Consider the following 121,896-nt stretch of genomic DNA (forward strand, 5'->3'; position numbering starts at 1 on the left):
CTGGGCATTCAGTTTCAATGGGAAAGACCCAGTTTGTGTTGGGCACCACAGGGCCCACAGCTGGGATTTTACAGGTCAGCACATTTCAGCTGGAGGCTTCACATCTGATTATGAGAGGGAAAAGGAAACAAAATGAATTTACATCACCCCGGGATTGTGTTTACAGGCTGCTGGTTACGCTCGCACTGCACAGATAACGTAGTTGTGTTGAGTTCTCACTCAGTGTGTTTACATGCACTTAACTCAACTCAGCAATAAACTGATCTGATTTTTCAATACCATAAATACAAGATGGTCTCTGTACTCAGGTTTTTAAGAAATTCATTTCCCACCTATATTAAACATATGATGTAACTCTCTGTTCATTTTTTTTATATAGGTGCATGTCTCACTGTGACAGCACTGCAGTGGGATGAAAATATATCACAACATAAGTGACCCATCCTTGTGTGTTCGTGTGTGTTTCCAATTTCTTGTAATATTCTTTTGTGTAGAATCAATGGCCTGTTTTATAGAACAATTGGCTGTTTGCAGTCAATTCAAGAGATAGAACCTCCAGAATTTCTATTGTGTTAAATATTGCATTCTACAAACAGCCACTCTGTGTTAGAGCTGCTTCTCCTGAAGTGAAAGCCCTAGTAGTGTTCAATAATAATGAGATAAATGCATTATTATTAATGCAACATTATCAGAAGCTCTCTGTGGGAGCGTTTTTGGTGTTCAGCCGGACCTCCTATCAGAAACTGACTGACCTGCATTTAAGTGCTTGTTTCCTGTTGCGCAAAATCCATTTGCTGGTTGACTTTGGAAGAAGGTTCTAAAACAAACAAATACACTGTGCCCTGCACCCTCCATTTGTCTGTTTGTCTGTGTCTGTAATGTTGTACTGTATGTCTTGCCTCAGCCTACGCACTGTAATGACCAACTGCCTGAGATTTTTAACATAGCTGTGGTGCCGGTGGTTGTCCACTATGTGTGGTATTCTGAGAGAGCTGCTGTTAGTTAGTTAGACAGGATATCTGCTCAACACTTTAGGTCCAAGGTATTTCAGCAACTAATGACTGGATTTCTATGAAATTTGTGGTGGATATTTGTGGTCCCTGATGATGGTCTCCATTAATTTCATCTGCTGACTTTTCTTCTCGTACCAACATGAAGCCAAGTTTACCACTTGTACAAATAATACATTTAGATTACTGGTATCTTTACTGCTAACTTTAGTTTGGTGCCCACTTCTCTCAGGTGCATAAGTTTTCTGCTGCCAACTGCTTTTTCTCAGGTCCAACCTCAGCAAAAGTATCAGCAACTTCAGAGTAGTTACAGTACCTCAGCCTCAGTTTCTGTTCTTATTTTGAACACCTGTTCAAAACTCCAGAAATCCACCTTTAATTGACAGTATCTAAGTAGGCATATAAAAACCTCGTGAATCTGAGGTTTAACAATTGGCCAGAGCATCCTTTCCAGCACTCTAGAGTAACCTTTCCTGGGGAGGCTAAGCAGTGTGATAGCCAGATAATTGGAGCACACCCTCTGGTTCACTTTTTTGAAAATAGGCACCACCACCCTGGTCTCCCACTCCACAGGAACTGTGTTCTAAAAAGGTGTTTCAACCAAGATAGCCCAACAATGTCCATGGCCTTCAGCATCCCAGGGCAAATCTCATCCACCGCTGGGGAGCTTCTTAACTACCTCTGAGACCTCTGCCAGATTCAGGAGGTGCAATGTGGATTCTGTCCTGGCCTTGGAAAAGTGGACCAGCTCTTTACCCTTGCGGGGTTATTACAGGGGTCATAGAAGTTTGCCCTTCCAGTCTACATGTGTTTTGTGGACTTGGAGAAAGCTTATGACCATGTACCTCAGGGCATCCTGCGGGGTCACCACATTCTCAGTGGATGTTGGACCCTGCCAAGGCTGTTCCCTGTCACCGATTCAGCTTGGACATCTAGGCACTGACCTTGTCACTCTCCACAGCATAGAAGGGAGTGGGGAGTGACAACAATAACTTTCATCCTCAGGGAAGTAAAATGGAGCCATGACTGGACAGACGGATTGGCACAACAACAGGACACATGCTCATGGCAACCTCACCCTGGACCAAACCACAGCTGAGCACCAGTTTATGCAGTGGAACAGTCACAAACCCATGCCCCATAGCAGATCGTGGTCTCCTCTATTGGTTTTCTGAGGAAAAAAAAGGCAACACGGAGCTCACATCATCATCATCATCTATGAATCACAAGCCCCAGTATCTCTCAGAATTTTTACCAGGACAGGGATGTTCTACCCCGCTAGTGACACAAAGCCATCAGACATGACAGCAGCAAAACCTGGTTCCTCCAGCTCAAATCTCACTCCAGTTTCCACCTGCTGGCAAGGAGAAATGACAGACCTGACATGTTTAACAGAACAAGCAAATGCAGGAGGCTTAAACTGCCCCACACTACTCCTATGTCTAACATTGGCTATGGGACAATCAGCCTTCCTGTCTTTGCAGTACTGACATATTTTAGTCAAGTCAAACTGTAACTGACAGCATGTTCTGACTTACCCAGAACAGGACCAACTCCTTCCTCGCATCTACCTGGTGTACGGAATCTGTCGTCATCTCTGCGGGTCTGCACATACTCATCTGCCAAGGCAGCAGCTTTGGCAGCAGTCTGCTGTAGTTGGGAACAGAATTTTTAGATTGCTCCAAGAAGACCAAATTACACAAAGCATCATGAACAGTGAAGTACACCACTGATTGAAGTGCGTCGTGAGCTCCCTGGTGAACTCATGTGTGTCTGTTCACCTGTCTTCTCCCACGACTGCTCAAAGAGAGCAAAAATAGTGATTGCACTCACTAAACTATTGAACTAACCCCAGGTTACTGGCAATAACAAAGGAACCAGATGATACCCTACGATGAGCAGCAAGAGAGGCAGAGCCTGCACCTGTGTCAAAGTCACTCAATCGGCACTCCTCCACCTCAATTCTTTAGAGTTCTGCTTCCCTCCTCAACTTCCTTCAGCTTTTGCATTTCACTATGTACCAGAAGCAATTCCTTCCTCTGTTCAAAACATGGGGAGCTGGAACCAGCTTCACTTGAGCCAAGTACAGTAGTCCCTCACTATAACGGTTCACCTTTCGCGGCCTCGCTGTTTCGTGGATTTTTTTTAGTGCAATTTTGCATGCTTTTTTTTTTTACAGTGTATGAACGCGCATTGTGTTCTGCGTCCTGATTGGCTAAGGGACTGTAGACCAATGTCAATCAATCTCCTCCGTGCCGTGTCTCTGTACAGTACAGAATGCGTTCGGCTTGCCAAATTTACATAAATGTTCAATCGCTAGCAGTGTGACTTTTAAGTGCTGCCTGTTTGCAAGACAAACAAACAAGAGATAAATGTGAGAAAATGTTAATGTCTGTCTGAGAAAAGTGTATAAACTGAATGGTGAGGGGTTTTACAGCCTTAAAATATATATAGTAATTGTAAAAAATAAAGCTGACTACTTTGCGGATTTTGCCTATTGTGGGTTATTTTTAGAACGTAACCCCCGCAGTAAACGAGGGACCACTGTACATCGAAAACTTCAAACCCAGGGCTATTAACATGCAACTTGGGTCCGAGAACACTCAATTCAGACAGGTTAGCTTTAAAAATAGTCTTAATGTTCTCTTTTAACCTCTAATCAGCCACTTCCAACCTGAAATGCTCTGCAAACTTCAACAACTATTCCCGCAAGCAGTGCTCCAGTAACTCCTCTGATGGAGCTCTCAAAAAGTCCTCCACACTAGCCATAGCTTTACAGCTTAATTCATCTGCCCAAAACACCACTGTCCAAACTGATGCAACAAAACCAAGCTACTACTTCTATCTGTAACCCACTGAGCTACACATCCATAATGCACAGCTAAAAACACTACCGCACACCTGTCCCCCTAACTAAGTCTAGCTAAAGTCACCCCTAGTCTTCAGGTGCTACTTGTGGTTTGTATTCATGCACTGCAGCCCGTAAGCCCGGTACAGCAACCATAAAAAATGGTGATCTTCCCATAGCTTTGGATGTGCCCCTAAGACAAATGCTCCAGCCATGCTCACCACAAATTCCAAAAGGAACCTGCTCTTAAGCCTAATCAGGGACAGAAAAACATCAATTTACTACGGCCGTGTACATAGGACCGCTGGAACTCAGCGCCATAACCACTTGCTTGTGACAAAACACACTCAAAACAAATCAATGGCTTACTTACAGGACTAGCCCCCATTTGTCACAACTGTGACAGGAATGGGAGAACAGATGAGTATGTGAGTGATCAAAAGCGGTTTATTAACTAATCAAGAACAAACAGAAAAGAATTAGTCATCAGCTGTGCGTGTGTGCGTGGGTCTGTGGTCATGTGTGCAATGGTGAAACAAAAACAACAGCCGCGCCCACGATTAGAAGGGGAATGACAGGGGATGGGGAGAGAGAGAGAGAGAGAGCCCGCTGCTGGAAGGACGGTGAGCTGATATGAGCAACCACACCGGGCTCTTGAAGCTGATGACAATCCTCCATCCCTGATCCTGGAAAACAAAAACGAACAGCAACAAAAAACTGCAGGAATACCCAATGGGACGGAGGGGTCATCACACTCAAAACACCACTGTACATTAGTAAAGACTAACAAAGCCGCTGCTGCCTTATTAGACCTTTCACAGACTTGAAAAGTATTGTAGTTTCGTCATCCATGTAGTTGCAAGCGTGCATATGATGTAAATTTCCTCAGGTGCTTGTAACTAATCATACATCCACATGACAATGTGGATATCTATGACCAAGCTGACAGTAGACACCTAGAGACAGGTGTGGAATATGTCGACATGCACACATGCACCAGGTACAGAACCAAGGGTACATTCACTATCCATGCTACTGTCGGCGTACCCTGACTTTATTGGGGTTTTAATGCATACGCAGTGGTACGTTTTTTATACAATATGTCTAATTTTATATACATTTCCCATGTAGATATGCGTTTTTTATACAATATGTCTAATTTTATATACATTTCCCATGTAGATATGCGTTTTTTATACAATATGTCTAATTTTATACACATTTCCCATGTAGATATGCGTTTTTAATACTATATGTCTAATTTTGGATACATTTCCCATACAGATATGAGACACTTTGTAAAAGTGTGATGATGATTTAAACATCACTAAGCCATACCTCAGGATAAACTTTAACTCCCACATTTCTAAGGTTCTAAGAACAGTAAATCGTATATGTTGTGTGGTGTTTCCAGCATTTTTGCATTGTGGAATGTAATGAACTACAACTCGTATATTCATTTTCCAAAATCAATCAAATATACAGTGCAACTGTTGTAATCTTTTTATGCATGGGAATGTGAAGGTGAACTTAGTCAACTGAGGCAATAATCTCTTCTTCCTACACTGTCTTCACCCCCCCACCCCCCCTTCCCCCCACAAAGAAGACAAGTGGGAGCTGAGGAATGCACTTTAGTGCTGGCACAATGGAAGCCTTTTGTGAAAGATGAAAAGAATATTAGTCACCACTAATGAGATTTGATGTAGGACTGCCATTGTCAGTTCAAGCCAGATGGGTGGGGTACATGGTGGAGCAGTCAGTCTCTATACATCAAAGACAAGGGGATCCCTGTATTGCGTACTCTTCTGGCATTTAATTCAGTGACAGAAATGAAGAGATTAATTAAAAGCATGGCTTTTGTCAGCAGCAATGCTAATGAGGAAGCTGCTCTGTGTGCAGCCTTAAGCAGCAGCCACCTACAATCCATGACTGGGATCTCTGCTTTGAACATGACAACAAAACATCCATTCTTTTCATCTCAGACTCCTATTTTATGCAGGTTCACTCTTCTTCCCCTGCTCTGTCTGTTCCCCCAGATGCTGCATGATGACACAGTCCTGAAAGTTTTGTACATCATCATCTTCTGCAATAAAGTCATTTAAAACATATCGCCATGGATGTAAACTCAGATTAGTGTCTCTTCTAAGATCTGGACTGAGTCATCACGAAAAAAAAGAATCCAGACAGAGCAGTCAAACCATTATAGAAGTTTGTCAGATTTATTTGGAACAGAACACAGAAGTGAATGGTAAAATTATTACCCACATTTTCACTTGTAGATCCATCACAGTAAAGATTCATCACAGACCACAGCTGAGGTCAGCAGTGCTGCATTCTGAGTTTATGATGGTTCAGCCTTTCCAACTTGGACTGCAGGAGCTGACTTTACTGTATCAGAGTTCCCTGAATCATTCACCTCTTCGCCAGCAAACAACAGACAGAATGATGAACTGAATGACCGAAAATGAGAAATGTTGTTGCAGCATCAGCTTCATAGTCTGATTGTTGGCAGGTGTTGGCAGCAACTGTTCGCACTTTTAATTCCAAATACAGGAGTAAGTGTTGTACTGTAATGCAGTAACCTTGTATGTAATGAATGTAAGTCCAATGTTAACTCTTCTTTTAGCCCTGTTTTTGGTCTCTACCAACTCCTCAGGGAAATATCTGGCTCTCCAGCTGCCAAATGCTCCACTATGTTCACAAGCTGTTCGCCAGTCAGGTGTCTGCCTGCTGGACAGGTAGTGTACAGTGGGTTTACCAAAACATTTTTTAAAAAAGAGTGGTGACAGTGAGCCAAACCAGTACGGTCTGGGGCCATGAAACACAACAGTGAGCTCAGTAGAGCGTAAAATTACTGCAGAGTTAGTGGTAATCAGTTACTCACTATGCTTACATCCACATTAATACATTTTCATGTTAAAGCAGAATTTAAAACAAAACCAGTCTATAAATACATACTACCTAACTATTCACATACGCTGGGCATGCATGTGTCAGTGTAATCAGGAGGAAGAATTTCTACTCTGCAGTTTATTTGCTTAGTTGCAAAAAATATTAAGGAGAAAGAGCTGCAATGGTGAAAAGTAAGACCAGATTTTCTTTGCTTCGACTAACGACAAGGTGGAACTGTTATTGAAAACAAGTAAAGACAGTAAACGAAAGGCAAGGGAAGCTGAGGGGAACTGCAGACTAAGATCATGATTTTCTGAGTTCATTACTATGAGTGAACCCCTTCACAGAAACATGGATTTAATCATGTCGTATTGTGCATAACCTCAGTGGATCATAACATATAGAATACATCTGCAGACGTTCCTGTTCAAAACTAGACCTAATTTTGCATGGATGTATTTGTATTTGTTTTACCAATCGCTGAAAATGCTATTTGATGTCATACTGTAGCAGCTGTTGATCACTTGCTGCCCCTACCAGCAGTCAGAAAAAAAAAAAGTGAATCACTGCAATCATGAGAGCCACAAAGGCGTAAATGTGCTGAAAAAATATTATCCTAATCAGTCCAGTAGTATGCAAACATAGCTATATGCGTAACGATCCTGTATGTTTTAACATAACAAACTCAGTATTCCATTTTACGGCTAACACTGATAGATTTAACAGTCTGATATGACTCTCAGTAAGAGTATATATTTAAGCCCTGTCTCTTTGTTTTTGCTGTTATAGGAAGCTGGTTCCTTTGCAGAAATCTTGACTCAGTGTCCAAAATCAAAAGACAAAACATATGTGGAATTTTCTCTTTAGGTGTTATTCTGCTGTATCAATGTACCCATGAGGTCTTTGAGACAAATAAGAATCACATACATTTCTCTCACAAATGATTGAAAACAGGCAGCGTTAATTGAATGTATTCAGCTACTGTATTGCACATGTTCTTTTCTTGTCAGGCCTGAAATGAGATTTATTTCTGTCTGAGGAAGTTTGCCAGCAATTAATATGAAGTATGTAAGTATATTTCATGCAAAACAACACTTGATTTAGCCGTCTGGATTGGACATGATCCAAAATTCTGTCTCCATTTTCTTGTAAGAGCCAGGTCAGTGCTAGAAATCTTTCTATGAAGTTTTTGCCAGTGTACGGCTCGGACGGCTGTGACTCAGCGGTAGAGTGGGCCATAAGGTCGCCGGTTTGATCCCTGGCTCCTACGAGTGAGCGTGTCGAAGTGTCATTGGGCAAGACACTGAACCCCAACTTGCTCCTGAAGCAGCTTCAGTGTGTGAATGTGAAAGAATAGTCTCCTCCAACTTAGATTCCTCCTGTATGGGTGAATGAGGATGTGATGTAAAAGCACTTTGAGTATTCAAAGTGACTAGAAAGGCTCTATACTAATAGAGACCATTTACCATTTAACTGGTGACAGGATATGTGAAGGACGTGTCTAGTCCATGCCATTTATTATTACCAATCTCTACTCTAACCTAACCTTAACGCAATGCGCAACTATCATCCGAAGTTCATCTGTAGCTTTGTATTCATTGCTCATTGATGGCCCATTGTATGTTATACAACTGTAGCTGTTGCTACAGTACTTAGCAGGTGTAGCAAGTATAGGTGGGTATCACAACGGGACACCAGTAATATGTTACGGTCGCTCGGACAGGACCCTTCTGTCCTAATCACTGGTTCATAGGGGGTTCAGAATGTATATGTCGATAGGAGCTCTTTGTTAACTTTGTGGCAGTCACTGTGAGACCTTTTACACAACACCTACCCAGAGGCAAGCTTTGGGTTCCATCACTTCATCATCGTCACTTATCAGTCTTTTTTAGCGTTCATCACGTTATCATCCGGAACTCTTATACAATGGCCTCCTGTTTGGATAAGTCAGTTCAGGGTTAATTCACAGCCAGTTCACTGTTAAAGCATGGGTTTGTGGCAACCCCCCCCCCCCCCCCTTTTCCTCTGTCACAGGACAGTCCAGGAGGTCATAGGGCAAGTGAGGCAGCCACACTACTGGTCCGACGGGCTACACAGGCAATGAGGACCATGAAAAGCAGTCGATGCCACCGTCTCACACTGTTGCTTACCAGTGAGTTTAACAAGCTGTGGGCTCCGTCGATAGGTCCTCACACCTTAACCTCTAAAGACCTGGCGTACACATGCGTGGACATCACATTTTGGGTTATATTACCATAGTAGTTAATTCTGCTTAGCTGGGGCCGTATGGACATGAATGTGGGCAAAATTGTTGATATTTCATATTGTTTTTTGCACCGTGATTTTCAAAAGATGTTCAAAATGTGTTTTGTATGTGTTATAAATACATGCAAAAAACTGCTGTGTTCAGGGTGGAAATAAAGAGTTTTGCACAAAGGTGACTTTATTGTGTTTTCTGGAAATTAAGACTGATTGTCCACATATGTGGACATCATTTTTCTCTAAAACTACACCATGTAAAAAGATGATGCTTAGGTTTTATACTTATCAGGGTCCAATAAGCCCAAATAGCAAGGAGAAATAAAAAATGCATATCAAACAAGAGCTTGGGTCTTAAGAGGATAACAACAACATAGCTTGTCCACTCAAAACAACTCGTGTGAAAGTGCACTCACATGAGTATGTTTTGTGATCTGCTATCTCAAGGGTCTGATTAAGATTAGGCAACCGAAAGTAGTACAGTATAGGGAAAGGCATGCAACAGAGGTCCCGGATTCTAACTGTGGATGCCGCAGCTCTTAATCAGCTCACACACCACACACTTCTGAGCAGCACAGTCTCGTGAAAGCAAGAAGTTTAATCATCCCAAAGCTTACGCTCGAAGCTTCAAGATTTTCACATTAGCTGAAGCAGAAGTAGCCGAGGATGAGGATGTCCTGGTTCATTACTCAGAGTTAGAAATAAGATGAAATGCCGAGATGTACAGTGTGTGCACTCTAACAAAGTGCGTGTGTGGAAAGGTTCCAATCATCAGTAAAAGGACTCTACATGACTATACATCACACCTGTGTGAAAGTTGCAGCAAATCCACCAAATTCAGTAATCAGAACAATGCTCTCGGGAGCAGCTTTCTCATGGCAGGCAGCACCAAGAGCCAACACAACTCGCATGAAAAGGTTCACAAGTGAGCGTTTTCTTGAGGGGTTTAATTGCCCGAAAAAGTAAGGCTTGCAGCTCTGAGACTTTCACTGTATGTTATCAGTGGCAGCAGTATAATCAGTATGTATTGGTTGGCTATGGTGCATATGTAGGGAGATCAAACTATGTGCTGTACCACTACAGCCTCAGTAAAATGATTGCCAAAAGAAGAAGAAGAAATAGAATAATTCATTCCACATCGTCAGATTTGTTCATGTGCTTGTCGCTTGTACACCTGTGTACACCTACGAGCAGCAACTTACTTGCCCTGACAGTCACACAGAGGTGCACATGCGAAAGTCTGGATTTTGAGGAGAAAGGATGCAATGGTTTTGTGGGGTTTCTGTAAGAGCTCACTGAAGGTATATTCAGAAATACCAACATTTTTTCTGTCAGCAATGTCCCGCCTCTAAAGCAGCAGCAGCTTTGTATTTATTCAGCTGCTCATTTCCCAGTGGGTCACTGGTCCCAGACGGGGTTAGCTGGAGTTGGTCACAGAGATGTTTAATTGACCCTGCGGGGAGATAACCCAAGATCTGTTGTGGTTCACACAATACAGCCACTTCCTGTGTGAGCCCCTCCCATTTGGAGAAGAGGGTTCAGATGTTTGATTTCCGTAGTCAGTGTTTCTTATATGTCACTGGAGTGTGCCTCTGTATAATGACTATTTACATCCAAGCATTGGTGCTAAGATTGTGAAAAGATCAGGGTCGGATCTGTCCTATCTGTAAAAAGTGGTTACTCACACTATCATGTTCTCTTTTTTTTTTTACCTAAAAGACATAGTGTCATAATGAGACAAACAACATTTTAGTCCAAACAGCTTCATAGTTCTGTGAGGCGCAGACAGGAATTTCCTGGACCGGTTTGTTCACTGGTGACCTGAGGTGGGTTTGGCAGGATGGCCTCTCACATATCGTCCCACAAATAGAATAACAAATAAAGTGAAGCTTTAGGTTTGCACTCAGCTGTTAATGGTGTCATGTGTAGAAGGAGTTCTAAGCCGCTGTTGGTTTTTAAAACGCTGTGGTTACTAATCTGGGAACCTAGCGGCTCCTCTGATGACGACACTTCATTATTCTGTGGTTTTCTTTTTATACATGTCGTCAACTGCATTTCTACAAGTGGTTTTTAAGGCAGCAGAGGGGTGATACATGCATGGAATTTAAATTTCTGAAACATTATTTCTCTTTGGTTTTCAGGTGTCTTGTTGATTGGGCCAAGTGGCTGCAAAAGACAAAGGGAAGTGGGATTTCAAGTACAACCAAAGTCCAAACATGAGTAGCAACTTGTGTTTCCTCCTTCACAGTTCAAGTTGAAAAACTTGTTTATGTGCACATCATACATCATACAATATTGTCCTGGTGCTGAGGAGTTCAGTATAAAGAGCTACATTAACATGCTGAGGCTAAAGGTTGTTAACCCAACCCAGCCCCTGTGGTTTGTTCACTTTTTTCCCCTAACTAAGCTGGCATGTTTTATTAGAAACCATTTCCTAAGTGAACAAACACCAGGCATGACATGCAAATCAGAATAAGTTTCTGAAAGCCAGTGCCAATGTATGGTGGCAAAAGGTCCAGCTGAGGGAGTCAACTCCAGTTTCTTTTTGAGCTGTTTGGAATGCTTGCCCTCCCACTTCCCGCCAGCACTTCCTTTCAGCATCAAAATAAGTCAATTTCCTCAGCTTCCAGGAACAGAAGCTGCTCAATCAGTTCCCAGATTACACAGTGTGTAATCAAAACGCTGTAAGAGAATGTCATTGTGGAGACAGAAAAAGTGTTTATACAAAATTACAGCTGATGCAAATCAGAGAATTTTGTGGTGACTGGAGGAAAAGCACAGCTATAATTTGACTCCTCTTTAAGTCTGGAAATGAAAGGTGGTTTGGAGTTTACATTGATGATGAAAGTGCTGGAGAATTCAATCAGATGACATTGTGACAAACTTTAGAGTCAGCCTAATAGGATTTCTTTAGAGACGTCATAATCTCAATGCAGGAATTTTTCCTGTTGATTTTATACTAACTATAATTTGCTACACTACACAGGTTTCCTGGAAGTCCTGGACTTGTTAAAACATGCTTACATGTTTTCCCCCTAGTACCAAAGCCTCAGCCTTTGACTCAGCTGACACTTTGTGGATGTAATGAGTTGTAAAAGCTTACTTTAATGAACACCATCTGCCCTGCTGGACTGACCATGTGCCTGCACATTGTCTCTTTCACAGACTCGTACACACAGATGAATGTGGACGTCCTGAACCTGAACCACCTGCAGCGCCTTCTGATTGGATCAGAGACGATCATTACATGACAGACAAAAGTTTACAGAGAATTGCTGTCCGTACTGCTTTGTTGATCTACAACTTAATGTCTGTTCAAACCATAAATCTGTAGGTGTTGTGTTTTGTCCTTACTGTATATCATTATGATTTCAAATTGAAAGTACTGAGTGAATATTGATATGGTGATTTGCTGGTCAAAGGGTGTCTAGAAGTCTAGTTTTAGCCTGAGCTGAATTTGGTTAATTTGTAGACTCGTTGAAATATCTCAACAAGTCCTTTGTTCAGTCTTGTCAAGTTTGTTAAGTGTAGTTCATGTGTTTTATGTATTTCCTGTCTTATTGTGCCGTTCAACTTTTCCCTCTCATTTCAGGGCCCTTGACTTCCTGCCCTTGTGGGTTTCCTGCTCCTGTGATTGTCTGGCCCGCCCTGAATGTTTCCACCTGTGCCCCCCTCCCCTGATGTATATATTGTCTGCGTTTTCCTCTGCCCTGTGCCAGATCGTCTTGTGCATTTGTGTCAAGCGTTCCAGCATCCTAGTCAGTGTTAGTGTCTTGTTGAGAGCGTTAGAGTCTAGTCAGGTGGTATTTGTCAGTATTTTTTTGGATGGTGTCTGTTTTTCGATGCCTTGTCTTTGTTCATTTTCACCATCCATGCCTTGGGTCGAGCATTTGAGTCCATCTTCTTGGGTGTGCTTCTGGTCATAACATTCCTAGATGGATTGCTGTGAAACTTTTTGCAGAAATTCATGATCCCCAGAGAAAAATGATATCAATGTCACTAGCTACTAGCTGGAACTAGCTGCCAGTTGGCTTTTCTCGTGCAGGTGCAGTGAGCACACTCATAGTGTGTACAGTCCACATGGTCACAAATGTTGGGCTGCATCCGTACATCCACTGACTGGCGTTTAACCTTGTTATATAACAGGACTTTATCTGCTACTGTTATTAAAGATACAATGTTTGCTTATGGCCAAAATGATACCCTGCCAGCTCCACCTTCATAATTTTCATATTGAAATTCAATCACACCACGGGCAGAGCCGAGGTAATGTGAACACTTTTCTAATACAGCAAGTAAATGTGAAGACTCTGTGATCAGATAAGATTTTCCAGATATCCTATTTATCCATGCTAGCACCAGGTGGAAATGGGCAGCTCCTACTTAATCTAGACATCCACAAGCTGAAGTTCAACTCATCCAACTGATTCTTTCTGGGTGTATTTGCAAATTCAGATTTTTTTTTTTTTTAAATGAGATTATGAATTTTGTTTCGTGTGCGCTCTACCAAAATAATCTCTGGTTCATTTTCAAACTATCTGCATCCAACAGCCATGTTGTAGTGCTCCTGAGTTCGCAGGTTTCCACTGAAGACAAAGCCTGGAGTGTCAGTGTTTTTCTTTCAGCGCTGAAAGGGGCCCAAAGGCCGTCTGTCCCTTCCTATCTCCCTTCTGTCTGCAGAGGGGGGTGTGCAGTGACTTTTGACATTGGGCATCTGTTGCTTAACCAAGGAGCTCTTTCTGGAGTCCATGTGCAAACTAATACTGTACCAGCATCCGTCCTCCCCCCAGTGGCTTCTGACCTGTACCACATGGCCCACACTTCTTAGGTTAATGTTGAACTAAAACATCAGTGGATTCAGTTTCGCCGTTATAGGGCAGCATTTTGAGTCTAAGAAAAGTTAGAAAATCTCACAAGATTTGGAAGTTAGCAATGTGCTGAATAGTCTACATATGCAGCTTGTTTCATTGCAGGCAATTAGTTAAGTCTCCATGTTCCCTCCAGAGGATAGGAACAATGTGTTAATATGGGCAGTAGCTTTTGTCAAGGTAAGAATCCACAATCTGTCTTCCATTTAGACGTTAACAATGCCTCGTTTCCACCAGTTTCCCCCGAAAATGTGCTGTTAAGTTTCCAGATAAATGGTACAATCTGCTTCCATTTGGATGAAAGGAGTTCCTCAGTCATTTTCAATTTGTGCTTTCCCTCTTAATTAAATAAGAGGTGTCCCTATTTTCTCCTTTTCTTGCTTCGCTGAATCCCATTCATTAACGGCACTGCCGTGATTAATGGCTGTTCTTCAAGCGGGCGGCGAGCTGCATCTGTTGTCCTCTCAGTCAGGGGGACACATAGTCCTCTTTAACTTGTAGGAGCAGAGATTTGGCCATGTGGAAGGCAGTGAAGACGGTGGAATAATAGCCAGGACTTGAGCAAGTTCATTAAGCAGTCACAATGCACACGAGTCTGCTGTTATAGGATTTCATTATTAATCTTTATGACCGACAACCAAACACTGATGTTCCATTCAGAGAATACAGAGATGGTTATTGGTCATTATACAACAGGGTTGTACAACGAAATGAAGGTTGTAGTCTCTCCATGCCACACACAAAACATACAAACAGATAATTGAAATGAAAAATGTACTTGTAATTCATTAATAATCTAAAAAAGAAAAAAACGTACATATGTTATTTGGTTCAAAACCAAAAAACAGGTGTTTTTGGTATTTGGTAGTTCCTTTTATCATTATTCCTTTTTTGGATTACAGAAGGAAGAGGTTTTTCTTTTTAAATTTCAAGCCAAAACCTGAAGAAAAAAAATCACATGGTCTATTTTTAGTCTCCAAACAAACAATATTTCCAATGGCTTTTATTTTCAATTCAATTCAATTCAATTTTATTTGTATAGCCCAATATCACAACAGAGTGTCTCACAGTGCTTTACAAAGTTCACTGAAATAAACAAGTGTAAGCGAACAAACGATCTAATAAAGAGTCCAGCAGTCGATGAGGCCAATGGATCAGTCCGATGGATCAGTCCGAGGCATCACCTGCCCTTTATGACCCTCCTTCTTCTACTTCCTGTGTGTCCAACATTCTACTGTCCCAAGTATAAATTAAAAAAAAATCAATTTACTAACCAAATAACTCACAATTAGTCTTCAGTTGTTCTTTTCTGTCAATGATTTGTTGATCTTTCAAAAGGGAAGGGCCCAGAAAGAGGAACCAGAAAATTTCCCTGTGTTTTCAACTCAACAAGCAGGCAGATACAAGCTAATTTAGAATAGAGTTTAATTTTAGTTTAATGCCACTGGCTTCTTATTTTTCATAGATTTGTAAAGAAGCCAAAGGCTTAAAACTGAGCTGAAAGTGAAGTAATAATGCCTCACTGCACTGGAAAGGTAAAGAAAGAAGGTAAAGGCTGAAGCAAATGGTGATGGATGTTTGTAGCAGACAATTTAAGTAGTAACTTTTGCCTTTGTTCTCTTGTCCACATGAGTATGATTAACTTGGAGGCTTGTTACCAACTTGTCTGTAGTTTCCAACAGTATCTCACTGGGATTTGGCTCAGTCATCACCGAGCTCTTCTCTCTTCAGTCCGTACTTGTGATGACAACAGAGCCAGCTCCATTTGCTGAAGATGAGGTTGAACGCCTGAATGGTGGCATGTACGAACACACACTCTTCCCTCAGGTCAAAAATTCGCTGGCGTTCCCAGATACTTATGGGGTAGACCAGTTCTATGAGGTAAAATGACTTCAAAGCCACCAGATTCCATCGACAAAACCAGAGAGAGGAAACAGCTTTAGTACTCGGCAAGGTGAAGCGGAGAAAATATTCTAAATATAGCGTGCACTTACACTGATATTGATTTTTTTAGGTGGCTAAGATACAATGTACTGCTGCCCCTGTCCACAGCAGTACAGCTTAGTGTCTGTGCCAAGACTCCTGTCTGTTTCTCTAAACTTGGGACATGCTAACCACCATCTAATGTAGGTAATGCACTGAGTATGGATAAGTACCTCATACAACCCCAGTTCAAAAACTATGAACTATCCCTTTAAATTGACAATTTAAAAAGCCTTCACTTCCATCTTAGTGGACCTGGATCTATTTATATTTTCTTGTGGCTACACACCCAGTCTATTACCGTTCCACTACTCTGTCCACTGTCACTTTATTTGTAATCATCAGTGAAGGCCTGCATGGATCGACAGGGCGATCCAGCCTGGCAGGGTAATACAGTAAGTCACTGTGAAGGAGCCAAAGAGGGTTTCCTCAGGAGCTGGCCTGCTTACTGAGCCAGAGCACACTGTCAAGTGCACCATTAAGCCAGGTGCAACAACCAATAAATCTGCCAACGGAGATGTGTTACAGATGTCTAATTCCACACAAGAAAGACGGACAGGATGAGAGTGAACCAAGCATGGAAGGGTTTGACTGGTATGTGTCAAGCATAAAGTGAAAACAGACCGAGCCTCTTCTCCAGTGTGTATGTGAAGTCTCCTTTCTGTGAGCACAGCATTATTGGATCACTGGAATCAGGACAATGTCACATTTGAAGCACTGATTTACAGAGATAAAGCTCTGAATGTTTACTTGTATTGATCACATCTCAGGGTGCTCAGCGAGGTATTAATGAATTAAACGCCTACTACTACACTCCTTAATGAGTTTACATTCCAGGAAATGCATAAAAAATGGCTTCCAACTAGATCTGCTCATTTCCATGATATCACAATGTTAGTATGACGCCAGCAAAAATGGTTCCCAGTGGGGACCCCATGAAATATGAATATGAATATTGTATTGACTGATTGAAAAGCAACACGTCACTTATCTCATTTTTACAAACCTACACACTGCTAGCTTTAGTATGAATTCATTGTGTCTGCAGGGAAACAGGAGGTTAACTGTCTAATCTTTGGGAAGAGGTGTGGTGGCTTTCAGAAAGGTCAGTTCCTCCTTTGGGGGGGGAATGTAAGGAGAAAGGATGGAATATGAGAAGCCAGGCCCTTCTTTGTGAGCGAGCACTTTGTAATTAAAGCCTACAAATCCTTAATCAGGGTAAACTTGTGCTAAATCACGGGTAAGAGAAAAAAGGAACTGGAGGATATGGCTGGGACATCTCAGGATACATACTCAACAAAGTAAAGCAGGGATTTAAATTGCAGACTGCGTCTCCTCTTAGCCTGAAGTCATGGCTGCAGAGCTGCGTATGCCACCGGTAGATCTCCATTTTCTTATCAGATAATGAGGTTATGATCCGCCCAGACTGTGGTGTCATACTTGCCAGGCAGCCAGCAGGAAGAAGAACTCAATATCCTCGTCATTATATTACAGAAAAAAGGCCAGGACGATGGTGAGCACATAGAAATAATGAACAATGATAACACCGGGTTCCTGCAAATCCAATCAAGCGTGGTTTCGTGCACCTATGAAGTCAGTGTGTTTGCTGTCGAACATGGCTGCTGTTCTCCTGAGCTATCTGCCATCTGCTGCTCTTTTGGACATTGGAGGATCACATTCGTCTCACTGCCTAATTGGCCTCGTGCGTGTCTAATTGTGAACACAAACACTAAGCCACAGCAGAGAGTAAGGGCAGAAATGTTTGAAATGTACAATAAGTTGAATGAGAAGAATATTAGAATGGTGGAATAAGCATTGATACGGACATAATCACACAAAACAAGTTATTCCTCTCGAATGAGATGGAAAATACAGTGAAGTGGAAAACAAGTGGAGACAGACGAAGAGAATAAATCATAATGTAAAACATGTGACTTAAGCCCATGCTTAAAAGTCACTCAGCTGAAGCAGTCTAAAACAGCAGCAGATATGGACTGCGGACTGGATATTCCCCAAATTAACACCTAAATATCATATTTCTGATGTATTTCCCACATGATTTTCCATCATTTGAGGTTAAAATGGAGCTCTGAGAATCATGTCATCTCGTTTCCTTTTCCTCTGTAATAGTTTAATGGCACCAACTGGCAAATTACGCTGATGCACCTCCTGATTGTTAACAACAGTTGCAAATGGAAACACACATTAATGTCTTTTGCCAATTTTCTGGAAATCAGTTTCAATTTTGCATGACATTTAAATGGAAGCTTGGCTTCAGTAAAATAGGATCTTATTGAAACAACAGCAACAATCTTGTTGCCTTGTTTTACTGAGGTTGTCTATCTATACAACAAATAAGTGTTTCTATCTGCAGACAGTTCAATGCAAAAATCAAATACAGTAACTTTAACAACCGCATGTTTAGTCAGTGAGAGACTCTTCAAACACCAAAATAGTCACTGCTGACTTGAGGCACATGACAAGATGTACTTTGAACTGTGCTCATCCATCCATCCAACCTGCTCCATACACTATTAGAGCTCTATAGGGCTGTCAGACATCCTGGCGGCTATTAGGTTTTTAACAAAAGGTACCATAATAAGAATAGTACTGCAGATAGTACTTTCATATGAGACATGACTGCTTTCTGCTGTTGAGTAAAGGTCAGGTAAAAATAACACTCGGACATCCAGGTATATTCTCATCTTGTTTGTTGAAGTAGATCTAATCTAATCTCATTTGTTAATGTTACTTTTACTTCAATAAAGTCCATAATTGTAGATGTGAAAATGTTTAAATTATAAAGGTAGCTAGCTCCAACATGTATAGCATTTGGATGTAATGGGTATTTCTTATTGTTCTGATATTAATAATTCTGATATCTGAACCTTCCATTCAAAGATAAAGCAGAACAGGAAAGATAAATGATATGGCTGATCAGAAAACAGCTGATTGATCCTTCCAGTTTTTCGCCATATTCATTTTGTAACTTCTTTTTCTTCACAGAGCAAAAAAGACATTTATCTTTCTGGAGTTCAAGCGCTGCGTATCCTGGTAGGATGTAAACGTCCCCAAATAAGTGAATGCAGAGAGCCTCAACTGTGAGCAAATGAGCACCATAATCCACAGATAATGTGTGTGTGACAGCTACCTTTAACACGGCTGTGTGTGTGTGTGTCTGCTGCTTAAAATACACATTACACTTTACTACACAAGTCAGGTCAGGGCATGTTTAATACACGCAGCACCCCACCATAAAAATGTCATTATAAACTGTGTTGAAATGAAAAAGGCATGCCTATCATTGTCATGGACATATCATAAAGGAACATTTCAAAAATGGAAAGGGACGTCCTTCACAGCCATGACAGGACAGTAATAACCACCTGAAGCTCTTTTACAACTACGCTTGTCCTGCTCAGTCATAAATACTCTGATTTCTGCACTTATTCCAAAAGAGACTACACTCCTACTGAGCTGTTTACATGGCTGATGAAAAATGAATTCCACTAATATTTCCATTTATATACTCCATACTCCAGTCAACAAAGAACACCCCAAAACCTGTTGACATCTAAATCTGTCATATGTTACTTTTGAAATAAGGTCTAATTTGCAATATCCATACAGAATATGCTGTTTGCATTCTGAATTTGTGGTCAAATGTAGAATCAAAGTGGAATATTTGTGTGTATGTAAATGTAGTCAGTGCTGAGTTTCCATTTCCATGTCAGAAACACAAGTAAGCACCAAAAAACAAACATATTATTATATGTTATTATTAAACATATTATTATTACATTTTAATTTGATCTCTTTTGGTAACATTGCTGAAAAATCTAAATCTGTAATTCTCAAGATTTTACTTGTATACAATCAAATGTTGATACTATTCATTGCCAGTATTTGCATTTTTTTTAAAACTGCATCTCTGTTTTTCTGTGTTTCAATTGGCCTCGGGGTCTTCTTTCCTCACAAGGTATTCAAAGTTTTAGATTTACCCCAAGATCCAGTTGCTAGCTTTTTTCTGGGGCTTTCACCCACATCTCAGGATCTTCATAAGCATATAGAATTGAGTTATTTTGGGTTAGGATACACATGTGCACTTCTCCTGAGGTCAAAAATAGCCTTCTATGCTCACTGTGCATATAAACGTCTATGACATGCTTTGAACACAACACCAGAGGGAACGAGGAAGCATTACAGGTTTCCCATCGAAGTCAGTGAGTGAGAAAGTGGGGGGGGGGGGGTCACCTGCTTACTAGAGGGTGAAATTAAATAAAATATTCAGTGGTTGCTAAAAATAATTCTGATCCCAGAAGCTCTTTAAAATTACATTCTTATGTCTTGTATATTACGTGATAAATATTTCATCAGCGGCTCTGCGCACTTGTTCACTGCTGCTCCACCGCTTTGAAGTCTCTCTTTATTTCGCTTGGTGCATCCTTGACTTTTGGCTGCTCTTGTTCTGAGAGTGGTACTGATGTTGTATGTGGGCATAGACCGGGGGGGTTAGAGAGCTGTGCTGTGTTTTATACTGTACAGTGAGTTACTCACAGTTTTTCAGCCAAGTGCAGCAAATTTGACATAATTTTCTATGCGGTGATAAAGGATTATCAAAAAGACATCGGACTATATTTCCGCAAGTGAAAGATCTGAAGATGAACCAGCTTTTGTAAATTCAAGTTAGAACTTAAGTGGAGATTTTCTCATCACTAAATCAATAAACTCGTTCTTACATAGAACTAACTAAATATTTACAGGCAGCAACTGTCAGGTGTAACAGTAACAGGGCAGTAACATGGTTAACTGAACCATGCGACCAAAGTTATACAGGTGCAACTCAATGTTGTGGCAATCCCATTTCCTCTACTGCATAGATATTATTGAAGCTCATTTCCACCAATTTAATGAAGAAAAAAAAGATCCTCCAAGTCACTGTATCTAGAAACCTTTTCAAAATAATGACTTACTGTCTCAAAACAATGATTCATTTTGAAATAATGACCTGGTATTTTGAGTCATAATTTTGAGAAAGTTTCTCATTATAATGACTTGGTGTTGTTTTTTTTTCATTACTTTGGCAAAGATGTGCTTCCATTCAATACAAGGCTTAGATGGCTCTGGAGCTCTTTTGGTTTCATGCTGAGCAACTGTGTCAGAAAATTATGATTACTGGATAAAGTCAAATGAGCATCTTCCAAATATCTTTTTGTTGGGAAACATCCAATCTAAACCATCTTAAACTAATGTTAGATTAAAAGGAGAAAGTTAGAATATGCTAAGTTTTCCAACACACTCCCATTCTCCCATATTAAGGAACACTGTGGATATCACTATATTTACCATGGAGAGAAACTTCTTCACAACTCTATTAGTCAACTGTTAAAGGAAGAGTCAGTCCTTCATTGCTGCAATATGATCACTGTGGGAAGTTTAATGCATTCCAGGAGTAATCACAAGTTCTCTCCTGCTGCCTCGTGCTGACTGTATTAGTGACTTCCTACATCTCCCCCAGACTGACTTAGAGTACACAATGACATGATGTAGCTTGTTGCTTTAAGATCTGAATTAAGAATACAGAGGTGGGAGCAAAAAGTGCAAATGATAGTGATAGACGGGAAAAGAAAGAAGAGGAAACAAATAATGCCTTGTTGACCTGCTCTAATGTAGTCTGACTTGAAGGACACATTTCGAAAGAGACTGCGTCTGAAGTGGAAGTGAGGAAGTGAGAGTGAAGCCGCTGTTCCTATTTTCATTCTGTTCCAATAAGTCTACCGTCAAGACAGAAGCTGGAGTCTTTTCCTTTTCTACAGCAGATTTTTTCCTACATGTTTGCCACACACACACACACACACACACACACACACACACACTTAGTGTGCTGTATAGGCTCATTAAATATTGATGAAGAACAGGGATTCTGTATGCAACAACACCTCTAGGTTTCCACAGTCTTCCTGGGCATGAGCTTTGAAGCCCTGTGAGTCGGTGTTTGCTGCCAGCCCAGATGGATACAGGGAAAGGACACCTACCAGTGGAATCATGGTTACTATCAATACACTCCCTGCCTGTTTCATTCATTGACTCAGTTACAGGCTGCTTCCTATGGTAGCTGATCATATGCAAAGCAAAAGGGCGACTTAATTAACCTTCCAATGATATGTTTGAAAATATATGCCAATTAATCTTTTTGTATTTTTGAGTGATTGGTGGTGAAAGTATAGCTGTGTGAGCTCAAAGAGTCTTTGGATTAACATGACCCTCGGTGGCTTCTTGGGAAGCTACTTAAACTCCGTCCCAACAACAGGCAAGCAAAAGAATGGAAGACATATTGAAAGGGAAGAACAGAATGTAGAATCAAAGCGTGGGATGTACGGTGCAGGTGCTAAGGAACACTATTTAATGAGGCAAAGAGGGTGAGAGCTGAGGGTCCAGGTTGGAAGAGGACAAACGTTCCACAAAAGCTTTTTCTGATTTCAGTGTTTTTCTCATTATTTGCTTACTTATAACTATATGCATTTTATTTGAGGGGTTTTGACACAATGCTAGTTCCTTATTTAATTGCTGTAGATTCCATCTACAGTAGGCTATGTGTTGTATGCTTTTTACTCAGTGACGGAGTAATAGCCTACAAGCAAGCCTTTGGTTGCTTTTACTGAAAAAATGTCAAACATGCTAATTGAAGATGACAGATTTGAGGGTCCCACCATGTTTATATGCTGTAATGTTAAAAAAAAAATCATAACTTTTCTCATACTGGACATAGCTCCTGCACCTGCTGTCACCCTCTTTCTGAACACTTCATTTTAGCTGCTGTCTCTTTAATGGCCCCCTCCCGAAAAAGCCCAGTCTACTCTGATTGGTCAGCCGAGCAGGCACCAAATCTGTATTAGCTCTGCTTGTGTTTCTGGCAAGCCTCCAGGATGTGCACTAGGCTTTGATGCCAATTTCACATAGCGGCCGAACCATGTAATTACAACAATAGCGTCTGTCATGTTGTGCCATTGGGCCCAAAAATACTTTTTTCCATGGACTTACACTGTGAAAGACACGCCTGTAAATTGCGGATACATTTTATTGAGAGTCATTTTATTCCCATTCATTATAGCTAGCTGGCTCAGCAGACCTGAGGCTCCAGTGTGCATGCTCCATGGACCCAACAATGCGGAAGATACAAGTGCTTTTATACTTTTACTTTTACTTTTTTACTTCATGCGCCACTGGGCAACTGTCACAGGAATGACGGAGCCCCAGCTCTAATGCTGTACCCAGTTCTTTTTTATACATGCATGCTTTCTGGAGGGGAACGGCATTTAATGAGCAACATGCTCACGACAAGCTCAGCACACTAATCTACCAATCAACAGCAAAACAGAACAAAACACAGCCAAACTCCAAGTACTGTCCCTTCACCTATATTCCCTTTCAGGTTAACTTCTCTCAAATGACACTGTGGGCAAACATTGTGCGGTTGCAAGTATCTGTGCAGCAAACGGTTGTATCACTTCCCCAGTCTGCAGACAGACCGCCAGAGTCCAGTCCCTTCTGCGCCAGTTGTTCTTTAGGTTTCATGGTTGGACCATTGTGCGGGGGTGCCTCATTCCTCAGTAATCCCCCCAGTCCCGGCCTGAGCCATGACCCTTCAGTGTCTTCCACTGCCATGTGATGAGCACTGCAAGGACTTGTGGGTGCAGGCGCTGTAAATCATTGATCCCAGCTGCACTGTTAGCTCAACTGGAGGACAAGCAGGCTTTTGTTAAGTGTCTCTAACTGATTACCCTGGGGGGGGCGAAGAAACTGGTTAGCCTTTTCTCCAGTGCATGCTTGAGCTGCATCAATTTTCTCCAACTTGTAACAAGAAGTTGGGATTCTCTTCGACACCTGTTGTTTCATTTCATCTCACATGCAACATACTGTATATATGTAATATTTATATATTTTCTCACAATCTTAGGGTTTAGAATAGGAGTCAGGCAGCTGCAGTTCATCACTTCTGAGGCTAAAAATAAAAACCATCGTCCTATCATGCCTTTTTCCTCAGATGGAAATTGTAAAAATGACCAAGTGACAAATCCCTCTGACAATTCAGGCCATAGTCCTTTAACCAGTGAACAGTGCATTGCCATTAATACATCACATGCTGTGTTATAATCTGACTGATGAGAGGTTTGTCATTTTAAAATAACTATACTATACTTTAAAAAGATCAAGTAAAGATAAATTTTCTAGTAGTGTCAAATGTCACATTTATCTGTAAACTTTTTCAACTGGACAAAAAGTGTCTCAGAGGCATCTCTGCTTTTTGTTATGAATAATTGAATTTGCATTAGGCAGAATATCAGCGTGTGCTCCCAATTTGTGAATTCGTGAATGAGTAATTGTTATAACTTTGGTGTTGAATAGTCAGTTTGTCCAAGTTCATGACTACATACCTGCAAAACTAATGATACGCCCATCACAGACAATGGCACGTCTGGATACCCGGTGGTGTGCTAAATAGTATTCTGATATGATAATCCAGACCTGCAGAGTATTGATTAATCTGTGATGTACTACATTTATGAGAATGAGGCCAATATCTTAAGCCTTTTAGAGTTAAAAATGAGTGATGTTTTAATCAAAGCCCCGATTCCACCGAACAGTGAAAAAACACTGATTTTGCTTTCTGAGATGCTAGTGGACAAATGAGAAGTAAACATACAGAAAGTTCCCCTGTTGGTTTAAAATCCCCAAGGCTAATTCTCTACCTGTTCAGTGGAACTTGAACTTGAACAACTTGAACACTTGTGCAGACAGTTGTTCCCAAACCAGAATAAATTAATCAGAACTTCACGTTGCTGCCTGGCCCCTGAGGAGCAGCCGGAGCTATAATCAAAACAGGGCTCGGAGGGGTGCGCTGTGTTTCCACGAGATCATCAGAAAGAAATCAGTGAAAACTGTCTAGTTGATGATGCAGGCTATTGGCCAACCTGTTCATCATCAAATCTCTCTCTTGAAAAATACATTCATACAGTATACAATCTTTACAGTTTTCAACAGGTGGAAGGTGGCGGAAATGTTTATTTTGAATAACTACCTGTTAACTGTCAACCCAAAATGCACTTGGGAGAAGTTTGTCTTCAGGGCTTCTGGCCAGAAAGCCTTGGGGTAACCCTAACCCCTAAACCTAACCCAGGCGGAAAGTGGCTGGATTTCCATCCAAAATATTGTCAACATCCATCCATCCATTGTCTATACTGCTTATCCTAAGGGGGGCTTGAGTCAGTCCTAGCAGACATTGGCTGAGAGGCGGGGTACACCAGTCAATCACAGGGCCAACCCATAGAGACAGACCACCACTCACACTCACACTCTTAATCTAACGTGTATGTCTTTGGGGGGAAGTTGGAGGAGAGAACCCACACAAGCATGGGGAGAACATACATCACACAGAAAAGGCTGCATGTTCAAACCACAGACCTGCCAGCCAGCGGATTCAAACCTGGAACCTGGAATTGCTAACATATTGTATCTATTTATCTATAATATCCACTTGTAGCAACTAATACATGATTAGCAGATTGATGGTTAGGTTTATGCAACACAAAGATTATGGCTTTGTTTAAATGTTGAAAAAGTCAACTCTGGATTGAAGTTCAAAATGAGACACATTGGTTCAATATTTAACCACGAACCACAATCCTTTAACCCGAATCACCAGATGGTTTGGTACACACAATCTTCTGGGAAGTCGCCCATGGAAACTGTCTGTGACCCCCCCCCCCGTCTGCGAAACCACTGTCCTTCAGCCTCAAATACATGACTTAGAACCTGGAAAGATGGATATTTAAGTGATGATGATCTTGCAAATCCAGCAGCCTTGCAAGATGTAAAATCTGTTGCTAATCTTAAAGGAGTAATGCAAGATTTATGGAAAAAATGCTTCATTGATTTCTTTCCAAGCGTGAGATGAGAACATATCAATTGCATGTCTAGTACAAAACACGAATCAGTACATGCTTAATTAATTAATTACTGATATGAGCAGTAATTACATGTACTGTATTGGACAGTGTTGGAAAAAGCCAGGAAAAAAGTGTAGTGCATATTTAAAATCTTTCTACTGTAGTTACATTCATAGTAACATTTGAAGCATGAAAATATAATGTGTCCTCTCTCTGTCACATTAAGAGGATCTGCATTGACCTTGGTTGGTGACTGCTATGATTAAGATGATTTGTGCCATTATTCCAGCAGCGCTCCCCATCCCCCCATCAGGGGAAACGAATAATGAAACAGGAACCACTCCAAGCCAAAGACACTTTTCAGTCTGAGAACAAGAAAGCTATTTTATGTCACAGACACGCTTGTCTGTGATGATGAAGAATGCCCTTGTAATCCTAGCTCTTAATTACACCAAGGCTTAAAAAGGAGATGTATCGCCAAACAACTAATGGAGCATTCTCAGACAGTCACACACATTGTGATATGTGTTCCACTGTTGATCACTGATATAGCAGTCATATATTGTTAAGTTGAGTGGTACATGTTGCTGTTTGTGTGTCTGTCTTAGTTTCAAAATATATAGAATACTGGAAATAATAATTACAATACAATCATTAGGATTGCCAAATGTATTCTCATTTTGTCCTGACATTATGCATTGAGTTATCAAATATTGATGTGTGAAGGAGTCTTCTGCCCCCTCATGAGCAGCCATATGGAGTTTATGGGATCCACAGATTCATGGGCCAGAAAATGGAGCTGTTTTGATTCAGAACGTTCAGATTATGCGATGCAGTAGAAAAATAAAAAAGATCTGGTGGTGTGGAGTTAGACAGAAGTGAGCTTCAGGCTTGAGCCTGAGAAAATATCTTTACATCACATATTCAGTGTAACTGAGCAGTACTATGGGTTAATGTTATAGCCATTAATTCACTTTGTCTCTTAGAAGTCATGCTTTCCTCATCAGTTTTGTATCACAAATGGCTCTAGATACTATAATACCCCTGATAACACTGTCTATGCTCAAAACTTTACAACTCTATATACAATTCAACTGTATTAGTATCAGTCAATACAAATGCTACTTATCAAATGGACAAAAACACACTCATATATACTCAAATATATGTACTGTAACACATCTTTAATCTTATTTGAACATTTGGATGGTAAAAATGAAAAATATGTACATTTTTTCAACTGATGGAAATTTAAAAAATCCTTCACAAATCATGAATTGCACATGTGCTGACATCTTAAGGATTATTTTCATACAACTGTGTCTCCGTGGCGACATCCAGCCCTCAGGTCTAATTTGTACGAGCCGAACCATTAGCTCAGTCAGTGACACGACACCGCAGGGACTCTCCTGAGAGCTGCTCAGGACCATATGGCTGATGACACCGGGCCCTCGTCGTCTATCTGGACCTGTGTGGGAGCACGGGTTACACTGGCCTTGTTGTCATCTGAAGCCTTGATAAGAGCACTTTCATATCCTCCTACCATAATGAAAATCTGAAAGAGAGAGAGAGAGAGTGGCTGGGGAATGGTGATGGTGGCGAAGTGGGAAGGAGAGGGTTGTCAAGGCAACTGGTTACTCAGCGACAAGCTGACCATAGAAATATACTCCATTACTCCATCATGCCCCTCCCACATTATATCAGACTGAGCACTGTTTTAGTGAGCAAAATCAAATGGGTCATTAACGCCTTTACTAAACCTCATCATTAACCTCCGAATCATCAGATCACTCCCCACTTTGAATAAACCATGTAGCATTAACTTAAAGGATCTTTTTTTCTTTTTTTTTCTGTCAAAATTTGGGATAGACAAATTGGTACTCAGCAGTTGTTTTGAAGGATCTGCATTTGTGGCATTCTTTGCTTTAAAGAACTGAAACCTGCACGGATTTGCTTTGCAAGGGTTCAATAGCATTTAGGTTACCATGGAAACTTGGGAGCAAAACTGCAATAAAAGGAGTGAGCGCAGCAGCCCTTTACTGGGTGACAAGGGAGTGATACTCTCTTTGTAGAGGAGAGGAATGTGAAAGGCTGCCTCATCTGTATTCTGGCACACGAACTGACCCAAAGATATCCTATGCATAACTGCAATCGCCCAAGGCTACTTCAACTACTTGAACACTCCATCTCAAGTTATTTTTCCAACAGTGGCCTTCCTGGACAATTTACAGATAGAGTAACTGCCCTGCACAGAAACCCAAAAGTTGTCACGAATTTGAATCACCTTCATCTGAGCCCTGTAGGAGTGATCTGATTGGATGAGGAGCTGCATCACTTGGATTCCACTGTTGGCACCCATGACGAACGCTGTCAAGTGTCAAAACAAATTGCCATGCCAGAAAGCCCTCCATATGGAGGTGTAATTAACCCAAAGTATATACTTACTATTGAAGAAACAGTGCCAATTACAACAGTGAAGTCTGTGGATTTAACTAGGGCGCTATTACTAGAACAAAATCATGTTGCTTGTGTTATTTTAAGTGTCATTTTCCGTTTCATTTCATTTATTTATGTGACTCAAGCCCATGATCACATGGTATGGAGCACAAACAACATACAGTAGCAGCGAAACGATAGCACACAGCATGGCTAAAGTACAACAACTGTTACTTAAACAGGAAAGACATTTTTCAAAGAAGGCACCTCATTGATGAATAGTTATAGCTGCATTACATCTGATTGTAATAAAAATTCCACTCACCTCCATGTATTGGAGAATTAAAAACCGTGGCAATTAAACCTAAAACTATCAGCAACGATAGGTAAACTGAGCCTTAAAGCACAAGCTTTTTAACAGATCTGCTCTTAACATGGAGAGCCCGTCTCCACCAACCTTCACTCATGCTACTGTATTCGTCCCTTGGCGTCAGTGTGCTTCCGCCAAACTAAAGCGAAATTGGATCAAAGTTGCTCTGCAGATATAGTAACATGTAATAAGCCAAAATAAACTAGCTAACTTGAAGCCAGCAACTGTCCAGGTCTGATGGAGGCTCATGTGACAACTGAACAAACCACCAGAAAACATTCACCAACGCATCGGTTTTAACTTTCCTTGATTATATTACTAATTTTGTACACATGAGAGTTATTGTGAGGCGGAAAAAAAACCAACTGTAGGTATTGAGTTGTGAAGAAAAGTGTGTTTCCTTGGCTGTGGTGAACACGGCCGTGGGAGAGAAAGCCAGGGCCCCGAACAGGAACACCCATCCCAGTGATAACAGTGCCTCTGATTCCAAATATTTTGTGTCCCATATCAAATGGCTGCTTTGACGTCAAGGCCTCACACCCGTACTTATCTCCTCCTGTACTGACAAGTGGAAGTGCTCTGTCCCGATGTTGCACTTCAACATCTCCTCCTCCTCCTCCTCCTCCTCCTCCTCCTCCTCGTCCTCACCGCTCTCCTTCCTCTGTTACTTCACTTTCCCGTCTGTCCCAGCTCGTGGTTGACCCACAGGGGGTAAATGGGTGACCCCTCTACTTTCTCTGGACACAATAGCCTTTGATACCCGATGGTGGGAAAGGGAGCAAAAGGAGGCTCATTGTATATTCAGAAGATTTTGGGCAGCCGGGGCTGAGCACTAGCAGCCCTTAAATGGATGCTGCCATTGATGGTTAAATCAATTTGGGATGGTGACAGCGTAGCAAGGCTCCAGACTGTAACAATTGCAGATTACAACAGTACTACGGTCCTCCCCCAAGCCCCCTCCACCCCCCCACCACACACACACACACACACACACACATGCATGCACACACTCCTTGTCTTCCTCCTCCTCCAAACCCCCCCCCCACACACACACACACACACCCTCCTTGCACTGCCTTTTTAGATGAAGTGTGGGGACTTCTGAAGGGTTTAGAGGGGTGGGGTTGGAGGGTGAAGGGGGACTTTAGACTGGCAGGGAGGGGTTAGGGTGACAAAAGAGAAAGATCTCCGGTGAAAGAGAGGAGGTCGAGAGGAGAATAGACACATTTGGAGCAGCTGAACGCACAATGCTGTTTCACTCTTTTCTGAGAGAGAAAAAAAAAAGCCGGCGCGAAACATTACTCAGTGATGAGAGAGAGCTGCTTCACTCAGCTGCTCTCTGTCCTCCTCCTCCTCCTCCTCCTCCTCTTTTGCTTTCCTTCCCCTTCTCACTGCTGTGCACATGCATTCATGCATGCATACCAGCACACACACATGCACACACACACAAACACCCACACACACACACAATACTTTTTTTTTTTTTTCTGTAGGTGATTTGACGGGTGAGGGCGGGGGTCAGTAAGGTTTAAATCCCAGCTAGGGACTTTTAGTGCTGGATGGGTGGTCCTACATTCATAGTGTGGGTTGTGACACAGCAGGTTTGCGTGGATTTTTTGGAGTGAAGAATTGTCAACAGGACCGCAGCTCAGAAGCTCAAGGCTGCCCTCTTCAGATAAAAACTGGGGGAAAAAAACAGATGGAGGATCTGCATTGCCATCTCAGCATTCTTCTAGCCTCTACTGTGCTGTGTGTGGTGTTGGACAGGAGATAAAAAGGTGGAATAAAAATCCAGCGCGCTTTACTTAACCGGCCACAAAAGACATTTGACAAAGCTACCGGATACATTTGAGCTCATGTAGAAACTGATTTGCTTGTCGATGCAGAAACACACAGTCATGCTACAAAGAAGCAAGATGGCTGTGTGTGTGTGTGTGTGTGTGTGTGTGTGTGTGTACGAGGGGGTATTGGCTGACAGATGCACTAGAAGCCAGAGGTGGTCCATGGTTGCCATGGCGACTGTGTGGGCTGAAGGAGCTGTGAGCATATTGAGCATGCAGAAAACTGGTCCCCTGAGATCTCTGAGTGGATTTAAGATGGCTGTCAGAGAGAGATCTGACAGGGCTTTCATTTGAGGACGGCGTGAGGAGGCCAACTGCAGAAAGACTATTACTTCATTATATTTGGATTTTGGTGCACCGTACAGCCGGTGGCAAGAGATAAAGCCCGGTAGCATTTTTAGTAAAAGATCTGGTAATGAATCAAGTTAGGACACAGCTTCCTTTCATCTACTGCCGGCTTTTATTTCACTGCCTCTCAGCAGAAATGTAGCTGAATTCCTCCTGCTTAACGCTTCGCCTTCGCCCAGACCCCTGTTGCCATGGCCACAGTGCTACATGACAAAGCAAAGGAAGTGGGTGATATCTTGTCCAGATGTTGTCTTTTTCTTAACAGACAGGAAATGAAAAGCAAATATTTCAAACATGCTGATTTTCAAAATAATAATAAAGAAGAAGTGTGTTTACATACCAAGGAAAGGTCAGAGCTCAGTATTTTCAGTGGATTTAGAATAAGCAAGAAACAGCTTGCGATCGAGAATTCTTCCCACAGCTTGCAACTCTGCAGTAATCATCTGTAGTGTGTACTTTCTGTGACCACTTTTTATTGTGATAGAAATGCGTAGTGACTTATATCTGATGCACCTAAGTGTAGAGCCAGAAGCAAGCACATTGTTAAATTATAAAAAGTAAAAATATGTAATGGATTCAACAGATTCAACAGTCAGTTACATTCATACATGACTATATATTCAATGCAAATTCGTCAAAAATTGATTTGTCAAAAACTATTCATCTTCTTCTTCTTCTTCTTCTTCTTCACTTGAATATGTGTGTTTCAACGTGTGTCAGTCAGCCACAGCTAGATTGTCCAGTCATATGTCATGTGTCTATCTTATTCGATGCTGCCTAAAATCTTTCCAGCAGTATCATAAATGTACCAGTGGCAACAAACATCACGCTACTCACTTAAAAAGAACGGTGTTAACGATAACGTTACAGCAGAATTAGTCATCTTAAGGCACATACGTTAGCATTAGCAGCAATTGCTAACTCAAAACATCTCTGGTTGAAGGAACTGAATTGTTTTATATACAATAATATTCACTAATATAGTGTTGACGAAAACATCACACATATGACACTAACTAAATAGCACCTAGCTGGCAGCAGTTCACTGAAACATTCTGCTTTTTAGAGGATAAGTTTAAACACAGTGTCACTGTCTGTTCTTACTATCAGTGGTGGGGCAGTGGATATCGTTTTCTGCAACGACATGGGTGTCGAAGCAGACCAAATAAGCAATTAACTTCAGTTAGTGAACCAATTCCAACTTTAGGCGTAGGCAAAGGAATATGGTTTATGGTAAATACAGAACAGACAGAGAAACTGAAGCCATGATAAAAACAAGTCAGCGTTCACTTTTGGTTTCATATGGGAAATGAACAGTTGTCTCCTAGGTCACAGTCCTCATTTTGCCCCATTCATCCATCCCGGCCTCCTCCCACCATAATTACTGGCTACAAAAGGTTGCCTATGTAAACATTAGTCATTCTTGAAGAAATGACACATTTAGAGAATAACTGGGAATCCACATAGGAAGCACGAGTGTGTGATGTCATCCCAGACATCTGTAGATCCTCACCAGCTCACCATGACTGTCTACAGTATTTCCAGAGACATTTCAACACCAAGATGAATATGTTCATCTGTCAACATCCAGAGCTGCTGACAGGAGCTCTGCTGCCATGGAAACACATGCAGCAAGGCAATAACCTATATGATGGCAAAGGCTGCGTCGTACGGCAGCAGTCTGAACCAGAGCCACACATCAAACAGCCCACTCCATACTGTTATACTTATGAATTCATTAAGCCCTTTTTCAAACGTACCGCCTCCACACCATTTCACATGTTCTCCGGGGCTGTTTCCATCCGACCAGAGGGGTAAGTGTGTGTTTTTGCGCACATGTGAGTTTTTTCAGAGCAGCTCTGTGAACAGATGTGGCTGCGACTGAAATTTGTGCCAAGCAATATACACTAGTTGGAGCATTTTGGCTTTGCTGGAGCATGAAAATGCAGGCAGAGTAATTTTTTTGAGCCTTTGAAAGTCCGGATGGGGTGTTCTTTGGTTAAAATCAGACCCTGCAAGGCTTCAGAATGTCATAAATGAGGTCCCTTGTGGCAAGAACGAGATAAGTCTGGGAGCACTCCACTTTGAACTTGAGAGAGCTGCAGTCTAACGGAGCTGCAGTGTGACAACAGAATGCCGCCCTCTCTGGCGTAGTCACATCTTTTAATTTGCTTCAAACACTTAAAAACGCATACAAGAAAATATTTTTCATTGAGAAGCATTTGTAATGATGCAAATACTCCTGAGAGCTTGTTTTTACTGAGGCCAAACTTTGGACGCTCTTAAGTTATTGCGGCTATAAATCCTTTTTACATTTTTACATTATTACTTATTTTGGCATTTAAAACGTTTCCATTCACAAGATTAACACAAAACTAAAACAATTAGTTTTCACTAGTGGTGGCCATGGTGTGGGAACCATGGACCACCTGGATTTATCTCCCCTGAGTTTCAGTCTGTTGCAAGTGACCATTTTTATAGCACAAAGGGATCATGAAAGACGCCTTTCATCTGCAGCGCCTGTCTTGAACTTGAAAAAGTTGCATTCACACCTCCGTGCATTGCTAAAACAGCTGTGAAGTTATGCCTTTGAGAAGAGCCTTTTTTTTATCAAAGCTCTCAAATGCCTCGGACACAGACCCTCACTTCCTTTTTAGAGAGACTTGTGATAGAAAAAAAAACGTATTGAGTCGAGTACCCCGAATCCTTTTCTTCCTCCTGTTTGTCTGCCTGTTAAGAAGAGAAAGCAAAGGCCGAGCTTGTCAAATGTAGATTAAAAGCTTCATGTGAACCCTGTACTGCTCATTCACTCGCTCACTCCTGTGAAGATTTAGGGAAGTGAATGAAAGTAGTAGCGTTTAGTTCTCACATCTGTCACTTGTCAAGTTTTTCCTGTAGGATAAGCCCCCCCCCCCCCCCCCCCCCCCTTCCTGTACCTACTGTAACTGTAGTTCCTCTCTGGATTCCACTCTACTTACCAAAGGTATGACCCGCAGGGCATGACTGACATTGCTTAGACTCTTTGAGGGGTGTACATTTACTCAGGCATTGTTCATGGATCATGGATCATGTTAAGCGCCATGGGATAAAGTCTGGCTTGTGTTACAGACAGTGCCATCTCAGCAGCTAGAGCCATTTTGATTCTTTTGAATAGAGAAAAATTACAGCTTCTTGTGCTTCTCTTGGACTGTGAGGCCTTTAAAATATATTTCAACTGTACAGCCAGCAAAGAGCACCAATAATTCTACAAAACCATTGAGTAGGTTGGACAAAAATGTTTTTTATTTCTTTGGTTTCAGAAATGGGGGTTGACATTAAGTAAAAAGTGGACATTATGCTCTTGGTTGCGTAGTATTTGTGCATGGAAACTTTGGATAATGATATTGATAATGTCTGTGTTTATGGCAAACAAGCTATGGTTTGTAATAACCAACAAAAACACTTGTTTAAGGGTAGAGAAAGATTGTAGATGCAGGTAATGTAAAGGCAAAGGCCTGAGATGCCATGAAGGAGACTAGACTAATCTTCTACTTCAAAGTGCTACATGCCCATCCACCATCCTGACCTCCAGACCCTCAAAGTATCAATATCCTACCAATCAATGTGATTGTCAGATGTTCAAACAATGTCTGAATCCTCCCACTTACCTACGTCATGCAGGATTTTCTTCTTCTTCAGTAACCCCATGAATACCACCAAACAATCAAACATACCCAAGCCTTCACTTTTTGCCTTGCTACATAAAGGTAAATTGTGAGATGCACAATTGTTGACTATTGGTATAAATCCTTTGCATATTAACCCAGGATTTTTTTTGACAAATGAGTTCATATAATTGGTTATGTGAAGCAGGTCCAGTGCAAAGTTCACTTCCAACTGACTTGTCCTATTTGGGGTTTTTCATTGTTTATCAATGTGAAATAGTGCTAATATCTTCACAACAAACCACCTAATTCTATGTTCACACTCACAATGACCCATTTCACTGCCCCGCTGCTCATGAAAGATAAGTGGATCTAGGTTCCCATGAACAGTTACAGGATGGCTTACATCACAAGTATTAAGGACGCAAAACTATCCATCATTTAATTAGGCAAAGGAACAACTCACCTCAGAATTTGGCAGCACTTGATGGCCCCTACAGCTCATTAGCAAGAAATCTCCATGACATTGAAGAAAAGTGCATTTTTCTTTAATGTCATGGAGATATGGGCCAATGTTTCTTTTGACTGCCGTCACACAGTCCAGTTCCTCTGTCCACCCTGTCAGTTCCTCTCTGGTCTCATCTCAGCCGACAGCACTAACAGGTCAAGACAAATATCACAACTGCACATCCATAGTTCCTTGTTCGGCTTCTTTCATTATGTGTCCCAAAGATGGGTGCTTGACCGTAACATTTGCAGAAGGCACTGGTCATCTCACCAAAGGTTTAGTCCATTAAACCAGGAAAACCCTAAAACTAGTTTATGATATCAGCAAAAAGAAGCATGTGCTTTTTTCTATTGGTTATGGCTATTTCTTCAGAAGCTGCAGAGCTAATACTGTTTGGGCCTAAGAATCTGTTTAGATGCTGAGAGCACTGCTCGGCTAGAAAGGAACTGAGTGTTTACAAGGTGTTCCAGAAGTTTCCCAAACATGGTAGGGAGGACAGAGATGGAGCAAGAGAGAGATAGGTCATTTCCATCACTCCTCCCCCACAGCTGTAGTTGTGGTTCTGCAGGCTAGTTAGTCCCAGGGCCTCCCTGCTTCCTGACCCTGGCAGTCAGGGAACTCCAGACTGCCTGGGTGGAAAGAAAGCACTCACCCACTGTGAAATATCTGCAAAGTATTAGTATTGCCTGGCCACAATGACAGAGGCCCGCACACAATGCTGAGAAGTTCTGCACAGCAGCGCAAGATGACACATCCGGTGTGGGCCAAAAGAGCACATCATCCTATTGTATGCTATCATTGTATGGCTAGGGGGGTGCTCTCAGGGGAAGAGAGGCAGTTTCGCCTTTGTCTTTTTCTCAAACTGTCTCAATTCTTGCTCTTTTCACAGGGAGGCTGTGGTCAGGCTGGACCTGTGGAGCAGTGAAAAGATAGCAGGCAGTTAGCAGGCAAGACATTAGCTCCCAGATTCTAGTCAGTACCTGTCATAACTTCTGCTTTCTCTTATCTTACTGTTGAGTCTGAGCCAACATGAGCTGCCATTTCCTGAGCTATATTGTATTGAAGATTCATCACTTCACATCACCAGAGAGATTAAATTCTGTTCTAAAATGTTATTTTCTTGGTACTGTGTCAGTTTGGCTTCAGGTCGGGATGAGATCCTGCTTAACATGCTCTGCACTCAGATGGGACACTGCTTGAATCCATAACACATCACTAACAGCGATCATTGTATAATTAAAATCACATAGCACACACTGACCTGCAAGTCGGAGCCAAGAGACAATGTTGTGAATAATGTAATATCACAGAATTATGTATAATCAGCATAAAGTATATCTAAACGCAAATGCCATTGTTTAATAGCATGTTCAAAAGTGACTGTCAGCTTGCAAGGCAAATGTCCAAAACCCAGGACTATAGGACAAAGTTTAATTTCAAAGCCAACCAGGCCATTAACATTAGAGATGACTTTAAAAACACCTCCACAACATATGGCATCTAGTGTGCAGAGACTGAGACCGGCCAGTGTATCATCTGTAGGGCTGCAGCTCTGTCAACTATCTCTCATTCCACAGTCCTCTGAGAACACAGCTTTAACGGCAGCAGACAGACAGACAGACAGACAGACAGACAGACAGACACACACACACACACACACACACACACACACACACACACACACACACACACACCAGAAATAAACAGGAACACGCAGAAGACACAAGATACACAAGGAAGACGTGGAGGCGCAGCCATGATAACCGATTTCATGTGTTTCAGAAAAAAACCTGATAAAAACAAAGCTGTAGCTGTTTTTTGTAATGGATGGACGTACCGTGAAGCGGTGGCCTGACAACAATGGCGCCGTGTAGCAGCTGTAATCTATTCTTTTCTCTTTTTTTTGCTTTATTGCTGAAACACTATGGGCATTAGAAATTGAAGGGTGGGGTTTGTAGTAAGTGAGAAACAGAAACTGCCAATGAAACAGTAAGCAAAATGCAGCTATGTCAACTAAGCTATTTTTTTTATGCATTAACAGTTTTTTGGATGCTGCAATGTTAACTACACCCCACAATATGAAAATACTAGGAGAAAGTTTGGATTTTCTTACTGCCATAAGTTATGGGATGAAAATGAAAATGAGGTGCAAGCAAATAAAGGGTCATTAAAATCAAAAGGGTCGACGCCTTTGGGAACATGAATGTGCTCAGTAATGGCCAGCTTTCTTTGAGATCATTAGATATCTCTAAGGCTGACATTTGTCAAGCCTGTGGACAGTCCCACATGCAGTGGGTTCGTCCTCCTCTGACCATGAATTAGCAGACTCTACTGTTACATTAGTGATGTTTTTTGTGTACAAACGAAAATTTGCCCTTCTTTGACACTGATGCAAGAAGAAACACCAGGGGGTCATTTAAAATGTCAGAGGTCATCCTCAGGGGATAATGACTGCGGACAGAAAAGCATTTTAGGCATTTGAGGGAGCTTGTCATTGAGAAAGGCTAACCTGTCAGCTCCACTACAGGAAGGGTCAGGGATCAACTAAATTACTAGCAGTTATCCTCTGAGGACCATGTATATCAAATTTCATGGCAATAACCTCTACTGGACCGTATGGATTACGGCCACATAAGATCAGCCACATAAGCCACTAAGTCACCAGCTGGACAGAAATGTTGCTATGTTGTTATTATCAAGAATATGTCTCAGTCTCAGCCATTTTATCGGTTGTGTTACAATTCCCTCAGGTCCCTGATAGCTGCGGATAAGGGCTGATTTAAACAGGCATCTGCTGTGGCCAGAGTGTTAAGCATGGACTTCAGTGTCTCAGCATTCATCAGCACTGACAGCACTGCCTGGTGTTGCACTCTGTCCTGTCCTCTGAACTGTGCTATAAGGGTCAGAGCCCTGTGCTGCCACGGTAGTCGGCCAGGCCGGCCTGAGCATGAGCACGGGCAGCCGGGACTCCAGCCAAACCACGTGGTCAGCTGGATGCAGCAGGAAGCTTGTGTCTTGCCTGTTTTGAATCAAACCCGAAATGGTCAAAGTTCTCCTGTTCTCTGACGAGAACTCAGTTCAAAGTCGTCATAGTGACACAGATGAATGGTGTTGTCGTTCATGCACCTGTGTAAGCAATGACGCTGAAACCAGAGAGTGGAAAGAGAGCCCTAGCAAAACAGAGAATACACTCATCAGCACGTTCTCACAATGAGTGAGCTGTTATTGAATCACTGCTGCGATCTTTGCCTTTTTTTGACTGAACTTCAGTCTTATTCTCTTCACTGCCCGTAATATACAAACATTAAACCGTGGACTGCTGTCAGAAGTGATTGTGTTTGAGTTGTAGGACAAATCTAATGAAGTTAACATGGAAGTCTTGCATGATAACTATACTGTATATTATATTAATTTCAGTCTTAAGATGTACAATCTTAAATGTGAGAGGTTATTTTGGACGTTGGATTCTTGACCTCAAGATCCACTTCAGTTTTTTCTTGAGCTTTCAACCATTTGCTAAGCTGTTTAACGCCGTCTCATTTGTTGAGTACAACAAATGTTGTACATTTTGAGTATAAAGACTCATTGTTCACCATTTAATGAGAAAATCTTCCATCAAAGTCCTCTTATTAGCTTTCCACTGAGCTTTTTACCATATCTCAAGGTCTTCTGCAGCAGATTGAGTTTACTCAGTTGTAATCGTCTCTATTTTCCAGAGTAGTTTTAGGACTTTTTTTGTCCTTGTTGGCTTAAAATTGATGTGTGAATGTTTGTCTTTGAATATATACCATCGCTGATTTCAGTGAGAAATATCACTTTCAAAGTCTTGACCACTGCTACTGCTTCGTATAAGATTAACTGTCTGGTGGAAGAATCTGGCATAAACTGTTACCCACAACAACTTTCTGCTCAATTCCGATGTACTGTAAATGGGGTATTTATCTCTGTAAGCCCCTGTGTCCAGCCTCAGCCTCCCACTTTCAGAGGCATAGGTCTCCTTAGGTGGTCTGTGACTGACAGCTACCTGCTGGCCCTGGCTAGACTCCACAATCATCCAGGCCACACCAACAATAATAACAGGAGGGATATTGATCCCCTCTCAGACCATGTTTTCCTTCCACTGAGAGGATCTTCAAACACAGACCTCACAGCTGTCACAACACTGGGGATTCAGGAGAGAGTTCAGATAGAGGTAAATGGACAGTGTGGGCTGATGTCAAGGTGCCTTTAGAAAAACCAGCAGCACCTGATGCTTGCTCATTTTCCTGAAAAAAACCCTTGCGTCATTTCAGTAATGACTGTCTTCTCTCAGAGGCAAAAGATGAAGCTTGCGGTTGCTTCAGCTCTGTAAAACCTCTTATGACTGCACAGCTGGGCAGTCGTAGAGTCAGAAATATTTGCCATGACTTGATCCATAGACGTGGCAGACTACATGTTGGACCAATCAAAGTTTATCATCTTTCATGGCTAGGACTAAAGGTCCGTGCTAGTTTTAGTCATATTTAGTCAACACTTAGCAGTTGGTTCTCCTTTAGCCATAACTAGATTACTTGACAAAAATGTTTAGCAGAAATTTTAGCATCCAACAGATTAGAGACTTAAAGCACTGAAAATTAGCCTTTGCAGAAAGGGGGTATTAATTTAGGCAAGACATCAGACATGACACAGGATCTGATTTTCTCATCATTTCTCAAGATTTAACAAATGAAGTTACTGTATAATGTTAAAACCTAACATTAGCATTAGCATCGTGTGGTACACCTTAAAGTGTCTCTTCAGATTCGTTGAACGCTTCCAGGCTTTCTGTGGCAGCAGGGCTTCTCTCTTGACAATAACATCACCACACCCTCAGTTTTTCTCTCCGTGGTAATATGCTTGTCAATGATGGTGAATGGAAATTTAGTCATAGCGACATGAAATTAACAATACAACTAACTACGACCACAATCTTACCTTGAGTCTAGCGAGGTAGTTTTAGTTGCTTGTCCTTAACCAAGACCTTATAGAGGGGGTAGATCAGAAAAGACTATCTGGGTCCGTTTGGAAGGCACTGCCAAACAATATCATCAACAATGGTAAATGGACTGTACTTGTGTAGCACCTTTCCAGTCTGTTTGACCACTCTTTAACATTAAATTCACATTCATTCATTTATTCAAGCACTGATAAAGTGATGCATGATGGGAACCTAAACATCGGGAATTAACCATTCATATGCACACTTACATGGAGTAGGAGCAGTTAAGGGTTCAGCATCTCGCCCCCAAGAATACTTGCAGACTGGATGAGCCAGGGTTTGAACAGCCAATCTTCCATTTGACGACAACTGATCTTCTGAAGGACGACCCGCTGCCTACAATGTCACCATTCCTTACAAAGTGACCCATTTTGTTTTTTAAGTATTAGGACTGAGCAAGGCACATAGTACCTACTAACTGGCCACTAGGAGTATACTTCAAAGCTCAAACTCAAAGAATGACCAGTTTCTTTTGCTGAAAAGAACACACTGAATGTCCCTCATAGATTTGTAAAGGATAACTAAGCTAAGCAAGGTTAAGAATATGTCAAAACAATCAAATGATACATGTAAAAGTTCATCGAGTGGATAATGTATGACTCATACATATCCCACATACTCCAAACTGTTTGTTGAACTGTTTGTGGTTTGGTAGAGCATAGCAGCATAGCAGTGATAAATCGTCATCTCAGCAGTTTCAGATGTGTCCAAACAGCTCAGGACGAGCCCACGAAGGAAAGAGTAATTGCTTTTTGGCGGTTCTGGTTTCAGAGCTCAGCCAACCAGGAAGTGTGTCCTCTGGGAGGCAGCAGCTCGTACAGTCGATGGCAGCTGGAAGTCTCTCCGCTGCCAGTCGATGGAGACCACTTCTCACTTTCTAACATCTGACCTCGGCCAGAAAAGAGAGATGTGAAACTGCTCTGCATCTTGTCAGCACTTTGAGCAGAGTGCTACATCACAGCGCAGCGCCGCCAGTTTTCTTTCTGTTGCATTGTCGGAATTTGCGGGCGGACTTTGTGTCTGCGTAGTGATGGATGATTTGTCTTATTACTGCTTAACATGTTCATTTCCACAAAATGCTCTTTTGTAGTTAGTATATTTTCATCATCATCGTCATCACCACTCACTTCACATTATAGCAGTGCGTCAGTGATGGAGACCAGGTGCTGTTGTCTTACATTAATCATTAGATAGGCGAGCCCACGTTCTTTTGAGAGGGAATGATAGATGAATACATTTCCTATCATCAACACAAGGACATGAATCCGGGGAGTTATGGGAAATTTTGAGGACTAGCCTTGACGGTACACATGCTCATGTACAGTACAATATCATGCATGTGGACGCTTTTTTTCTTCAGTTTTCGACACCTCCAGTGTGATGTATCATAAAACATATATTCTCCCTCCCTTCCTTCTCCAGCTGTGAAAATGTTTTCTCTGTCAAACATCTGTTGGAGGAATGTGGGGACAGAGCTGGCCCACTTCCTGTCCGTAAAGCTTCCACGTGGTACACCACCCCAGCCCCTGTGCTGGCTGCCTTCCACAGTGGGTTTCCAAATCTGCCTGATACAACTCCCAGCATCCTATAACTCATTTATACCCACATATATGTTTCTAATGAGTTGTACAGTAGTTTCAACCGCTGTGATCACAGCGTGCCTGACACAAATTAGGAATATGCCCTTTTTTTCACCCGACGGGGGGAAGAATCGTGGTCTTTACAAGCCAGTCAGTCCCGTTACCAGGTGCCACACTACCACATTACAGGCGCCATTGTTATAATTACACTGCTAGGCCATTACGTCAAATGTGTTTCAAAGCCTGACACATTTTCTGGAAGCTTGATTTCACTCAGAACGTCTTTAGGAATCATCCTCAGGGAACCATAAAATGTTCATCTTAATTCCTCCAGTTGTTGAAATGTTTCTGTTTAGACCTAAGTGGTAGATTGACAACTGACTGACATTACCCTCTCTAGAGCCATGCCACTGCCATTCTAACTTTGACAACACTTCGTGGAAATATTGACACAGACTCTACAAAAACTAAAACACTAATACTAATGACAGACTAATAACTAATCATATTAATCTCAACCAGTGGTCATTTCTTTCTCCAAAGATATTGTGTCAGTGTCGCCCTGTTGAGTAAGTCCCTACCAGATTTACATGAGCTGCTTTCCCTGCAGCGACCAATAGCACATCTCATTAAACAACCAGCCCCAGCCCAGAGTGTGACTGACAATATTTTGTCATCTTCTCTCAACATGGGCTTGTTGATGTGCAGTCCATGCAAACTGCTGCGATACCCCGCAGTCATGAAGTGAAGACAGTTTCTGTCAGTTCACACACTGATAGCTCTTGGTACCTTTACCACAGCAGGTTGTCATTTGACTGTCTACCCACATGATCAGTATAGATCACTATATTGTATATATATATATATATATATATACACACACTGTTGCCCATAAAGTTGTAATCAAATGTTTTTTACCTCTTCTCATGAAATGATTGTGACAATGTGATTTATTCTTGATAAATAAAGTTTATATATTCTCAACTTTATTGATCAAACTCTTCCAAACATATCACAGTGAAACTTAAACCACAATGAACCTTTGCAAACTGTGGATTCAGGCTTTAACTAAATTGGGGGTATTGAACAATTATTCCAACTGTATGGGCAACAGTGTGTATCTCTCTCTCTCTCTCTCTCTCTCTCTCTCTCTCTCTCTATATATATATATATATATATATATATATATATATACACACATATATATATATAAATATGTCTCTAAATGTTTACTATGTAGTGTTTCTTATCTAATATTTATTATTAAGGATACTCAACAAAACACTTAAATTAAGGCAAAGTTCTGGTTATAAGTTCTTCAGTTCTAAAAGAAGTCCAAGTGTCCTATACAAGGTCTGTATTTATTTTACTTCTGAGTCCGTGTCAGACAAGGCTAAGCAGAGGTCACTCTTCACCCAGAGGTCATGCACTCAAAGCCACCGGCCCCATCCGTGGCCTTACATCCGTTGTCTGAGTGACCTTCAAGGTCAGGCTGAGCAGGAAACAGATGGGCAGGGGTCTGAGATATCGCCACATGCTGCGGTCAGTTGTGACTGGCCACGTTCCTGTGTGGCTGTACGATGACAGAGTGTGTTACCAGAGCGGAGTGTTAGGGGCCTGCTGTTTGGCTTTGGCTGTGCCTGGGCCTGACAGGAGCAGCTGGGCCGCTGCACAGGGTTCCCATTATTCATGTGGGGTCCGGGCATTAGCACTGCTGCACACTGCTGTGCTGGGGGTGCTGCACCAACTGTACAGTCAATTCTGTAGAAGGACACAGCAAAAGAGAGGATAGGGAGTGGTTGGGAGGGTTTCCTGCCAAGAATCTTGAAAGACGGCCATAATACTGTATAGTGAAAACTATGCTGCACAGAACATCCGCTTCACATTCAAACTGAATGGTGCTGGTGCTGGTGCTGGACAGGTGGTCAGTAGTAAGGCCATCAGAACCTTTCTGCCAACAACAGCTGCCTGCTACTGCTGGAAACAGGGTCTGTGTGTTTCTCCCTATGACTGTAATGACTGTGATTCTAAGTATTCTTAAAATAGAACACGTCTCTTTATTGTCCCCGTTACACAACAGTGCAACTTACATGCATGGGCTCAGCTGCACCATCATCTATTCAACGGGAGCCATGACTGATTACAGTTGCTGCCTCCTACTCTTCTTCTCTGTGTAGCACCAGCACTCTTTGGGCGCAATTTGGCAAGCAGCTCGTCCTCCCTTTGCTTTCCCCCTGGTGGGGTGATAAGTGTTCAGATGTGGACAGTGAGGACAGTATGGCATCATGTCTGAGCTGCCCCGGGATAATAATCTCACACTTTCCTGCCAGGACTCACGCAAGGATCCGGTTTATATGAGCACACTTACATTTGTCACTGAGCATATTTTTTTTTTTAATCTCTAGTGCAGTATGATCATGATTGTCCATGATGCCACAGTAAAGCTATTTCTAAGAAAGAAGAAAATCAAGAAAAGGTGTATTCAGAGAACCCTTATATACCTTTATACATAAATATATACATATTATAATATGTATGTAGATAGATAGATAGATAGATAGATAGATAGATAGATAGATAGATAGATAGATAGATAGATAGATAGATAGATAGATAGATAGATAGATAGATAGATAACAACCTGCCTCCCTTTGAGCCACTGGCAATTGTCAACGTGAAGCATTTGACTTTTGATTGCTTATAAAACCATAAAATATGTATGTAACCCTGCAGTTTTTTCACATGCTTGCAAAAATCTATATTTGAAAAATGGAAAAATTTGTAACGAGGCAGAAACTTAAGGTGTGGAGGTCGGGTTAGTGCACAGGTGTGTAACGCATCTTGCTTTCACGCAGTCCCAAACAGACTGGAAATTAAAGTGTTATGTTCTTAACTGGGACCACAATCCATGTATTTCAGTTGCCCAACCCTTAGGTTATCCTCTATAGTTTGTTTTCTTTTCCCTGCCTTAAATCATGCCATGGCTGCCATAACTAGATAGAAAGCAATACATTTAAACACTGGTACAAGACTTGAATATAACACAATTGTCCAAAATCATTGTTCCTGTCTGGCAGTACACTTAGAACAAGGGACCACAGCTGCAGTCTTGCCAACAAAGGCCTTTGTGTGACTTTTGAACCAAGGAGCATGTTTGTTGTTGAAGCAGGGAAGACCCCACGACCAATAAGGCATAAACAACACATCCCACCAAACTGAACCTCACCGCCAACTAACAGTGGATTCTAGATTTGGAGTCAGCATCTACATTAATACAAATACATACAGTTGCACTGTAACAACTCTTAATGAAGGAATTAAGCAATGTACATTCTCACAATAACAAGAGCCGGCAGAAAGTCACAACTCCAGAGGTAGAGGGAATGTCTCAGTCCCTGAGAGAGTAACAGACCATTTCTCACTCTTTGAAAAATAATCTCGGCAGATAGAATAACCTGGAAATGCTCGAGACAGGTTCAGTGTGTGGCAAACAAGGCTGCTTGTTTGAGGACCCTGGACCGACTCCTATTACTTTTCCTTGTGAGGGTAACACAGTGCTACTGAAGGCAATTATCACGTTACAGTCCTGCTCCAGAGGTGACGTCTGATCCCACGTCTGCAGTAATTGTATGTCGTGTGTGTGTGTGTGTGTGTGTGTGCCACAAGAGGGATGTGTTATACGATGGCAGCAGGTATGTTCTCTATGATCAACGTGGATGATGTGCACTCATGACCTCTGCAGTGACAGGGGAGCGGTCGCTCCAGGGAAAAGATTAAATCGCCTCTCACATGTGCGATGCAGGAAGCACAAGTGGACACAGCAGTGAGTTTGCTGTGTGTGTGAGCAGTGAGCGATTACACCAACAAAGCTTTTCGCTGATGGTTGGTTTTCTTACGTGCCTGCTCTTCAACACATCTGGCCAAATGTGACTGATGCTTAAAATTGGAATATTTTACTATCACAGTCGATATTTCATAGCGTCGGCTGTCGAGTCAACCTTGACCTCTTCCCATTCTCCTTGTAAAGCATTGGAATACAGATTAGACAGGAGGGACACTGAGGGATGTGTTTGTCGTTAAATGTCGAAGCTGAGCATCAGAAGGAGTTGAACACTGCAGAGAATATCCACCTTCGTTATCACTGGGAGCTCTTTGAGTTAGTGTTTTTCCAATAAATCAGAGATCCACGCTCGCCACTGGATAAAATCACCTGCTCTGATATTTCAGAAGAACATTTTTCCTCAGTGTGCAGTCTGTGACCTGGAGAGTTTGATTTACAGCTCAGGGAATGTGGAGAGCGGCAGACGTGATTGATGCCAAATTACAGCTCCATCGTATGAGGACAGCCCTGCACGGCCAAACCCTCTTACACACCCAGCAGTGAATACACCTGCCACATGCACTGTATATGCACGGGTGTTTAGAATCCATAATGTGGTTTAATGCTCCTTCACAAGACCACACACGGGATCTCGACATAACATGGCTCCATCATCTACAAAACATCAAATCAAATTTTCTTAATTACCGTAATCAATCCTAATAATTATCCACAGACCATTTGAAGACTCAAATTGATATACTTAACCCTAAAAAATCTTTCGCATTTAGAGGCCCTTAAAATGTCTCTAAGCTACTCCAGAATCCATGCTATACCTCCAAGATACAGGTGAATACAACCCAGCTGTCTTAGAGGACACACACTATGCCTTTATGGTCATTATGGATAAAGAAAATCTAGAATAGTCTAACAAACCCTCCAATACAGTAAATCCACCTAAGTTACCCTCATTGCTTTATTTATTACAAGCAGAAAAGTTAAACGTTGTTCATTTGCACACACTACCCTCACTGTATGAAAGCTGGGTGAAATTGTTAATGACTGATGAGCTGTAATATCACTCCGCTGTGCTCAAAAACTAACGAGCAATGACTAATGAATATCGCTATTACACGTATCCCAGGCACAATGTGTTACCATGACTAGCTCCAAATCCACAAAACCAGTCTGAAAATGAAGTAAATCTGAAACAAGTCTACATCGGCCAGTCTGCGTTTGAGGGGAGGGAATGTTCAATTGTCAAGAAAATCACAGTACACCTCAAGTGTCTCCCATGAAATCTAAATAACCTCCACGTTCTCCTGAGCCTGGAGGAACATGAAACAACTCTCCACTCCCCTTTTCTCACTTTTTATTACTGTCTTCCAGGGTACAACGTTTAAATTGGTTCTTGTTGAACAACACCTTTTAAGAACCCCAAAATCTAGAATAGACCTTTACCAACCATAATCCAGATGAATGCAACTCATTTCATTTGTTTGCTGTCTGTAATCTGGAAAACTTCTTCCAAACTGTTGAAAGTATCCAGGTAAATGTAACTAAGACGGACCTTTGTGGTCATTATGGATGAACAATAAACATTTGCTGGACCCCAAAGTTCAGAATAAGTCTTTATAAATTGTCCCAGATCTAGATAAATCCAGAATACATCCTTGTAGGCCTGCAAAGTCGAGAAAACAACCATATAGTCATCTTACTCTGCAGCCATCCAAGATCTCTACAGACCAGGAGTCCAGAATAGACGGCTACAGGCCTCTGTGGTCCAGATGGATGAGTAGAGGAATACATTTGTTGTGCTTGTTACATTTGCAGTCTACACGGACAACATAGGGTCTGCTACAGAAAAAAGCAGCACCTCACGGAAGAGGGACGTTTCAAAGAATCCACCATTCGGAGTTTGAATCCACCTGGTTGAGTTGGCCTCCCTGTAACTGAACACAGCAGGTTTTCTTCTTTATCTTCCGTTTCTGTGTAAAGCAGCAACATGACAGCTAGACCTAGTATGCTTTTACCCCATATGACTCCCTGAGAGGAAATAAAATGCTTCTCTATTGACTGGCCTGGGCCATAATCGCTGCATAGATGCAGCCACAACACTCAATAAGCGTCCTGTGCCAGATCTGCAGATTTGTTATCTGTCTGTTGTTTTTTTTTTTTTGTTTTTTTCAGACTGGCAGGAGTCCCGTCCTGCAGCAACAGGGAAACAAAAGAGGAAGAGAGCCTCCTTCCTCCGTGCCAGCAGGCCCCGGGGAAACACTGCAGCTGGTTCAGTCTAGTTCAATCTGAGAGCAACACTGCCCTCTAGAGTGTCTGCTGCTGTAGCTGCAGCCTGAGATAGCCTGGTGTCTGCTGCCAAAGGGGCCGGGGGGGCGGCGGTGACAGTGGTAGTGACTGCTGATGGTGACAAATCAGAGTGTTTATCCCCACTGGCTCTGCGTGTGTGTGTGCCCTGTATTACATACATATATCTGTGTACACAGGCACATTCTGGGGACTCACCTTCTTTTTGGGGACAAAATACAAGTCCCCATAATGTAAAGCAATACATTTTAGGGTGAAGATTTGGTATTAAGGTTAGAGTAAGGTTAGGGTTGGGTTAGGGTTAGGTTAGGGTTAAGGTTACACTGTGGTTAGGTTAAGGTTAAGGTATGGCTTGGGTGTAGGGAGGTAGTGTTTGGTCTAGGCTTAGCACAAGCCTCCAGGAAATGAATGTAAGTCCGTGTAATGTCCCCCAAAGAGATGGAAACACAAGTGTGTGTGTTTAAAGTGTAGCTGAAATGCTCATTAGCAGTGATGTGAGAGCTCTGAGGTTAATTGTTAATGAAGTTCGATGTTGATGACACACTGTGAAATCATTTCAAACCATGTTCAGGTTCAATCTGCAGCTGATTGTCTCTGATTGGGTGACAGCTGTAGCCCATTTAGCTCATTCACTTCTCTTGTTGTCGACTCCTACCTTCTGTCTCAACAAGGCTTCGTGTCTCAGATTCAGCTTTCAAGATTGTTAGTTAGACCAAGTTCTGCCAGGACAGATAACTCTGGAGGACTGACGAGGTTTATTCTAGATTATGGATCCATGGAACCGGTAATGGTGTTTTCCAGATAATACTTCCAGGGTGTACCTCACTTCTTACCCAGTGTCAGCTGGGACTGGCTCCAGCGCACTGACGACCCTTAAGGATAAGCGCTATGAAGGAAGGAAGGAAGGAAGGAAGGATCTATCTATCTATCTATCTGAATGGCTTTACAGTCTGAGGTTACACTTTCAATGCATTTCAATGTTTTGAAACAACATTCAGGTAACACTTTGTTTCACAAAGCATATAATAAAAGAGTGAGATATTGTCAGATTATAGGGTTTGGTTGCTGCTAATAATTCATCATATGTTAGGCTCTGCAGCAGAAATGTGGACTCATGATCTTAGTATTTTTAGAAAATCTCTTAGACTAACTGTGAGTGTTTACATTTAGAAATGGAGGCACAGACAGGTTTTAGTCTTAAAAGTTGAATTCTTAGGGCTGGATATGAAACCACTGAGTCAAGACGTTGCCACCGTAGATTTAGACTTGTAAAACATTGATTTGTATCCACATCTGGGTCGTCATCACTTAACATTTAGTTAGATCCTCCATACATGTGCAGTCACCATCTCATAGATACACAGCACACAATCTTCATTTTAACAAGTCACTTAGTAACTTATCATGTCCGATAATCTCGTTTTTGGACTCGTTTTTCATGTCATATGTTTCCAACAAAAATGATGATATTTTAAGCATCTTTCTAGAATTCCAGGTCGCTCCCATATTGCTAGTTATCCAGCTACCTAATTACACCTTTTTTTTGCAGATATTCACACTCATTTCGTGACGTTCTATGAGCACAGGAAGCTGTTCTGGGATCAAGTAGAATCATGTTACTCCTTCGCCTTTCTGCATATGAGACTAAACAAGCTGTTAAAATGGATCCCAGTGGCTGCCTTGCTGCTCTATTTAATGTGTGGTAACGAGGTGCAGCAGGTAATGAGGACGGAGACAGACGGACTGAGAAGGACACAAGAAGTGGGAGATAAGAGAGACAGAGGACACGGGGAGACAGAGAGGGGGAGAAACATTGGCTGGTAATGAGGCGGGGCCAAAAATAAAGACAGAGATCAATTAAAATGGTCAAATATTTGCAGGACAGTATCACTGTTTATTATGGTTCCAGTGTTTGGAGGCTTAGATGGTTTCTTCCAGCCATGTCACAAGCTCATTAGCTTGATTCATCTGCCTTTAACACAGACGTCGGTTGACAAACGCTGAGTGGAAACTGCACAAAACCAGAGATCTGAGTCTGTCTGACCATATTTTTTAATGTCTTAAAGAGGTAAACTTGTTACAAGCATCACAATATGGAAAAAGTTGCAAAAGAACTAAATGTCTAAATGAACGTATTCACACTGTGTTCGTCTGTTATTTTGTCAGCGTGACGTCTTCCAGTCTCCATGTTCAGCCAGTGGATCCACTGTGAAACAGTGTGGTAGCGACATTGTCTCACACCTCTGAGAGCTGAACGCTTCTGAAATGAGCTCAGCTGTACACATCTGGCAAGCGGACAAGCGGACAAGCGGACAAGCGGACAGCTCTAAGTACTGGTGTGAATGCACTCAGGAAGCACAGAGGATCCGAACACTCGGAGCAGCACATGTGGCCGTATTCTTTCAGCAGTGTGTACGCAAATGTGTCTCGAACTACACTGATGGACGACCTACTCAGCTGACATCCTGACTAAAAAGCCCAAACATCTTTGGCAATTTGGAACAAGCCAACAACCCAGTGTGTGTTGTGTTGATTTTCCTCTTCTTCTTTTAATTGAATTTTCTTTCTTTTAATCTTTTAGTTTTCAAAGTACAGTGCTGCCTCCCGCCAGTTAAAAACAACAACGTATTTCATCTTTGCAATTGGAGATGATGTACGTGTATGTTTATGCAGGAAGAGCAGGGAGGTGAAATCCAGTCACAAGTGATCACTCCAGACACACAGAGAAATGAAAAGCAACCCTAACTCGGACCGTTGGCTGAGCGCACAACCAGGTGGATAAAATGTGTTTTATCCCAGAGTTTCTGCAGGCCGGTCTTGTAACACGGCAGAAGCTCGCTGCAGAGACACAGAGCTAAAAAAAAAAAAGCGAAAGAAAGTGGCGTGCATGTGTGGGTCGATTGGGGGGGCGGGGTGACACTGAGCATGGGCTGTCCCACGGGGAGATTTGTGTGGATTACTCTGTCACAGCAGCAGAGAGGGTGGACAGCAGGTAGACAGACGGACTGTGCCCTGGAGACCACAGCTTTCTGTTGTATGAGGTGGAGTCTGACTCAAAAATCCTATTGATTTATGACAGATAAGCACCAGCTCTCCTGCTGCACTCTCTGTCTTACTGTTTCTTACTTCTTATTTTATACATTAGAATACAGTCACATACATGTATTGTTACAGCAGGACTCACGTGCAAACACCCACACACTGAAATTACTAGGATATGATCTAGTCACATCTATTGCTATTAGGTAGAATGAAGGCCAGTCCAGCAGGGTCTGGCGCAGGGGAGTCAAACATACGGACCGTGGGCCAAAACCGGCCCGCTGGAGGGTCCGATCCGGCCCGCAGGACGACTTTGCAAAGTGTAAGAATGACAGAGAAGACAAATTTGTACTTGTACTTTTTTTGCACTAAAACAAAGGGGGAAATTATTGAAAGGTTATTATGCTGTGATTTTACCGGTCCGGTCTGGTGTGGTTTGTGGGATCTAAATTCACTGCCAAGTCTCATTAACTTAAAGGTTCTACTTGATGGGTTAAATTTGTTTCCTTGATGGCCCTGTACTTGGACTTTTTTATTTTCCCATTTAAACATTATCTCGCAATATCAAAACGTATTCAGATGCAGCCAGTTAGTTACTTTAGAATGAGCTGCCTTTCACTTGCTGACCAGTAGGGTGCATTCATACAGTGTAGCTGGACATTGGGACATTGGGACACAATCATAGTAAAGCGTAATTGCAGATTTGTTTTCCCCAGACTTCTTTAGAACCACTTCACTCATCTGACACTGTATGTTCTTTACCCTGTATGAACTTCTGTCTCAGCAACACTAAAATACTCATATTTGTGATTTCATGTGTCATACGCCTGCCACATCCCATCAAATGGCAGTGTGTTATGTACACCATGTGCATCATGTCCCGGCAGCATGACTCTAGGTGTAGGAGCCTAAATGCAGCTTATACATGTCTAACTGTGTTGTGCTCAGAACTCTGGGGCACCAATAAATGTTGGGGGAAATAATGAACAATTACTAAAGATAATAAATAATCTGATTAATTAATATTGATTAATAGGACTTAGTGTAAAATCCACCTCGATTGGGGCACCACCTCGATAAACAAGGAAAATGGTAGCCAATTTAACCGTTCCATCTCCTAAAATACTAAACTATCAATTTGGTATTATGATTAATAATTAACTTAATAACTACTACCAAAATGACCATACTGACAGCTAGTTGAAGGAGTTCTTGACAGAGTAGAGGACGGCAGCATTCACTCTTGTACAATATTAAAGAAGACTTAAGACATTTATTAAAACATGACAAAATCAAACATAAAACAATCTAACTAAAGCCCCTTTTCCACCGCAGGAACTTTTCTCATTCACCTGGGATTTTGAAAAACCTCGGCACGTTTCCACCGAAATTACCCGGGGAAAAAACTCTCCTTCAACCCTAAACTTTCCCCGAAAAAAGTACCTAGTCCGGGGGTAGAACTTTTCAGATTCCCCGGGATTCTTGAGGGGCGGGGCTGTGTGCTGAAGAACGCTGATTGGTGGAACACACTTGCAGTGTTCCGTACTTCCATTCCAGTGTGGCTGCAAACTTGCTTATTTCATTTCTACAAGCTTCACTTCGTTTGTGTTTTTTGATCGTTCGGAAAATGGAGCAAAAGAAGAGAAGCTACGAGAAGAGGACGGGCGACGAGGTCCAGGCTCTTTTTGAGCGTCTTTGCAGAGGAAGAAATTCAAACCACGCAGATTACCAGGAATTCTTTTACCCAGGTAAATAAATTCCTGATAAGAAAAGTTACTGGAAATGTTGGTGGAAAAGGGGGTGAAGTGTGACTAGCTATCAAGCAATAGGGAGTGTTGTGTGTGTGTGTAAAGGGGGTGTGTACATGTGAACATGCAAAGGACGGTAACATGAGGGACTACAAAAGGTGGGAGAACCAAATGATGACTCCCTACAAAATGGCCACCAGACCCCCTGGTGTGTAGGTCAGAGGCAGACAAAGGACCAAGCCATGTGCTGTAGCTGTTAGCTTAGCTTCGTCTCTCTGCTGAGGCCTGTTTGTAACACTGTATGTGTGAGTGTGTAGATAAAGGTACCAGGTTAGGAGAGGATGGTTAGACTGTAGACTCTGTGTCTGTGTGAGCAAACTAACATCAACTGAACTTTATGGCTGCACATTAAACTACAACACATCACAATAATCAAACTCAATGAACATTAAAGCAAATCAGAACTAACACATCAACAAGGTTAAACCATGTATACAGTTATGTTATGCTGTATATGTCCAGTTAGAGTTTGTTCCCAGTCCTCAGAAGGGAAGAAGAAGGTCCTTCAGTGTGCTGCTTTCTCAGCCTGTTGATGAACCAGGCTGGAAGAAGGTTCTGGTTCTTTGTCCTTGCTGTCCTGGTTGCAGGTTGGAGGAATCTGGTCGCTCCTTTGTTCCTGGAGGAGCAAGTGTAGTGTAAAAGACAAGTGTTGTGCTAATAGAAATTCAATGTGCAAACTGCTATTACTGATTTAAACACTGTGACTATATGAATGATGAAGAATCACTGGAATCACGGGAAATATGCTGTGTGTGTGATGTGTTAATTAAATTTTGATAACGTAGGATAGGATAAAAAGGGATTTTGACAATGACAAGAATAGAGAGTTACTAAAAATATGGTTTATATGCTCTTCACTATACCAAGTGTAACTGTGTGTGTGACCCTCACTCATTGACCCTCACTGTATCATATGAATTCTTTGTGTTAAAACAAGTGCACTTACATTAAACACTATCAGTTTTTAAAAAAAAAAAAAAAAGGCAGCAAGGAAGAGTTGAGAAATAAGGGTATAATAATAAGAACCAATTTAGATTTAAAAAAAAAACACAAAAAAAAAACAAGGCAAGTTTAACCCTGGAGAACCCAAGAACCCTTTTCTTCTTTGGAAAATTATGAACTATGCATTAATGACTGCTATAAGTTCACTGAACACCAACATATCCACTTTTTCAATTTTAACCCTTTATTCCCTAATTTAGGATTAGGGCCAAATTTGACCCATTGGGCTTTAGGCGTATCATTTCAAAGAATCACAATAACAAACACTGTCAATGCAAACTATTTTAAACTTAGGAAAATAATCAGTTAACCACACAGCTACATTTAACAATGTTTTTTTTGCTTTATTTGTTGCATGTTAGAACTGGATTTCAAATGTACAAACACACTTTGGCCAATGGAAACAAGAACACAAGGCCAAAAAACTAACACCATGGGTCTTTGCTTATCAAAAAATCTGTTCTGCTAGAGAGAGGAACTCACACTAGACATTGTGGTAGTCTTTGAAACAATTTCTTTTATTGTTGATGCAGAGAGGAACTGCACATTTTTCACAGTGCATTTCAGTTTTGAGGTCCTTGCACACAGCACATCTACACTCTAAGAAATTGCTGTAAATTTACGGTGAAATTTCAACAGTAAGATCCTGTTATCTTTAAATATAGGGTTACCCTGTATAATAACAGTTTATAACATTATTTTACTGTATTATTACTTCAAGAAAAGAAAACAGTAATTTCTTGTATTTTTTGCAATGCATTTTGGGAACAAGAAGGTGAGAGAGCAGGAGACACGTTGGAGAGTGGAGTTTGAAGCCAAATTGTTATCTAGTTCCATCACCACAACAAACAGGTGAGTTTCTTACCGCTTTGCTAATTAGAATAGGCAAAAACCATCACTTACTTAAGTTGGAGTCATTTGTAAGATTAGCATTAGCTAGGCACACCGTGAGTAAATTCTTTGCTAGCTAACTAGCTAACTAGCTAGCGCAATCTTAACAGTTGCTAAAGGGGAAAACCCCACAGAACATTTTCTTGTAATTTCAAATGTTGGTAGGGGTTGTTATATGGGTATGCAATGCCTTGAGACATATTAATAAAACACACATTATCACACACACACACACACAAGCCGTTCCGCGCGCAGCATAGGGTAGACTCTTAAACGCACGTACAAGCAAACATGTCGGCTGTTTAGAAGTGAGGTGACCAACAGCAGAGGAGAAAAAGGTTCCACATATAGGAGGAGAAACACACAACGTTTCCCTGTGTCCTCCAGTTGTGTGGCAGGGGGAGTGCAGCACGTTAACACGTTTAATTAATATCCAGTGTATGTGTTGAAGTAGCCTGCACTTTGCAGTAAATATTATAGATTAATATCGATTATTGACGGACATAAACATAATTACCTTTCAATGAGGCCTGGAGAGACAGGCAGACAGGCAAGAGTGTGCAAGTGGTCGTTTCTTTAGGAGTCAGGGACAGTCCAGCTGAACAGAGCCCAGCAGTAAACTTCTCTGTTTCTTTCATTTGATCAATTAATGAGATAGATGAGATGAGACAATTTTTTTTATGTTTGTTCATTTTGGGTAGCAGCAATTAACAGCGGCCAAATTTGACCCCGTGGGTTCTCCAGGGTTAAAAGATACTGGTGTCAGGAGTATATAACAGCATTAAAGAAGAAGAACATGCATGTTCAGGCAAGTGGAAAGTCCCCAGAGGCCCCACTCTGAGGATGTAAACGTTTAGGTACCAAAGTTAACCAATGAATTATAATGGTGTAATGTTACAAGATAAATCGATTGGTCATTTGATGTTGTGATGAAGGGAAAGCAGGTGGAGCTTTATTCCTTAGGGAATATAAGCTGGTGTATTGTATGTGAGAGCTCACCCATTTTCTGGTGGAGCCCAACAACTGGTTGGCATGTATTCTTCTATTAACTTAATGAGGAAATATTGTTAGTTAACATACCTGGCATGTCACATAAGATGTTGATACTGAACATATCGTAAAATGTGCACTGGCAATGTGTTTCATGTGTTTTCTACCAAAATACCCCACCTGGCAATATACTATCCACTCATAGTGACTACAGCATTACTAGACTTTGTAAAGATTATGTTTCAACACTGACAGCACTTAATAAGCATTCTGGTCTGTTTTCATCCATCCATCCATTATCTATACTGCTTAACCGTCAAGATTGCAGGGGGGCTGGAGCCATTCCCAGCTAACTTTGGATGAGAGGCAGGGTACACCCTGGACTGGTCGCCAGTCAACCACAGAGCCAACTCAGGGTTTGCTGTGAGGCAACGATGCTAACCACCACACCACTGTGCTGGACCAGAATACAAAAGATTTTTTATTAACAGAAATCAGAATCTTTCCCTAATCTTAACCAAAGTGCTTGTGTTGCCTAAACCTAACCACAGACACACAGGAGTATGTGGTTAGGTTAGGAACCCTGGATTTTGCTGTCAGAGTGCTGCACTTGAAATCTAAATGAAATGGAAAAGCACTGCAACAAAGACAAGGGACATGAGGACCGCTAGCAAGTGAATATGGATGATGATACAATGCATGATTTCAAATATTAACCCCTTTTTGGTGATGAACAGTGAATGTAAACACAAAGGAAACTCTACAGTGCAACTTTAAGACAGTCTCTGCCTGGATATTTCACTGTTTTCTGCAGTTAAATCCCAACAAAACTGAAATTCTTTCCCAAAGCTAACATTTTGTAGAGGCTCTGGGGGTTTGATCAAAGTGCGGCTGCACCGTATTAGTTGTCAAGGGGTTATATAAAAAAGTGTGAGACAATATCACATTTGCTTGCTTCATCACTTCTTTAGCTCACACCCTGGTTTCCACATGTTTGACCCGTTGCCCTCTGGCAGGCGCTACGGGTGCATCAAGGCAAGAACAAACAGACTAAAAAACAGTTTCTTTCCCAAAGCCATAAACACTCTGAACTCTCACATGCACTGACACAGACTAATCCCCCAACACTCACGCACTTCCTGCCCACCTACTGTGCAATATATTCATATATGAATTTTCGTCTCAGGGAGCAAATGTTATCTCATTATACATTGTATAATGACAATAAAGGCATTCTATTCTATTCTCTTCTACTCTGTTCTATTCTAGTTATTTGATGTTCTCACTGTGTAAAATAATGTGTAATGTTTGTACCGTTACACTGATATTCACAATACTGTCCCAAACTTTATCACATATATTAAGCATGAATCTTAAATTAAAATTCTGTTCAAATGTTAGACTTTAATTTAGCTATCTAGCCACCTGAGGCTCACCTACTTAATTTCTTGGCCTCTGATTCCTGCTTTTCCATCAGTTGACTTGGGACGAGCCCGGACTCAGAGCAGATGATGGGCTAAACTCACCTTTGGGGAAATGCACAGGAAATTACACAACCACTGCCAGCATCTACACGTGTGATTTGTGGCTGTCTACTCTAGTTTCAGTCTTCAGCGAGGATAGCTTCCATGAGTGGAGATTGAATCATTCCGTTTTTCCCACCAAGTCAGACCTCTGCTCTACATTTTTGAAATCGCTCTCTCACGCCCCCTCCTCCTTCCATCTGTTTTTAATCAACACTCACTGCCAAGACTGAGATACACTTCTCCCCGAGGAGGCAGCTCAACACACTGAGAGAAATTAGAAGCAGTCTGTGAACTGAAGAGTAAGAGTAACAGTTTTTGTACAGTTGTGCATGTCATCACAATAACTTTGAGGAAATGACAGAGGAAGCTGCAACATGTACAGTATAGCTTCATATTTACTCTTCTGGATGCTGTTGTGGCTGTGTATCTAAAGATATTTAGCACCACAGGAAATGGATGCTTAAATCTCTAAACTCCTTTTATTACTGATATTAACACAGTGAAGTCTTTACGGCCTTGGTGCAGGGTACACGCCAGCTTACCCATTGGTCAGGGGGTGTGGTGTTCTGGCGTGCAACTTTTATTTTACTGAAGCACAGATGCGAGGCAAATTGTGAACACTGCAAGCAATATTTTTCCAGCCATTTTTCTTTATTCAACAAACCTGATGATGATGGCCAAAACTACTAAACATGAGAGTTGTTTAATAGCATTTAATTTTTGCAGGACATCACGCCTGCACTTCTTACTACTAGTCTCTTAATTATTCTAGAGAAATACTGTAAATATACTCTCCTTCAAATCTCCCCCGATGGGCACGTCAAGTAAAGAATAACTGGAAAAACTGATGCTCTAACCTAGAGTAATAACCTTATATTTAGATTCAAAATCTACTTGGTCATGTTTTAGTATAAAATGATCTTCTGGTGGTGTCTAATGCAGATTCTGAATTCAAGTGAACGTCACTTGCCTCGCCTTGATAAGCAACTTGCATTTTGCATTTACTATTAACAAGATTGTTTGAAATTAGTCTTTTTAGTCAGACAGTCTAACTTATTTTAACACAGCTTATCAAGTACTTTACTGGTTGTAATCACAAGCATGCTTATCCTGTATGTAGAAAGTTAAGTTACATTTGACTGAGCTCAGTGCGTCATGTGTTTTTATCTAACGTCACAACTTGATTTATTGATCTTTTAAAAGTCGTGATGTGCTCTGCCCAGAGAGCTTTTACAACTACCAGTAAGAGCGAAGCATTGAAGCGGGGAGGTGTTTGTTGTGATAAAGGTTACAGTTTTCTCTGGTATGTGTGGAGAGTGTAAGGAAATACTGCGGACCGAGGCGAGAAGGCTGACCCACTGGACCCTGTGACCTCCCAGCCCTCTCAGGAGAGGTGGCCATGCCTGTGAGCTGTGATGGATGTTTGCAATTGACAGTTTAACTGTTCACCTTTGCTTTCCCTCCACGTACGTTTGGCTAACCCAGGAATTTGTCTAAATCCTGGTTATTTGACTTCCTTCATGCCCCTCTGACTTCTTTGTAGGGATGTCAATGTGGTCCATATCTCAGAAATTACTTTGAGTGTGTCTGTTGACACCCGAGTGACGTATGACTTCTAACAGAAATACTGTCCAGAACGTTGTAATATACTGTAATTATTCTTCATCAACCCTTTTATCATGCTAAATACTGTCAGGCCAACAAGAGAAGGGTCACTAACACACTGTGGTTGTAGTTGCACTGTATTAAAGAGGGTCTTGTGATACTCACACTGCAGCACTGTGGATGGATTTCTCCCTGTTGCTTTTGGCTCAGAGGGCAGTGTTGCACTGTGCCGTGTCTGCTGTATCACTCAGCTGCCAGACTTTGCAGTGGCCTTTGATCACATGAATGGCCTAAGCTGAATAGGTTGGCGAAGACCACCCGCACAAACTCATCCCTTTGTGGAGAAGTTAAGAATTCTGTGTAGCGCTTCTGCTGCGAAACCTCCTCGATCGCTGAACACGGCCCATGCCTGTCAGTGATCTCTGGTGTTTAAACCATGCCTGTGCCTGAATACCAATGTGCAGTGGGCCAAACATGGAGAAAAGTCCTCTCTGTCTCAGTGAGCTGGTGAAGTAAACAGGTTGTGGTTCAACAAAGCGTAACACCAGCTTACTGCTGATTAGCGCTGTGTTTTACCAAGGCTGAAATTGGACTGAGAAGTGTGTAACAGGAGTCTACAGTTACTCTCAGAGCAGTAATCAACCTTGTCATCGTACCACTTGCTTTTCACGAGAAGATAATATAAGGGTATAAAACAAAACAAGAGGGTCGTGCTTTCATTGGCTGAAAGAAGAGTGAATCAGCAGTATTTGTTTCGGATTGTCAGACAAAAACTCATTTTGACCATTTTAATCTAAACTGGAAGTAAGACATATATTTTAGTTAAAAAAGAAAACAAAGAATTATCCAGGAGGCAGGATTTTTTGGTACCAATGTGAGGTCAATGATGTTAGCTGTCCCATCAGTGATTTTGACCCACAAACTACAGCCAGCTAATGCTAGCCAGCCCTCCTCTGTTTTACTGTACAAGTACTAATAATGTGCGCAGGGCCTGCCGATAAGTCTCCATTCATTTTAAATCTCCTCATAAAAGACCAGAAAATAGAGGAAAATATTGCAGACAAACTTTTACACTTGGCTGAGCTAGAAAAGTTCATGTATACATAATAGGAAAATGTGACTAGTGAATGTTTTTCTCAGTAGTACATGTGACACTAATGCTTAAACATTGCCCAAGCTTCCACTCAACTAGGAACAAAGTGACGGCAGATGAAAACAAATTTGTAAGGGCTGATGAGGAGACTGTAACGTCCTCTCATGTATGCATGAAACAAGAATAAATGTCATATTTCATCTTCATTGTTTGAGCTATGACTTTTCTATGTGTTTAGCAGCACCATCAACTGCTAACTATCTTAATGAGACCAACATCTTATGTTCACATAACAATAGTGGACAGAAATGTCTTTTCTTTTGAAGATTTTCTGGAAATTGATTTAAGATTTGCATTCAATTTGAATGGAATCTTGTCAAAAATTCAGCATGTGTGAAACACCATGAAGATAAAAAACATCTAGTGTTCAATCACTGATAATATTTGCATTCTACGTTAACCAGCTTCCACTTTCCCAGGTGAAGCCAGTTAGCCCAGCTTCCTAGCTTCAACTTCACAAAGTGAATACATTCATAAAGGTTACATTTTGTAAAGGGACAAAGATCTTGAATAACTAAAGCCAAGGTTATGTGGGCACCAACTGACACCAACATTCAGAGGAACCTTTCATGGGAACCGGCAGCCCGGAGGCTCACAGCTGTTTTCAAGAAAAAAGTCCTATCCTCTGTTGAAAATTGGAAAATAGCTGCAGTAACATTATTTTTTTTATATATTTCCAGAAAATGATTTCAAGTTTTTTTGTTTCTGTCCGTTTGTTTTGATTCTAAGGGTGTAAATACATGTCTGAATGTATAATAGTACATAGAGAGCTGCTCTGTTTTGCTCTTGTGTCGATGACATCTCTGCCATACATAACTGGAATGTGACAGCCTGTTTATTAGTCACTTGAGACATGTAACTTCCACATGGTCCTATGGGCCAGCACGACATAACTTGGACATATTTGGAACTGCTTACGACATGGTCTTTGTGGGGAAGTCACACTTTGGACCTGTGTGACTTGTCTGCTCAGAGGCATTAGTCTTAGCACAAGCAAAATAACTTTTAACAGCGACTCAGATCTAGAGGAACTACTGTTTTCAGTCTCTGACAATACAGCCTTTGTGCTGGAGGTGTCACACTCTAGCTCTTCCCGTTGAGAGCCTCACACAATCCTAACATATCCATAAATTTAGCAGCTTTTGATGGTCTGACCTTGGAAAACAAACAGAAAGCTCACGTCTGGGGCTTTGAGGTGGAGCTGGGCCGGGATATCGGAGCAGCTGTTTCTTTTCTGCCTGTGGAGTGCAGAGTGAGTGCTGAAGCTTTCGACCCTCTGCCCACCCTGGCCGGACAGGGGGGAAGGGAAGGGAAGGGAAAGAGCAGAGGGAGGGGTGCTGCCTGTTGAGCCCAAGGTGAAAGGGTGCCACAGTCCTGCAAATGGAGATGGGGAGCTCAATTTGACACTCAATCTGACTCAGTCAGTAAGGGGGGAGATATGCAGTTTGGATGGGCATTCTGTCTGCTTCAGATCTGCCCTCTGCTCAAAAGACAGACACCCTCTGTTGCTCATTTGCCTCGCTGTCTGTCGCTCTTTCTCTCTCTCTCTCTCTCTCTTTGCCTCTGCCTCTCGTGCTTTCTCCCTTTCTCTCTCTCCCCCTCTCGCTCTTTCTTCAGCCTTCCCATCTGTATGCGATTTAGGGACAGGCTCAGGGGAGAGGCAAGTCCGCTAGGGGAGAGGAATCAGCCCAGGGAGGGAGGGAGGGAGGGAGGGAGAGAAAGGGAGGAAGTCCACATAAGTTTGTTTTACAGGACTCAGCCCGGGCCAGCACCAGGCGCAGCGCTTGCATCTGGAGGTCGGAGCAGTGGAAAAGTGAAGCCAACGGGTGCAACCGAGTGCCCAGAGACTTCTCTACAGCCAGGAGACACTGACAGAGACACAGACAGAGAAGGGGGATCAGTGCTCCACTGGTCAAACACATAAATATGGCTGCTAAACCTCTATCCTGCGTCTGCCTTCTCTGCATCCTCTCAGGGATAGCCTATCCAGCTTCTGCCGCAAGGCTTGGAGAACAGCAACAGTTGGTGCTGAAAGTAAGACCAATTTAGTTTGATCTTTTTTTTTTTCCCTGGTAAACTGTGTGTGCTAGAGCAGCTGTGTTTAGTTTCTGACAGTTTCTGACAGTAATGCTATTGATGATCATCAAATGTTGTGAAAATGAGGCAGGTCAGTGAGCGTTTCGGGAGGGGTTAGTTCTGGCTATACGAAGAGCTCTGAGGACTTCTATGCGTCTGTCCGGACCTCGTAATGGTCCTGCTTTGTGTTCATGCAAGTGTGCGTTTCTGTCATCAGAGGTGCCCCAAGGCTAAAGATCACATGGGCTCTGGGTTACTGTCTCCACCACTGTAATGCCCCTCCTGCCCCTCCCTGACAGTTCTCTAATGGAAACCAGCTGCCACCAAATGTTGAGCAACACCCCAGAGAGAGAGAAAGAGAGTGCACAATAGACAGTGAGGGCATGAGAAGTTGTACAGGACTACTGGCTAATCTTCAGTTGGCTTAGTCTGGCTCTAAAGATCATTTTCATTGAAAAGAGCTTTATATAAAATGAGTTTTTCTGTTTCACTCTAAAGTTATGATCTGTACAATTTTCATCATATTAAAACCATTTTGGGCACTGGTCAAAAACCCTTCCACAGTAACCAGATATTCTGCCTCCTCCTATAGTAGTGTACTGGTTTACCCACACACAAAAGATTCACTGGAAACAATCCAGGCATGTACTGGATAATATGCAAGAGGACCAAGAGCAGATGCAACGCGCAGTTCATGTAATGCAGAAAACAACATTGGATCATGATATGAGTATTACCGTGTCATATGACACAGTTAACACATAGTCAACGGTCAGTTTGGCTTCACAGCAAACAGCCGATCAGTTGCTCATTTTTTGCTGTGTTTCTGACTGAGTGGACGCTCGAAGCATGTTTGTTGCTCCTAATGGTCAATTTAGGTGTCAAATGAAACTGTGATATTAAAATGCACTTCTTGTCACCATCAGTATCCAAAGGTGTTGCCAAATCAGCCAGTACTCAAATCATCAAGATTGTGGGTTTTATAAACTTTGAAGACGTGATTGACAGCCCTATTTTGGTGCCATTTATTATTTAACCCAGTTTCCCTGGAAACTCTGTATTGTGTATGTAAATACTGGATGATTCCCCATCTCAAGAGTTATGTCAAAGTAGGAAGTAGGGCGTCCTTAGAGCATGGAGGTTGTGGGTGTGGGTGGGCATCTTTCTAACAGGAAACTGGAGTTTGCATCCTGTTGCAGAGCTGCACTTGACATTTGGTTTTTCATTAACCACACCTGTGATCTTTCCTCAGCTTTTGCCACATGTATGAGATGCCTAACACAAGCCTCATTTCATTTATATCTTATTTGCAATCACCACATTCTTTCCATAAACTTAACGTTATCATGGTTGCATACAATGATTTTGTAGAAAGCAACAATCTAAAAACAAACACTGGCATTTTGGGTGCCTTGTTGGCTAACCTGGGCAAAGTTTAGGCCTTTGCTGCATGCTTTCCTCTCTCTCACATTATTCCTGTCTCTCTCCACTGTCACTGTCTAATAAAGCAGTAAAGGCAGAAAAAAAAACTCAACAATAAAAAACTTCTAAAAAAAACTTGTACAATAAAAAAATCATTGACCAATATTAAGGCTCTGGTCCAGCAATAGGGTTGTTATCACCAAAGCAATATGAGCAGAACTCACTCAAAAAGCTTTACTTTAAAGCAACATCTTGCTTGCTAGATTGTGTGATGCACCACAGATTCAATTTTGACCAAGTCAACAAAAATGATGTTCTGATTTCTTGATCCATGATGAGATATTGACAGAACTTTGTTGTACAGTTTTGATATCACCTTAGTCATGACTGCTGCGCATCCTTGTGTACTGAACATGTGCTAGCTAGGTACGGGAAGATGTCAAGCCATAGACAAACTACAGAACTGTGACTGTGTGGCTGCTTTGGATGATTTTGGGATTGATTTGAGTTCCTCAGCTTCATACACTAGAACTGGAGAGCCATGGTTCTTGGCAACCAAGACTTAAGAGGCTATTTACAGTAGTGACTTTGCTAAGAAGTGATGAGTATGAAGAAACATCGTGGGAAAATGGGCTGTAGGTCAAAGAGAATGTGGGGGCATTCATTTCCCAAACTTGGCAACGTTAAAGCAGTGCAATGTAAACATTTCTTCCTCATTTATACTCTATTGTACATGTTTGTTTCTCAGTGTCTGTGTTTTCTGAGTTGAGGCTCCCTGGAGAGGAGGCCTCGCCGCTGCAGCCAGACTGTCTGTGGACACTTATTGAGTTAGGATGAAATTCTCATGACCCGGGATCTGTCCCATCCTGAGGATGTTCAGAAGGCTTAGCATGACTAAATCCAGATTCTGAACCCCTCTTCTGGGTCAGTATCAGTAGTGTAGCCAGCTCCAGTTGGAAGGAAATGCGGAAATGAGATTCAGCCTTCAAGCTGTAACATTTGATCCACTTAAAATCGCCCATCCTGGGAAAACTCTGTCAACAGGCAGCGGTGCATGAAAGCAGACAGAGAGTAATCGTAAGTTAGGCCTGACAATGTTTCGCATGATAAAAATTATCTTTATATGACAACATTCTAGAGATACAACTATCTGCCAACAGACCCCCACCACCGCCCCCACACTGTAGAGCGTGGGCATGGCCACGGTGGTGAAGCTAAATGACCAAAGGGTGTGTTGACTTTGCAAAGCACTCATCTGTGGAACCAAATCCTGTTTTTGTGCTTGATACATCTGTTTGGCTCTGTATATCAGAGATAGAGCCTCGTGGTCTACCCTGCAAGCATTCAGCCAACAGACAGGATGTACACTGATAAATACTGAAAAGTAAGAGCAGAGCATTAGAGGAGGCAGCTTCACATGAAAACAGAGAGAGGCTATACGACATGTTGAATGTCATCTTTGTTCTCCACTGTAGTGGGCATAGTGGGGGGGCTGCAGAAATAGTTCACATTACTGGGTGTGCTCATAGTTGGTGGAAGGCTGCAAATGTCAGTTGTTTTAATTTACATGATTATTAAGGATTCGTTACAGTAACCATCATGTTTAAAATCACTATTCAATGCTAATTTTCAGATTCAACATCACAGGACCACCCCAAGAGAAACGTCTCTTAAATGAATAAATGCACATGTGAATATATATTCATCACTCCTCAACCCCCAGCAGCTATAGATGACAAGCCAAATCAATAATCAAGGTCAACCATGAGTAAACAAGACTGATTACCATACTTTCCAACCTCCACATATCAAAGCCTACATCGGTATCACCAAACCCAATAAGGGGATCTGGAAAAACTGTTCATTTCAGAGACTGTTTTCTTTGACTGATTTTGTTCCACGCCATCAATCTGTTACCCTGGTAATGGTTGAGGGTTTGACTAATACCTGGAACAATCATTACCATCCCCGAAGATTCTCATGCATCATTCAGTACTCCAGTAAATAGGACAAACCTTAGATACAACTTGGCAAAGGGAGATACTTGTAGTCCGCTCAGTTCAGAGAACCAGCCACAAAGCTAAAATTATGCTAGCAAGATTAGAAATCAATAACACTGCACGCAGTTGAAAAACAGGACTGTCGCCCTGATTTTTGACACGCCGGCAGCTTTTGAAGATTGTAGACAAAAGCCCCAGGTCACAGGCTTGCTCACGTGAGCGGTGATCACCATGTATGAACTGTTCAAAGGCGCAGTCAGAGAGGGCTGATGTGACCCAAAGTCTCAGCGACTTCGGAGGGGAAGTGTACGTCCTGCAGCTTGTGTGTTACAGTTTCCATCCTGTGGTCAGAGGATGAGGACCTGAAGGAGGACACTCACTGTTGGAAATAAGTTAGCTTGTTAACATGTTGCATTCATTTGCATACAGAGGCTCTTACACGTCCATAAGGTAGTGAACAACATTACTTCTGACTTGGATTTGTCATGGATAAGTCAATATTCATTCTCTTTTTAGCTCTGGTCTCCACCAAAAAGAAATATCTAGCTCTGGAAATGTTGGTTCATTTAGGAGTTTTCACCAATTGCTAACTCTGTCCCTCTGTTGGTCGGTGCTGAGCAGACAGTGCACTGTGAGTTTATCACAGCTTTTTCCATCAATGTAGCAGGAAAATATCAGCAGCGTCCCAAAACCCACAGATTGTCCTTTTTGTGTTTTTATTTATGTCAAATGAGTTTTACTTAAACTTCAGACAGATGACCTTTTGATATGACAGACCACATCCTGGCTCCCACTTCATACTTAATGACAGACATGAGGGTGGTATCAATCTTTTCATTTGACTCTCAAAAAGAAAGCAACATTCCTAAAAGGACCACTGGTACAAATGTTAAATGATTACAACACTAAGTCATTCGAATATGGACAGAAAAGTTATCAAACTTCTGGGTGTTTACATGAGATGCATTCCTCTTTGAGAGGAGTCTAAAGCCTCCGTGTCCTACCTCAAGACCATCTGCTGCACCTCCCTGTAACCCTGAACCTTCTGCCCTGTGCTCCCCTGTGTTTACACACTGCAGCTGTTTGACTCGTCACAAACTATCACGCAGCTAGTAGGTCTGGACAGTGTCAAAACAGTGTCGAGACTTTTAAGTGGCTTCACAAATGTTTAATAGCTCAGAATCTCAATCTAAACTTGTGGTTTATTATCGGTTTATTACTGCTTGAACCAGCATTTTGGGCCAAAACACCGAACCCATTTGCATCACTTGTACTTACATGGAAGGTTAACACATTGAGTGTTCATACGGTGAGAATGGACGCACAGCCTTTTCCGGTGAAAGCCGCTGGGCAGGAGGAGTCAGCACTGCCTTTCACAGGATGTTTTTACACCACAAACACACATCTTTGTCTTACAGCCCATCTGTGAATAAATCAAAGGAAAATGTGAATCATAAGTATGCATACAGTACTCTGTGTCTGTGGAATGTTCCATCTTCTGGCTATTCTGGATACAAAGCATCAGTGTTCAGCTGACTGAGTGAAGCAAGAAGGTCAAAGTGTGGAGTTCTTACAGACTGCTGCGAATAAAGTACTATTGTACGCATCGTTGAATGGTGCTGCTTCAAATATTCAAAGATGTTCAAAGGGTGTGTGTGTGTGTGTGTGTGGGTGGGGGCAGGGGCGCAGGCTCAGAACTCACACTGACAAACTCACTGACATCACACCGTCCTGAGAAACAGTGGTGAACAAACATCAGACAGGATGCAGGTTTTCAAATGACATTCTGCTGCAGTCCAGGAGAACTTCCTCCCAACTTACTTGGTGCAGTTTTAAGAGATCAGCTTTGATCAGCCTGAAACATTTACATTTAATCGATGCTTAATCTATGAATGCAAATCATTAATGAGAACTAAAAATGATCCGTCTTATCAGGAACATAACTGGTGTGAAATCAAAGTTACATATATGTGTACTAGTTGTACATTCACTTATATTATATTTCTCTGTCCTTACCAACTACAGTAGATAGCAATTCTGCTGTCAAGCACATTTTAATTGATTTGTAAATTAAATCAGTTTCCGTTTTTAGAATCTGGGGAGCTATTAAATGGTGAAAAAATAAGTGTAGCTTTGGCTTCAACTTAGATTAGGATTTAAACATGATTGGACATGTCTGCTTTCAACTTTTCTCTTTAACTTAACAACAAGCAATGTTACGGTTAGGCGGCTCAAGACCCTTTAGGCCCCTCGTGTGTCTAATCTATATGTGCTTGCAGAGCTTTCTTTGTCATTCTTAGGCTCAGATTCACAGTACCAAGTCACTGTTGGAGGAGGTACATCTGCAACAGGATGAGACTCAGATTTCATAGCATGAATTTATTCTGCAAATGAGAGAACACCCAGGTGAAGCTGATCACTGGTCCTGGTCTTTCACTGCAGTAGTCTTTCAGTCGGACCTAAAGGTGCTGATGCCGGTTAGTTCATGTGTGAGTCTTCCCTAACTTTGACACCATAGTCTCAAAATGTTTCTCTAGTGCCAGTATCAGTCCAAAAGTCCTCCTCATCTTGTTGAAATATCCTTTTCTCCTATCTAAAGGCATGAACACATTCATGATACAACCTTTTCAATTTGGACACTCATTGAGTTTTCCTTTTGGAGAAAATATCAGCTTTGCCCATCTAACAAGCCAAAAGAGACTTTCTGTTCCCGTTTTTAAAAGAAGCAACAGTAGTCTATTTAATATTAGCATGTTTGCTGAGAACAGCGGAAGAGAGAATATACAAATACAAATTTAGACTCATGGATGAACTGACTAGGATTTAGTGTTCAAAGGTCAAGGTCACTGGGAACCTCACAAAATAAGTCTTTGGCCATAACTTAAGAACTCATACACTGATCACGACAACATTTCACACAAATGTCTAAAAGGATAAAATGATGAATGATGACATTTTCTATCCAAAACACACCACTGGCCATTTTTCAACAACATAACTCAGGAACAGAAGCAGAGATTATGACCATTTTTTTTGAATTGGTGAGATTCATATCGATCTTCTGTGCTGCCAGGTTGAAGATTTGTGTGGATCAGAATCAGAATCAGAATTCCTTTAATAATCCCCAGGGGGAAATTTCTTTTTGTTACACACAGCTCCAAAAGAATAAGAATAAACTTCAAACACAAAAGTAAAAATATAAATATATAAAAAGTATGTATTAAAAATTCTCATTTTAGAATTTGTAGCATCCAACAACAGCTACTGTCATGGCTTCAACTTTGTGCTTTATCAGAATCACTTTTACTGGCCAAGCATGTGAACACATGCACACAAGGAAACGTTCTCTCACTAATGTCTACACTAATGTATACTAATGCACACTACTGTATGTCTATGGACACACAGCAGAACAAGAACAACAAAGTCAAGTCAAATCCTTACACCCATGGGGAGTTTAGAGCCACCAGTTAGCCTAACCTGCATGTCTTTGGACTGTGGGAGGAAGCATAGAGAACCCTCGAAGAACATGCACACTCATCACAGACAGGCACATTGTGCTTCCACCTGGAGTGAAATGTGGCATATAAATAATATTTTTCTTGCTTTTCTTGCTTGCTTAAGTATTAATTTATATTTTTGATCCCTCTGCAGGTGTGTGGAAAGGGATCTTTCCTAAGTGAGCAAAACGTATGCTTGCCATGTAACTGCAAACGCCGCGCAGACGACTGTGATGACATCACTGGCGTTTGCATAGTAAGTTTCCTCACAGTGATTATTACTCGCTGAGGTATCAGAGCAAACAAATCCCTCGAATTCACTTCATTTCCAGGATTATAACCTCTGGATCTTTTTAATATGATAAGTATGGGGCCATCATTTGTAACACTCTTCCTTTCAGAACTGCAGGGACCACAGTACAGGGGATTTCTGTGAGATGTGTGAAGATGGCTACATGCTGGCCCCCAGCCCAGATGGAGGCCACACATGCCGACCCTGTGCCTGCCCCCTCTCCGTCCCCTCCAATAAGTAAGCCGGTCTGTACTTGTTTCTGCAGCAACAAGACTGTGTGTTGGCAAGCGATGTGTAATCTCCGACATACTTTCCCCTGTGTGTCCGAGCAGCTTCGCAGTGCACTGTGACAGAGGAGGCTCCACTCTGCGCTGCAAGTGCCAAGAGGGCTACGCCGGGCATTTCTGTGAGAGGTCAGTGCTGAGACGGCTTTGAGCAACCAATCAGTTAGAAAGCAGCAATGGTCTCTGTGCACAATCAGTAAAAACTACAGATTACTGACTGAGGTGGGTGAAACTGCATGACAATACAACAAGCATACTGCCAGTCCAAGATATCTACAGTACATTACAGTGCAAGCCTCTGTGCAAGTCCTGCAGCATCTAGGCCTACCTATTCAGCTACTACTGCGGTTTTCATCACTGCTTGAATTATAACAGCAGCTTTTTCTTTTTCAAATGTTGTAATAACAGATTTTATAGTCTCGGCAGTCACAGAGGAGCCCACACTGAACACTGGGCAGTAGGTGGGCTATGATAACAGTCCAATCACAAGGCAATCATCAAAATGTGTGACTGTAAGAAGAAAAAGGATGCAATACACTACATGAGGTTTTATTGAAGAGCCACAGCTCTGCTGTCCCCCCCCACTCTGATGAAGCTTGGCCTCTGCCACATCGGTCTTCATATACCATCACATAGTTTTTTCCATTTCTTCCTCTTTTTTGAAGCACTGTACTCTTTTTGATGAATGTCTATTTGAGTACAGAAACTATAGCCAAGTGGCCCCTCGTCTGTAGATTATTCAAGTCATTTGAAGTTATTATGGGAAATGAAGGAAATCAATTTTAATGGATAGATCAGAGGTGAAAACATTCCGTTATAAGACTTCATTGTGAAAGTGTGTATTTTTCCAATTTGTTCATTGTAACAGATGATGTTATCCCATCTAGGTGTGCCCCAGGTCACTATGGCAACCCGATGGCGATTGGTAACTCTTGCAAGAGATGCGACTGTAACGGCAACTCCGACCCCAACCTGATCTTCAACGAATGCCACAATGTGACGGGCCACTGCCAGCACTGCTGGGGAAACACCGCTGGCGCCAACTGTGAGAGGTGTGCCTCAGGTTTCTACGGTGACGCCATCAGTGCCAAGAACTGCAGAGGTGGGGGGCAACAAGTGAACTCCTTCAACTTTGACTTTCGTTCAAGAGATGTTTGATCCAAACCTGAAAGACTCATGATGTTAAGAAGAGCTTCCATACTTGAGTAAAGGTATTGTTGCTGTTAAATGTTCTGAGAAACCTGAGCAATTATCCTTGTACACCAGCAACAAAGCCGGTAAAATGAAGGCAGGAAAATTCATTACGCTTTTTGACACAGTTGCTCTGACTGAGTGCTGAACACTCCTGCCATACAGCAGTGACAGCACAAGATGACCTGGGATATCATGTCACGCCGTGTTGGAGTCACCATATGAATATCTTCTACAAATTATTGGTTTTTATTTGTATCCTGTCTCAGTGGTATCAGAATGATTATATATATATATATATATATATATGCAGCAAAAGTTCAAGTTTGTTCTCCTGAAGGTGTTCAGTGGAAAAACAAGACAAGGTCACCATTCAGGATGAGGGATTACCATGTGTCTTTTGAGCCCCTGCAAGTCCAAAAATAGCCCTTTCCATGCTTGTGACATCATTGACCTCTAATGTTCTCATCATTGCACGTGTCCTGTGTCTCTCTCAGAGTGCGAGTGCAATACATGTGGCACCTCCTCGTGTGATGACAGGACAGGAGTGTGTCACTGCAAGCCGGGCGTCACCGGGCGACTCTGCGACCAGTGTGAGGTGAGAGGAACCATGTGACACGTGAAGCAGGTTTAAAGAATAATAGCATTTCATTACAATCGGTCTATTATTTGCATGGTTTTGGTCATCATTCTTATAGGGAAATATAGCATTGGGATCATAGCAATCTTACCAAAAAGAAGTACCATAGAGAAAGGCAAGTTATTTGGAGGTAAAAAGAGGTAAATACGCTTGCCAGATGTACGAGTTACTTTTGAGGTTGTATTTCAGGAGCTGAAGCGCTGAATGAGTTTCACTATTGGTTGAAAGTTAAAGAGAGGAGAGAAGAGTTGAACTCTCATTATGAAGTGAGTATGAAATGAAAAGTTGCTGAACTGTCAGCTGAAAAGTTAGAGAGGTGAGCAGTTGAAGGGTCAGTTGACATGTAGCGGGTGAAAGCAGTTCAAGTGTCAGTTACAGCTGAATCAGCTGAAGTGGAAGTGCTAGAGATAGTTGAAAACACTAACCGTTGATAAGCAGCCTTTGACAGCATGCCATTTGCAATGTAATAGCTGAAAGTAGCTGAGCTATCATTTGAGGAGTAAAAGAAGAAAGCAGCTGAAATCTCGCCTGACTAGCATTATTTGGAAGAGAAAACAAAGGTGAATGGGGAAATGATGAAAGCTTACGGTCTGGTGTGCTTTTTCATATTAGATCTAGGTTGCTCACCGTAGTTTGGTGTGCACCCAGTTTTCCTGTGCAATAAGGGATTATTACCAACATTTCAGCTGTGCTCATTTGCATTCTATCTCCAGATAAACTCCAAAATAAATGATGGCCTAAACTACCAAAATAAGACCCCAGCTATTATCCTTTAAATATTGCAAAACAATATGTTTCCAAATGAACTTGAACAGCCAAATACTGGAACCTAACAGTGCTCATTCATGTAATCTAGGAGGGCTACTCGGGTTTCTCCAGCTGTCAGGGCTGTCGGAGATGCGAATGCGGGCCAGCTTCTATTCGTTCCACCTGCCATCCTCTCACCCACAGCTGTCCATGCCGCCCAGGGGCCGGAGGTCGTTACTGCGAGCGCTGCCTCCCAGGTTACTGGGACTACAGCCCATCCGGCTGCCAGAGTAAGTCATCTGTCCATCACACCAAATGTCAAATGTTCTCTGGACAGAAAACACCCTCAGGCCATTTGTCCAAACATTCAATGAAGATGATACTTTCCCAGAGGAAAAGGCTGTGGTGAGTACCCGCATTCCCACACCCACGACCACAGTAGTGCTCATGATGTCAGGAAAGCATCAGATGAGAGCTGTGACCCTGTGGCCGGAGACTCTCTACGGAGAGCTGAATGACATCACCGTGCAGCCCAAATCTCTGCACACATGCAGCTGCTAAAACCATCAGTCCCACACAAGAGAGAGGCCTCAAGACAGATGTGCAGGCCTCATGCCAAAACACCATCTGTGGGTCTTGACATATATTTGATAACTGTACTGACCTGTTTCCAGCTGATCAACAGTTTAGGCTGCTTACAGAACTTTCTGTCTTACACTAATGATGGAGTCAATCTGTTTTTTTTTTACAGAGTGCGACTGTGAGAGCGGCCACTGTGACATGCATACAGGAGAGTGCATGTCGGAGGCGGCAACAGTCAACCTGTGCAACAGCAGTAAGTGAAGTTACCAGCTGTAGCAGAAACTCCACGACAGTATAGTTTTGAACAATATAGTTTTGAAAAGAAGAAAAGACAAATTGTTTGAAGTTATAGCACAAAACAATAGAGCTGCAGTGCTGTAATCCACTTGTCTGCTTTGCTTTTAGGTTGCGATGAGTGCATTTGGCAGCTGATTGGGGACTTGCGGTTGTCCAATAAGACACTGGACCAGCTGAAAGTCGGAGTGTTGAACATCTCCACCGGTGCGGCTGCCAACGACAGGCTCAAATACTACAACTACACTGCTCATCGACTGCAGGTGCTTACGCAAATTGTTAAACCGAATTAACAATGGATTTAACTCATTTTTAACTGTGTTAGTCCCTTTGAGATCAATGATCTTCTTGTCAAGGCAGACCTGGCCAGGACAGCAGAATAAACAGTTATGGACAAAACAACAATAAATGACAAGGAAACATAGAATATAAAAGATAATTATCAAAATGTAGAACTACATTAAAATACCCAACGACATAGACAACAACCAGCAGATTCATTCAGTGTCGAGTTTAAAATTAAGCAGAGACCAAGTCCCTTAATTTGATTTTGGAAGCTATTCCAAGCGAGGGGGGCAAAGCACATAAAAGCTTTCCTTCCCACCTCAATACTGTGTGAAATTTTCAACCATATGGCCCCTGGCTGGCCTCTGTACAAAACAGCACTAAAAGGGCAGTAAATATTTCACTGACATTCATGAAGTGGCCAGAAACAAAGGCCTAAAGGAATGCTTTGCGTCTGCTGAATGTGTAAATCGGAAATAGGGTTTCTTCTGCACACTACATTGAGTTTTTACGAGTCCTAATAAGTGAATTTGCTTTGCTCCCAGAGTCAGTTTGAAGGCTGGAGAAACAAGTCCTCTGTGATGAGAGCGCAGACAGGGGAACTGGAGGAGGCCACAGAGGCTGTGGTGTTGGACATCAAACAGCTGGGTGAATCGGTCAGCAAATCCATCACCTTTCTTTTAATGCACATTAACCCTGGAAGTGGTGCCTGGGATTTAAAAAGATTTAGAATTTGAAGCCTTATTTTTCTTTTCCTAGAAATGAATTATGTACTTCACAGTAACAGTCCGATTAAAACGGCTACACTATAATCTAATCTAAAGTTGTTTCAGATTGCTTTGCTGTATATCTATATGTTTCTATGCAGTGTGCCAAGCAAATTCTACACATTCTTTACACTACAGCGATTTGACAACAGAACACAGCCCTAAAAATGGGACCTAATGTGTTCCACTGATTAAGACTAAGTCTAATCTTTGAACAAGACACCAGAGAGCTCCAGCTTGGACTTCAGCCACTGATCAGCGTGTTATTCACTTGTTTTTGTGGTGGTTTTTCAGGAGAGCGTGGTGAAAACTCTGGGGAACAAGCTGGATAAGGACACAGCGGAGACCTTCACCTTGGCTGAACAGCTCAGCACAAACCTCACTGATCTCAACGTTCGCATTGAAGGTAACTGCTCTACTTAAGTCCTCATACATTTCTGGCAATGATGAAGTTCTCCTGCTGGAAAGAATAAAAATGACTGACTACCCTACTGATTCCTAACCCACCTATGTGTATTAATGCATGTGCACAGAGATGATTCAGGACTGGGAGCTGTACAGCGTTCAGCAGGATGTGGATCCAGAGGTGGTCAGACAGAACACTGAGGTGGCCCAAGGAATGGTGACCTGGATGAGGACACTGGATCTGTCCCCACGAGAACCCATCGCCACTGATGAATCAACTGAAGCCCACGACTGTGAGGACATATAACATGCAGTACAGCACCTCACAACACACCAGCAGAGAGACAGGCAGAAACAAGAAGTAATTCATTATTACAGCTCATCCTGAGGGGAATATATCTGCATCTAAAGTCATGCATATAATCGTTTTTGGTTTCTCATCAGACATTATGTTACAAAAACACAATTTGGATGCACTATTTTACACATTTCACACACATGGAGGCATAGCACATATCTAGATAAAAATTGTACACCTACATGTGACCAACAACAAAGTCATCTTTGATTTTTTTCATTCAGCAGAGTAACACAGTGGGTTACCAAGTGTCTACAGCAAGTCTTGAGTTGCTAAAAGGGGACAATAGTGACGATAAAGTGTTTCCAATTGTGCTTCCAGTGCTGAGGCGTATCCGTCAGCTGGAAAAAAAGTTGGTGATCACAGACGGCCGCCTCCCACCTGTCAGGGAGGTCCTGTCCCGCTTCTCCACCAAGCTGTCAGACGCTCAGAGCTTTCTCCAGAAAGCAGCCAGCAATGTCCAGGAGACGGAGGACAGGAACAGAGCCAACATCCTCAAATTCCAGAGGAATGAGGTGATTTCCCATGAACTCTCCAGGTCCCTGCTGAGTGCCATCCCTCCATCAGCACTCACATCCTCTCATTCTGTGTTTTACAGTATGGATGCATTTGTAAACAGTCCTTTTAAAGAGTCCACCTCCCTGCTGTGAGGGAGTGAGCTGGCACAGAGTTCCTCTTCTAAGTGCTGTCTGCTTTATCTCCACTCACAATGTTTTCAACAGTGTTGAGTTTTGTTCAATCACACAGAGGTACCTAGCCTTAAAAGACAGAGGAAGAGGCCGTCCTTAGCAGGCGCTGTACAGTTGCGAAAGGCTGTGTGAGAGAGATCTGGTTGTTGTTTGCCCAGCATGTCAGAGACGTCTATTACTTGTGGTATTCAAGTACCGAGAACAGAAAAACAAAACCATCTGTGGGAGCTCCAGCCTGTTAGATTAGGAGTGGGCCCACACAAGGGGAGAAGCAATGCATAAATCTTTTCCATGATGATATCCAGAACATACATGCAGAAGCATGACTTCCCATGATACACAACCATTACTTTACAGAGGATATTTATTGTAACCCAAGTCCAAGACAGAAAACCAAAACAGTGACAAGACTGTTCAGCAAACATTATTCAGTATATTTGAGAGCTGAACTCAGTCACTGACCATTGGCAAACACACTGCTTACCTTTGAGGGAATGGAGAGCTAGCGACTCCGATCAAAGCTTATTAGCTGTAATGCAACATCTGCTTTTATTTTGCCATGCTGTGATGAGACAGAAGTTAATGGCACAAATATGTCCCGTAAATACAGGAATCAAGTAACAATCTTGCTAGCTGGCTCAGAAAGCTTCCATGGCTATGATTGTGACTGATTTGCACTTTAGCAGTTAGTTTACTAAGCTATAGTAGTAGCTAGGTCTGTGGGCACTGCCTTCATCATATGTTTTTCACCACATATTTAGCGAAGATGCAAGAACGAATGCGACTGGGCTTTAAAACAGCAGAAAACTGTAAAGAGTGAGCAGTGATGGATCAGGTCCCCTTAAGTCCTTTAGACCACACCTGACCCAGTCCCTATCAACTGATGACACTTTAGTTTTACTTTTTGTTTTTGGCTGACTTCCAGCATAAAGATCTGGATATCCAGGTAACAGATAACAGATATCCAATCCAAGACTTCCTTTTCATGCTCTGGTCAGTGTTTAACCCATATGAATGTAGTTACATTTCTAAAAACCCAATAAAAAGCTAAATAGTCACCAGGCTGCCTCTTTGGCTCTCCTAGATTTTACCTAGATGCAGCCAAAGAATGTTTAAATGAATACAAAAATGTTTCCCCTTACTTACAGATTCTGCATTCGTATGCAGATATCTGTTTATGGAGATTACATCTGAATGTCCCATGTTAACTGATGATGTTACACCGGCTGCCATCATGTTCATACTGTGGTGAGATGTGCCTGTTGGGGAGGAAACACATTAAACTCTAAAATCTAAATGTGCAAACATATGCCATAGAAAATGGTTGGCAGTAATGTAAATGCACATGATTTGAGTAAAAACATGCAAAACACCAGCATTGTCCTTCCAGTCACGGAGTTTATATAGTATAGCTGTATTTTCAATTCATGTCCCGAGATTTGTTGATTTACAACTGTGTAAAATCATATGTGGTTGGAATTTGGATCCAGGAAGTTGAGATCCAGCCCTTGTCGTCATGCCCTGGTTGACATTATGGGTCTGCAGTCCAGCAGAACAGCTGCTGTAGAATTCTGTGTGTGTCTGTATGTGTGTCTGTGTTTGTGTATTTGTGTGCGCGTGTGTTATCAGGAGCGGGGATCTTCGTGATCAGGGTCTCTGCTCGAAGTCAATGCCATGAATGGTGCACTAACCAAACATGGAGCCTCTCCTAATCTGGGGCTCTTCCTAGCCTCAGCACAGACCGGTCGACACCAGCTGCAGCCACAGTGTACACACCGCTGGGCTACCACAGCTAATCAAATGATCTCATCATTGTGCCATATTCAGTCATGCAGTCAAACTAAAGATGGGGTGTGGATACTGTAAACCATTATTCCCAACAACCACATTCCTACAATTAGATGAATCTGCTTATTAAATGGTGTAGAAGCTGACAGAGGGTAAAGTTTAATGTTATGGTTTTCAGCGTCTACCTTACACTGCACACCAAGGCTGACTGAAATTACTTTTCTATATAGTAGAGAGAAGAGACATTTCTGGAGTTATTTTGAAAGCTACTGCACATACAATATCTGGGCACTAATTCAATGTCATACTTTCTTGGCATTGTTGCCTTTATTGAATTGCTCACAGTACAAAAAGAGAGGCACAGGCTGGAATAAAGCCAAGGTTTTTGCAGTTATATGGCACACATTTTAACCACCTTTATCACAGTTTGAACGTGATGTGAAAAGCAGTGATACTAAGCTTTCATATTACATTTTGTTAATCACAAAGACGTAAAGATGTTAAAATGTAAATGTTAAACTTCAATCTGAAACTAATGGTAGAAAAATAATAATAAAGATAAGTGTTCTCGCTTTAGCTTAGCATAAATACTGGAAGCATTGGGTGACGACTCTTACTGGATTTACAGGTAGTTATAAGCTATAACTATTTCTTGTTATGCCCGACTTTGTTGAATACTCTGACTCTGATTGCACAGCACCCACATTACTGCTGACGCCGCACCAATTCGTCTCGCGCTCCATTTTACCCTCACTTGTGAACAAGACCCTGAGATACTTAAACTTCCCCACTTGGGGCAGCAATCTTCAAAATGCCGAGATGCAATTCAGAGGACTCCAAACCGAACGGTCTCCTCACTTCAGCTGCGCCTTCAGATCTTTTCCATGAGTATCACAAACAGGATTGGTGACAAGTGACAGCCTTGGCGTCCAACACTCACTGAGAACGTGCTTGACTTTGTGCCAAGAATGCAGACACAGCTCTCACTTTGGTTATACAGGGACCGGATGGCTTGTAGCAATTAACCCAGTACCCTATACTCCCGCATTACCCCTCACAGGATTACAAAACACATGTAGACTGGATGGTCTACCTCCAACAGCCCTGCAAGGGTAAAGAGCTGGTCCACTGTTCCATGACCAGGACGGAATCCACATTTTTCCTCTTGAATCCGAGTTTCGACAATCAGGCGGATCCTCCTTCTAGCAACCTGGAGTATACTTTCCTGGGGAGGCTGAGCAGTGTGGTACCCCGATAACTCATGAACCACCCAATGCTCGAACATGGTGTTTGTTATGGCCAATCCGTGCCATCCAAGTCTCCCAGTAGAGCTATGGAGTCCCCAGAAAGACCCCTTCCAGGATCCCATCCAGAGACTCCAAGAAGGCCGGATACTCTGAACTGCTGTTTGGTGCATAAGCACACACAACAGTCAGAGCCTTCACCCCAGCAATCCATCATTGCATGGAGGCAGCCTTCTCGTTCACCAGGAGGAACTACAACACAGTGACGCTCAGCCAGGGACTCGTTAGTAATCCCATACCCACCCGGCGCCTCTCACCCTGGGCAACTCAGGAAAAGGAGAGAGTTCAGCCCCTCTCCAGGAGTTAGGTTCCAGAACTGACACTGTGTGTGGAGGCAAGCCCAACTATATCTAGCTGGTAACACTCAGCCTCCCGCACCAGCTCTGGCTCCTTCCCTGCCAGAGAGGTGACGTTCCATGTCCCTAGAGCCAGTCTACAATGCCAGGGCTCCGCAGGGGCTCACTAAGAAATAGTTCCAGCACATACCCCCCTTTGTAACCTCAGACTTAAATGACTTACTTACATTTCTGTATACATATTAAACACATGGTACTGGAAGGCATCAAGCATCTAGTCTTCATGCCAAGCGAAGCTAATCGCCTTCTGGCTCTAACTTACTAACTTAACTCACAGATATGAGAGTGGTATCAATCTTCTGATCCAACTACATAAAAAATGTATTTGCCTAAATGACTAAACTATTGCTTTAAGAATTGTGTTTCAGTATGTCTTGGCAGCTTAGGTCAGAGTCCCTCTTCTCATTTCCTATCTAACTCTATTATATCCTGCATCTAATATAGATAGGGATGCAGTAGTATTGGATTAAGTTCTGAAGCTTGAATTGTGGCTACATTTGATCATGTTTATTTCCTTGTGTCCACAGGCAAAGAAGGAGAGACTGGTAGAGGACCACACTGCTGTCAATGATACACTGGATACAGCCAGAGGCTTCATCTCTGCAGCAGAGAAGGCTGTGGATGACGTGCATGCTATAGTGCAGGTGAGGCCTCTATGACTGTGAAAGCCCATGACTATGAGGGGGAGCCACAGTGGTTTCATATGATGGGGTCAGGGGTGAGAATGGAAAAATCTCTGGGTCCCCACTGTCCATTGATGCCATGATGTCCAATGATACTCAGGTTTTCTTTATGGCTTCCTGAATGAGGGAGTATGTATCACATAATCTAATAGGTGTGATATAGAACTGCAATATCTGAGAGCTTGCATGGAATCAATTCATGAGATGGATTCCTGAGATGCAGCCTGTGTCAAATTCTAAAGCCGGCCAATTCGATTTGGAAGCAATTTGTGGATCGCTGGAGATTGAGTAAGCCGTGTTCTCAAGTAGCCGTCCCTTTTTAGTCCTGTAGCACTCTATTGAGTTACACTGTGGGGAATTACAATAATCTTGAGGTAACAATGTTAGCTTGGACGTGTGTGTGTGTGTGTGTGTGTATAAAGGGGCCATAAATGTAAAGCTGTAGGACGTCCTTGCAAAGAGTAAATGGAATTTTTATGTTTATGTGTTTGTATCTGTGTGTGTGTGTGTGTGTGTGTGTGTGTGTGTGTGTGTGTGTGTGTGTCTGTGTGTGCACGTGAATATTTGCACACACACAGAATGTGACCGAGTATCACGCAGCGGTCGATGGCGCCAGCCAAAGGCTGATGGAGAAGACTGAGCGTCTCTCGCTGGCTGACAGAGACCTGGTGCAGAGGGCCGACGACCACGCTGAGGAGCTGGACAGACAGGCGAACGAACTAGAGGAGTGAGCCACCCTTCTATTAAACCCATTACTTACAAATAATCAGACCCACGAAAAGAGCAAAAATAACAACACATTAGTGCATCCCTCAAGGCCTCTCAACCCTCTGTGGCACTAAGACTGGTGGTTTCTACTAAAGATATGAACCTTTGAAATGAAATATACCTTCTAATTTTAGCACTGCACCATAGTGCTTAGAAAACTTAACTTAAGCAGGAGTACAGGAGTCGTGCATTAATACACATTTGATGAACTATTCACTATTTGTACATGTATAAGCAAATGTGTATGGGATTAATTCAAAATAAGCTTTAATGTGTGTCTACGTGGTGATTTATTTCAAAAACTTAAAGCAACACTAATCTTTTGGGCCACTTGGGGGTAGCAGGTTGTCTTCACAGGCGACCCATTTCACCTAGTCATTTGATCCATTGTTAATATAAGAATATCAATACCACTTTGATTTAATATGATTTTCATGAGCACTGGGAATTTCACATGCTATTATGTGCAATATAGCATCACTAAGATTAGACTGTAACATCCATCATCCTGTCTCCCCCAGGGATCTGAGAAAGAGTGATGCCAATGGCTTTGTGCAGAGGGCCATAAGTGCTGCCAACGTCTACAACAACATAGTGAAATACGTAGATGATGCCAACATCACCTCGCTCACCACCCTCAACTTGTCCCAAAGAGCTGAAGATGTATGCTATATGACAGAAATGCACGCACAGCATGCATCCATTGTAATTCCTATCACCATTCTGTAGCTTTGCTATGTGCTCTGTGTTTCAGGCCGTCACTGGGATCAATGCACAGCTTGGGTACCTGGTAACGCAGAGTGACAATGTTTTCAAGGAGTCTGTTTCATTACGTTCAGAACAAATTGGTACGGGGCTTTCACAGAATGCATTTTTTCATTGTTAGTGTGTCCACTTTGACATTTACTTCATCTCTGTGACAGAGGTAGAATCCGAGGTGGTTGACAAGCTAAAATACATTGAGGAGACCAAAGAGACCATGGATAAAAACACCAACAAACTTAAGGAAATAGTGGAGGATATCAATGGAATTCATACAGGTGAGACAATACTTTGTTACTTTAACATAGCAGTGTGACAATTTGCTGTTAAATCCACAGACATATGAGAAAATCCACTGTCATTTTAGATGACTTTAAGGTTTTAATGACAGCAGGCCACTTTTTGCCATCAGCTAAATGCTCTCCAGACCCTGACATATCATTTCTTAACCTCTGCATCCATTTCCAGACAGAACACCACAGCGACTGGAGTTTACCCTGAAGGTGGCCGAGGGGACTCTGAACCGCTCAGCAGAGGTCCTTCAAACCGTCACCCCCATCACCAGCAAGGTGGAGGAGTGGGCCAGCAATATGAGAAACAATGAATACTCTACCGCTGCTTACGAACAGGCAGTTGTTTCTGCCGGGGAAACAGGTATCATAACTATCCGGAGCAACAGATGCATATCTTGGATATTTTGTTGGCCTTGGACATTTGTTATTCTCTTCAAATTCTTGTTTTTCGTCTCATTCAATGTACTTCATAGTGGAGAACCTGAATGTTCTTGTTCCTGAGCTGCTGGGCAAACTGAAAGTGGTCGAGGAGAAGAAGCCTATCAATAACGTGACCACCAACATCATGAGGATCAGAGAGCTAATAGCCCAGGCCAGGAGTGTGGCCAAGAAAGTTAGTCCATCATGTTAAACGTGCATACAATATGGTCAAGGACATAACCAGAACCGAATCAAACCTCTTTATAGACCTAGAGGATGTGCAACCATGGTCCGACTCTCAGGATTGCTTATGTACGGACATCACTATCTATAAATTAAGAAACTTGCTGAAAATCAGTGAAATGACTTTTTAGTGACACCTCACGTTCTTGCATATCCCAAACTTACCTCTCCTTCAGTAGCCATCTGTCAGCTCTAGCTAGCTAACCTTACACATAGAATTCTGCAGAGAAATGGCAGCTCCCAGCAGTATTGATGCTTCCATACACTTTCAGACATACACCCAATCTGCGTCATCTGTACATGCAAGATCCCGATCAGATGTGGCCAAGCACATCTGGTACCTTCACCAAGAAATGAACTGTGTGTAGACCATGAATGAACAGCTTTAAACAAGAGCAGGAACTCCACTCATACAATTAACACTAGCATAAAAATGATAATAATAATAATCTAGCAATCCTAACAGTTAAGGAAAAGTTGACATAAAGCAACTCAGCAGTATAATCATTTAAGAAAAATCGTGCAAATAAAAGTACAGAGAATGAAACAGGTTTCCATCTTGGGATATTAAACACACACATTACTTTTGCAGTTCAATGTATGGTACAAAAACAACTCCTCGTGTTGATTTCAAATCATTCTAGTCTGTGTTCTCCCCCAGGTCCAGGTGTCCATGAAGTTCAACGGTCAGTCTTCAGTGGAGGTTCATCCTCACAGCAACCTGGAAGAACTGAAGACAATGACGTCCATCAGCTTGTTCATGAGAGTGGACCCTGACAAGGATCCTATAGAGGACCGTTTCATCCTATACCTGGGAGACAGAAATGTGAGAAATCCAGAAAGCTCATTTGGTTGCTCTAACGTTTGGGGTAATGAGTTACTATGAAAGAAATTCCTAGCAGGAACAATGCTTGGTGGAGCTGGCAGTTCTTCACTAATGTATGCATCAAATAGGTGTTAGTTTGTGAGGAGGTTTTGAGGCGGGCCCATATCTGCTGCTGAAACTTCACAAACTTACACCCAGAGGCCCAGGGCAGAGATAAAAGGCAGGGAACAGCTTGTGGACATGAATAGTTTGTTGTGATCATGGAGCCAGGAATGACGGGCTTTGAAAGCGCACAGTTGTGCCTTTCAAAAGGTCTCCAAGAGACGCCGGTGACAATAGTGCATGTGTGTGCCTTCAAAGTCGGAGTTCATTTACATAAATACCATTAGCCCCCGCCCACTGGTGCACAGAAACAGTGCAGCTACTCAATGTGAGGCCTCTCTGCTCTCTTTTAACGACATTTCCACTGCCACTGTAATCTATGCAACGGTGTTTGTCTGTGGCTTTTCAGTGCGGAAGAGTAGCCTCAGTATGAGCAGTATTGGTCTGCGGTTCATTTCAAGATAACATAACATGAAATACTACCATTCTCCTGTAGGAAAGTCAAATGACAAAACAAAGGCCATAATGGGAAAATTATAGACTCACCATGATGCAGCATACTATGAGGTGTCTACGTTGTTTCTGCTCACAGGGTAGGAAAGACTACATGGGACTGGCTATCAAGAATGACAACTTGGTGTACGTGTACAACCTCGGGGGTGAAGATGTCGAGATCCCGCTGGGTTCAAAGCCTGTCAGCCAGTGGCCTGCAGTCTTCAACTATATTAAAGTAGAGAGGTAATATCCATTATAGGTTCAGTGTGCATGATTTAGGGGCATCTAGTGGTAAGGTTGCAGATTGCAACAAACTGAATATCCCTCAGCTCACCTTAATTAGGAGAAACTTTGTGGCCCTCGTAAATGATAAGTATGATCTTCCATTTGACAAAATTTGAGTTCTCACTTCTCAAAACAAACTGATTAGCCAACAAGCAACCATTTATTCCTCTTCTTGTTTGTCCTCCAAACGTATGCATTCACTCCAAATTCAGGATGCGACATAAAAACATGAAAGGTGTAGGGTGAAACGTGATGATGCAACGAGGCAGACTCTATGGTAGAGGAGCACCTGCAGAGTCCGGCTAACAGCTGTCTGTATGTGGACACCTGTGTTGGCTGTCTACATCCTGTTTCCTCTCAACTGTGTAAAGCTGAATAGACTTAAATTTAGACAAATGGAGAGCACAAAACTGATTAGCAGTATCCAGTCAATAACTGATATCCAATAAGGGGCCATACCGGCTGGTAAAAGACTCCTATGAAGGCTGCTGCCGTGTATCCTCGCTCGTGAATTCTCAGAGATCCTCCTTACTCCTCAGTCCTCGCTCCTCACAGCAGAAATAAAGAAAGAGATTTGGGACGGCCAGAACACCTTCCAGATAGTGCAAGAATTGGAGCAAGGAAATATCGAATCAGAGGCTTGGGACGTACCCCCCATGAAAGGTTCATTCTAAGCTAACAAAAACAGTTTTAGGTGATTACAAATGACTTAAAACATATCTATGAATATTATAGTGCATTTCTGCCAGAAGATCCCCCTAAATCCTGCACCTTTGATGAACTTAAGGTATAGACTTTGGTCCTCATGCAAGAATTGTGCACACAAATGGCCGGAATACCTTTTTTTCGATATTCATGCTCCTTTGTGCCCCTTGCTCGCAGGCTGGGCAGACATGGAAAGGTTTTCCTAACCATCCCCAGCCAGAGCTCCACAGACGAGCAGAAGTTCATCCAGAAGGGCGAGGCTCCAGGCACAGACTCACTGTTCGACATCGACCCCAAGGATGTGGTCTTCTTTGTTGGTGGTGTCCCCCCAGATGTCAGGGTATTGCCTCTTACGAACATTCTCCACTGCAAATAAATCTTCACTTTGTTGTTTCCTAAGTGATGACGTCTGGCTGTGGGTTTTTTTTTTCAATGCACTAGCTTCCACCTCCTCTGAGTCTTGCTCCCTTTGTGGGCTGCATCGAGTTGGGTTCGCTGAACAACGACGTCATCAGTCTATACAACTTCAAGGAGACTCACAAAATGGATGTAATTACATCATCACCGTGCCCCAGGTACACAGTTGCATGGCCAGATTAACCTCATGTAGATACTGGCACTGAGTTTATGCCATGCAGTAGACTGTTTGTAGTATCAGTAACATTTCTCCTTCTGCTCTCAGGTACAAGTTGGCGTTTTCCCAGAGTCGCATTGCCAGCTACCTGTTTGATGGAACAGGCTATGCACTCATCAATAATATTGAGAGAAGGGGCAAATTTGGCGTCGTCACAAGATTTGATATTGCAGTGCGAACTGTGGCGAACAATGGTGTCCTTTTCCTCATGGTCAACAGGGTGAGTCTAAAGACTAATTAAAGGTTATACCACAGACTTCTTTCTAGATATAAAAGAATCACTGAAGTGTAGATGGATATTTAGTGCTCAATGCTCAACATGGCTGAATGTCCCAGACAAATTCTAATGCATCTCCATCTCTTCTTTTCAGGATAAATTCTTCCTTTTAGAGATAAAGAATGGCTACCTGCGCCTAATGTACGACTTTGGTTTCAGCAGTGGGCCGCAGCTTTTGGAGAATAACTTACCAAAACTGCAAATAAATGATGCAAGATACCATGAGGTAGACTCCTCCTCAATTTGCAGGTTAGATAGTTTCAACTAGAACTTGTGAATGAGCTGCGTGTTGCTGTAACTGTGGTTGTTGGGCCGTTTGCACAGGTGTCAGTGATCTACCATCAGTCAAAGAAGGTTATCCTACTGGTGGACAAGAGCCATGTTAAATCTATGGAAAATCAAAAGACCACACTGCCTTTCTCTGATATCTACATAGGCGGGGCTCCATCCAGCATTCTAAAGTCCAGGTGAGCTAAGTAAACTAGCAACCACACGTAGTGCACTCAATACAACAGAGTTGTTTCTCAGGAACTGTAGTTGCAGTGTGTTTCTCATGTGTAAACCAAAGCACTCAAAGCTGAACTGGACATCCCCGTTTGGATGCCCGATGTGGGAGCGAGAGCAAATTTTGAGTCCAACTTCTGTGAATGGCCCAGTTTCAGAAAACAAAAAACCTTGATAAATTCCCTTTGCATTAAGTGCCCAGCAAAACATCAAGCAGTTAAAGACAAAACATTGTTCTCAAGAAGTCGTGGGAACCCAACTAGAGCTAAAAGGAGCATTCACTCTTATTGTTAATTAACATTTGCTAACATGTCAGCCATTACTACCGTATAAGTATTATTGTCTGAGGAATGATTTTCACTTTGTTTTGGATTCTTCTGCCCCCAAGTGACAAAAAAAAATCTGTTAGTGTAGCTTTAAAAAGAAAAACAGCGTATTTCACTTTAAAGTTTGAACTCATTACATCATGTTTGTCGAGAGAGGTCCTTGTTGTAACTATACCTGACAGTAGAAATGTGAGTTTAGATGTGGATAAGCCCCACAATAAATAGAACGATGATTTTACATAGATACCGTCTCTAATGCAGATTAGAATTTTACTATAAGATGGTGACAGTATGTTTATGACCACAGGCCTGAGCTGGCTGCTGTCATAGGCCTGAAAGGCTGCGTGAAAGGTTTCCAGTTCCAGAAAAAAGACTTCAACCTGCTGGAGGAGCCCGGCACCATCGGCATCAGCAGTGGCTGCCCAGAGGAGTCCTTTGTAAGTTTTCCCTCCACCACTTCACACAAGGTCATTGATGATGCACTGCATACATCCATCTGGAGTCAATAGCACATATGGACCAAGAGTGGATTGCACACACATCGGCACAAAGTCTCACTCTCACTTGAGTGAAAATAATTGGCTGTTCTAGTTCAACAGCTTTCACATGAGTCAGTCGATATTCCCATTGGAGGATCACTGAACTGTAAGCTGAGCGGAGAGTGGAAGGTAATAGGCGGTGAAAGTGAGATGTGTCTTTATTGTGACAGATGTCCCGTAAGGCCTATTTCACCGGCGAGGGCTACCTGGGATCCACAGCAAAGATTTCACCCTTCGACAGCTTTGAGGGAGGACTCAACTTTAGAACCCTGCAGTCAAGTGGCCTCCTGTTCTACCACAGTGAAGAGGTATGCACTCATCTACAGTGTGTCTTTAAGTCACATTTCAGAAAGAGGTCAAATGCTAGATTTCAAATAGTTGAGTGGGAAAATTTGTTTTTAAAATTTAAGGGGGTTAAAACAATGAAAATCACAAGTATCATTATGTCATAAATCAAGAAAAATCAAGATTTTACCTTGGGTGTGTTTTGTGATTTAAAAAAAACAACCTTCTCCTTAGTATTAACCACAAACTTATTTTCTCCCACTTCAGTCCAATGAGTTCAGCATCTCCCTGGAGAACGGAGCAGTGGTGCTCAACTCCAGAGGCACACGAGTTAAATCGCACAAGAAACAATACAATGACGGAAGGACGCACTTCTTGGTGGCCTCAGTGAACAATCAGAAGTAAGTTTTCATCTCTGTTAAAGCAAGTTGTCACCTGCAGAGTCCTGCTAACAGCTGTCTGTATGTGGACGCCTGTGTTGGCCGTCTACATCCTGTTTCCTCTCGACTGTGTAAAGCTGAATAGACTTAAATTTAGACACATGGAGAGCACAAAACTCAGCTCGTCTGTTAGTTGTCTGGCACAGGTGCTGCTGCACCAGTCGAAGCTGTCGGCGGAATATAATTAGCACACCCGCATCAGGATCAACACACCCAGCATGGCAGTGTGAAGCCAGTTCATTACCCTGAAAGCGGGCGCCTGCGTCTGAAGATATAGCAGCTGACTGGGTGTGCTGTTCACTGTAGGTATTCACTGCTGGTGGACGATAAAGACAAGCAGGACAAGAAACGTCCAGCATCGTCTGCAAGATCATCGTCGGGTTCAGCTGTGAAGACCTTCTACTTCGGAGGGTCTCCGCACAGCAGCTTTAAGAACTTGACGGGCTGCATCAGCTACGCGTACATTAACAGGTAAATCACCACTGAGCACCCTTCATGTCTGTCCAGACTGCAACACGGAGAGCTTTTTAATCAAGTGCTTGGCTCTGATTGCTGCTTAGCTTAGAGGTATTAAACCCAATCACTCTATGTGAGGAAGAGACTCACAAATAAAGCTGTTAGCTGACTAGTTGGGGCTATGGAGTTTGTTGCTATGGAGACACACTATTGTGTTGGCAGTGTCTCTGCAGCTCTCTCTCTCTGTCACTCCCTCTACTTGTGTTTTTGTAGGCAAGACCGGGACATTGAGCCTGAGGACTTCCAGCGGTACACAGAGAAGGTCCAGACCTCCCTGCAGGACTGTCCGGTCCAGCGCCCCCCTGCTGCTCTGCTATCGAGACACAGGGAACACACGTCTAGAGCCAAACACAGCCAGTCACAGAAGGTAGAATGAAAATGAGGGCCTTCAGTAGACCTGAGGCACGGTGACTTTTTTCTATCCCTCCCAATGTTCTAGACCACCCTGACACCCAGTAAACACTCCCACAGGTCAGTAGGGAGAGGTCCAGCCTCCCTCTGGGCCTGATGGAACTGAGGAGTGATGACCAGGAGCCATCAGAGCTGAACGTCGACCCCTGCTACCTCTCCTCCAGTCCCAGAGCAACCCGCCAAGCCTTCCACTACGGCGGCATCGCCAACAGCAGGCAGCACTACACAGACCTCCCGGACTCTATTTCTGAGAGGTATGTCAAGCGAAGAACTCTTTACAAGCAACCTCAAGGTCAAGTCTGTTCAAAACCTCCCTTTGCACTGTTTCTTTGTATCTGCGCACACGACTCAATGCACCTACCACCTCCCAGGTCCCACTTCTCCCTGTCCCTAAAGACCCACTCGTCCTTTGGCCTCATCTTGTATGTGTCTGATGCCCAAGAAGACAACTTCATGGCTCTCTTCCTGGCCCATGGGAAGCTCATATACACCTTCAATGTCGCAGACCAAAGAGTCAAAATCAGGAGCGAGGAGAAATACAATGACGGCGCATGGCACAATGTAAGTCCTGTCGGTTTGTATGCACAGTACGCATGGGGGGGGGGTGCATGTTTGGTTACGTGTCAACAATTTCCTCAGTGACACCCTCCTCTCTTCTCCTGCTGAAGGTTATTTTTATCCGTGATGGGAGTATGGGGCGTATAATAATTGATGGTCTCACAGTGTTGGAAGACAGAGCTCAGGGAAGCAACGTCTCCTGGCATGTCAGCAGTCCCATCTATGTTGGAGGAGTTCCTCCGGGGAGGGCCCAGAAGAACATTCAGGTACGGGTACACATGTATGTGGAAGAGATCTGACATTAAAAACATACACGGCATGAATATTCCATCATGGTCCGCAGCCTCCAGTAACTTCTTACAAACCTTTGGCATCTCCTGGAATATATGTATGGGTACACCAGTAGATATCCAGCTGTGCTCTGTTTAAACTGCTGTTCCCACAGACTGCAGGAACTCACCAGTGTGACCCTCAGCCCCTTAGAACTCAACAGGAAGGCATAATCTGATTGTTTTTACAGCAGTGCTATTACTGTTCCTTTAGCTAACATTAGTCACCGTAGGCTAGTTGTCATACCAGAATAAGTAGGACAGTAGTAACAAAAGCCCTGAGTGTCCTGACGTGAGGAAGGATGTGTTTGTTATTACTTATAAAGTCAAGTTCCTATTTGTAAGAGGAAGAATGAGTTATTTTTTTCCTCCAAATTTCCTCCTGTGATGGTTAGAATGGCCCTATGATGTTAATTTATTTAGTTTTTCATATGCTCGGCTCCCCAGTTATGGAACTCACTCCCCCCCGACCTCCGTAACACCGACTCCTTACTGCTCTTCAAATCCAGACTCAAAACCCATCTTTTCACACTTTCCTACTCCCTCTGATTCATTTTGCACTGCTACTGTATTTTATTGCTTGTTTTTATACCTGTTTTACACCTGTTTTATCTATTATATTGTATGTTTTATGTGTATTCTGTACGGCGACCTTGTGAGCTTTGAAAGGTGCCCTAAAAATAAAATGTATTATTATTATTATTATTATATGTGATCTTTTTATGTGTGTTCCTTTCAGAGAAACTCGGCATACAGCTTCACCGGCTGTTTGAAGAACCTTCAGCTCGACGGGCAGTGGTTATCCTCCATCACAGAGACCTCCGGGGTCACGCCATGCTTTGAGGGACTCTCTGAGGCAGGAACATACTTTGCAGAAGAAGGCGGATATGTCATGCTGGGTACATTTCAAGTTGGTTTTTTAATGCAAAACTGATGGGACAAGCTTGTCTTTCCCGTTTGAAACTGAGGAATTTTTCATTTAATACAAATCCAGAGTTTGCAAAGTGTTAATTGTATACAATCTGTCTTCCCAAGTGTAGCAGCACATACATTTGGCAGGATCTGCATCTGTTTGCAAACTGAACATCTGTTGTGTTACATGGCTCATTTGATTTCCTTCTGGACAACTCACAGACCCTCTGGTCTTTCACCATGCATGCATGGAAAGAGTTGGGTTGGCTGAGGGAACATGATACCCTCAGTGCAGCTGTGGTGAAATTGTGTCTCTGCTGAGATGGGAGAGCAGGGGATTGGGCGGGAGGGTGAGCTGGGTGAAGGCCCTGAGAAACCTGGGAACTGAGCTGCAGCTGTTGAACGAGTCGAGTAATTTCTCATGTGCATGCACCACGGAGAAACATGACTGATCAGTGCTGCAACAGGGAGGCCCAGCGTTGGTGAGGCACCCAGAAGTCACCTCATCATGCTCTCTCTGCCTCTCTCTCCCTCAGATGAAACGTTTGACCTGGGGCTGAGGTTTGAGCTGGTGATGGAGGTGCGCCCCCGTGTGGCATCTGGCGTGCTACTACATGTGCTCACAGCAGAGGGCAGCCTCACTATGTACATTCATCAAGGGGAGGTGAGTCAGTGGCACAGCCAGCCAGAAAACTATACACATCCAGGTCATGTTATGTTCATCAAAAATGTATCTTCTGTTTGAATGCATGAATACAATGTTGGTGTGTGTTTCCAGATGGTGGTTCTTGTGAACGATGGGTCTCATGAGTTCTTCACGAAAGTGTCACCAGCACAGGGTCTGTGTACCGGAAACTGGCACAGAGTCACTGGTAAGGATTATATAATAATACATTTTAACTATACAGTTTTACTGGATGAATGTGTTGGTATTCATATGTTGATGTGTGCTTGTAGATACAAATCAACAGTCTCAGATAGAGACTATGGAATGGTGTTGCATGAATAGTATTAGAGTCAGGAACAATGGAGGAATGAAGGAATAATAATCTCTTCTCATTTTGAGATTAATATTTCTTTGTGCTTGGTCCATGTTTAATAATTACTAATACTAATAAAACGACTGCTACTAATGATGATAAAACAATGAAATAATGAAAGAGAAGAGCACTGAAGTCTGATGCCAGTCTAAACAGGTCACACTGCGTATGCACAGGAATTATATCAAACACGTCACATTTGTAATGTTAATGGAGTAAAGCTCAAATGTATTTACATAGTACCTCTGTAGAGCAGACAGCACAGCAGTGCTTCTCAATAAAGAAGTAAAAGCTAAAAAAAGATGAGTCTAAACAGGAGTGTGTAGAGTCGATGCCACAACTCAGTGCTTTCCAGGACCGTTTAATCCAACACGACATTTATATCACAAGGTGCAGGGCTTTGGCAGCTGTCACTGGAAGTATGAAGTGTTGAAAAAAGCAGTGGTTGACTGAACTATTATTAATAATAATAATAATACATTTTATTTATAGGCGCCTTTCAAGGCACTCAAGGACACTGTACAACACACAGTTAAAAACAAAGCAAGTTAAAAAGTCAAAAAATTACATAATTATTGGTATTTTTTAGCTTCATTCAAACAATTTAAAAGATTCCTTTTCAAACAGAACATACTGTGTAGTCAGTTCAGAGATCTTATAGTATGTATGACATACTGCTGGGTAGATATTGGCTACTATGTGATCTAGTATTAAAATTAGCTCTCCCTCCACCAGTACAGTGAAAGTACATACACAATTTAGAATCACTCTTCCATACAATCTGGGAAGTTGCTAGAGGCAGGTTGAAAAACACTGGAGCAGCAAAGGCTAAAATTTCTTGATGTTTAGTCCCTAATACGGGTCCAGAAGAATCCAAGCCTCTGACGCAGTAGTGGCCATTTGACAGGAAACTAGACCTTCCATTGAGGCTTCATGCCCATGTCTATCGAAATCCATGTCAGCAGTCTGAAACGCAGGCGTTCTGCTATACATCTGCACTCTGCAGTTTTTAAAGCACCTTAGAAGAAACTCTACAGCTGTTTTCACAGACTTACTGTATTTCTTTGAGGAAATAAGAGACTTACCAAGAGTGAGAATGGTAACAGTCACAGTGGTGGAATACATCCAAGTACACTTACTCCAGCACTGGACTTATTTGGTATGAAACTACTACTGCTACTTTTATACGCCATTATATATAAAGCATATATATACACTGTTGCCCATAAAGTTGTAATCAAATGTGTTCTACCTCTTCTCATGAAATGATTGTGACAATGTGATTTATTCTTGATAAATAAAGTTTATATCTTCTCAACTTTATTGATCAAACTCTTCCAAACATGTCACAGTGAAACTTAAACCACAATGAACCTTTGCAGACTGTGTATTCAGGCTTTAACAAGATTGGGGGTATTGAACAATTATTCAGACTTTATAGGCAACAGTGCATTACTGCTGCTTTATACACCATTATATATAAAGCATATATTTACATGGAGTAATTTTAGACTATGGTATTTCTATTTATTTGACTACTTCTTCCACCACTGAGTAAGTCATAGTGCTGTGGTCTGGACTCTGTGGAGGATTTGGACAAACAGATGTACTCTGTCCTTGATCACAGTGATCCGGGACGCCAATGTTGTCCAGCTGGACGTGGATTCTGAGGTAAACCATGTGGTGGGACCTGTGAACCCCAGCTCCACAGATACCAGGAAGCCAGTGTTCATCGGTGGAGCTCCAGGTGACCAGGAACACATTTATGATTCACTCCCGTTATACTCGTGTCATTACACCATTCTAATCCTGCGACACACTCTTCTTCCTCTCAGACCTTTTCCTCCCAGAGGGCATCCCCACCAGGAAGGCCTACGTGGGCTGTGTGAGGAATCTCACCATCAATAACAGCCAAGTGAGCTTCAGCAAAGCTGTCCTGGTCAGTGGAGCGGTCGGCGTTGGAACCTGTCCAGCAGCATAACACAATCACTATCCTGGACACAGCACTGACCAAACACATTAAACACTTTCTTTCTGTTCAACATAACCATTACGAGAAGTACTGTCACTGTTCCTTTCACTCATCGTCGGATGTTTGTCGTTGTTTCTGTCTTTTACTGTTTGTTTTAAATGACAATGCCAAGAAAGTCATGAAAATGACCAAAATGACCAAATTTAAGAATAACCAGAAAAGAAACCCACAATTTATAAGAGAATGTGGACGGATTTCAGGTTCCTAAACATCAGGAGGAACCAACAGTGTATCCATGATTTAGATATTTAGTTATTGTTACAGTGCATGATATAAAAGACACATTTGATGGTAATGCATTTCATGTTCCAACATCCCACGTTAGCTATATAAGCTCAATGGCACAAGCTCGTTTTACAAACTCTTGTTCAGAACCTTTTTGTACTGTTTTATTTCAAAGAAATAAAACATATTTTACATCCAAGTAAGCTGGTTGTTTTTCTTGTATATTTTCAGATTATTTGAAGTCAGTGTTCCAAATGACAGAACTGTGATTTTACTTAAGTACAAAGCACAACAAACTGATGCTGAAATTACTTTTCATGGATTGTACTAACAAAGAAGGTCACCTGGGGTTTTATTACTGGTTTAGAATGTCGAACAGAATTGATCAGTAATACCTAAGTACAGCCATCATCCATCAGAGATCTATAATATATCATTTAATACGGTGGTCTCTGCCAGCATATAACACCCTTGGATATTCGGCTGGTTTGTTTTTATTCCTGTAATAAATCTATATGTACTCTATTATGTCGTCTGTATTTTTGACTCTTTGTCTGTTGGTCTATAGCACAGACTGCACTCACAGTCTGTAGTATGTATGTATGTATGTATGTATGTACGAGCATGGAAACAGCGCCCTCTACTGTGTAGTAGCTGCACTTTTCCAGCAAATATTAGAGGTTGAGGACAAACGAGAGACGTGGAAGTAATAAGATACCTCTTGTCAGTGACTACGTTGACTAGCAGTGATGAGCTAACAGTGAACAGTGCTCCGTATTTACTCTCGCGATGAGATCAGCAGGAACATCACTTGCCAGTTCACGTTTTACGCCGTTGTCATGGCAATACGTCATCAGCACTCGACCAAACACGTATGAGGCGCGAGCTTGAAGAAGCGTTCAAACGTCGCCTGAAGAACTCTTTTTAATGGAGAGTTTTGAATAAATGTCAGGACTCAGTATGACTTAGGTCCGCGTTATAGAGGGGTCTGCGTGTTGTAGTCGCCATGACACAGTCAGTTGTTGTCCAAGGTGAGTGAAAGTTACTGAACTAAGTATTTCACGTTTCCGTCCAGAAGCAGCTAGCTGTTACTAGTTGAGCTGTCAGCTCTGCTTTTAGCTAGGTGAGCATTCATAACCTATACGGCTGGCTTAATGAAGGCTTGACACGCGGAGACATTCCTCAACTTCTGTTCACTAAACTTGTGTTTTAGTTGGGCAGTGTGGCAACCAGGTTGGCTGCAGGTTCTGGGATCTTGCTTTGCGAGAACACGCCCATGTGAATAAAGTAAGTGCTAATACACACGGTCTCATTACACAGAGTTTAACGTTACATTCATCAAGTCCCATCTACTTTTACGTTTGCTTACACTGGGCTTGATCACCAGCACCTTCTCTCTCAGATTCACTCCCACACAGCCCCTCCCTGCTGGGATTAAGAATTGGTAAACTTGTAGGCTGTTAAATATTTAACTGTAATAGTACAGAAAATGAAGGAGCTATATATTTCAAATCGTTGTCTTAGTTTTATATTATGGTAAGTTGAACATCTCTGACAATGTCACCATGGGCCCCTGGGAAATTGTGATGAGCAACTCTCTGAAACTACACTCCAGCATATTAAGTGCACCCTGCTAAAACAAATGCAGTCTACTGCGACAGTCCTGCAATAAATAGCTCCTTCATGAAACTGAAGGGTGTAGATTCAACCTAGCTGTCATTTTGGAGGATGTAGTTTGTGGTGCTGTTGAACTGTAGTACTTTGCTATACTGGCAGATGTGTTAATTATTTTGTCCATTTGTATCAGTGTATGTAGTCTAAATGACTGAAACCCCTCTAATTTATAATGTACAGTACAGTTCAACTGCACCACAAACTATAGCCTTATAGTACAGAATTTACATGTCCCACATTAACCTTCATGAAGGAAGGGTTCACCGCAGGGCTGTTGTATTAGACTGTATTAGTTTAGTTACCCAGTAAACTGGCACCTGAGTGTACATAGACTAAACAATTTTCTCAAAATGTAATTTACAGATATGTCGGTAGTAAAAGTAATGATTAGTTGCAGCCTAGAAGATCGTCTTACTCACATTACTGCACGTTTAGTGAACTTCTACTTCTAATAGTCACTTAACTGAATCATCATTTACAAAACTGAATGTCATCGAAAAAAACAAAAAATGCTCCTCAGTTGAATCACCTACTTTTTGTCGTTTTTTGGCCAATCCTGCCAATTATGATAACATTGCACTCATGAAGTACAATGTCCCCTTTAAGGGAAGCCCTACCATAACATCTAAAGGCATATTACATTTTGTTTTTCTCCTATTCAGAACGGATTGTATGATGAGGCGCTTAGTAGCTTTTTCCGAAATGTGGACTCGAGGTAATCACACCTGCTCTCATCCACTAACTGCTACATGGGCGGAGACGTGCTGCCGTGCACTGGTCCAAAAGTAGTCCTTTTATGTTTGCTGTGCTTTTCCAGGAAAAGTGATGGGGGAGCGTGTGGTGTCGGTGGGAGAATCCAACATCTGAAGGCCAGGGTATGTTCCTCCTATTACCAGAAAACAGCTTGAGAGAACATTTTTTTTATCTTTTGGTCTTCACAGGGGTCTCAACTTATTTTAGAGTCAAGGTCAGGGTCATGGTTGGATTCTGTGTGATGAAAGGTTTGGCATCCATTGGTTAAGGTTACAAAGAGGAATTTTGGAATTATGGCGTGGGTCAAAGGCATGTCTTCAGCATATAATAGCAATAAAATATATATGCTGGCCTCATACTCATATTTGAATCCACAGGCTGTGCTGGTGGACATGGAGGAGGGTGTGGTCAATGAGATCCTGCAGGGTCCATTGAGAGAAGTGTTCGACAACACCCAGCTCCTCACAGACGTGTCAGGTTCAGGCAACAACTGGTGAGAGACAGACTCTCCGCAGGACGTCCGCTCACGTGGCTGGTAGCAACTTGTAAAATCTGCCTGGGTTACAATCATTCATACGTGCTGTTACATCTCACTGATTTGTAATGGTGGTATGGGTTAGAGTTGATAAAACTGGATTTCCGGGCTCATTTCTTTGCAAGTGCTAAATAGTTATTTTTTTCCTTTGCAGCAAGAATTCAAACCTGCTATCTTACACAGGCACCATATTTCAAATTCCCAAGAATATAACAGCACAAATAAACAAAACATCACTGGTGGCTTACTAGTCTCTGCAATTGGGTGGTGTTTTTTCCCCACTGTGCCCTTTCTCAAGCCTGCATGGTATTTATTTGGGGGAAAGGTCAGTAGTGCTTCTTGACAGGGCTGGTGTGAATATTCTCTCAGTAGGTTTTAGCCTGAGAGCCATTGTAAAAAGAAACAATGCGTCTTTGCAATGACATGCTTGTCTAGCAGAATTGTTGTTCAGACACTGGGAGTCGATTTTTCAGCAGCATATTAAACAGATGAGACAGAGTGCTGTGGCTGAGTTTTGTTAGATTTCCCCTCAACAATGGCCTCATTCAACCTCTTATTCTTAAGTTCATGTGCAGAGAAAAACTGCCTTTTAAATTTATATGATAACCTGTTGTATGTTCTATCATAACATGCAACATGTTTACTCTCCTGCCACTGTGAGCCCTAACAAACTAATATTAGATAAGCAGTAGTTAATTATATTCCATTGTCTTTTTGTTCATGTTTTTATAGTTAAATGTTCCCTATGAAGGATCTTTGATCCTGTAAAAAATATCCAGCAATTTCTCTCTGCGAGACAAAGTCATTCTCAAAGCCCTTACTCTTACACTACACAGCAACATTTTACAATGTGTTTACTTATCATGATGGAAGCACAGTTCATTTATACATAATATTATATTTCCCATCACATATTGGAGCTGCAACGATTAATTCATTAGTTGTTAGCTGATAGCTTAATTGCCAATTGTTTTGGTAATCAATTGGAGTATTTTTTTAAGAAAATAAAAAATCTCTGATTACACCTTCTTAAATGTGAATATTTTCTGGTTTCTTTCCTCCTATGACAGTAAAGGGAATATTTTTGGCTTGTGGACAATACATGACATTCGATAATGTCATGTTGGGCTGTAGGAAACACTGATCGGCATTTTTTACCATTGTCTGACATTTTATGAGCTAAACAACTAATTGATAATTGAGAAAATAACCAATGACATATGAATATGTATGATAATGTGCTTTTCTTCTCCAGGGCGGTTGGACACATGACATATGGCTCAGCCTACAGGGAGCAGATAGTGGATAAACTGAGGAAGACAGCAGAACACTGTGACTGTCTGCAGTGCTTCTTTCTCATTCACTCTATGGGTGGAGGTAAGGCACAAAGACAGTTTGACCCCATCCATGCATGGAAGCAAGAATGTCCCTGAGTGAAAGTGTGTCTCAACAAATGAGTATTGTACAGATAGGAGTGTGTGTTTACATGACTCATAGCAGAAAGTAAATGCGAGTGTGAATTTGAGGTACGGGCTCTGGCCTGGGGACCAGGGTGCTAAACGTGTTGGAGGAGGAGTTCCCTGAGGTGTGCCGAATTGCCACCTCCATCTATCCATCTGTGGAGGATGATGTCATCACCTCGCCCTACAACAGTGTCCTGGCCATGAGGGAGCTCACAGAGCATGCTGACTGTGTCCTGCCTGTTGAAAACCAGGTTTGTGCAGTTCTAATGTCTCATTTTTCTTCTCTCTGCAAACATCTCTGCCGTATGCACACATCATCAATTGAAATCATCAATTGCTCCCATCTTTTGTTTTCTCTCACTCTCCTCCAGTCATTGGTCAACATTGTGAACAAGATTAAACTGATGTCTCACAGTGGAAAGCCAGGGTCAGTGATCAAGAGGGACAGCACTGTCATCTCTGGGCAGGGGGGCCTCAGTGGGGCAGAGAAGCCCTTTGATGCCATGAATAACATAGTGGCTAACCTGTTGCTCAATATCACCAGGTATGGTATCACTGTTTACTCCTATATAGTAGACCTCTCTCTTAACATGTCCAGTGTTTGTTTTTTGGCGCTAGTATCAGTGAGTGAATACCAGTGAATGCTCCCTAGCCCCAAAACTTCAAGGCAGAATCATACTGGTTACCTGGTTTAACAACAAGAGCTTAACTCTTTGTGTTGTTAAGTGACAGTGTGTGTGTTTTTTCAAACATTATTAGGAATTAATTGAGCATTACATTGTTATACAATGAATGGCAAAAATGTTTTTCCATGCCTCTGAATGTTGTATTTGTGTCACGTTGAGTTTCCTTCATTGCAGCTCAGCTCGTTTCGAGGGATCTCTCAACATGGATCTGAATGAGATTGCCATGAACCTAGTCCCCTTCCCGCGTTTACACTACCTGGTGCCCAGCCTCACCCCTCTCTACACGCTGGCAGATGTCAGTATCCCCACCAGAAGGTTTGCCGTCTGGCTGTCACTGCAGCTATTTTAACCTCGCAGTTGTTTTAAATCCTGCAGAGCTCTGGGTATTGAGCACACATGAACTCCATAAGCCCCTCAACGCGTGCCTCATGTTGACTGTAGTGGTAAAAGAGAGGGGAACCCCCTCCAGTGATGACCTGAAGTATGTAGAATTTAGTTTCACTGATGAAAATCGTACTGGTCAGACAGATGGGGCTTGGCCACAATACAAATAAGAATATCAGTGTATATATTATGATATAGCATGTGTGTCAAAATAACATGAACATAATTTATCTGGTCTGGTCAGTACCATCTTTGAAACAAGGGCATTAGATTTTCAAAGACCACAAAGCCAGCTTTTATTTTATCAAGTGGGATGGTGGCAACATTCCCTTCAGTGCTGCAGGCCTGTGACAGGAAACGCACCATCTAATCCACACCCACCTACCCTCCCACCTACCCTCCCACCTTCTCCTTAACAGCAATTGCCATGAAAGTGGCCCTGTGTGAGCCCTCACACGCTGCGCATTGGTCAGAAAGAGTGGTGGTTCTACTGGGCAACTCCCAGAGGTCAACATATGTGTTTGTATGAATGCAGAGCACGGTTTTGCTCAAAAATATCTTGCCTGCTCAGCAGCACTTTCCTGAATGAATAAAGGTACAGAAATTCTTTCGCAAACATTAGCCCCCTTGGCCCCTAGTATCACTGTGCTGTACCTGAAATCCCTGCAAAGCCATGTTAGTTACAATTGTCAGGATATGGAGACATTATGTGATGAACAAGCAAAGAGCAAAGGCTGTTATTTTGTGTTTCTTTGTGTTTGTCAAGGAACATGACATGAACGTTTTTTTTATTCTCTCCTCTAACTGTGCCGTCTAGACTGGATCAGATGTTCAGTGATGCCTTCAGTAAAGATCATCAGCTAATCAGAGCCGACCCGAAGCACAGCCTCTACCTGGCCTGTGCCCTCATGGTCAGGGGCAAAGTGCAGGTGTCTGACCTCCGCAGGAACATCGAGAGGTCAGAGCACTGTCCTCCCGCTCCGTCTCTATCTGCAGCTAACAGCCTACAAGTACAGCTACCCTAACAGGCCAAAAGATGACCTTCACTCTCACACTCCCAAATAGTACCCCCATTCAGCAGCAACAGCAATGATTCATGACTGGTCCATTCAACACCCTCCTCTCCTCTGCTCTCCCTTCACTGCCCTCCCTGCAGACCTTGTTTTCATGTGGCACGTTGTCAAAAGAAACTGAGACAGAAGCTGCTGTGAGACCACATATTTGTGCGTGACCATGGTGTAAAAGAGGAGGAAGGGCGGGAGGAGGAGGAGGAGGAAAAGCACAGAAATATTGGACACCAAAAGACTCACTAGACATGTATTGTAGCATATTTTGCTGTTGGCTGTGTATGTCTATATACTGTATATGTAGTGCTCACAGACAAAATGACAGATGCATTGTTTGGCATTTATCAAGTAAAACTGCCAAACATGTTTGGTTTGCTCAAATGTGAAGATTTGTTTTCTCTCTCTATTATATATCATTGTAAACTGAATGTCTTTGAGTTTTGAAAAGCTTGTTGGGTATAGAACACATTGTTTTCCACAAATTTCTCCCAGTCACAAAATGGCAAAAGATAATATGAACAGTGCTGTTAAATGGATGTGAGTGTAATTAAGACCACTTCCTTTCTTGGCTTTGATGTGTGATTGTCTCCCTGCTCTAGACTCAAGCCTTCGCTGCCGTTTGTCTCTTGGAACCAGGAGGGCTGGAAGACAGGCCTGTGTTCAGTGCCTCCTGTGGGTCACTCCCACTCCCTGTTAGCCCTGGCCAACAACACCTGTGTGAAGCCCACGTTCAGGGAGCTGAGAGAACGTTTCACCAAGCTCTACAGGAAGAAGGTGTACTTTATGTTATTCCATCTGTTTAGGTCATTATATACAAAGGCTTTTTTCACTTATCTAGTAAAACCATTGAGGATGTACTACTAGTACTACTGCTTAGATAGAGAATGGAATGCCTTTTGCTCTTTTGGCAGTTGATTACATAGTATTACCAGATAGAAGATATACTGTAGCTTTCTGCTCTGGTAACTTGTGGACATTTGTCACTTGGTTCCAACACTTTATAGACTAAACTATTAATTGAAAGCATGATTACTACATTAATTGATAGGCCTCTACTTGGAACTAACGACAACTTTCACTCATCATATACAAACATAGAGGCCTGATACTCAGTTCTATGGGCCCTCTGTCTGTCTGTAGGCTTAATCTTTTTTTTGCATCTTTTTTTTTAATCTTAATAATACTAAAATACTTTTTTGTTTTCTGAAGGCTCATTTACACCACTACCTGCATGTAGAAGGGATGGAGCAGAGCTACTTCTCAGAGGCCATCAACTCTCTCAGCTCGCTGATCGAAGAGTACCACCATCTGGATGCCACCAAGGGGAAACTCATTCCTGACGCACCCAGACTAAACATCGCCACATAAAGGTCCACTCTGTTGAAAATCTGTTTCTTGTTCAGCATGTATAGCAAGGGTCATTTTTCAAAAATGATTACACACCAACCACTCTTTTGTACATACCTTTATAAGTTATATATCAATGTTGTCTATTTTATGACCTGATTAGAATTTTCCCTGTCTGAAAAGATAAGCAGGAACAACATGTAAAAAGAACGAAAGAGTTCAACTTAATCTCATATTTGCCTTTTCTTGGCTCCCTGACCACCTTATTGTGAGGCACTAGTAATGAGTCAATATCTGCTGTTACTGCACTGGCCATATTCCTTTTGTTATTGCACATAATGTCCTGATGGTAGGGTTCATAAAAACTTTGATCATAACTAATAACGTATTTCTTCATTTGTTTAATGATCCCAGCCATTCTCCCTTATTAAATGAGGTTTTGTAGTTTCAGTTTCAGTTTTTGTTATTTCTTTCAAAGATTTGTCGAGGCACTTCACCACCACTGAGAAGAACTTAATAACCGAAGAATATTTCAGTCCACAGTCTCCCACAGCGCAGCTTGTGTCCGGTGTCAGTGTCTCTGGACTTTGTGGATGGATCCGTTAGAGTAACCGCAGGTCAGAGAACATGTCACCTGGATCGTTGCACTTCCTCTGGCACACGCAGGATGTTATCCACTGCATCTTCCAATGTGTGTTGGAGCCTCCCTTGCACGTGAAGCTGACCTTGATCATGCGTGACTTGTTTGGGACACAGCAGCGCTTGTCTGTACAGACGCCGCAGTACATGGGCTTAAACTTCTTGGTAGTGGTACAGCCTGAGAGCGTCAGCTTCTCTGCTTTCTTTGCTTGGAATTTAGGCCGACACGTCTTTCCCTTAGGCACCTTCAAGGGGAAAATAATGATTTCATTAGAAAGTTTTTTGATTGTATATGAAACTATGACGGTGCTTGAATTGAATTTGACTAATTTGTCACCTTAACACTCTTAATCACGCTCTTGTCACAGGGTCGCAGCAGACACAGGCGTCGGTCCTTCCTCATCTCACATTTGCTGTTGTCATTGTTGACCCGCGCAGAGATGCCCAGGCCACAGGTTTTGGAGCAGGGGCTCCAGGGGGTGGTCTGGATCAGACAGTTCTTCTTCCAGGCTAAAGGAGGATCCCTGTAAGCTTTCAGTATTACAGTTAAAGGGCACTGTGTCAACTACACCCTATAGAACCAACCAGCCAGCCCACCCCCCAAAAAATACCTGGTTTTACTCACAAGGGAAGTAATTTCCCTCTACCGGTTGTGTAAGCTCCTAAAGTTCTTAATGTTTTGAACTGTACTTACATAAGTAAGTACAGTAGATATATAAGAACCACTTGGTTGTTGGTGCTTGTTGTTTTTAGACATCTCAAAACAGGTTTAGTTTCCTTGTGTGGATGCTAGCTGACATAAAGATGTTTTTTCCCCAAGCGTAGCAAACAAACTACACTTGTGCATTAAAGTGGAATCTTTAGTGCTTTCAATAAAAAGGGCGTTGTCCCTCCTCCCGCTTATAACTTTGTTTTCCTCCGTGAGGCTGTGTAACCACAGCCAGTTTCACTCACTCTGAGAGTAGTGAAAGGCCCAACCCCCTTCCCAAGCTCCTAACTTGGACAGTAATTAGCATTCCAGGCCAGACAGCCTGGCCCGTCTCCACAGGTTTACTCTATAAACACACACCTGACATGTAGGTGGTGTCCTGCTGGTGCTTCTCTGGGCTCTGGCCACTGCGGAGGCCTGCTGGCATGTTGCCCATCAATGGGGCAGGACCTAAAAGACCGGCAGGCTTCTGGATGAAAGCAGGGGTACAGCCGATGGCTCCGGCAATACATGTGCACTTATAGAAGGGGCTGGGCTGGAAGGCTTCTCCGTTTTCATAGTGGGCCCCATTCAGGTCACAGCCCACTGCCATCAGGTCTGAAAGAACGAAGGAAACATGTCAGGGCTCTGGTAATCACTGATGTAGGCACTGCACTGCTGTGATCTTGTGAAACTTTACTTTTCTTAGCACCCCTGTTACATCCCTGTTACCCTGACCTTCCATCTCATGACCAATTCAAGATAGGATGAGAGCAACTCACATGCGCATACTCCGACCTCGTATCTTGGCTTGTCGGCAGAGAAGTCGCAGTACATGCCCTTGTGTGGGTCACAGACATCTCTCTCATTGCACAGCTCTCCGATCTGTCTGGCACAGCTCTTGCAGCAGCCACACCCGTCTAGGACAGAGCTCACCCCCGGGGCACAATGAGGCCTTTCCCGACACTTGCATGGCCACTGGCAAAACTGACGCCTCTCAGCCGCAGCCTGTCCATCTCTCAGAGCCAGCTGCCCATTGTTCTGAGCCCTGCTGAAGCACTGGGTGAGGGGGAGAACACAGATCCATTTTGAATGTCCTCTTGAGATGCGTTTCTGCTTTCCATTTTTACTAACTGGTGAACACTACTCCTCTACTTTGAGGAAAGAATATGTATTTGTTTCACTTTTCGCTAGAGAAGTCCCCTGGCGTACCTCAGTACCTTTTGGAATTCAGACTAACAGAGCTGGTGTCGAATATGTAGCACACAACCTGCGTCTGGATGTCCGTGGCATTCGTTACTCCATCTGTCTTCTGTTTGTCCAACACTTTGGTCAAAGGAAATATATTTGCTCTATGTTACCATGAAACATGGTGTGGCTAAAAACAACATAGTCATACACACATCACATGTAGGGGCATGGCTATTGGAAGCTCGCACGCTTTTGGGGACTGGGATCAAAATGTTGTTTTTAGTAAATATGGACATGGCTACCAGAGGGTAATTGAGCGATCAGTTCAGCATCTCCCTTAAACCAACAGTTGGGTATGTGACAGGATATCTGAAAGACGCATTTCCTCTAGCACCACTCTCAGGCCAGAATGTCGGATATGCACTCTTATTATAATAGACTGATTGGTCAGAAATTGGTCCCAAGTCACGGTCATGCTCCCGAGGAGATAAACATTTTAATGACCCCATGATCTCACTTGAGGAAAACTTTTTTTAGCCCCACAACATGTACGTGGGCCCAGTGTGGGAAGAGAGGATGGAAATAGGAAGCGTCAGCTGCTGGTTTGCTTCATTTTAGAGAATTTTCACCAGAAATGTCCAAATCAGAGTCTAATAAAAAGTGGATGATTGTTTGCCTAAGCCATATCACAGCTGTAGTTTAACATCACACTAAATCTGGCAAGACATCCCTTACTCACCTCATATTTCTTCTAGCTCTCTGTCGACTGTCAAGTGCAAACATTTAAAAGGCAAAAGAAAACAGCAGCTAAAATTAAGTCCAGTCAGCTTCTTTCTCTTCACCACAACCACAAATGTTCTTTTGTTCAATTGTAATTAGAACATTTTATCGAATATTGTTTGGCAGCCGTGATTAAATAATGTTTTTTTATACTTCAGCCTAACTACACACACGGTAAGAAGACATTACAAGGTGAAAACTGTAAATAGCTTGCAAATAGTGGTGACAGCCCAACAGCTTAGAAATACTGAAGTGTTCGGTCCTGTAGCCCTAATATGTTTGCTTTACTTGGTACATGCTATGATGCAGCCTACGCATGGTGCCACTCGTGCTCCAATTCCCCCGCCTCAGTGCTTCCAAGGGTCACCGAAGGTTAGGCCAAAAATCTGAAGCCTGTCTGCCAGGTTTACTGAATGAGCTCATTTCATGGTGTGAAAATGGGTCCGCGAGAGCTTCAAATGCAGAGTGCTCACGCTTTGCTCCCCTATTGCCAGGTTTTACTCCCGAAAGAAAGACTAACCTTGAGCGCTATACAAGGAGAATAACACTACCAAAACCCTGTCATTATTCAAATAAGTATGTTCTAAGAGTCTAGTTTTCAGGATTTGCCTTTCCATTGTCAAACCAGTTTCTCCTAAACAAGACTTTGAGTGGCTGGTATTCTGCTGCTGAACACCTAAGCATCTGCATTTCCTCTTGCTGCACATATAGCAGGTGTTGAGGTGCCTTCAAGTGTCTGTGTCTAGTGTTCGGAATAGAAGGAGATGCTCTTCTTACCTGTTGAGCAAGGATGAGCAGCAAGGAACAGCAGAGAAGCGATAGCATCTCTCAAGTGAGAAGGTTTGTGTGAGCTCCAGGAGGGCGCAGGGGGATGAGGGAGCTGGAAGGTGGGATTTAGGGAGGACGACTGGCAGAGGCAGAGAGGAATGGGGGAAAGAGATTGGGAGAGCTGACCTGTCGGAGCAGGGGACAAAGCACCCCTCTGTCTCCTCTCCAAACACACCTTTCCCCGCCTTACTGATCCAGAAGGGAAATATTTGTCTTCATAACTGCTGGGCTGCTCCGAGGCCTCCAGGTCCTGCCCACGTGTTTATTCTTAGTCTGTGGACCTCCCTCACATTTATCTGGGTGCAACTACCAGTTAAATCTGTAAATCATGTGTGAGCGGCTCCTATGTGCCACACAGTACGCTTCAAGAGTGCAGGCTAGTTGGCTCTTTTACTGGACAAAAACTGAATTCATGAGTACAATTCTAATTTGTTGATGCATTTGTTGGATGTTGTTAACTCAAAGCGATGCTTAAACTGTAAGTCCCACTTAATGTGGACTGACATGTATTTGAGCTTACATTCCATTATTATTTACACTGAGTAGAGAGGTCCCATTTAGAGGCAGCCCTCCACCTCCATCCACGTAAAGCCAACACTTTGCTGAGAATTCACATGTACAGAGCAGAATAAAACCCTCTCATTGGTACCCACAGTTACTGCCTGTCCTGTTAACAGTGAGGACAGAGTCAGTGCTGGATCCTTACATTCTAAAGTTTAACAATCTGTAATTTATTAACCAGTGTGTGTTTTTTAGCCATGCTCATGGTTCTTCAAGGCGTTGTAGCCAACAGTGTCCACTGCACATTCAAACACCTGCACATGTTACTTCTGTCTGTGTCAACCAATCCCCAGAAACAGTTTAGTTTTCAGGTGACCCCGTCTCGAGGTAGAACAGAGGACAAGCATGTTTTCATAACTTTGATATGCGCTTTTATATAAATATATTTTAGTATAGAAATATAAATGTTATTTGGTCGATGTTTGGATCTTCCCCAAAAACAGAAAATCGTTCAAATGTAGGCTTCAAAAAGGGAAAGCTACCTTATGACACATATTTGTGGAAATAATGACTGCATCATATTTGGACTGGATGATCACAGACAGTTATTGCATATAATAAAGCGTCAGTACCTTTTGTCTGATAGATAGATAGATAGAGATACACAATATTTTCAAAACAGTATAACAGAAACATTTGAATGAATGAATTGGGAAAACATCAAAGATGAATAATAAATTGAATCCCAAATCAATAATTATATGCAGTGTAGATATTCAATGTGACCCAACATTTTAAGTTCGAAGTCGCAGCTCTTCTGTCATCCACAATTCTAGGAAAGTCACAGGTCAGAATCCAGTGCATGGCAAGCCAGCTGCAAAACAGGGACTTTTTTCTGTTGATTGCAGTGTTTGTCCCTGCAGTATAAATGTCTTAGAATTCTCTAACATTATTCAAACTGTCAGTGATTACATTTTGGGGCAGTTGATTTGGGAGTTGCTACCTTATTCCACCTACTTGAGTTTGCTGGCCCGTCTAATAATCAAGCTAAATGTTGTGCAGTTACCTTAAAGGCATTCTGTAGCTATTTAGCTTTACATTTCCTTCCTTCTGATGAGCAGAAGGTGAGATTCCTGGGAGGCACGGGAGATAAGGACCTGAGATAGGAAGTCAAATGTGAAGACATCCACAGCTGTAAAAGTTGTGGCAGGGGAGGATTTCCATTCAGACTGTGCTTCCCCAACACACACACACACACACACCAAGAAGGAGCATTGCAGTGTTTTTTCATGGTGTATCATACTTGTGCAGTTGTCTAAACTTTGTATCTGTGGCTTTGTAAGATAATATTGAGTGGAATCATCAGAAACATGATGAAGTCTGGTTTGGTGGTCATTATCAGGGATAATATATGCCAAACACATACATACAAATTACATTACATTGTACTACTACAGTAACGTAATGTGTAGGAAACAAAACCAAGTAGATTGTTTGTTCGCTTACACTTGTTTATTTCAGTAAACTTTGTAAAGCACTATGAGACACTCTGTTGTGATATTGGGCTATACAAATAAAATTGAATTGAATTGAAAAAGTACTTTTGGATTACTTCAAAATCCACAAATATTCCTTTTTTCCCTTTAAGCATCTCAAAACATCTTGCATATTCAGCATTTACAGTAAGTCACCCCTACAAAAACAGCACTGACACAACATCCAGGTGTGGGCTCATGTATGTGTTCCAATATGTGGGATGCTGTTTCTTTAGTCTAACTGGTAGTAAGGTTAGTGCAAAGGGTTTGGACATTGCCAGGAATGGAAGACTGTCAGACACAAAGAAATACAAATGGTAGCTGTCAGGCCTGGGATTTCTGTCAGACGTGAAGTGTGATCTGGACTGAGGACGGAATCTGAACCGCCTTTAGGAAATGACCCCAAACCTCAGAGTTTTATGAGTGCGAGGAAATAGCCAGTAATTCTTCATGCTTGAAGAACCTGCAGGCCTTCAGGAGGCCAAACTGCACAGCAGACCGAACGTCGTTAAGTCAGCAGCGGAGAATGTAAAGAATGCCCAGTGTTTCGTTGAGTTAAATGCCCTTTGCAGCTGTCTTCAGTTGATGGGAAGACTCCTTAGTCAGGGAATTATCTGAAGAGTGGAGTCAATTAGTCCTTTCAGGGAAGAATGCAAAGTATATCTTCCACAAAGTGGAATTATACCTTTAAATCCCCTCCCTCTGGTGGTTTTAAGAGAAATGATGGAGCTGGTGGGCGAGTGTCTCACCTTTAAAGCTGATTAGATAGTTGGTTTGGTCTTGGACACTGCGCCCTGCTGTGCCTGCTACACTGGCATTCCTTCCTTATTTCCACACGATCGCGTCAGAGATGAGGAGAGCGTTTACATCAAAAGCCGTTTACCGAGCTCTTTCTCTCTGTGGCTCATAAACGTGTCCCATTAAGAACATCTGCAGTTAGATCTAAAAATGTGTGTGTGCGTAGAAGAGAGGAGCTGAAACCTGGAATGGATTCTTTAGAATCCATTCGCACTGTGTGATGTGTGCCTGTCGGGTTGATCACTGCATGCAGCGCTGACAGATGACTGACACATGGTGTCCTGCACTGACAAGAAAATTGTTTTTGTATTTAGCATTTAATATTATAGAACATAGGTTATTATTAATGAAACCAAGTGCATATGGGTTTAGTCCTACAGCAATCAATAGAACAAATTATTGAGGTATTTATCAATAGAACAAATTATTGAGGTATTTATCAATAGAACGAATTATTGAGGTATTTATCAATAGAACAAATTATTGAGGTATTTATCAATCGAACAAATTATTGAGGTATTTATCAATAGAATGCTGTCTGTGTTTTGGTCATTTCCCCTCCCCTTGGTGCTCAGAGCCCCAGGGGACAGCACACAGTCACACTACCTGACAGGCTACTATAGGAGTTATCTGCTGAAATTAAAACCCAAGGCAGATGCAGTGTGCAGACCTGCAATGTATAGAGCCATTACAATGTCAAAGAAGTTACCTCCTATGACCGCTGAAGCACCCAGTAAGGCAAGTTTTATATCTTTACATATCCTGTTGTATATCTTGTTTGACATGTCCTTTGTGTGCGTCAGCCCCGGGAAGAGTAGCTGCTAATGTTGCGGCAGCAAATGGGGACCTGAAATGAGAAACCCGCTTTTAACCCTCCACGATAGAATTCAAAAGATGCTGCATTATAGTTTTGTTTATCAAATCAACATTTAATTTTATGTTGGAATAATATTTGGGCACGTGTGAGTACAGGATAACAGGAAAAAAAAAGTTTGAACTTAGTTGTAATGAGAAAAAGTGATCAGTGTGTGTTAAGCTGAGCCGACCGAACCCAACTGTCTCGACCATGATACTCAGAAGAGGGCAGGGAGTGATGTGTTGGAGTAAAACTCACATTTTCCTTGATGGAAATCACCCAAATCTTAAAAGGAGTTCTCATACATGTCACAACCTGCCCAAAATGAGTTTTGACCTTTTTCAGTCCACTTGGGCTGAAAATAACAACACTGCTGACGTCATGACTTCTGAAATATTTCAAAGACTTTTGGTTTTAGCAACTTTGGGGCAGTCTACAATGGTGGGAAACACACAGCAGGTATTAGTTCATTAGTAACTTGCACATAGACGCAGCATTGACTGCTTTGGCCCGTTCCTGTGATGCATCAAGCATTATAATAGTTTTTATTCCGAAGAAGTGCAGCTCTCCTGCTTCTGTGTGTGCGTTCACAGGCCAGTCTTGGCTGGTCCAATATGGCAGCGACGTTGACGTACGCTCCAAAGGCAAATGCAGCGTCTATGTATACATGTGTATGATTGGGTTGTTCACTCTCTCAGGAAAAGAGTCTGAAAGAATTGAACTCGCACATGATTTTTGGATCTGTTTGTCTGCTTCATCAGGTCACCTCGAGTGACAAGCCGCCGTTGCTGTAAAAGTCAGCAGACTTTCATCGTGCATGCTTCCTCACATTGCTCACAGGGTATGCCATCAGTCACACGGACCAGATGGTGGCACCAGAGCATTTGAATGAATTGCAATCAAAACCTGTGATATATCATATTCTTTCCTTGGGGAGCGCTTTGTTTGCAGCGTTCAGTGAAGGGGAGGTGACCGTTTTCAGGAGATTTCTTTTTTTATTTCAAACTTGAAAGAGCATACAATAGTAACATCAGAACATTTATAAAAATGAATATTCCTAAAGACTAAGAAAACTGAAATAAGAACCATAAACAAGCGCAAATGAAAATACTAAAGCATGTCAGTAATAAACTAGTACAAAGCAGTACGGCACCACAACAAACACGATACATACATAAGAACTGCAGCTCTTTCCTGTTTTTGCTTTGGGAATATAGAGCGTTGAATGTGCTGACCCTTCCCAGCATGAGTCTTGAACACTGGAGCCCCTCACCTCCTCAGAGAGTGTCGAACGTCAGTCTTCTCGTATTACCCACGAGAGTTCCGCTTCAATGAATGGTTTTGATCACGATGTCCGCTGTGAGCCACACGACTTGAGCGGCTCGACGCTCACGCACAGGAAGAATCACTCTCACGTTCAAACTGAGCAACAGCACCTCGAGCCAGGAGATGACCCGACAGGGCAGAGAAACAGGAGCTGGTGATGATAGGACTGAATAGGCAGAGTGGCCCTAATCCCTCCTTGCTGTATTTGTCTACTTCTTTTGTGTCAACAGTATAGACACACACTCCCCCCGCAAGGAATCCCATTTCAGATGAATTACTGAATACCAACTGGAATGTGCGTGTCTTTAAGCCAGTACTCATGCCCCGCTGAGAAGAATTGAACATGTTTGACAGCTGAAATACGAGGGCCATATGATCCTCTAGCATTTTCTCCAAACTGACGTTAACATGAGAAGTTTCTGTGAAGATGTTTTTGCGCTCCTCCATAAAAGTCGAGCGACTGAGGCATGTTTGTCTCGACAGAGAGATCTCCACAAACAGGGTCAGAAAGGGGTTACCTAAGATAGATCTTGTGTTATGAAACTTTTTGAATGAGAGAAGGCAGGGAAGCAGACAAAAGCAGCTGCGTGGCCATCATCACACAGCAGCTCCTCCCTCACAGAGCAAACCCCTCCCTCCGACTTTGGATCACTCCCAACACAGAGGTTAAATCACCCTCAGAGAGCTCCACAGCTCACTACAGAGACCGGCAGGTTTCTTACTGACTGGAGCACAGCTCAGGTGTGGCTGCGTCTGATACCTTCTCTGCCTGTTAATCATCAGTCTGACACATATTATCTCAGACATTTGAATGACGCTTGGCTGTCTGCTTTTATCCTCCCGTGCATCTTTGGCAGCTCTATTTTAGAGAGGTTTGGACCTACTGAATCAGACCTGATCAGTTACTGAGTTGCTCATCTACAGTGTGCATCTAGAAAAAGCCGCAAAAATGAATTTTGATGAAATTCTCTGCCTTATCGGGGGCTTTGGGAAGTTCCAGAGGATTTTGTATGTGTGGATCTGTTTACCTCAGATCTTTCTGGCGTTCCACATGCTGGTCTCTATCTTCACCGGGGCTGTTCCTCCACATTTATGCCGCTCCATGTCAGCGGGTGCCACGGCCTCATCGAACTTCAACCTCAGCCTTCAGTCGGCCCCTGATGGCTGGTCTGAGCTGTCCTGCGTGGCCCCCTTCAACCGCAGTGGTGCTGTCGCTCTTGGCGATGGACACCCTGTTGGGACCTGCCAGGGAGGCTGGGAGTATAGCACAGAGACCTTCCAAAGCACCACAGTAACTGAGGTGAGCAAAAAACCTTTTTACCGTATACCTACTTTTATACCGAACACTGGGGCTCCATGCAGCGGTGGTTGGCCTTAGTTTTATTACAGTGTGCTCTGGTGATATCTGAAATGGGGTTAATCAGAGTTTCGGTCGGGTGATGGACTCCTGCAGTGCAGGCATCCTCTAGGCCCTCCCACACAGCCATCCTGCCAAGTTTTGTAACCTGGAGCATGGGCAGCAGGAGCAGTTACGTGACTCAAATGCCGTGATTGGACGAGGCGATGTCACATGCGCCAGCACGATGGGTCAGCTGCAGTGGCCAGAGTCACCGGACAGCAGGAAGGACATCTGCAGTTGATTTCAAAGTCTGTGGAAGTTGGCCAGTACTCCACTGGGGGCCTTGATGGGAAGATGACCTGGCCTCAGCTGTGGATAGGAGCCTCATAACGAAGGCTGCAGTTTAAATCTAGCCCCAACGAGCCTTTATTAAGATGAGACTGACACTCCAAAGGCTCCACACAGCAGCTGTGGAGTCTCACTTCTGTCAAAAATGTGTTCAAATGCTTTTCTGTGCTTTTTTTCAGTGGGATCTGGTTTGTGACAGTGCCAGTCTGAACAACATGGCCTCCTCCATCTACATGTTCGGCCTTCTAGTTGGAGCTGTTGTGTTTGGAAGCTTAGCTGATAAGTGAGTTAAACGCAGCCATCTTCAGCGCACTATTGAACAGATGACGTGACTCCACTTGTTCTACGGTTCTGTCTGGATTACTTTGTAGAATTTCTACTTTTGATTCATCATGTGATGGTTTAGAACTTTGCATCTGTACATTTTTTTTTTTTCAAGATGAACGATCTTGTTCCAGGTACGGCCGTAGGATCATCATCCTCATCAGTCTGGCTATTCAGGCTGTCTTTGGTGTCGCTGCTGCTTTTGCCCCTAATTTCTACGTCTACACTGCCCTTCGCTTTATGGTTGGAACATCCATCTCTGGTGTCATCATGAATGCCTTTGTCCTAGGTCAGTGTCTTATAGAAAGTTAAATCTGTGTGCAATTTTTATCTCTGTACCTTCAGTTGGCATACGTTACCAAGTGAATGATTTTAGTTCAGTGAGAAAACCAGAAACACGATGAAGGCTGCACAAGAAATATTCAATTGCGCTCAACACACCTACAACACATTGCTAAAAAAAAAAAGCATCTCATTTTGCACAGTGAATCATATCGTAGCTGTGCTTGTGGCTTCCACAATTAAGTCCGTCAATGAGTCGATGATGTGTATCCCCTGCTTTGATTGGGCCTGCCTGGTGTCTACGTTCCCTCAAATCACAAAATCAAATCAAACCAATCTGTATGGCTAGACACACTGGTTTGTTCGTCACCATGGTTTTGAGATCCAACTATACAATAGTTATGGAGGTGAATAGAATTATTTTGGTGTCTGCGGTTTGTAAAATGACTTCTGTGAAACTCTACTGTAACTGTGTTTTGCTCCTAAGATGAAGACAGAATTAATGTGCCCTTGTGCTATGTGGTGTCACACAGGCACAGAATGGACAGGATCTAAGCAGCGGATGTTGGCTGGTATAATCACTGACTACTTCTTTGGCCTCGGCTACATTTTGCTGGCCGGAGTGGCCTACCTCATAAGAGACTGGCGTAAACTGCAGCTGGCTATCTCAGCGCCTGGCTTCCTCTTCATCTTCTACATCTGGTGAGTGGGAAGCAGAGTGTGAAATGGCTATCAAAGTGTCCTCCTGCAAGTCCAGTGGGTCAACTACAGGCATTTTGTAAGTAGGTCACCCGAGCAGGTTATCTTTTCTACATTTTAGGGTATTGCCAAAGTCAGCTCGCTGGTTAATGGCCAACGACAAGACCGAGGAAGCATGGGAGGTAGTGAGGAAAGCAGCGCAGATGAATGGGAAGCCCCTCACCAAAGATCTGGAGATGTGTCAGGTAGATGTGCAACATTTAGTTTTATTTGCTAGTCTCTAAATTTGTTTGTTTGACCTGCTTTTGTAGCAGTGTGGCTATTACAGTGTGGCTACAGTGTGGCTACAGTGTGGCTACAGTGTGGCTACAGTGTGGCTATTACAGTGTGGCTACAGTGTGGCTATTACAGTGTGGCTACAGTGTGGCTATTACAGTGTGGCTACAGTGTGGCTATTACAGTGTGGCTACAGTGTGGCTACAGTGTGGCTATTACAGTGTGGCTACAGTGTGGCTACAGTGTGGCTATTACAGTGTGGCTACAGTGTGGCTACAGTGTGGCTACAGTGTGGCTGTCCTCTCAAACAAACGGCTCACTCTGACGCAGCCATTATTACTTTACATAAAAGCTTTCAACACTCATTATCATTTAAACATGCAAACTACTCAAACAGCGCAGTGTTTTGTCACTTCATGTCACTTACTCCAAAGTCTCTCACTCACTGTATCACCAGGTCTATAACCTTGAAGGGAAAAGAGAGGTGAAGAGAAAACACTCGTTCATAGACCTCGTTCGAACCCCAAAAATGAGGAAGCAGTCCCTGATTGTTTTTTACCTCTGGTGAGTATGAATATGAGTACGTTTCTCTCCAACTTCCATCCAAATGTTACACAAACTTTGATAAATGGACTGTACTTGTACAGCACCTTTCTAGTCTTTTAAACTCCAAGCGCTTTTACATTACATTTGCATTCACCCACTCACACCTCATCAAGGTGGAGGAGAGTTGGGGTGTCTGTACGCCTGTGGAAGTCCACCACCAGTCCTTTGGTTTTCCCTGCGTTGATACAGAGGTGGTTCCGCTGCCATCGGGCCACACAATGGTAGAATCATCAGAGCTTTTGCAGGTGACAGGTGTGCACGTTGTGGGAGGATGATGAGGTGATGGCCCACACCGGTGTTCTCCAGCTCGTCCCTCTGAAGTGCTGGTTGTATCGTGTTGAAGGCACTGGAGAAATAAAAGAACATGATCCTGTCAGTGCTTCCAGCCTTCTCCAGGTGAGATAGAGCTCAGTGTAGGAGGAGGATGACGGCACCGTCCACCCCGATGCCAGGTTGGTAGGCAAACTGGGTGGAGATGAGCAAGTACCAGGTGCTCCAGGGTCCTCATCAGGTGGATGTTAATGCATCCACCTGTAGCTGCCAAAGTCCTGTGGGCGCAGAGTCTTAGGGACAGGTACCACACAGCTTCACCTCCCCAGCTTCAGGCTCGTGTTATAGATGTGTTCCACAAACTTCAGGAACTTGGTGCTGATACCATCTGGACCTTCTTCTCTTCCTCTTCCTGAGCTGGCTCCTCACCTAGAGTGTGTTTGCGCAGCAGGGGGACTGTGAGTTGGAGTATGTGGGGGGTGGCTGTGAGCCACACACCCGACGAAGGCAGGTGGAGGCGGGGGAGGGGGCTGCAGTAGGACTGACTGGGCTGGGGGAGGAGGAGCAGATGACTGATTGAATGTGTTGAGGAATGATTCGCCCTCTGTTGGTCCCCTGCAGAGAGTTTGGTTTCTTGTGGCCAGAGATGGTTTTCAAAACAGCTGGACAGTCAAATATAAAAATGGATTGAAGCAGACACTGAGGCCATTACTGTGCAACTGGATGAGGAGGGGAAACTGACTTTGAATGATATAGTTCAACGTAGTTAAAGACAGCTCAGTATTTGTCATCGTTCCACTGTTCATCCCACATCTTCAGGAAGGAGGTGATGAAGTCGCCCCTGACTCTAGTCTACGTTGCACTTTTTGGTATTCACCAACTTCTCCCACTAAGCCAAGCTTAAAAACTTGTCTTTCCAATATATTTTTTGACATTTCTACGTTGTCATTATCACTTTTTATGCACACATAGAAAATGTGCATCAAAACAGGAGGACGGAAACGAGGCTTTCCAAAAATGTGCCCTTTTTTTGTGTCAAAAAGCACGACTGTGTAATGCAGATTTTGAGCTAGTTTGAGAATTTTATGTTACTAAATGACTGAACTGAAAAGATGAAGAACAAAAAGGGCAAAAAAATAAGAGAATAAAAGAATGGGTTTCCTGCAGCAATCATTAATCACAAGTTATGCTACATTCATATGCATTCATTGATGTTTTCTAAAAGGCCAAACCAAGTGCAAAGTTTCCTGCAGAAAACACAATAATATTGTATTTGTACTAACAAGTAACAAGTAACAAACTTTTGAAACCAAAGTATTTTGTTCCTGAATAAAAAGTAAATACAATTTCATAAAATAAATGTATTTCTAAACTTATTTACTTCTTCGTACCAGTTAACTGTATGCACATTGTTTTTTTTCCCCTGAATGTAGACTAGCTGTCTCAAATCACTGAGCAGTTAAGCTAAGACGACAAACACGAGAATCAGCAAGCAAAAAAGTTCAAAAGAAATGTTAAAACCGCACACAAATGAGTTCCGGGGACTAACAATGGGGATTAGTGACAGATCATTAGGAACGCTGGAACGCACGCATGCGGCTCATTCCTGTTAGCGAAGCTGCTCACTGAGTACTGACCTGAGAGCTGCAGACCCACTGAGCTCAGAGCTGCAGCTGTCCACTTTGAATACTTTCAAGGGAAAGTATTGAATATCTGAAAGTTACATGACTGGTCCCCAGACTCCTGCTTGAAGTAAAGTTGCTGAAAGGTTTTCAAAGTGTCCGAGTTGGCAACAGTGTGTAGTTCAAATCCGAACCAGAGCCAGTTCAGAAACCTTTCCTGTCTCAGCAGTGATTGAAGCCCCTCAGTCAGGCAGATATTACTGGCTGTGTGTTCCTCTTTAAATGAATAGTGAGAACAAAACTCCGGAAGTCTGGACTTTTGAAGTTTTTGAAATAAGGCTTTCTCTCCTCGTGCCATCCGCACGAACACACTGCCATTTAGCAAAGAGGTGGCTGAGGGCAGGCATGGTTCCTCTTCAAGATTCAAAGATTCAAAGCGTTTATTATCATGTGTGCAGTACAGAAACAGGTTTCCCTGTACAATGAAAATCTTACTTTGCCATCCACACTGAATGCCTAAGAGTTTAAAAAGAGTGAAAGAGAAGAAGATAAAATATAAACTACTATTACTAATATAGATATATTTACATAATAACAACATTATTAACATAAAGCAAAGTGAATGTGCAGATTAGAGGTAGTTGGGTGTTGTTGACTCCTATCGGCTGTTAAGGAGCCTGATGGCAGAGGGAAAGAAGGAGTTTCTCAGTCTGGACGTCCTGCACTTCAGACTCCTGTACCTCCGGCCTGAGGGGAGGAGAGTGAACAGTCTGTGTTGGGGGTGGGAGGGGTCCTTGATGACGGAGGCAGCCCTCCGGTGGACTCTGCGTCTGTAGATGCTCTGCAGAGAGGGCAGGGGAGTCCTGGTCCTCACCACACGGTGATGCCGCCGGTCAAGATGGACTCAACAACGCAGCTGTAGAAGTTGGTGAGGATTTTTGACGACACGCCAAACCTCCTCAGCCTCCTCAGGAAGTCCAGCCGCTGCTGGGCCTTCTTCACCAGCTGTGTGGTGTTCAGGGTCCAGGTGAGGTCCTCGTTGATGTGGACCCCCAGGTATTTCAAGGTGCTCACCCTCTCCACTTCCTGACCGCGGACGAGCAGTGGCTGATGAGGGCTAAACACTGTGAACACTGTGATAGGATCTCTTGATACTGAAACAGTTTGGCATGGTATGGTATGGTGTGCTATGTTGTGTTAATGAAATTCCAAAGGAGAACCAAGACCTAGAGTTATGGATCACTGCTACCCACAATTTTATATTTTGTTTGTTGCTCCATTGTTGTATCACTAACTCCAAGTGCTTAGATGTAAAAGTGTGTGCTGAACTCCTGATGAAAGGCGTTACACTGTCCTCCAAGATGATGCTGTTCCTCTACCTCTTCCTGCCTGACTCAGGTTCGCCAACGTGCTCGTGTACTACGGCCTGTCCCTCAACATCTCGGACTTTGGAATGAACATCTATCTGACCCAGATGATCTTCGGCCTGGTGGAGATGCCGGCGCGCACCATCACCCTGTTCACCCTCAACCGCACCCGCAAGATCTCCCAGCTGGCTTTCCTGGCTGTGGGCGGCACAGCCTGCCTGCTGACCATCTTCATCCCCAGCAGTGTGGGCAATCTCCATGTTTCTCCCACGTTTCCAGTCTGTGTCAGAAGTTTCTCTGCTCACTTTTCTCTGACCCTCTCCTCTAGACCTGTCCATCCTTAAAACTGTGCTGGCCATGATTGGGAAATTTGGGATCACAGCCTCTCTTTCCATTATTTACGTCTACTCGGCTGAGGTGTTCCCTACTGTCGTCAGGTGAGCGTGTCCCTCCCAAACACCCCTCTCTGCTCCTGACTTAAAAAGTCTTGCCCCTTAACAAAGATTTTCCTAGTGGACTAGTACTTGTTAGTTTAAGCCATTCATTGAGACATCTGTGAAAAACTGTTTAACCGCCTCAGCAATCAGCCGTGTAAATGGAGCTGTCTGTCCCTTGACTGACTTCTGCCACTTCCACTGTCCCTCATTTCAAATGAAAAGCCCTCCAGCCACGTAGATATTCAGTGAATTTTGACAAATGGAGTTTGAGGTTTTTTTTTTTCCTGCAACCAACTAGCCAAAGAAAACTTGTTTGACTACGTCTCTCCTCGTCAGCTAACACGACTAGAAGCTTCCTCGGCCACATTTGATGCAGCCTCTTCATTGGCCAGTGATTTATGACCCTCATTTTGAAATCGAGCCACTTCCGATGATGTTGTTACTGAGGTGGGATGTCAGAAAAGCCCTTTGACTCAAAGTAATAAGCAGTCTATTGTGTAGTGTGCACAGGACTGTGGTAATGTTTTGGTAGCTTGATTCTGCAGGGATTTGTCAATTGCATTCATTTATCATGGAGCACTGCAGCTCTCACAGCAAACTCAGACACACGGAGGCTTCTGCACAACTGAGCTTGGTTTATGATATTAGCAGCTCAGGACAGAATAAAGACAAGCTGTTAGTTGTTGTTCCGGTTGTTTTCTGAAGGCTCATCACACCTTTGAGTACTGTGGCACAAGCTTTTCTGTTAACCGTCCTTTCCTGTTTGCTCCATTATGCTGTAATTATAAGACATAAAAATGATGCAAGTAGTTCAATGATTTAATCTGACCGTTTAATCCAAATACAATAATATACATTTTGAGGATGATACAGAGGCAGACATAGTCAAACAAAGATAAACTTAAACGTATATCTGTTATATACTGACAAAGGCGGGACTTTCTCCACAGATCAGGTTGTTATAATGTATGATAAGGTTGTGGTGCAGGGAGTGGACTGCTGGGATATATGCGTGTCCATTAGGAGCACCTATGCCGTATTCACTGAGAGGTGTTTGTGATATTTTTCCAACCTCATTTATATGATTGAGGCTAAAGAACCAAACCACTTCTCTGAGTAAGATGAGACTTATTATAGAAGCTCAAGAGCCTCATCACACTTCTCTGTCACTCCCAGACAAAACGGGATCGGCATTGGCTCCATGTGTGCTCGGACCGGAGGGGTCCTCGCTCCCATGATGTATCTCCTGAAGAGCATCAGCCCCCAGGCTCCCATGGTGCTGTGTGGGCTCTGCCCCCTGCTGGGCTCTGCCCTCACCCTGCTGCTGCCTGAGACAGCCAACAAGCCCCTGCCGGACACCATTGAAGATGTAGAGGGATCCGACCTCAGGTTAGACAACACCGCTTTTAGACCGTTGACCATTTAGTTGTGTGGGCTTTACAGTGCCTGGCTCTGAGATTTGTTGGTGGTGTGCAGCTGCTACACTTTAAGACTTCTTTCCTTTGTAGGAAATGCTCTGTTATTGTCGGCTGATTTCCAAAAGAAGGGCCTGAAGATCCACAGTGTGAAATTCTTTTTAGTGTCTGGTTACATTTTTATCAATGAATAGATGAATGAATAAATAGATAGATAGATAGATAGATAGATAGATAGATAGATAGATAGATAGATAGATAGATTCTGTACCAGACAAGAGTTGCACTGAGGCTCACAGCTGATCTGAATGAAATGTTTCCATCTTTCAGTGAGGAGGATGGCAGCGTGAAGCCAGTCATCTTTGAGACTTCTCTGAGGACAGCAGGCGCCGTCGGCGGCACCAGGACGGACTGATGAGCGGCTACAGTACCCGTGTGAGCCGCCGCATCTCATGAGGCAGGCAGGATTTTTCCGGACTACTCTAAAGGCATAGGTCTATGCTTCCAGTGGAAGTCAAGATAAGCTGTTGTTTTTATGGGTCTGTGCAAGATACCCTGATTCTGAACACTCATGCAGCAGTTTGAGTGTCAGTGTTTTTCCTCTTTTTCATTTTTGTACAACTTTGTTTTTATGTGCCGTCTTTGAATTAGTTCCACTGTGTTCATCAGCTAACATTTTTGTACTTTCTCAAAATTAAAATCTTACAGTCAGGTGGAGGTAAAACATGAGTCCTCAATAAATACAGAAATATAGAAATGATATAGCTTTATAGATGATAGAAATCAGTGTACAAGGGAAGTAGCAGTGTTCAAGTACCAGTGAACACACAAATGAAAAAAAGACAGAATTTCATATAACACTTGAAAACACGCCTGACTTAGCAGAGCGAGCTGTAAATACAACAGTTGCCTCGAAAACGGTTTCCACACCCACCAGACAGAGCAACAGTGGCAGCGATTTGAAATGGGACAAGTTAGAGTGGATCAAAGGCTCCACAGAGCTGAGGGAAACTGCACATTTGGGTTTGGTGTGTTCATCTCTACAGGCAACTTTGATGGTTTGGATCCGAACTGAGCCTTTAAGATGCAGTAACACACACACAGATCGAGGCAGCTGTAGAGCAGCAACTCCTGTGTTCTGCGAAGGTAAAATGACTGTTTTTGTCAATGGAGTCTGGTGGCTTTGATGGCAGTGATACAATGGGTGTTTCTGGTGAAACAACAAGGATCTTACTCTTTAACAAGGTCCATATCTGTAGGGATCCTTTCAGAAATGTTGTTTGACACTTACAATAACACTCTGAGCCTGACAGTTGCAAAAAACAAGCAATTTTAGTGGACACGCTGATTGAGTGGAGTCACAGGATTAGGTTGCAGCCTGTTTCACGCCCACCGACTGAGGCCATCAGTTGCAACACTTTTTGTACCTACTAGTCGTTTAGACACCAAAGTCTGTGCAGGTGGGACCCAGGTTTAAAGTTACAGGAATTACCCTTCAGCATTACAATATTGGTTACAGCAGCTTCAAGTGTCGGCATACTTCGTTTACCAGCCTGGGGCTGGTTTGTGCTCCTTAGTTTCAATGATTCTGTCAAATGTGAGACAACTTGGGGTCAATGGTTTCTGTTCAACCCTTTCCTGTGTTACCATGGCGATGCCCCCCAAGCACAAACTCGGCTAATACAAAATCACAGTCCTGCACGACTTTGTGTTAGATTGTGTTAATCTATGCAGATAGACCGAGCACGCAGCCTGGCCACTGACATTCTGCCACTGATTTGTGTACCTTTTTGTATGTTTTTCTTGTATATTTCTGCCGTGTAACTTGTAGAGACATTGGCTGTGGAGTTTGAGTCCTAACACAGAGGCAGCACCGATGAGACAGAGTGGCAACGTCTTCTGTCAGCTTAGTGTGTTCAGCGAAAGGCAACTCAACATGCTACCAGTATTATCAGAGATTATATGAAGCCCAGTCCTTCTGATGGGTGGGAAGAGACAGAGAACATTGACTGTCGGGAAGTTCAGATGGTAAAATAAAGTCAGTCAGAGATGTTGACGCAGTGAATCTGTTACTGTGGCGATAACAGTCCACGGTCCATGTCCTGATGGAGTGAAGTGCACAGCATGTTACACTTGAACTGCACAGGTTGTTCAGTATTCAGTGTAAGCTGCGAGGTTACAGCAGGAAGTGTCTCCGAGGAAACACTGACACTTGCTGGTGCACAGCGAGTAATACATCTTCTGACCGCCTATCAACAGATACTTGTGCTCCTATTTGGAGAAACACTTACATGTTGTCTTCTTGATATTCTGAGAAGTTCTCATGTGAATGCATCTGTATGACTTTTGTGCTGGATTTCAACTTTCAACTCAATTTTGGCTGCAGAATGCTCCTTTAGAACTAAATACAGTCAAAACATGCAGAAATAGTGATTATTCCAATTCCAGTGGCACACCAAGTGTAGATGTTATGTGACAGAGCTTTCACTCGTGGTCAGCGTGTCAATGCCGTCCAGTCAAAAAAGGAACAGCTGTAGGTTATGAGTGGTGGGAAGCTGGCAGA

At 42.6% G+C, this 121,896-nt stretch overlaps 4 protein-coding genes across 5 annotated transcripts; 3 read left to right on the forward strand and 1 right to left on the reverse strand.

Annotated features, from left to right (window-relative positions):
* Positions 1–61,444: 61,444 nt before the first annotated feature.
* On the forward strand, positions 61,445–93,822 carry lama4 (laminin, alpha 4). The gene is made up of 40 exons (XM_070849167.1): positions 61,445–61,741; positions 68,860–68,961; positions 69,107–69,234; positions 69,330–69,410; positions 70,169–70,383; positions 70,970–71,070; positions 71,969–72,149; positions 72,611–72,694; positions 72,847–72,998; positions 73,566–73,676; positions 74,082–74,193; positions 74,321–74,485; positions 74,872–75,065; positions 79,215–79,331; positions 79,949–80,097; positions 80,660–80,801; positions 80,893–80,986; positions 81,062–81,178; positions 81,369–81,554; positions 81,667–81,806; positions 82,518–82,682; positions 83,377–83,522; positions 84,447–84,609; positions 84,711–84,844; positions 84,952–85,123; positions 85,275–85,406; positions 85,505–85,647; positions 86,318–86,447; positions 86,720–86,857; positions 87,102–87,235; positions 87,581–87,745; positions 88,004–88,157; positions 88,262–88,455; positions 88,573–88,762; positions 88,870–89,025; positions 89,828–89,987; positions 90,537–90,664; positions 90,779–90,872; positions 92,668–92,787; positions 92,876–93,822. Exons 1-40 carry the CDS (start codon positions 61,634–61,636, stop codon positions 93,019–93,021), a joined length of 5,643 nt encoding a protein of 1,880 aa, XP_070705268.1. The 5' UTR covers positions 61,445–61,633; the 3' UTR covers positions 93,022–93,822.
* A 386-nt stretch (positions 93,823–94,208) lies between these two features.
* Positions 94,209–101,649, forward strand: tube1 (tubulin, epsilon 1). Of its 2 annotated transcripts, none has more exons than XM_070849528.1 (12): positions 94,209–94,328; positions 94,511–94,584; positions 95,634–95,686; positions 95,789–95,846; positions 96,102–96,217; positions 97,515–97,636; positions 97,786–97,973; positions 98,094–98,266; positions 98,568–98,723; positions 99,610–99,750; positions 100,459–100,633; positions 101,069–101,649. In XM_070849528.1, exons 1-12 carry the CDS (start codon positions 94,304–94,306, stop codon positions 101,225–101,227), a joined length of 1,440 nt encoding a protein of 479 aa, XP_070705629.1. In that variant the 5' UTR covers positions 94,209–94,303; the 3' UTR covers positions 101,228–101,649. The 2 variants fall into 2 exon arrangements, with proteins under 2 accessions (XP_070705629.1, XP_070705630.1); XM_070849529.1 differs by having other exon boundaries at positions 98,583–98,723.
* A 159-nt stretch (positions 101,650–101,808) lies between these two features.
* ccn6 (cellular communication network factor 6) lies at positions 101,809–105,329 on the reverse strand. The gene is made up of 5 exons (XM_070849762.1): positions 105,282–105,329; positions 103,316–103,592; positions 102,915–103,151; positions 102,183–102,355; positions 101,809–102,090 (listed from the first exon to the last, which is right to left on the reverse strand). The coding sequence occupies exons 1-5, from the start codon at positions 105,327–105,329 to the stop codon at positions 101,809–101,811; spliced, it is 1,017 nt and encodes a 338-aa protein (XP_070705863.1).
* Positions 105,330–111,297: 5,968 nt separating this feature from the next.
* LOC139218349 (organic cation transporter protein) lies at positions 111,298–119,748 on the forward strand. The gene is made up of 10 exons (XM_070849910.1): positions 111,298–111,648; positions 112,215–112,318; positions 112,494–112,648; positions 113,175–113,343; positions 113,462–113,585; positions 114,074–114,180; positions 117,513–117,724; positions 117,810–117,918; positions 119,095–119,307; positions 119,664–119,748. The coding sequence occupies exons 1-10, from the start codon at positions 111,298–111,300 to the stop codon at positions 119,746–119,748; spliced, it is 1,629 nt and encodes a 542-aa protein (XP_070706011.1).
* Positions 119,749–121,896: the final 2,148 nt, after the last annotated feature.

The sequence above is a fragment of the Pempheris klunzingeri genome, chromosome 18 (assembly GCF_042242105.1).
Source record: "Pempheris klunzingeri isolate RE-2024b chromosome 18, fPemKlu1.hap1, whole genome shotgun sequence".
NCBI classification, from domain to species: Eukaryota; Metazoa; Chordata; class Actinopteri; order Acropomatiformes; family Pempheridae; genus Pempheris; species Pempheris klunzingeri.

Bases quoted from the DNA above. Each gene is read 5' to 3' on its own strand.
- lama4 (XM_070849167.1), top strand. From the start codon at position 61,634: ATGGCTGCTAAACCTCTATCCTGCGTCTGCCTTCTCTGCATCCTCTCA. The intron at 74,486-74,871 runs GTGAGGACATAT...TTGTGCTTCCAG, and splicing joins ATCAACTGAAGCCCACGACT to TGCTGAGGCGTATCCGTCAG. The intron at 81,807-82,517 runs GTTAGTCCATCA...GTTCTCCCCCAG, and splicing joins CCAGGAGTGTGGCCAAGAAA to GTCCAGGTGTCCATGAAGTT.
- tube1 (XM_070849528.1), top strand. From the start codon at position 94,304: ATGACACAGTCAGTTGTTGTCCAAG. The intron at 97,637-97,785 runs GTAAGGCACAAA...TGTGAATTTGAG, and splicing joins CATTCACTCTATGGGTGGAG to GTACGGGCTCTGGCCTGGGG. The intron at 98,267-98,567 runs GTATGGTATCAC...TGTCACGTTGAG, and splicing joins CTGTTGCTCAATATCACCAG to TTTCCTTCATTGCAGCTCAG.
- ccn6 (XM_070849762.1), bottom strand. From the start codon at position 105,329: ATGCTATCGCTTCTCTGCTGTTCCTTGCTGCTCATCCTTGCTCAACAG. The intron at 103,152-103,315 runs GTGAGTTGCTCT...TCGTTCTTTCAG, and splicing joins CGAGGTCGGAGTATGCGCAT to ACCTGATGGCAGTGGGCTGT. The intron at 102,091-102,182 runs GTGACAAATTAG...TTCCCCTTGAAG, and splicing joins GCGTGATTAAGAGTGTTAAG to GTGCCTAAGGGAAAGACGTG.
- LOC139218349 (XM_070849910.1), top strand. From the start codon at position 111,298: ATGAATTTTGATGAAATTCTCTGCCTTATCGGGGGCTTTGGGAAGTTC. The intron at 111,649-112,214 runs GTGAGCAAAAAA...GCTTTTTTTCAG, and splicing joins AAAGCACCACAGTAACTGAG to TGGGATCTGGTTTGTGACAG. The intron at 114,181-117,512 runs GTGAGTATGAAT...TGCCTGACTCAG, and splicing joins CTGATTGTTTTTTACCTCTG to GTTCGCCAACGTGCTCGTGT.